Consider the following 121896-nt stretch of genomic DNA (forward strand, 5'->3'; position numbering starts at 1 on the left):
TAGTTCCCTTAAGCAACTTTAGTAATGTGCTTAAAAAAAATATATAATTAATAAATAAATAAAATATAACAAAAAAAAACCTTAAACACTTCTCCATAGGAAGTCTTTTTAAAACAACCCCAGAGAGAAGGATTCCACACTGAAAGCTGTACCACAGTTCCATACATGTTATGTTGATTAATCAAGTGGGAAAGATACTGTTATCAGCTAATCTTTAATAAAACTCTTTGTGTCCCCTGGATCATCTCTGAGTCTTGTAACAGCAGCTTCTTTCAACCTCCGGTCAGTTCATGAGCATCACATTGTGATACTTCAATTGCAATGACACTTTCAATTGACATATCCTTGCCCTTAGACAGGACTAAATTTCTGACTATCATGATGGACTTTGTGCACATTTTCAGCTACAAAGACTTCTTCTGTGCAATTACTAACATTCTATAGCCTCAGGCTTATCATGATGCACTGGATTTTGTATTCTGTTTGCCTCTACTACTTGCTAAATACTTTCTGAATGTACAGCATGTAAAAAAAATTTACTCTTACCACAAATGACTGAATCTGAAAATATAATATGCAAACAACATCTACAAGAGCTAAGAGTTATCATAGCTAGATGGGATATTAAAACACTATTTAAGTAACAGAAGTTGCACAACCAAAACCTAGTGAACATCGTGGACTGACCTCACTTTCTCATTTGAATTCTCTTATACATCTAGTGAAAGAGCTAATCCTTGGCCACCAGTAGGTGTGAACTCAGAATCTGCTGGTACCACTGAAGTAAACAGTCCAAGTTTCCAGCTGAACCAGCCAAAAAATTGTCAGTTACAGTGAGACAACTGCCCTCCATAGACCAGAGGGTTTCATGGTAGTAACACAAACCATTCCAGACCATCCTTCTCTTGAACTAGCATCTAATATTTTAGTGGCAAGGAAAAGCCAACAGAGAAGGAATTTCTTCTGGGAGTCAGTACCAAACCTGCATAGCCTGATTCTGATCTCTCTGTTTTGTATCTTGCAAGTTTGAAAGAAGTGATGAAAGTCTCTTTCACAACATCGTTTCCCTTACCTCATAAGGAGTGGAAGGAATAGGTGTTCTGGGCTACCTTCCAGATCAGAAGTAGCCACGTCTATCCAAATTATTTTTGTTCTCTGACCCAAACACTGCCATAGCTTTCAACAACATGTATCCAGTCTTACAAAATATATTTATGATTTTACTACATTGTACCACCTTACTGAGAAACATTAATTACAGAATAGAGGTTGCTTTCCACCCTGAGGGGGGAGAAAAAAAAAAAATCATAGGACAAACTACTGCTACTGCTTTCATGGAAAAAAAAAAAAGGTTCTCTGCAAAAAGAAAAACAAGTCACAAGAATCTTACATAACTGTTATGTAATATATAAAAGTGATGTCCATCTCTCCTGTAAGTATTAAAAATTTCAAAATAATTCTTTATCCATAGCCATGGAAAAAGTTTGATAAAGCATTTTATTTATTAATCATAAAACTACAGTGAGTGTAAGATTATTACAATAATCTAAGCTCTTTAGGATATAAAAATCTTTAATATAAGAACATATTCTATATAACAGAACACTGAATCCAAATTAAAAAATACATTAACCTTGACTTCAGCATGAGCTGCACAAAGAACAAAACAATGCACACCAGTAGATCAGTTTTAAAAGAGGACAAGGGGCTGTTTATAAACACTGTCATGTTTCCCAACATTGTCTTCTTCAGAAGAAAACTACCATGTAGGGTTCATCACCCTTCATACAGGGAGGGCAGTTTTTGAAAGAATTTACAAATTGAAAGGTGGGTTAGATTCCAGATATGGGTTAGTTTAGACAAAAATATATAGAGATGTATAGATACACAAATCCCTAAAAGGTCGAGAACAAACAAATCAGCAACAAGATACATGGAAGTAAGATGCAAACCATGTGTGCTTTCAAGCAATCAATATCTGTCATTTTCTTATTTTTACTCTGATACACACTAATTTCAATGCTTAAGGAAAAAAGAAGTTAGTTACACAACATTTTACATTAACATATTCATGAGAACATGCCATATACATCATTTGAAATAGTTCATTTCCGATAACAAAGAAGCCTCTGGACAACTGGAAAACAACATATAGAATACAAAACATGCAAGGGTGCACAGAAGGTTTGGTCCCATTTATGGAAAATTCAATAAATATAGTGAACTTACAGCCTATCTCAGCAGGAAATAAGGTGGGAAATGAATATTATCAGATAATGCCGTGCAAATCATGCGTAGCCAAAAATTGGTTGAAGACCTTTCCATTAAAGCCTGCCAATTTTACTGTAAGCCAAGAGTCAAGGAGACAGACTACACCAAGTAGAAAAACAAGCATAGAAGCAAAAGATCTTCTACTGTTACACCTATATGTTTTTTACTATACATTCTAAGTACAAAGTACGCTATTCTGATCAGTTCAGAAAAAAAAAAAAGGCAGACTTATTTTACCATTAACATGCTTTTTACAGTGAACCTGAAAGCGTACCTAATTTTTGCAATTTCACCATTGCCATAGTTAACACAGTAGTCTGAAAGAGCAACACTGCCCTGTGAGAGCTCATTTCCAGGAAGTGCTAATCCAATATCCCTAAAATTGGCTTTAATTAGGCTTACAGACAACAAATAAATCACGGGAGATCCCAAGATCTTTCAGAAACTCTTTGTGACAAGATAGTTGCTTACCTTGAAGTGTAATTGAAACTTTCTTCATTAACTAAACAAAAGCAACTGTACTCACCTAAAAGTAAAAGCTTCAAGACAAGTCACATCTCTAATGTTACAATACAGACCATGAAAGAAAAGTATTTTTTTGTTTTAATTTTTAGAAAGTAAGAAAAAAGATACAAAGAAAGATAGGAGATAGGAGACTGGAAGAGTAAAAGGAATAAGTAAGAAAAATAAGTATTTTGTACATATCAATTACCTAAAAAACAGTACTCCCTCACAGTAAATATGACATCCTGAGTAATTTAAACAGCATACATAACCTCAAACCCAAATTAGAGCTGACTTTGAGTTCCATAGAAGACATAAAAATTATGCTGGACACAGTAAAAGTGCACTGCTAACACAAATTAAGGATACTACTCCGCAAGAGCAATATTTCATTCATTAATGAAGAACTAATGAAGACTTCAGGAGATTTGCAGAATAAGAACAATCTAGCTTTCTTCTCAGATAGCAACATGACAGATTATCGCCTTCGTTGCATTGGACAACCAGGTACGTCTCCATGGCAAACTTGGAATGGTTTACCAGTATTTAGATGTAAACACTTTGAAGCACAGTTAGCGAAGCATACACATTTTAAAGCTAATTGTGTGAAAAGCAGGTCACACATTTTGGGGGCATAAACAAGATAAATATTAATTGTGCTTAAAATTGCAGACAAAGAGCATACAAAATGATATGTGCTCAAGTCTAGCGGAAGAGGCTTGACATTATCACCAGTGAGAGCAGAACCAGACTTAAAAGAAACATATAGCCATATAGACCCCCTGAAGTCCTGGGCAAGCAAATTGGTTCATAAAATGTTTAATGGATACAGAGTAGATTATTCTGCTAAATATCTGACAAAATCAATTAATTTCCATTACAATTGCAGTAGAACTTAAGCAACAGGTAATACAGCCGTGTTTTTATTGGAAGCAGCCTTTGTAATGCAGCACTTGGTTTTAAGCTTATGGTACATATACATTTTTTGGCCTGAAGTATTTTCTTCTGCATTTTTACTAATGAAATAGCCTTTAACAACCTGTTATACCAACCTGCCTGCTTTATGCATTTCTTTCACTTAAACAATTTATTATTCCTTCAGCAGGGAAAATGAGATCCAGCTAGAAGTTTTGAAAAGAATATAAGGATTTTCTTCAGCTGATTACTGTAGTTAAAGGTGTGCAATGTAGCTACAAACCCATTTCACTCCCAGTACTGCTCATTTCTCTGCCCCTCCCAGTAAAAGAAATTACTAGGCTATAACTACTAATAGCAAGCCATAACTTTTGAATAAGAACTTACTACAACAAAGCACGCTTCCCAAGTTCTAGATGTGGTTCCAATTGTCAAACTGTAATTCTGTAACAGACATAAATCATCATAAAAAAAAAATCACACTCACTAATATGAAATCACATAGATACATAAAGAAGAATTTTGTTAACGTTAACACTCCCACGGTTCACTACCCAACTGAACTTATTCTTTCATTGAATGCGTGTTCTGACCCATGTTAGTTAATTCTGTTAGTAAACCAAAAAGTGAAGCAAGACCTTCCTATGTAAACAGAAATGCAGGTGCCATGCATGGAAACAAATCTCTCCCATCAAGTTCTGAAGCCTGAGCATTTCTCACACACCATATTAATAGGATTACTTTACAGGATTAGATCTTTAGGAAAACTAATACAGCATCTCTCCACTAACCCTTTCCTCAGAGTCAACAGAATACACCCCTGTGCAGAAGGCCAGAGTAAATGATTCCTTAAGCCAGGACTTCTAGAGAGCAGCGACTTACCAAGTCTGAGGGGCATCCCCCAAAACAAATTGGTTTGGAAGGGAAGAATAGTCACTGATGCTCTTAACTTTGCAGCTGTCACGTAAAAAAAAAAAAAAAAAACTGCAGAACAGAGTGCAGAATAAAAATAGAGGTAAAACAGAAAACATATAATTCTGCTTTACTAACAGATCTAAAGAAGTATATAAGGAAAGAAAAAATTTAGAGACTGCAGCTGCAATTGCAGCAGACACATAAGTTATAAGCTAAAATTCAACTAGAAATCTCAGAATAAAAAAGAAGAGCTATACATTACTTCTGACAATTAATCAAAAAAGTGATGCCTGTAACATTCTCAATAAAATATACCAACATCACAGCCTGACATATCTTTAAACCACATTCATCTAATGATTATCAGTAGATTATGACTACTGGGGGGGAGAGGGGGAGGAGGAGGGGAACAAAACTAGATGATCTTTAAGGCCCCTTCCAACCTAAACCATTCTATGATTCAAACAGGTATGACAATTCCTAAATTAAATTAAAATCTCCATTCTCAGCCGGCTGCAGTCAATAAACAGGTGTAAGTTCTTCAGTACTTAAAACTGCAGCTATACAGTACTTTTTGTGTATTTTTTTAGCCACATTCCTCCTAGAAAAAAAATATATATATATATTTCTCCATCTTTAAGAACACAAAAAGCTTACAAGGCTTACGAATTCTTACAACCTAATTCTTATTTTTCTCCTTCATTATCAACAACAACAAAAAAACTACTTGAGCCTAAACTCAGAGTTAAAATTTCTAGGCATAAACATCTGTTTTATTCTGGAGAAAAGCCAAGCACCAAGGTATACCTCTCAAGAGGATGACAAAACTCAGTATGAGATTTGACATCCCTCCTTCATACATTCCATCCCTCCTTTTCTCATCAAATGCTGTACAGCTAAAATTAAGGATTTTTGAGCTGAAGGACTCCAAAAGCATCAGATGTTTTCCATACATCAATACAATGATGTGGATAAACACAGATTACTCAAGTTCTCATCATAACCGCTCTCCTACTTGGTAAACTTGATGTGACATTTTTAATATAGTTATTTTCCTGTTCTGTGAGAGGAAAGAAGGGAAGACCTTGTCCTTGCCATTTGTCAGATCAAGACAACAAGGAAAAAAATAAAAAATAAACAAATTCCAAGTTTAAGAGCCACCTTCAGGAAAACATCCTTCCACCAGTTTGAATGAACGTTTAAATTCATAACTGAAGACAGTAGCAAGTTCTGCCACAGGCTTGGGTTGAAGTGTGTCAAACTGTATCAGGAAGAGCAATCAAACCCAATACCAGAAGACAGAGAGGTCTCAGCAGCTATGAAAATAAAAAGGAAGAATGAATCAAACAAAAAATGTAGGACTCAGAGGTTGAAAGTTCAAAGAAAAGCAACTGCAAATGAACCAGCGTACAGCTTACTGAATATAGTACTCTTGTATGAGATACTGCTAACACAATTCTGATGTGGACTTGGAGGCATAACACCACACGTAATATCTTGGAACTATCCAAAATACAAGAGCATTTCCTCCATAGGATTGCAGGAAACTTTTATATCAAAACAAAATCTACAGCATGTTTCTACAAGAATTTTTGTCAGCTCAAAATGGAGTTGTTGTGTGTTTTTTTCTCTTAAAGCAATTCTGAGAAGCTAAGCAAAGCTTCCACTAAATCACAATATGTCTCAAATGTGTCTGTTCAAACCTATAGCTGAGTTACATATCATTGGGCTCTGGGAGTAGCAACATATCTGAAGAGTTTAAACACCTACCTGACAAGTAACATCACCATTATTAGGAAGAAAAAAAAAAAAAAAGAAAAAAAAAAGACTTCTTTCACAAGTGAATACACAACTAGTTAATGAAGCTCCGGCTTACTAAGTGAGCACAGCATAAAGCTATGCTGCCACAAAAGCAGGAGGGAGCTCCTGCTAGTCTTTGTTAGAAAACCGGGATGATCTTTTCTGTGATGATGTTGCAGGCAGTGGTTGCTCTTAAGTTGTCTCTTAAGTTGTTCTGTTTATTGCAGTGACAACAAAGAAATATCATTGCTGTTCCCCTGATGGGCACAGAATATTGCAGTAGCTCTGCACTGCTATGGTTGCCTTTTAAAGGCTTCTGCTGTTACCTAAACTAGCCCCTTTGTGCCTTTTCTCATTTACTGAGATGCATCAGGCATCCACTTCAAGGGGTCTTCCATTCCCGAAGTGGCACAGAAAGCACAGCAAGACACGGCTTTCAGTATCATACACTTGCAAAACATAGTATAGGTCTTATTATTGTAGGATTTTGACAAGAGACAGAGAATTATGCCAGGCTATGCTATTCTTGTTTTGCTATTGGGAGAATTTCCAGGGTATAAACTGTAAATAATTCAAGCGCTCTGTTCTCACCTCCTCCTGACCACGGTTAAGATTTAAAATGGGTGTTTTCAAGCTGCCTGAAGGATGAAATAACAGGTTTCACATTTTCAGCTTTAATTAAAAGAAAATACATTACTCTTAGGTTGTTATTTTATTTTGCCACATATCATGAAAGCATCTTTAAAAGCTTTTTAATCTAAATACAAGAAAGCAGTGACAAGATACTAAGACTGAAAAATCTGCCCTGGCTTTTTTTTTTTTTTTGTACCATTTTTCTTCAGAAATATTATATCCTCTTCCTACTACTTGAGGATAACATTAATTTTACTTCAAGAATTCGTGTTATAAATGCAAATGTGTACAAACAGAGGAAACATTAACCCAAATGAAACACTTCTTTGTAATGCATATGCATAAATTTGGACAAAAGTATCAAAAAGCAATTAAGGTGTCTGGATTATGTACTTCACTAGCAACTGTTTCTATTCACCTATGCTCAACGCTCAGGGCGAAAATTCAAACCAAGTAGCTCAATCAAGCCAGAGCCCAGATTCTGGTAGTCTTATCTCATACATCAGTATGAAACTTTCTCTTGAGATACCGAACTTTCTTGCACTTTTGTTCAAAGATGAAGTCTAAAATGGTATTAATGGGAAAACATTACTCATCCGCCCCTAGTGATTATTTGTCTTGAGAATTTATTCTTTTGAGGAAGTGACCCCTTGCAATCAATAACAAAATTCTTGTTTATGATGTATAAAAGAGGAAGCCCCTGACCAATACAAAATACAGAGAATTCCTGCAATTTTATTTCCGCTTTAGAGGGACAGACATCTCCAGAAATTCATAGAGCTTAATTTCCCAGAAGTGCTGCATTAAAAGATCCATCTGATAGATGACAATGAAAGTCTCCTAACAACGTCGTAACTAGGAGCAATTCCAATCAGAAGACTGAATCTTCCCAGAGCTTTATGGTTTTCAGAAGCAAACTGACATTTACACAGTAAAAACTATTAGGCACACATTTGTAGCCACTCTGGCTGCAAACAAAGTCGGGAGATGAAAACCTGGTTCCGTTGAAGTCAATAGCTCTGCCTTTGGTGGTATCCAAGTTTTGCTCATGAGAACTCGTTACCCTACGTGACCGGGGGAACCATTACAAACATAAGCCATCTCTTTTTAAACAAGTGGTTGTATAAAGAAAACATTTTGTTCATTTGACTAATGTATTTATTTTAGCCATTCTTATCAGTACCTAATAAATGTGTGGTACATATTTACAACAGCAGGGCTTCATCCTGAGACTTCTCCATAGCATTCCAAGTAATTATTTGCTAATGACTAAAGAGATACTCCTTTTATGCACAGACTAAGAAAAAAATGTTCAGACAATATAGCAAGTACATCGCTGACTCCTTTAATCTCAATCAACCACAGTTCAAACCACAACAACCACAAAGAAAAATTTAAACTTAGAATCACAGAATATCCCAAGTTGGAAGGGACCCATAAGGATCATCGAGTCCAACTCCTGGCACCGCACAGGTCTGCCCAAAAGTTTAGACTGTGTGACTAAGTGCACAGTCCAATCTCTTCTTAAATTCAGACAGGCTTGGTGCAGTGACTACGTCCCTGGGGAGCCTGTTCCAGTGTGCGACCACCCTTTCGGTAAAGAACCTCTTCCTGATGTCCAGCCTAAACTTCCCCTGCCTCAGCTTCACACCGTTCCCACGGGTGCTGTCACTGGTGATTAAGGAGAATAGGTCACCTGCCTCTCCACTCCCCCTCGCAAGGAAGTTGTAGACTGAAGTTGTAAAGTTGTAAACTTCTTTCATCATCCCCATAAAATGTGTCCATTTACCAGTTCAGCAAAGGTTATTTATGTACTAGTACCATGACACAAAAAAGGAACAAATTTATGTCACTTAAATACTTATCAGGAAGAATAGGAAAGCCGAGCACCTACACACACAGATGGTTTCTAACTTCTCTTTTGCTGTCCACAGATAGCAAAGTCTACTTTTTGAACCAATTCAGTAAATTTAATCAACAGTTTAGGAAACAAAACCAAAACTCAGTTTTAATACAAAACACCCATAAGTTAAAAAAAATTAGGAGGAAAAGATCTCTGTATTTTTAGTTTAATTCATGTACTTCGTGGATGCAGCCCACTTTCATTATTCTCCCATATGGTCACTTGCCTATCTTTTATCTTGACTCAGAGAAATATTTCAACACACCCTTATCTTTGCACAAGAACTGTTGTACTTTCCTGAATTAGAAGCATCACGCACGTTTTCCACACAGCTATATAAAAGGAAAGCCACCTTTAAAATACACCTGTAATAACATAGCATTAAAATAAAGAAGTCAAAGGCAGATGTAGCTCTTGAGACTGTGCTAAATCTTCGGTCAGAAGTTAATCCGTGTTTATACTGGAATTCTCTCCTTACAATGTATCCGCAGTTCAGGTTCCTGTGATAGATATTCCTCGGGCCTTCATGATGCTAAGCAGCACCATCCATCAAAACACTTTCAGGCACTGAAAGGAAGAGTTCTCTACGCATCAAAACGCAAGCCAGCTAACTCACAGGGATAGCAAGAAACTTGTCTCTCTGTTGGACCAGCTGCTTGCTACGGAGCTTCCTCAACCTCTCTCACATGTCCCATACAGACAACCTCCAGATGCAGAACACCAGACAAGACAGTACACAGACAACTGATTTTATCCACTGATAACCAGTCTAAGGATGGTATAAAATGTTTGTCTAACAATTTAGGAATTAAAACATTGATATCCAAATGTTCACACAATTCCCAAATAAGAAATGGACTAGACGTCCTAGCTAAAACACATTCACTACAGTCTGTCCAGTTCAATTCCAAAACAGAATTTGAGATCGGATTGAGTATCTGTACTGCAGTGCAGTGCCTTAGGGAGGAAGGTACAGACACTGCAATGGCAGCCACGCCATCCCTCACATGAGCTGTTAAGCAGTAGTCTCTTGTGCCAGTCCCCGGTGAATCTTCAGAAGTCGCATACCGACAGTTACAAGGAATAGCTTTCAAGATAAACAAAGGCTAGCCAAAGTGTCTTTCAATGTTTTTTCCTTCTAAAATCATTCCTAATATCCAAGGTTGGTTTTGTGCATTGTTCTCAGTGCACATTGGCAGCTGCATTTGTACATTTGATGACCACAGCTAACAGAATTGAAGGTGTTACATATAATGATTTAAAAAATTCTTTAAAGATAAACAGTGAATGAAAAGCACTGTAGAGGGAAAAAAAAAAAAAAACATTTCTATTCTATTTCACGAAGAGATACACATAGAAACAACTCTTCTTATGTTTCAAGATTATTTTAAAATAATAAGTAATAAGATCTGGTTTGTCCAGCTTCCTTCTTTGTCCTGTAGTTCCATCTTCATTCATGATGGCATTTAAGTATATGATTTTTAATCAGATTTGAAGTAACACTCCTTGTTTAAATGCTTTTATAAAGAGGACTATCTGCAACAGAAGTGACTCTGGAATCACAGAATTTCTGTCCTTCAAACACAACCACATTTGAACCACATTCTTCATTTTAGAGTGAAGAAAAATTCTCTGCCACAAACTCCATTCTTTTATCATCTGAAGTACAAAATCCCAGCACTGAGTTAGCAAAATCTTCTGCACATCAAACCTAAATAACATTTAACTTCATTTAGAAGTACATTTCCAGTGTTGGAAAGTACCCTTCCAATTTTCTCTAACAGTCATAGTCATACTCAGAACAATTAAGTCCATGTACAAGATAATGCAGCACAGAACACACTCACACAAGCAAGAGAACTTATTAAACAAATGAGGGAGGGGGGAGCACAGAAGAACATCAGCATTCTAATTAAAAAAAAAAAAGGAAAGAAAAGAAGAAAAAAAAAAAAGAGAGAGACAATGAGTTCAAAGGACCTGTGGAAAATGTGCTGCGCCCACTGACTGTGCTTCTGATTTCTGACAGACATGTTAGCCTCCACTGTCTTACAGGACAGTGAGAAAGACCATAACCCCGTCAGACTTACTTCAGTGTGTCCTGATGGTGTCACCTACCATAAACATCTTAAAGAAGACCTGTCTCTGATGCAAGGAACTCCACAGCTCCAGGAAAACATATGCACTGGCATCAGGAACATCCTGAGATCTAATAGCTGAATTGCAACATCTCATCACTCCTTGGTATATAATTGCTTCCAAAACTCAGGGCACCTTTAACCAGTGTAAGGGATACTCCTAGGCAGTATTTTGTTGAAATACTGCTACTGTTTCAACCCTATCCTCCACAACACGCCTCCACACAAGGGCCTTTATGTGAATACTGCACCACAAAAGTCACTCCTTGAACGTACACATTATGAAAGGAGCATATGCATTTAGGCAAATACATTTTCTGTTCTCCTGTGGAGCTCTGAATTATTTTCCCTTTGGATAAATTACATATCCTGAAACAAAAGAAAAAAGTAAACAAGTCATTCCCCTGTTAACTATAAACAGTTTGTGTTATTGAACATAAAGAATAAACAAATGAAAAGTTTGTTTTGTACACATCTTTCTCCTTTGTAATATTAAATAACTAACTAAATAAATAAATGAATAAATCCTCTACAGTGAAGTGGCTATCCTCCAGACAAACAGCTAATAAAACCCAAAGCAGGATACTTGCTCCTCTTCACTCCCTTTGCACCTCACTCATGCCTTCAGTGGGAGGTCAGGGAAATGCAAATCCAAGCCTAAAAATGGGTACACGTAATATAAGGCTACCTCCACCTGCCATATTCAGCAAAGTATTGAGGAGACCACTGTCTGTGGAGATGCCTATAATTCAGAGAACTATATAAAACCTCCTGGAGAAGGGCTGAATTCCAGTCTGTCTGGGGTTGTCTTGATCAATATAGGAACTGATACCTCCAGAAACCCAAGGCATTAATAGGTTACGTTCACTTTTCAGCAGCGACATATCAAACCATTCCCAACTGAAACAGACATTCACCCTAGCAGCAAATTTGTAGGAGGAAATGCACGATGTCACATTATTAAAAAAAACAATAATAAGATAAAAGCACCAAGAGAAGAGAAATCATTGGGTGAAACAGGAATGTGTGTAGACAAAGAAAAACACACACACACAAAAGAAAATTAGTGATCAACATGTAGATTGCAAACACAAATGCAGTTTAATAGCTAACTGCAAAGAAAGGCATCTTTTTATTGAAAAAAATTCATTTCTCTTTAAACCTTAAAAAAAAAAAATACACTGTGCTTAAATTCCAGGGCAAACTCTAAAGACAACTACAGTAATTTTGCAACATCAGAAAGAGAACCTGCATTTTCAGAAAGTTTATCCAAAGCTATCAAAAGAAGAAAATTCAGAAAACACTGTCTACATGTAGTGGGCCTACAGATGTCATGATTAAGGTATTCAGAGCACAGAAAGCTTTTTCGCTTGCATAAGGTGTTCTTTGAAAAGTTCTATTTTAACTACCAAAGCATTCATGAATCCATCTGTCCCTAATTACTCTTTCAAAAATAAATAACTCAGTGGAGAAACTGCAGCAATTATCAGGTTACAGTTGATTTCGAGTGCTTTCTATCAATCCAGAAATTTACACATATCTAATAGTTTTACAGAAAACTAATCCAAACTTTCTAAGGATAGAAGGAAGACTACACAGGTTACATCTTAAAGCAACTGACTTTTCCAAGCAACGCTCATAACTCCAACAAAAGAGAAGTAAAAAACTCACTACTTACAAATAACTACACATTAAAGTTTCACTACTTCATGCAAAAAGGTTATTTCTTTTTATTATTATTACTTTATTTCACTACACAAAAAGCCTTCCCTGTGCCTCAGTTTACCCTGTTCAAGGTCATTTTTCCACCAGTACGACATCCTAAAAAAATGTCCAGGATGGTCTAAGGCTGTGTTTGCCAGATCTCTACTAAGCCTGACGCACATTATCAGGAGTGTTGTTTTTACATAATGTGCTGTTGCTGTCAGGTGCTGTGGTTTAACACTCTGTCTGTGCAGAGCAGTATTAGCATGCTTCCCTGCTTCTCTTTCCCTATTAGGCATTCAGATAACAGCACTTCCATGAGCTACGCTTAACATTCAAACCTGCAGTAAGCCTGCCTGTGATGGTACAAGTCTTCCAGAAATGTTCACCAGCAAGAGGACTAACAATAAAACTCAAAAATTGAATGGCCCATTTTCTTTCAAAGAAGTATTTTGTTTTGCCTTTAGGTGTTATACAACACTACAATACAAGTCAAATAATGCTGAGAGGGGAAAAAAAAGTCGACAATTTTCATGCTAGTGTTGCATAACAGCTATATTCCCTGTCTAACCAGACCTTCCAAGAATTCAAAATATTTTAACAGGAAAATTATCTATTATTTCCCAGTTTCTGATTGAAATAAAGCTAAGACCACCAAGATCCAGGATTCATAATGCTGCCAACAGCAGATGAAGTGCTTCGTATACGGTATCTACGTGGTTTGCTTCCCCCTCCTTTTTATGCGTTTTCTTACAAGACACGGATCATGAACATTTTCTAAGTCAGACTGCACTAAATAAAAAGGAAAATGAGCTTAACCACATGGTCTCAGTGACTCTATAACATCCTATCAAACATCTCAGCAATTTTTCCAAAAGCTGTGACAGGGTGTGCATACGGCTCCATGCAAATATGCCCATCTACAAAACTTGCTGGGGCTGTGTGTACAAGCAGCACTTGCGAGATGGCCCAGCAGGTAAATAAAAGCGTCGCTGGAAGACAAATAACCCCGAGAAGCACAAAACGCAGCAGTCCCGACGTATTAATTAAACTCGGGGAAGAAGTGCTCTAGCGCTTGACGTGCTCGGGACTGAAGAAGACAGGCGTACAGAAGGGATGCCCACGCCAGAGAAGGGGTTAGTCCGTGCTCAGCGACGAGGGCGCCCCGCAAGTTAGCGGAAACCTTGCTGCGGAGCGGGCTGCGAGGGGAGAGGCCACTCTTTTTTAATATATAAAATCTCCTTTTACACAAGGAGCGCGACCGCAGCCCTGAAGCCGGGGACTCCCCGCAGCAGGAGCGGCGGATACCTGCGGGGAAGCGGCGGGGGCGCCCTGCCGGCCCCCCACCACCCCCGGGCCGCCCCCGCACCGCGGCACCGCCGCCCCCCGCTCCCAAACCCCGCTAACCCCACCGGGGGGACAGCTCGGAGCCTCCCCCTGCCCGGCAGCATCCCCTCTACCCCCCCCCATCACCCGGGTCCCGGTGCGCCCCCAGGGCAAAGCCCGGGCGTCGCCCCCCGGCCCAGCGCGGAGGAGGGGGATGCAGGCGCGGCGCTTACAGTTCGCAGGAACTGGATCTCGTCCTCGCCCTCGCCCCCCTCGGCCATGGCTCCCCCGCTCTGCCTTTCTGCCGGGCGGCGGCGGTGGCTCCCGGTGAGGAGGAGAAGGAGGAGGCGGCCGAAGGCTGGCCGCCCTACCGGGCTGGGGCAAGTGCGGGGATGGCGGAGGCGGCAGCCCCAGCCCGGCCCTGGCTGCGAGCGGGGTGCGGGTGCCCGCCCGCCTGCAGCAGGTTGGCGCGGCTCGGCACGGCTCGGAGCGGCTCGGCCGCCTCAGTGGCAGTGCCTGGCACAAGGGGAGGGGGATGCGATTAACGGCGGGGGGGGGGGGGGAGGGCGGAGCTCCCGGCCCCCCCGCTGCTGCAGGTGATCCGCAGCCCGCAAACCCGCCGCCCCGCAAACCCGCCGCCCAGCGCCCCTTGCTGGCTGATCCGCGGAGAGGCGGCCCGGGGACGGGCGGATGGATGGATGGACAGACGGACAGCATGCCCATCCATCCTGGAAGCTCACCTCAGGCATCTGCCACCCAACCCAGCAGCCACTGCATGGCACGAAGCAAAGGGAAACAGGGCAGTGGTGGCCATGTGGCACGTGCTTCACACAGCTCCGGGCTTGGCTCTGAGGGCTGGGGCTGGAGCCCCACATGCCTCCAGCACCCACGGAATGGGGGAATGGGGGAACGGGGGAACAGGCAACCTGGGCCTGCCAATGTTGGGCCACAGAAGAGGTGCCCTGAGAGAGGGGGGTGTGAACTGCTCTGTGGGCAGCTTGCACAAGCCAAGGGCATCATCTGGGAGAAGAGACGGGTGGGCTACGTGGCTGCACAACATGGCGTCAGGACCTGTTGGCCTCTGAACATCATGCTAGTGCGCTTAAACCAGGATGAAGGAGCGGCTTTACAACTGACCTTACTCAAAGGATAGCTAGCATGTTTGCCATGGGGTAAAGCAGAGGGTTACCACGGAATAGCTGATCTTTAGTGAGCGTTCCTGCAGGCCATACATTACAAAGGACATTTTATTTCTAGAAGTGAGGAAGCCAGGCCTCCAGCAAAGAAATGTTTGGCAACCTCCAAGAGCTGCAAAACTTCTAACATCAGTAGTGCTCTGGAATAAATATATAGTGGAGAGGCTCTGCTAATGTGATGCAGCGGTCATGAGGCGAGGACAGTAGAGTGTCTTAAGAAATAGTGCAGTGAACATTGACAGTAATACGTGTGAAGGGTGTATATCTGCAGAAGGCTTTTGAAGGACCAAAACAAGTAAACATAACAAAATCTCAGCAATTTTGTTAAACAGAGTATGTGGCTAGCATAACAAGATACGATGATAACTAAGTGATTCTTGAGAAGCCATATCCATAGTCTTTAACTTTACAGTGTTCAAGGGCATTGTGAAAAAGTTTTATTAAAGCTTGTTAAGAGATCTTATCATTACTCCCAGAAGTAGATAAACTGTTCTTCTGACAGACTGGCAACTGCAAGGGCAGCCAAGACCCATAAGGTCTGTAGAACAAGTGACGTATGAGTATTTAATACAGAGGTTCTACAGATGAACTCCAGAGTTAGGGCAGCTTAAGCATTCCCTTAATAATTCACTGTTTTCAGCTATTGATGGCTTCAAGAGATTTTTACCTCTCGAACTTATTTCCAAGTGAAAATATTTTTCTAAATATGATAAAAAGTGAAATAAATGCTTTTCATATTGCTACAGTGTTCATATCTCTTAAGTATCCCTTTCTCCAAATTACTGACTGAAAGATATTTCTTGAAACATACTCCTGCTAGGAGAGGTGCGCTGAATAAATAACCTTTTGATTATGCTTTATCCCACTTACAGAACAAGTCAGTTTAACACAGCAATATTTCTCAAACTTTCAGATTTGATGGTGTCTAATGAGTGAACTGTGTGCTACAGTTTTTCTAGAATAAGATAACTCTGTTAACTTCTTTACCCAAGCATCCCTTTCCATGAAATAGCTAGAAACTAATGCATGTGATACTATTAGCCCTCTGTCACATTTGTTGGACTTTCTTAGTTAGTTAAAAGGTATGCAATAACAGAGAGATACCACACATGGCTGGGTAATTTAATTTGCATAAGAAACAAAGTTAAATGTAGTAAAGATAAAAGATCGTTTTAATAACTTTCTGAACAGTGTAAAAAAGACTGAATGTCATTGAAATGAGAGCTTCTTGTTAGATTATTCATCAAGAACTAATATTCATATGTCCATACACAGACTATTATATGCATACATGTACACAATGAATATTTCATATAGTTACAAAGTATGCATAGAATATAAAATCAGTGCACACACAAATAGGCCAAAACAAAGTAAATTCCTTAGCCATGGAGGTAGGTTTGACTTGTTCTGTGTTACCTCACCCACACTACTCAGCTACAATGTATGTGCCTCTCCTTTTTCTGCTGAAAACGTGAAGCCTTACTCTACCCATGTGGAAAGATCAGAAATGTTTTTACAATAAATTTCTGTACGTGATGTGTGGCCTGCTGTTCCCCATGTAGTGCTCCCTTTATTGCCTTGTTCTCGCTGTGTTTCTCTCACAACCCCATTCAAAGTTTGCCCATCTCAGTGCAGGTTTGTAATTATCACTATGACACATTATTAACTTGGTGCATTTTGCTTTTAGACAAGGGTTTCTTGCCCCTTTCATAACAGGCCCTTACCAGTCTTCACTGAAAACAGGTTTCTTGGGGTGATGCAGAGCCAGTATAGAAGCACCGGTGCAAAAGTGCCTCTGAGATACCCCAGCAGGATTCTCAAAAGAACGTAGACAATATTGTAAGTATTTTAGCACTTTAATTTCACAAATTGTAATCATCTACTATAGGAAACTTAATACTATGTTAGGAGAAAATGCATAGATAGGTTTGTATGCACCTACTCAAATAATAATCTACATAAAACAAACATTGTCTGCTGTCTGAAATAATAGTAAGTACCATGAACATCAAGTATACAGTACCATAAAGAGAACTCCCAAGTGTTTCTTAATTTTCCATCTCTACTAGAATATATCACCATGCTAACATTGTCTTCCTAGAAGCACAGAATAAAGCAATGCCAATGGGAATGAAATGGTACTGTCCTTTCTTCCTCACACTGTTCTTTGTTACAGCATGTCAGACTTTTACGTCATCATCAGCCAGATACCAATCTTGTCTGAACACGTTATTCTAAATTGTGTAAAACTAAAAGGATTGCATCTTCTATCACGTCATAAATGAGCACCACTGTGGTCAATGAAATAGATGCAGTGTAAAATCTGTGCCAGTTTAGGTTCCAACTGTGACAAGGAAAATGAATAAAATGAGTAAACCTGATTCCCCATTGAATTTAAAATGAGATTTCATTGCAGATTAGTAGAGGTTAAGGAAGCATAATTATAACTAAGACCACATAGTTATATGCCTATCATGATTTCCCCAGAGTTCAATAATATATTGCATTTTTCTTCAGTAGTGCTCATCCTAAACACATAAAATATTATATAAATGTTAATCGCACATCTGTCATTAAGTATACATCCCGTACTCTAGATAAATCACTTACAAGCACTTAAATCACAAACAAGCATTCACGTAGGCATACAACGACAGTGAAGCTTTTCCTGTTTTATGAGAACTGCAGTTATAAGAAAATACAAAGGCAAGCCCAAAATTAAGCCATTTCTTAATTACAGGAAAAATCTTCCCAAAAGTTCCATTTTGTATTTGAACACAAATAGTCATTTTCTGAGACCTTTTCTGTTACTTTTCTTTCTGTCATCAGCTGAACCTGGTGAACTCATTACTAAGTGTAGTCTGGAACATGGCAGTGACCAAGCATGAAAATTTATACTTTTCCCCCTAAACCAAAAAATTATCAGTACCTGGAGCATCTTTCTTGGCAAAGCTCAAAGCTTTTAATTTCTCTTTCCATTATTGTGTGCAGGATTATTAACATGAAGGAGGAGCTATAGGTCTTCTTAGATCTTGGGGAATAATAGTTTGCTTGGTTTTTCATGTTCTTGTCTCCTTGGAGTTTTTATTGCTTTTTTAATCTTTTTCTAATGTACTTTACAATAAATTCACTGGAAACTATTGTGAGGCCTAAACTTGGAAAAAGAAATATTTTTAAAGGGGCTTTTTTTCCTTTGGTTTGTCTGCAGGCATTACTATATAACATTTCGAAATATTAACAGTATACATTAAAAGCACACACAAAATACCATCCTCAAAACAGATTTTCCCGGTTGCCTAGGTCTTCTAACAATTATGTCTTTATGTAACTACACATAATTCTCAAAATTGGAATTCCACATTTGTGTAGCCAATGAGGAAGGTAATTTTTTACTAATAATTGATATTAATCATGTGTCAGTCTCTCAAAAATCCATGCAAAGACTTGGAGGTGAGCAGGTTTTTAAGGCGCTTCAACACGTTTTCAAGTAAGCACTTAGATATTCAGCATTTCTGATTTATTCTGAACAAGTTCATATCTGAGTACCTAAATAACCCTCGAACAAAGGTGGGGAAATGCCTTCTTCTCGTTTTTAATATCCAAGAACCTTTATGAATGCAAATAATTAAGAGATTGGTCAATCTCAAAACAGACTTGTTTCAAACGGTAGTTTTTTCACATTTTTGCTTTCAAAAAATAAAGTTTCAGTGATACAGCAAACTCACAGTTTGTTCTGGGGAGATGCAGAATAGTTATTCCATGGCTGCTGAGACAACTATTTGTACACAGGGGGAAGAAGGGCCAAGGGAAACAGCAGGAACACTGGGAACAGCAGGAAACTTCTGCTAAGAGAAAATGAACTCTGCATTATAGATATTAATCAGACACTGGCTACCAAAGGTGGAAGTTGTTGGCAAGTTTTTAGAAATAACCAATAATTCTTGTGTCTTCAGAGAAAATGAAAAGAATATTACTTGCACGGGGAAATATTTATATTACTTAAAATGATTATAAGTTAGTGACAAAAAGGAATTGGTAATCACCACAAAACTCACTTGGATTGACCATTCTCCAATTTAATATCCTTTATGTCAGCAGTTGAAATGTATTTTTCTCAGAGACATTATGTGAGGTGGTGATGTTAGCAGAAGCCTGGAGAAGCTGCTAGAAAAAAGAGGCAAGAAAAAGGAGGAAGAGGAAGAAGGGAAGGAGGAAACTTTAAAGGACTTTCAGTTCTTAATATTAAACCTGTGAGCTACAAAATCATTAGATTAATAGAATTTTTACCTTTCAGCTACCATTTCTAGTACATTTCTTCAAATGTATCATAACAAATTCCAAGACTTGAATATTTACACATTTTAAGACAGACAACACTACCAGAAATTGAAACTTAAAACTTGGATTCATAACTAGGCCTAATGCAAACATCTCATTTGAATTGTGACTATGACAACACAAGTGCAGGATTACAACTGCTACTAGGTGAACTGTTCAGTGTGATCAAATGATTAATTTAGCTTTTCTGAGACAAAAAAAAAATGTGCAAACTGTTTTACTGATATATTTGTTATTCATAATTGTTGGAAAAATTCTGGCCATAATTTTGAGAGATATACACTTGGCTTTTACCTTAGAATACATGTAATGTCTGTGGTGTCACATAAGAGGGGGTATTGTTTTGACTTCCTCTCTGGGTGACAAAGTCAGAAGGGTGAGCATTAAATACGATACGTAAGCACAAGTAACCTTGTTCACATGCCAGTGCAGATAACTGGAGAAAAAAATAGATGTTCCTTACATACTGACAGGAAAAATCTGTCATGAGGATACTTTTTCCCACCGTCATTTTCACTGACCAGCAAAAACACAGGCTCCCAGGTTTCACAGTTAATTATCAATTTCTTAAATATAAGATTATTACATGGGGTAAAAGATTTGCTTTTCTTTGTAATTATGTTGAGTTGATTCCAGAATTCATTGCAGACTTCCTCTAAGTCATTCTAATGTCCCCTGCATGAGCTATTCTGCCTGGAAGGGCATGCATGAGCTATAATTTCCTTTTGACATTAAAAGCCACGAATCTAAACACAATTGCAGTAATGCAGAGGAAAAAATGTTTGGCTCTTAACTCAAGATTAGTCTCTGAAGCCATTAAGAAGTGAAAGCTCCATGGAGGCAACAGAACCCAAACCACTGAGATTACATTCCAGTCACAACAAGTACTTAACTGCTGTAGATACAGTATCTGGACAAGGCTATATAGTAAATAACCAACATGCAATTGTCCATTTCACTAATACAATTTTAAAAAATATATTCATTAACAAAATTGTAAAGGAGAAATAAATAGTTTTATTTATTGACAAACAATAGTTAATATAAATGGGTAGGAGAATTCCTTAATTGGAGACTTGTATCACACATTGAGAATAAAGCAAGATATTAACAGTACTTATAATTTTCTTGTTTGAGTACAAAATTTGTATTTACTATGGTCCAGTTATTTCTATAATTAAAAAGAAAATTGTTTCCTCATCTCTGTGAAGAAACTATATTACTTATTTTGTTTAGACACTTAGTATCTCATCCCTTAGCACTAACAAAACACCTCACCTCTAGAAACTGGAAAGTGCATTTCTAATTGCTTACTGAATAAAATGAGAAAAGCTGGATGCATCTGAAGCAAAAATCTATAGAGCATAATACTCTGTATTCTGAGAGGAAGGAAGTATTTGGGGCTTTCTGATGTTATTTTAAAGATTTGTACAGTTTACCACACTAAACTGGATCTAAAATCCATGAAGACCAGCTTCTGGTCACCTTCCATATCATGAAAAGAACTGTTGGGAACTGACGGGAACCGTCTACTTATCAGAAAGGATGGGAGAACAAGTATTTGATTGTGGTTGACTGTCTGTTTCAAAATGTTTGTTAAGAGGAATACCTATTATTACAGATCACGTACAAAATTCTCTTTTAATCTCATTTAAACTTCAATTATTCAATAATTGTTAAGCTCAAGAACATAGTAGTCATTCATTGTTTCAAAAATATTTTGTACCTCTTAATTGGATTGTTTTGTACCATCACTGAGATCCCAGATGTGTCTACTTAGTACTTTAAGAACGGTTCACAATTTTCAGGAGTAATATTTCCCTCCAGACATTATTCGTCCTGTTCAACCCTCTCTCCCAGTTCATGGGTTCTGCCCTAATTCAAGTCGCTAAGACTGATGCCATAGTCAAAGTTCCTTTATGTTTCCCAGAATATGGGACCTTAAAAACCAATTGTAACATTTTCATCCATTCTTCTCATGTACAGGGGCGTACCAACAAGTGATCAGTGCAGAAAAGAACTGGACTGTTTTCTCCTTGCATCATCCAAGATTCTTAACTAAGGTGCTCCTGCTTCCCAGGTTCATCTGACAACAGAGAATAAATTCATATTCTTTAAAACAGTGAGTGAATATCCACTGATTCCCATCTTGATTTTTGCTTTTTCTTTTCTTTTAATTTGATATTTAAAATCTATGATAATATGGCAGTGTCTTTCCTTTCACTCCTTTTAGTGCACAGCTCTTTTTCCAGTATTTAAATATTGTCCAGCCTGTTAAATGTTTACATGACAATGCACTGTTTGTTTAATAATACAGGAAAAAAGTCACATAAAAGTTATATCATGAAGTAGTTAACTATTGAAAAATGTTGTTAGTAAGTCACTGTGAGCAGAATGGTTTTGCTTCATTAAAACCTAGAGAGCCATTCCTGCTCAAGATCATCTTGTCTTTAAGGTTGCCAAGGCTGTCTCAATAGCTTTGGAGATTTTATTAGCCTATTTCAGTAGAGCTAACCTCCTAATAACCAGAGTGTGAAAAGGCCAACTCAGGGCAGGATGGCCCAGTCTGAGTAGAGATATTGTTCTCAAACCACGGGAAGAGTGGAGCACCATCCAGCTTCAACATTTCTGACAGGCCAGCATACCCCTAAGCAAGGAAGGGAAGCTGCACTGCAGTGTCACCCACTTAGAAATGAGAGGCTTGGAAAATTTCCACATTTCATTTCAAGGCAGGCATGGTTTCAGTTGAAACACTCAGCTTTACTTTAAAGCAGAACCCCCAGGCTTTTCTGCATATTGTAAATGGGGATTTTAATTGTTCAATTAACATTTGCTTTTTTAACAATACATCATGATTTCTGGCATTAACTGCAGCTATGCAGCTCGGCTTTCTTTGACAACTTTGCCTAATCTGCTTATTGAACTTTATTTTAAATGCTTGATTCCATGCTTGCCTCTTAGCGAGTGTAGTCATTGACACCAGCAAAAAGTGGGTGTAAAGCTCTCCCACGACAGAGCGATAACATTTTACACCCACGCTTCCCAGATGTATATCACTACAAAGCAGCAGAGAAAAAGGATTTTATGTTTTGGAACAATATTAGGAGATTTTGAGCTGGCTGCTACAGGAAACTTAAAACAAGCTCATAAACAATTAACAACAGGACATTCAGGTTTGTGCTGATTTAGCAGAAGGCAACAATTCATTTGTTGTTCATCTCTTGTCCTGCTAACAAGAATAGATAATTTGCTAATACATTTTAGTCCCTGCCTAGTGATCCTAAAGCATAACCACAGAATCACAGAATATCCCAAGTTGGAAGGAACCCACAAGAATCATTGAGTCCAACTCCTGGGTCCCCAAAGGACTACCCGAAAAATCAAACCATGTGTCTGAGAACATTGCCCAAAAGCTTCTTGAACTCCGGCAGGCTCAGTGCCATGGCCACTGCCATGGGGAGCCTGTCCCAGTGCCTGAGCACCCTTTTGGTGAAGAACCTGTTCCTGACATCCAGCCTGACCCTCCCCTGACACAGCTTCAAGGCATTTATGCTTGAATAATGCTAACATTCTTCACTGATCTTACAAAACAGAATAGGTATATTGAAACTATATGTATATATGTGTATATGTATATGTATATATATATATATGGAAGGATAGAACTATCAGTGCAACTACAGCAGCACCAAATGCACTCTCCACTGAATTAAACTTTCAGGATGAGAGAACCAATACTGCTTTGCCTCTCTTGCAGAAAAGTGTATCTATTACAAGACATGAAGACAAGCTCCCATTTGGACCACAGAGCAGACCTTTTACTCACAGATAAGTTTCTTTTGAGTTAAAGCCAAGTAAGAGCCTAAAGGAGTGAACCACTTAACAATTCTTGCCCTCATCAGGTAATATTAGCTCTAGAATAGCTATTCTCTGTAGTGGTACTGCTATTGCTCACCTCACCCAACCCCCCCCCCCCTCCCCCCCAGCTGATACGAGCAATGGCTGCTGTGCTTCTCAGCTGTATTTCAATGTCATGTGGCTGCAGGGGAAAGAACTGTGACTTCTCTGTACAGTGGCTCCTCCATTCTGGATCTGCTTTCAGAATTCATAAATATAATCGTTCACAGGCAAGATAAAACATTCAAATGACACATTAATCCTAGCCCAGGAAAAGAAGAACAAAGCAGGACATTCAATGAGTCTTGACATAAAGCTTTGTCATTCAAGTAGCCACATACGAAGTTCTGCACTTCCTCTCCCCTCAAGTGCGATCTCCTGTTGTCCTTTTAATGTTTTTGCAAGATATCTCAGTTCTGCTGCAATTGCAGGTTCCCACAGTCCTTGAAGCTCATTATCTTCACTACTGGTGAAAGAAAGAAACAACACAGGAACTAAATATATACTGAATCTCAAGAAGACAGCTATTTGCAGTGATACTTCTATGCATTTATTTTCCCTTGCAGTGCTTGCATAACCACCCCCTCTGAGCTCTGCCCATTGTGAGTACAAATGCAGCTGAAAAGTACTATCTGGTCCACTTCAAGTGGCACAGAAAGCTAGTTTTATCCACAGAGCAGTGCTTATTTGTTTCATCACATATGGCATGATACACAGCTTTATTTTTTGCCAAATTAAAAGCAGAACCCTGAAATTTATGTAGCATGCTTATGCCCATGCACCAAATGGTGTGGAAAGCAGTCATGCTTTATATCTGCTCCATTTTGAAAACCCGTATTAGAGGAGCTTCCTGCAGATGGCAAACATCTTGGTCTCTGATTAGGGCTGGGAGAAAGTTGTTATAAGCATATTTCACTTCTCCTTTCTAAGATTATTTGCTGATATTCACAGCAACTGTTCTTGCTATTCAGAGATAAAATGTTAACTGCTGCTGTTCACAGTAAGTTTTATGAGGAATTCAGGGTAGGACTCCAGTCAGGCAGATGTCCTCATGGTTGGGACATTCTCCAAAAGGTCAAGAGAACTTGACTCTCTCAAATGACCAGGTAAGGAATTGTATCACTTTGTACAGAAAAAGTGAGTCAAAAGCGTTTATTTGAGCATGGTAATGTAAAGGACTTGTATTGAGAGGTTTAAAATGTGAATTTGGTTTCACAGTGGGAATACCATTAAAATGGTTTGAATCTTTTCTTAAATAAGTAGAAAAAAAGGTAAAGCACATTAAACACATTTTTCATTTTCCATTGATACAGTCTTTAGAGAGAGCTTTCATAACAGAAAGTCCTTCTACTTCGTCTTAAAGAGGGCAGTAAGTGTCCCTTTGGGACAAAATGATAGCTAGTTGAAATCAGTACTAGTCTTTACAGCAAACCAAACAGAGAGAAGGAGAGAAAAGTACAGGAAATATGAAGAAAAAGAGCTGCTATTTTGGTGCATGTTACTTTAAACTCTCACTTGCACCTGGAAAAAGACAGGCCCAGTACATGGTCTTATCAACCACTCCAAAACCTGGCAAACTCCTAGCAGTGTCTGATGATTACAATGCTGCTTTTAGCTGCCCTTTTAGTCATGGGTTCATAGCAGTGAAACAAGACATGCCACAGTCTTAATCAGCTAAGTCACACCTCCTAGGAGAATACAGACACACAGAGGTCAGAAAAGGACCTCTAAGAAGAGCATAGGAAGGAAAATGGACAAGAGATAGGAGGTGATGGTGAAACTCAACTGTTGTACATTATATATATTCCAATTGATGTCATGGATTTAGCTTAACTTAGGGGGATGATAATAACCTTGCTTCTTCCCAGCAGTGCATGGACAAGACATCTGACAGATATCATCTGTCGGATGGTAACAGTCCAGTCTCATGTGTATCTTCCTTTAATTTCAGCATTTGTGGGTCCAAAGAATCAGTGGCAGAGAAAAGACCGTGGCTTTACTCAACACTTATTTTGGAAAGAGAAAACAGTCAGTCATGTTTTGGTTTGCTTTCACACAGTGGAGTATTTTATATATTCTGTTTCTTCATTATTAGAAAGAAAAAAGAGAAAAAAAAAGTTTACAGAAGCCAAAAGCAAGCAGATCACTGGAATTTTACTAGAGGAAAGATTTCAGCACAAGCAGAGATAACTGTGTCTTTTCCCTAAACCTTGCAAAAGTAAGTACCTGCATTTTTCATAGAAGTAGAAAAACACTAGTTTTCTGGTTTTTTTACATTTGCCCAGCAGCATACAAAAGCCAATAGTTAAAAGTCCAATAGGATTTACCTTTGATTCATTCTTGATCCTACTGGATCTTGACATAATGAAATTTAGATCTAGAGATAAAGATTTCACCCTAGTCACCCCAGTATTATTACCAATTGCAGTTTCCATACTGTTTTGTTGAGGTTTATTTGTATCCATCAACTTCAGGATATTACTTCACCACCCAGAAACTAATTGTCTCTTGCAAATTTTTAAAACTAGTTATCAAGCTGAAATGCTTTTGCTTTATTAATTTATTTACTAATTCTTCTTAGTATGAAGATAAATTTTCCTTTTAAGCATGCATTATTCAAGATATTACTACTGAATTTTTGGCAGAATACATATTAGAATTTTGTTATCATACAAAGGGGCCTGCTCCTACTACTATTATTCTCCTTGATGGCTTTGAGATGATAAGGCTACTGAAGGGGAACTTTTGTAGAATGAAAAATGCACCAGAAAATATACATGAGGATCAACTGATGTGCACAGCCCATGCCCCAGCAACTGGATGGCCTCACTGAGCATGTGTCTATTTTCATTTCAGCAGCTATATAAATATATAAGCCCCATCTTTTTGACCGGAGTGTGAATCACAGAAACTACATACTCCTGAAAAAGCCTTCTCTCACTACATTTAATGGAATACATCCAAAGTAGATTTCTCGGTGAGACTACGCTCCCATCTGCAGTGACATTAGCAGTAAAAAATACCTCTTTGTATGCTTGCTGCCCATTTTCTAAAATGAAACAAAACTCAATATGTGACAATGAAAAGAAAAGCAAGACAGAAAAAAAAAGGCAATGCCACAGCTACCTACAGGGATAGAGCAGCAAGTCACATCCATGGGGTGAAGCAAGGTGCTCTGTGAGGAAATGAAACAATCAGGCCTGCACTGAGCTGCTTTGAGAACCATGTTGGACTGCACAACTGTTCATGGAGAAGTACAGAGGGTAAGGAAAGTGACACTGTCCATGGATACCCTGTATGCCAGGGAATTGGTCATGTATGACATCCCAAATATACAGTGCTCGGGCTACAAAACTCCATTACAGCCAATTTAAATATACATTGATTGTAAGTTGGGAGTATATAGATGTACAGGGTAGTGTAACAGAGCCACTGAAGATAGCCAGGGCTGTAAGGGGAAGAGTTAGCACAGGACGCTCCACAAGAACACTGCTACATAAGAACAGTAAAAGATAAACATCCCAATCTCTTTGCCAGCAGTCAGGCCCTGGGGAGGTGAGAGGAGATGGAGATTTGCTTTCTGATCCAAATTCTGTTGGTATTTTTTTCAGTTTGATCCCGAGCAGTCATAGAAAACTTTCTGTTCAAGCATCTGATGTTTCTTGGTATTGCTATGTAAAGCAATACAACCTTGACCAGCTACATATCTCTCATTTATCTGACAACAATGCCTTAGGTGAAGGTCTGCAATTTAAAATACGGAGTGAGTGGGAATTGTTCTCCTGGTTATAGAAAGCCATCAGTGCAATACCCAGGAACATATGTCTGGAAGGATGCACAGCATCCTACGTTTGCACAGCACCACGTCTACTTCCAGTGGGAAGATATAGTGCCATTCCATGGGAGCAAGATCAGTCACATCCATGGGCATAATGCTGGTAGAAAAAACAACTCCTGAGATGTCCCAGTGAGCCATATGCCCCCTGTAGTAACATAGCAACACGTTCCACCATTATTAGTATTATTTTACCAGGAGCAGACTGCTCATCTTGGCCAATGAACTGGCATCTCACCCCCGTTTGCTGTTTATTTTAGCTTTGATTTTCTTTGGAATGCAGAAAGAATATCTAGTTATTCTGGTTTGCATAAGAAAACCACAGAAAGAAGAGGTTTGCTTTACAGTTTGCATTACAAGTTAGGATTTACTGTTTAACTTACAGTTTCTAGAGTATATCCGTGACCTGGGATAGGAACAGTAAATCCCTTTAGTGCCAGCCATCACTTTCACTCATTCCTTGATTTGCCAGAGAGGAAAGATATCTTTTGACAAGAAAGTCTTAAAAAAAACATATATAAGAAACTGTTGTATGAAATCACATTTGTGCCTTGTGCTTATGTTCTTGTGCATCTGGGCCACTTGAAAGCAACGTATCAATAGCCTCGTGTGATAGTATTTAATAGCAGTAAGCACAACAGTAGATACCTTAGCTTTGTGTGTTATTGAATCTAATGCACCAAGGCCTGATCCCAAAAGGGTGTCTCCTGCAACAGTTTATGCAGATATTTGACCACTGCCATGCAAGTTCTGAGCAACCCTTCTGTTTTACATAACATTTCCCCTCAACACTGTAGTATTCAAACATTTCTGAAATGAGCAATAAGCTCTTAACTGGTATCTGTCACACTCAGTTCATTTGAGAGAATTAACGCTCTCTACTGGAAAAATGGAACATGCAATTGTTCAGAATGGGTTTGACATTTTTTAAATGGTATTGAATTAAATAGCATGGAAGAGAGTGAGCGTGCCATGCACTCGGATTGAGAAATCATTACCTTTGTATCAGCTCCTCTCTCCTGGAAAATCCATTTCAGAGGATCAGATGTGAGCACTGAATATCAAAGCTTTAGAAACAGCACTAGTGTCTTAAGGTGATATCCTAGGGAAAAATCACTGCAAAGAACAAAACATTTTTATAAGTTAGGTAAGTGCTTGCTCCATTGGATCAAAGATGAGATTTGAAAAAACAGTTTATATTGGCCATGAAGTTATACAGTGCTTTATAGACAAACCAGGAGGAAGTTCCTTGCCCCCAAAAAAAACTCTCATGCTCTTAGTGTTTGTATCAAAAGAAGTGACACTAGAGTTTGATGCTTAAGTAATCCTTGAAGCAAAGGACATTTAACAACAGGAAGACATGATACTGTGTCATTTGACACACTGGGTCCTACACCACATATCAAAACAGTGAAGAACAGCAGTGCTACAGAGACACCAGAACAGCAGGAGAAAGAAAATTGCCTGGAAAAAGGTTAGACAATATCTGAGGACGAGGACATCTCAGAAACTGAGTTGTGAACACAAATTTTGCTTGCTGAAGGGGTTTCATTGTACAGATGGTTACTACTTTTGTGTCCCAAAGAGTGTATGTGTATACTGTACATGCTAGCTTCTGCTCAATAAAAAGTTTTTTTTTCTTTTCTACCTCCATTAACAGCCCGCTTTTCTGTAAGAAAATCAAATTTTAAGATATTTGAGCTTACACAGCCCAGTCACAGGTGCAAAAACTATGGCCAAAATGTAACTCCCTGCTGTGCTCTTGCCCTCCCCTAGAGCTCTAACTAGGTAAGGAGCTGTAAAATTTCTTTCAGATGACCAGAAAGTTTATGTATTTTGTGTGCTTCCTGGCTGGTACTATTCTCCAGATACTCATACACGTATTTAGGGGTAGTGGTAAACATAAAACTCAGGAGATGAAATCTAAAAGTCTGCTATGCTAACTGATGGAAAGATTCCTTCTTGGTCTGGCTCTGTCGGCTTTTCTTTCCCTTTCTGTGTTACATAAAACAGCCTTATAGGTCTGATTCTGTTTAGTTGTCACTTAGAGTGGATATTTTTAGTCCATAAACTTCAACACTATCTTGAAACAGTGTTAAGCTAAGGACATCCAGTGATATGAGTGAGTGTAACTTGACCCTGTGTTGTGGTTTAACCCGGCTGGCAGCTAAACACCACACAGTATTTGCCTTCTGGCCAGTCCATAATCACCTCCAAGATTCCTGGGCGACTGGGGTTTCCTATTCGAGCCCGCTGAGTAATCAGTGCAACCCACTTGCTCCATGTAGCATCAGTTGCATGATGCGTAGAGGGGACCCTTCCTTTGAACATCCAGCCTAGTACCGGCAGTCGGGGTGCCAGGAGGAGCTGCGCTTCAGTACCGACCACTTCCGAAGCAGATCGAACTCCTTCATATGCTGCCAATATCTCCTTTTCAGTTGGAGTATAGCGGGCTTCAGATCCTCTGTATCCCCGACTCCAAAACCCCAGGGGTCGACCTCGAGTTTCCCCAGGTTCTTTCTGCCAGAGGCTCCAGGTGGGACCATTCTCTCCGGCTGCGGTGTAGAGCACATTCTTTACATCTGGTCCTGTTCGGACTGGCCCGAGGGCTACTGCATGAACTATTTCCTGCTTAATTTGTTCAAAGGCTTGTCGTTGCTCAGGGCCCCATTCAAAAGCATTCTTCTTACGGGTTACTTGGTAGAGCGGGTTTACAATCAGACTGTAATTTGGAATATGCATTCTCCAAAACCCCACGACACCTAGGAAAGTTTGTGTTTCTTTTTTGCTAGTTGGTGGAGACATAGCTGTTATTTTGTTGATCACATCCATTGGGATTTGACGGCGTCCATCTTGCCATTTTATTCCTAAAAACTGGATCTCTCGTGCAGGTCCTTTAACTTTATTCTGTTTTATGGCAAAACCGGCCTTCAGAAGGATTTGGACTATTTTCTTCCCTTTCTCGAAAACTTCTTCTGCAGTGTCACCCCACACAATGATGTCATCGATGTACTGCAGGTGTTCAGGAGCTTCCCCCTGCTCCAGCGCAGACTGGATCAGTCCATGGCAAATGGTAGGGCTGTGTTTCCACCCCTGGGGCAGCCGATTCCAAGTATATTGGACTCCCCTCCAAGTGAAAGCAAACTGTGGCCTGCACTGTGCTGCTAGAGGGATGGAGAAAAATGCATTAGCGATATCAATTGTGGCATACCACTTGGCTGCCTTTGATTCCAGTTCATACTGGAGTTCTAGCATGTCCGGCACTGCAGCACTCAGTGGTGGCGTGACTTCGTTCAGGCCACGATAGTCCACTGTTAGTCTCCACTCACCATTAGACTTTCGCACTGGCCATATGGGACTATTAAAAGGTGAATGAGTCTTGCTGATCACTCCTTGGCTCTCCAGTTGACGAATTAGCTTATGGATGGGACTCAGGGAGTCTCGGTTGGTGCGATATTGCCGCCGGTGCACAGTTGTGGTAGCGATCGGCACTTGCTGTTCTTCAACCCTCAGCAACCCCACAACAGAAGGGTCCTCTGAGAGACCAGGCAAGGTAGACAACTGTTTAATGTCCTCTGTCTCCAAAGCAGCTATGCCAAAAGCCCAGCGGAACCCTTTTGGGTCCTTGAAATATCCTCTTCTAAGATAGTCTATGCCAAGGATGCACGGAGCATCTGGGCCAGTCACAATACGGTGCTTTTGCCACTCATTACCGGTTAGACTCACTTCAGCCTCCAATACAGTTAACTGCTGGGATCCCCCCGTCACACCATAAATACAGATGGGCTCTGGCCCTTTATAGCTTGATGGCATTAGAGTACATTGTGCACCGGTGTCTACCAAAGCCTTATACTTCTGTGCGTCTGACGTGCCAGGCCATCGAATCCACACAGTCCAATAAACTCGATTGTCCCTTTCCTCCCCCTGGCTGGAGGCAGGGCCCCTCTAGTCCTGGTCAGAATCTTCATTTCTGTGTTTAAAGGACTGCCTGCTGGAAGTTGGAGCAGCAAACCTTTCAGAGAACTCCTTTTTCCCAATTGTTTTCCTTTGCAATTCACGTACCCGTGCCTCTAGGGTCGCAGTAGATTTTCCATCCCATTTTCTCATGTCCTCTCCATGGTCACGTAGGTAAAACCACAGGGTGGCGCGGTGTGTGTGCCCACCATATTGTCTTCCTTGCATAGATGAACGTTTACCCCTAATAGCTGAGACACTGGTTTGTACAGGTGGGGAGGAAAATAAACTCTCTTTAAGTTGGTGGATCTCTTCAGAAAGTTTCTCCAAGGTATTCTCTTTTAGCTGGTGAACACTAGTTCGTTCAGGTGAAGGGGAAGATAATCTTTCTTCAAGTTGGTGGATCTTTTCAGAAAGTTTCTCCAAAGCATTCTCTTTTAGCTGGTGGACACTGGTTCGTTCAGGTGAAGGGGAAGATAATCTTTCTTCAAGTTGGTGGATCTTTTCAGAAAGTTTCTCCAAAGCATTCTCTTTTAGCTGGTGGACACTGGTTCGTTCAGGTGAAGGGGAAGATAATCTTTCTTCAAGTTGGTGGATCTTTTCAGAAAGTTTCTCTAAAGCATTCTCTTTTAGCTGGTGGACACTGGTTCGTTCAGGTGGAGGGGAAGATAAATTCTCTTTAAGTTGGTGGACCTCTTCAGAGAGTTTCTCCACAGCTGAGACACAGGCCTTTAGGGAAGAGGAGAGATTTCCTTCGTACTGCCGGAGTATTTTAGTCACTTCATTCACTGTGGGATTCTCCTCCGTTTTCCAGGTTAGTATTGCCAATGAGTTGGCATATGATGATGGGGCACTCCGTACAAACTTCCGCCACATGGGTGGTGTACACTGGACTGCATCTGGATCTGTGGATGTTTGTGCGTCATCTAGGTCCTTATAAATTACTTCCCGTACGGCCAATTCCCTCAGGTACTGAATTCCCTTCTCCATGGTGGTCCATTTGCTTGGTAAACATACAAGTTCTTCCTTGAAGAGATACCTTTCCTTCACAGCTGACAGGAGACGCCTCCAGAGGCTGCGAGATTGTGCTCCATCTCCAATTGCTTTGTCAATGCATGCGTCCCTAGCAAGGGATCCCAGCCGCCTGGCTTCCTTGCCCTCCAATTCCACATAATTGGCTCCCGTGTCCCAGCACCGGAGCAGCCAGGTGACAAGCTGCTCGCCTATACAGCGACCAAAATCTTTTCGCACATCTCGTAGCTCACGCTGGTATAGAGTCCGGGTAATTACTGTTGATTTTTCGACATCCTCATCCTCATCTTCAGTCTTCTGCACCTTTGATGGCCGGTGTAGAGTCCGGGTAGTTACTGTTGATTTTCCGACATCCTCATCCTCATCTTCAGTCTCCTGCACCTTTGATGGCTGGTATGGAGTCCGGGTAGTTACTGTTGATTTTTCGCCATCCTCATCCTCATCTTCAGTCTCCTGCACCTTTGATGGCCCAGCCTCGTCTTCACTTCGCCCAGACTTAGCAGAAGACTGTCTGCGTTTTAAACGACCTGAGCCTCTATACCATTTTTTCACCTTGTCTACAGGGGCAACTTGCACTGCTACAGCTCGTTTCTCTGACCCAGCCACAGGGTCTGCCACAGGGGTTGGAATACCCTCTGCGGGGTCAACTTGCACTGCTACAGCTCGTTTCTCTGACCCATCCACAGGAGTGGGAGCAGCTGCACGAGCTGGGGCAGCTGCAGGAGCTGGGGCAGCTGCAGGGGCTGGAGCGGCTGCAGGGGCTGGAGCTGGAGCGGCTGCAGGAGCCGGAACGGCTGCAGGAGCTGGAGCTGGAGCAGCTGCAGGAGCTGGAGCTGGAGCGGCTGCAGGAGCTGGAGCTGGAGCGGCTGCAGGAGCTGGAGCGGCTGCAGGAGCTGGAGCTGGAGTAGCTGCAGGAGCTGGAGCTGGAGCGGCTGCAGGAGCTGGAGCGGCTGCAGGAGCTGGAGCTGGAGTAGCTGCAGGAGCTGGAGCTGGAGCGGCTGCAGGAGCTGGAGCGGCTGCAGGAGCTGGAACTGGAACGGCTGCAGGAGCTGGAGCTGGAGTAGCTGCAGGAGCTGGAACTGGAGCGGCTGCAGGAGCTGGAGCGGCTGCAGGAGCTGGAGCTGGAGTAGCTGCAGGAGCTGGAACTGGAGCGGCTGCAGGAGCTGGAGCTGGAGCTGGAGCGGCTGCAGGAGCTGGAGCTGGAGTAGCTGCAGGAGCTGGAACTGGAGCGGCTGCAGGAGCTGGAGCGGCTGCAGGAGCTGGAGCTGGAGTAGCTGCAGGAGCTGGAACTGGAGCGGCTGCAGGAGCTGCAGCTGGAGTAGCTGCAGGAGCTGGAACTGGAGCGGCTGCAGGAGCTGCAGCTGGAGTAGCTGCAGGAGCTGGAACTGGAGCGGCTGCAGGAGCTGCAGCTGGAGTAGCTGCAGGAGCTGGAACTGGAGCGGCTGCAGGAGCTGCAGCTGGAGCGGCTGCAGGAGCTGGAGCTAGGTTGCTAATAACATCAATTGCAGCTCGATAGGCACAAGCCAGACCCCAGCACGCTACAGTGATTTGTGTCACTTTGGAACTGCCAGAGTCATGACACCTTTTTTTCAAGCATTCTGCCAGCTTTTTAGGATTTTGCAGTTGTTCAGGGGTGAATGTCCAAAACACTGGAGGTGACCACTGCTCTAGAAACCTGCCCATATCCTCCCACACTCCCTGCCACTCGCAACTATCCCGCCTCAAGACAGATCTCCGGATGAGATTCCTAAGTAGTTGTTTAACCCTCCACAAAATCTGAAGCGCATTCAGGAGACATAACAACAAGAGCAGGCTGGTCTGAGTATCCCAAGGATATTCAACATCTCGGAGAACCACCGTAACTAACTCGGGGGATAAGAGGGTGGTGGTGAAGGAGAAAGGGAGAGTGAACAGGTAGGGAAACATGTCTTCCCCTGTCCCCTTCACAGATTGGCTCCCTAACGAAAACAGGCAATAGGTGTAATTGCTAATAGTTTCCGAGATATGGGTTCCAAAGTATAGAGTCGACGTCAGTGCTGAGTACAAATACCAGGTTAAAGTCGTGACCAGATATTTCATCATTTCATAAGCCATTGTTACACCGCACAGTACCATAACAATCTTAAACCAGGGCCCGGAAAGGATAAACAGTGCAACAGGGAGCACATACAGAAAGTAACGCACCATAAAACTCAATTTGGAATACAGGTACAGCAGACTGGAGATTAAGGCAATCAACATCGTGACTAGCAACTATTAAGCAGGTCCAATACTTATACCAATTTTAGTTTAACACACTCTGGTCAGATTTGTCGATATCTCAACCCTTCGGGCCCCACGTTGGGCGCCAAAATGACTGTTGTGGTTTAACCCGGCTGGCAGCTAAACACCACACAGCCGTTCGCTCACCCTCCCCCCTCCCTCTCTGGGATGGGGGGAGAGAAACGGGAAAGTGAAGCCTGTGAGTTGAGATAAAGACAGTTTATTAAGACAGGAAAATAATAATAACAATAATAATAATAATAGTGATAATGGTAATAGTATTAACAATAATAATGTGTAAGAAAACAAGTGATGCACAATGCAATTGCTCACCACCCGCTGACCGATGCCCAGCCTATTCCCGAGCAGCCGGCCCCCCCACCCCGGCCAGCCACCCCTATATATTGTTTAGCATGACGTCAGATGGTATGGAATACCCCTTTGGCCAGTTTGGGTCAGCTGTCCTGGGTCTGTCCCCTCCCAGCTCCTGCTGCACCCCCAGCCTGCTCGCTGGCAGGACAGAGCAAGAAGCCGAAAAGTCCTTGGCCTGGTGTAAACACTGCTCTGCAACAATTAAAACATCAGCATGTTATCAGCGCTCTTCTCATCCTAATCCAAAACATAGCACCCTACCAGCTACTATGAGCTACTTAACTCTGTCCTAACTGGAACCAGGACACCCTGTTTTTCTAAACAACTTAGATACTGATACTATTAATCTCTCTTTCTATACGTATGTTTTCAAACTGAAATTTTCAAGCAGAAAGTAATTCAGTAACCATTCTCCCTGGGTAATTATCAGAAACCAGAATCCACTGTAGAGAAGGTGCCAGGCTTCTTAGACATTTTGAAGAAATCCAAATTTGGAAACCCTCTGTACTAAATGATGTTCTTGCCCACTAGCAGTTCTGTCTTTGTCTCAGATATAATTCTTTTTTTCTCATGTTAACACACAATTTGTTAATGTTGGTTAAAAGAAATACATCATTTCACATTAACCCTATAACAACAGAAAGATGCATTTAAAAGAATCACAATAAATACCCTAATGCTATTCAGGCATAGGGTGATCTTTATTAAGATGCTAGAACACAGGTGGCTACATCCTGTGTAGCAGTGATGCCTACACGAACGCCTGAATTTGTGATAAACTTGAAGCCATGCAAGAAAGCAAACTTAATTCTACATGGCCCCACTCAGCAGCACCTGTGCCTGCTGCCCCACCAGCACAGGGCTCAGGGGAGCTCTGCAGCCATCCAGAGCAGGCTGCAGGAGATACAAAAATCCCTTCTTTGTAAGGGCTCCCCCAAACCACTCACATGATAACTTCATGGCCTTTTATTCCTAGCCCGACGAAGGATGAATTGACAAAGACAAGAATTTCATCTGTTTTACATGTACTCTTTTTCAACTTAAGGGAAAAATAATCCCATTAGAAGAAACCTTTGGATACAAAATAGCCCTAATTCCTTCAGTAATATTATTTAGTATTTAAATGACCAGTTTATCAAGAACACAAAGGCCTAATTTCAGAACTGGATGGCAGGTGGATATGCAGTTAGCAGCCTACAGGGAACTGAATGCTGAACCTATTTAAATGACTGTTGTGATAAAGAAGTTTGACTGTCCCGTTTCTTTCTTTTTTGGACTTCTTAATACCCTCACAATATCTCATTACTTCTACCTACTTAATAAGATTTCTTGATATCCAATGTCAAAATGTACCTTCTAGGGCTGTCACTCTAAAATTTTCTATACATGAAATTTACATACTTTTAGTATATTATACCAGTTATTGTTTCAGACTGCCCACTTTGTTCTCCCACTCAATATCAGTACTGATTCATTATCCCAGTTTAAATTTTACAAGCAAAGCCTATTAATTTTTAGCTTTTTTCATCTTTAATTTTATTTCTTATGGTCAACCATACACATACATACTGCTGAATGCTGGAAAATCCATTATTGTACTTGGCTTATAGTAAGAATTGTTTTTATTTGGTAATGTATTTCTGGTGACTGGTTTCATGTTTTCAAAGTCATCCTAGGAATCATTTTATTAGGAGTAGTAACTTGTCACAAACTGACTCAGCAACCCTGTTTCTCTAAAATTGAGAAGGTGGTTGGCTATGCATCCAGCTTTGAGATTGCATCCCCTCTAGTTAGCCTTCAGAGGCATTTTCCTAATCTGCTTGAATACCCCAGAAAGTGACACTTGATCAGCATCAAAATTCGAAGAGGGATGCCAAGGTCCCCAGAAATCTCATTGTCTGAATGAAAAAAAAAAAAAAAAAAAAAAAACACTAAAATCAGAAACTTTTTATTTGAATGGAAGGAAGCCTCTAAAATCCAGATTTTCCAAAACAGAAAACCTGTTCTACTATAGATAACAATATAAGTTTAAGATAACAAAGTTAGCCAGAATATTACAATTTTATTCTGTTCTAGTCAAATATGGAAACAAACTCTAGTGATTTTTACAGGATTATTTTTCCCTGATTAACTTGGGCCAAAGTAAGGTCTCAGTGTCTGATATGCTGTTTCCTAGTTTAAATACATAGACATTGGTGTTCAGGCCTGGTTTTAAATATGCTTAGACTTCAATGTTTGCTAAAGACAGCACAATTAAAGAAACACACTCACCAAGACTGAACTCGAGATTTGCTTAGATTTTATACCCTATCTGTACCTTCACAACTTCTGATGAATAATTGCACAGTGGAAAGCCATTGCAAATCTAAATTCTTACAGAAAAAAAAAATGATTACTTTAGTTCTCAAAAGTTAACTTAAGAATGTGAAGTCTTCTCATAGCAGCTTAAAAAAAAAACTTATAATATCTTTATAAATCTTTATAAAATAATTTACAGATTTATAAATACTTCATAAGTATTCGACGGTCTCAGAGTGACCCTAAACAGATTTTGATGACTGAGAAAGCTAGTGAGCAGGCACTAGTGTGATTTGCTGGCCCTGCCTTACTTTCAGAGAAGTTACAAAAAATAAATTGTAGAACTGAACTGCAACATTCAGGCAGGGAAAATGTTTAGCTGGAGTTTTTCAGCTGTGTCTTTGTCTGCAAGCACATAAAATGAATCATATTATGCATAGTTCTCTGCATTTCTGAGACAAAGTCATGCACCAACTAAAGATAGATTTTAATCCTACAGCCTATGTGAGTTTCTAAGGAAGATGATGTAATTCAAGGAGGAGGTAATGGTAATGCAGAATTAACTGGATAAGGTTCAGCAGCCTGTCTGTAGAAGAGATGAGAGTAGACGATTTTAATAGTGTCTTCTGAGCTTAAAAACCATGAAAGCCTTGCTTTGCTTTTTTCCAAAGCTGATCATCAAGACTGCAGTGCTTTTTGACATTTTTGGACAAGTCCAAAACTAATATAGAAAAAAAGAAAGAAAAAAAAAAAAGCTACACTAATTTTCAAAAGAGAAAACTTGCTAAAACTTTTGAAAAAAATAAAATGTCGAAAAGTTGGCCTCACACTAACTTTAGGGAATGTGTATACTGCCAACACTTTTCACACATGCCCGTTTGCCTGTTCTTACTGCACTTGTATTTTCCTAACTGTTATTGTACTCATCATAGTGGCAATGCTCATGTAAACTTGTTTTGCAGCAGCTTAGTCTTTATCTGATCTTTGCAGCTTGAGGGACCGGGAATGCTTCTCTGTTTACTTCTCTGCTGCAGAGCCAGTCTCTTCCAGCACACGGAAACTATTAGAATGATGAATTATCCATTCCTTTTGTTCCCAGATACAACCATCTCGGTTACTTGTATGACTAAATATTTGTTGTCATCTCACATTCGTAAGTATTCTACTGTGGCTGAAAGTGGCAAAACAGCAACACATAAATCACAAGTTTTACTTTTCCATTCCATACACCACAGCCCAATAAAAAATTCATGATAGACTGAAGAAGCTGAACAGGAACACCGACCTCACAGCTCTCTGTTTGAGAGAGCAAATGCAGGTATTTACCAGACCACTTAAATGCTGTGAAGACCTTCTATAACAATTACTTGCTTAGAGCTTTTAGTGTGTCATTTTTACTATGCCAAATGGAAGAGCAGTTGAGCTGCTGCCCTGAATCTCTCTCTGAGGAAGGATTTTTGTCTCTACAGACCGTACAGGGAACCTTGCGCAGCTATGTTCCTAAATTAGGTGCCCAAACTTACACAGCGTGACTACTCTTGTGCGTAGGATAACACGCTTACACCCACAACCAAGACAGCCTTTTTGCCATTTGAAGCAGAGCGCGCTCTCCCAGGCAGGCTTGTTTCACGCACTGGCAGCGTTCTGCATTCAGCTGAAACCCGTGTGAGCGACATGGATCTGTACAGTGCTGTACAAAGTGCTGTACAGTTGTTGCCTTACACGGCAAGCTGGGAGGCCAAAAATTGCACTCTCATGCTGATACACCACCTTCGTGCTACAGTAGGGTCAGAGAGCACCAAAGGAAGGTCCTGCACTCACCCAGTCGCACCAGTGCACACAGGCTTGGAAGAACGGGGCACCTCTGGAGTAACGTTACCACGGTGTCAAACTCCTTCTCCCAGAAGAGCCACCCAAGCTCTCGGCTCTGCTGCCAACACATGACTACAGGCCGGGGTAACTGTAGGCTGTGGGATGAGAGAGCTCAGACCCTACAGTGGTGTGAAGATGAAGTTACAGATGAAGTTACTGTGGGATCCAGGGCCAAGGATGTTTTACAAGGGGCTTAGGGGGCTCCAGGGATCTATTGTACAGGGCCGCAGTACACCTGGGAGCAATTGTACTCCCCAGCTTCCCTCTAGGCCGTGGCTGTATTCCAGCCCCAGGGCCCTCCTTTGGTGAGCTTCCATGGCAAGTCAATGTCTGAAAAGCAGATGCTGCATGCCCCCGCCAGCCCAATGGGGCGAGGAGGAGTGTGGGATGATGGTGTGCATGGCACAGCGAGCAGCCTCAGTACAGCCCTGCTGTCACCTCCCTCTTCCCCAGGCCTGCCTTCAGCCTCACCTCCTTGGTATCCCCTGAGCATCCGTCCGCATGAGGAAGAGGAGAGGAGGAGTCCTTGCACCTCACAGGACCCAGGCAGTAGGGACACAAACCCGCTGAGGCCTGTCCTTGTAGTGCTCGGCAGCAGCAGGAAGGGCGTGAAACAGCAGGGCAAGAAACCCTGGCTCGGGAAAGGAAGGTCCTCGCAGCACCCCCAACTTCTTCCACTCCCCAGATGCAAATTCAAACTAAAGCTCTCCCTCCCCTCCCTTCCTTTTAACCTCTGTCCCCTCCCACTGAGAATTTCCATCTTTCCTACACTGCAGGTAACATTGACGGATGCTCTCTGATACAGTCCATCAGGATCCCAGTAAAGTTGGATTTAGGCATGAACCAATTCAAAAGTCAGTGACCTTGACTTGCATAAAGTTCTATTATTTTTATTTTTATTTTTTTAAATAATTTTAAAATGTCCTCTCCTTTCCCTGCTACTGGGGGAGAGTGGGCGGAAGCTGTGCGAGGTGGCTGGCTCTGTGCTGCGTCCCAAGTGCGCTATTTAGGGCTCGTTCTCATCGTTCTGGCAAGTTATTCTGCAGCTTAAACTTGTGAGATTTGTCTCCATGGTAGGGAGCTTTGGGTTCACTTGTGGAAAGTGAACAGAGACATATTGTGGTGTAGCATTCCTAAATCAGCCTGCCAAAGATAGGTACTATTAGGATAAAATAAGCAAAAAATGGAGCACTTTCTTGCCTAAAATTAGGCAAAGTATTCACAGAGCCATTACAAAGCATGATCCCAGTTCTAAGCTTCAGATTTTGACCATATCGTCTGACTTTAATTTCACTGGGTGATTCTTGCACAGTAGTTGCCAATGAAAAGATTGGTACCTTTTAGTAATTTAGTTGTATGCTAGAAAACTCTTACTATTTTAGCATTTGGTGACTGTAATTACCCTGGCTGTTAAAAAAAAAAAAAAAAGTGAAAAAGAAGTTCCTGTGAAAGTCACTATGCTCGTGAACTCTTCTACATTCAGGCAGGGCTTTGCTATCGATCTCATCAGGAAGTCTTTCTTCCCACTGGAAGGTAGTTTGTAAATTTTTGAGTTTTCTTTTGGCATTTCCTCCTTCAAACAATTCAGCACTACTGAAACCTCTTGTTTTCAGTACTTAGAATAAGCAGAATGTGACAAAGGTCTGAGAACCTGAAATACTCATTTACACACTATTTCTTGCTGTTATACTTCATATTTACCACAGGTATTTTTACTGTGCTTTTTAATTCACTGCAATGCCATAACCAGAAACACAGTCCTTAGATGTCGGTGTTTCAATACTGAATAAACATACTCAAAGGGTAATAATCATGGTATAAATCAATTACCTTTTTAGGCAAATAAAAGTCTACATCTGAACTGTGGACTTTTCAGCTAGATCTCATTACCACACCTTCCAAGCAAACATTTCTAATAGCTTAACACATCACCAACAAGCCGGGAATATGAACATTTGCAGGGTAACTTCAGTGTCCTCTCAGTATCATTATACCTTCAGGGTTAAATAAATTTCAGTGAATAAAAATATTTAAATAAATAATAAAAAAATATTTCAATTAAATATTTCAGCGAAATAAAATTAGTCCTCACCCCTTGGCCACCCTCCTCTCCGCATCTCTCTTGTATATGGTTAACTCACAGTATGCAGCCACAGAGTAGCGCAAGACCAGTTTTTTTTTCGGCTGCTCTGGCTTCCCAGGCAGAGCAGGGAGAGGGTTTGCCCTGCAGCACAGGGGCACCTGCCCTCAGCCACAGGCACCGGTGCCAGCAGGGGTGAGAGCTGAGGCTGCGGACAGAGCCAGCCAACGGCAGCACCAATAGGTCACTGGCAGGCTCCCATTTGCACGACTCACTTGCATTAGCGTAGTCTAAATAAGCATTCGGCAAGCCTCACATCACCTTGTACAAAAGCATCTCCCTCCTCCCTCCTTAACGTCATTAATGCTGTGCTAAATACATCTCATTCCAAGTAGGAACAATCAGGAAGGCAAAATTCTGGAGGGGATGGTGCAGAGGAGCCTCAAGAGCTGTGCCTCCAAAGTTTGGATAGATCTTACCAAAAACATTCCAGTGCTTTCAATAGGATTACCACCTTGCAATGGAAATGAGAAGAACAGCATTATAAGTAGTCAAAAATACAAATCTGTATGTGACCTGAGTCAACTCAGTACCATGTTAGATACTAGGAGTATATCAATTCATCCTCAAGCTCCTATAGTTTGTCTTCATTACCGAACACTAAAACTGCAGGACAATCTCCCACATATTTCCATTGTAAGCTATGGTGTTGCAGTAGACATGTATGTACTTGATTTTAAGTTATAAAATAATGAAAAATGTAGTGAACTCTTATGGTAATAACACACACAGAAATTAAAATATGCAGTTTCAGTACCTGAGCATACCTCAGAACAAGAAAGCTTGGGAACACAGAACTCAAATGGCATTCATCTAAAATAGCTAGAATAATCTAAATGTAAAGCTGAGCAGATAACAATTCAGAGGGTATTTGTGGAAAATGGTAAAATGACTCTACTCACAGTTTCTGTATAGATAAATAAAAACCTTTATTTGTAGTCAGCTAGAAAAGGAATTAAACTGTTTATCTGACTACCCATGCATTTATTACATGCATTTATTAGTCTGTTTACCCTCTGACGCTAAGCAGTTTCTCAAACATGTACCTGACAACGCAGCGTGTCCTATAAATTTGCAGTACTTTTTGCAACATCAAAGATGATGAAGGAAACAAAAAATAGAGTTGCTATCAGTGGAAACCAAATCTTTTTGGTTGATGGATGATAGGAATTCTTCTATAAGGACCTTGATAATTAAAATGTCAACCAAGTTAGATTGTTCTTCCTGTGTGAATGGCATCTCTTGTTAATTACCCATTCTTTATACGGCACTTGTATCCTTCAGACAATCAAAAGGTAGCAAGGCTAAGCTCACACTCCAGTAGAAAAATGAATCATCCTAATTAACGTTTGTTTCAAGAGGCTGGTACTCTCCAGTTCACAAGCAACAGAGAGAACCGCCCCCCCCCCCCACACACACACCCCGTTCCCCCAAAGCACGTGAAAACTTGCAAACTACGCTTAGCTATTCTCTAAGGGCATAAAATATAAAAGCTGTAAACTTTCAAGCTAAACAGAGGATTCTCACTCTTTCTAAAGAATATTCATACTGATCAACACAAGCATTGGTGATTAATTAGGCTGCTCCTCTAGCTCTCTCTCATGGAGCATACAGCTGTGCTTGTAGAAAGGAACACCTCCTAAATACATATGTACAAGTCAAGTCAGGTTGTCCAGATTAAGCAGAGGTATTGTTTAAATCATTTTGACCACACTATAATATTCCTGAACCATAAGGCCACTCCTCCAAAGCTGATAGTCCAAAAGCAACCACTCCTTTTGTGGCCTTGCTCTTTTCACGTTGTGCCTACACAGCACTTACCTCATCTGCTCATATAAATACTGTCCTGTTATCTTTCTGATGGCACGAAAACATTTTATGCTTATACATCATTTTTCCCTCAAGAAGTCACTTAAATTATCACGCCTTTGGAAATACAACACGCTTGGCTATGCTTTATGTCTGGTAATCTAACATCCACTGTTCATGAATTCCAGGATTAAAGAAATATGTAGCAGATTTCAGATGGTGGGACCAGGAGTAATTCCACTGGCAAATAAAATACAACCTGCACTACAGTATATCTGGCTCCTGCAGAGTAACTGGGTACCTGTCTTAAGCAATGTTTCAGTTTACTGCAAAAGGCCAGTGTAGTTACTCTCTACCAACAAAATATATTGTAAAGCCAGGCCAATTGCATTCTGAAATGGATCGGGTTTACATTACAAATTATAGCACAGCCTCTGTTTGAGCTTTGATTAACGGATCAAAAAGATTATTCAGACTACATGAATATTTAATTAATGAGCTGTATTCATTGGCTTAACAGGGCCCTTTTTGGGGCTCAAATTGGAACAGAAATTGGTGCCTGGCAAGACAACTCAAGTGCCTTGTCATAGCATTATCCAGCTGCTGAGTCCCCATTCCTTCCAGCAGTGGCATGCCTCCACACACCACGCTGCCCCAGTTGCTTCTGCATGCAGAACTTGCACAACTGCTGCAGTGCCTCTCTAGCAGCAGCTGGTGAGGAATCCCAAGAATAAAATTCATGCAAGCTGTTAGAAAGAGGCAATCTGCTTCTGTGCTGACAATTCTGGATTCATAGCACATCTGAAGGGAGGTCATATGGGAAAACTGGACTTCACTGATCTCTAGCTGTCAGGCAGGGCAGTGTCTAAACTGTACATCCATGCAAACTTGCCTCTCTTCCCCGTGCTCAGGCATACAGCCATGCCGGGTCTGAACGGACCAGGAACTGTATCCTGCAGTCAACACTGAGCCCATTTCCCCTTGCAGCAGCATCACGTGGCAAACACGCACCGAGCCAGTCACTGAGGGACTCCTGCTACGACAGCCCAAGGCTAAGGGCCACAGTGAAAGAGCTGAGGAGAGCCTGGGCTCCAGCCGGCTCCGCAGCACGGCCACCTGGGCATCGCACCGCACGCTACAGCCAGCAACACGGCCCTTGCTTGGCACGTACCCCAGGCTTTTAGCAGCTTCTGACCTGCACCTAACGCTGCACTATTCAAACAGCCCAGTTCAGCAGCTAGGGTGGGGGTGTGCTTTAAACGTGGGCTCATACTCAGCAGGAGCAGAGCAGGAATACCTTCTCTAACATATACCCATACCAAGATGGCTCTTGAATTTCACGGGTATCACACAGCCGCAGGTGAAAACCGTTACAGTTGATGAAAACATTAGTTGGACTGAAATATCACAGGCTAGTCAGGAAACTACCATTTGAAGTTATAGGCATAGGAAGGGAGTGAGGGAGAAAACGATGAGCAGGCAGAATTCCCTTAACAGCTAAAATTCTAATATTTACATCAAAATATTGAATGTTAATTAATGGCTTTCGCACAACATCCATCAAGCAAGATGCACGCACTACAGCACAGATAAAACCCTCTATCGCAAACATTAAAAAGTTTGTGATGGTTCTGACAGAAATAGACACACAAAGTGCCTCAGTTTCTTCCTCAGAGGAAATAGTCATGATGCCGCACACACCAACCGTCCTATGTACAACTTCTTTCAGGGAGAAAAACAACAACAACAAAAAAATGTTTTGTCTTAAATTAACTGTTTTGGATTGTGCATGGCTTCTCAAACTTATTATGCCAAGGGCTACGTTTCAATTTAATACCAGTCTCATATTTAATTTACTCCAATCCCATAATCATTATTAGCTTTCTAGTAAATAAAGTACTTCTTACATCGGGAAGGGACAGAAAAGCAATCCATGCCTTTCCAGCAATCAGTGAATACAAGCTTTGAATATTAAGACCCCTTTTGGAAAAAGGGCCCGCTGTAACTCAGCTGCATAAACACTTGGATCGTGCCTGTGCTTGGTCTCCTTCGTTTTCCAGCACCTTCAAGTCTCCAGGCAGTGAAGGAGGAGGACACGAGCACTGCGCAAGAGGCCACTTACCCATCGGCTCCAGCAAGAGCTGCCCAGGCTCTGCTGCTTCTCCCTGCAGCCCACTCTGAGGGCTGTGGAGGTGGAACTGTTACGTGCCACGGCTGCCTTACCAGGGCCTGGGCTGGGGGGGTGTTGTTTCTTGTTCGTCAATTCCCCAGTTGAACTGTGAAGCCAGCCAGTAGCCAGGAAGTTGTTTTACCATCCATTACCTTCACACTTCATGAAGAAAAACAGCAGCTAATAAAGGCCAAGAAGCACAGTGGGTGGATGGATCAGAAAGACTCCCACAGACAATACAGCCTGACTGCGAAGCACGGCCTCCTCACAAGTGGTGGCATTTCTAACAGAAAGTAGCAAAGTAAGACCTCTGACTTCCAGACTACTTGGCAAATAAGCATGGGTGGAAAAGAAGGATTGTAACAGTCTGGAAACTAAATAAAAACTCTAGTGGTAACAATGGAAGTAGCAGCAAAAAAATGATGAGCAGACTGCCTAGTTCTAAAGAAATATATAGCCATTAAAAGGACCATGAGAAAATTAAAGAACTACCGCTTATAAGCAAGGCATATTTTACTTACAGATCAAGAGACAACAGCATGAAAGATGTGACAATAATGTGATTTTGCTGATATTCGTAGAATTACTTAACATAAAATATATATTTAGGATGAAATTTAACTAGGAGGAGATCTTTTTTTAAAAAAGGCCAAGTGAAACTATGACAGCATACAGAAAGCATAATGCATCTTTTACATAAGTATCAAAGACAATGAAGCACAAAAATCTCACTAAAACATTATTTGTTTTAAAATCACAAGAGGCTTGGAATTATTAAAATGTTTTTGTAGCACAATGTTAACCGCTGGCACTTGCCTATCCTTTTCTGCTGAACCAGGCACCTTTACACGCTCAATCATTCAGACTGCAATACAAAATCAATACCCAGGCTGCTGGTTTTGTTCAGCTATGTCCCTCAAATGTCCCTGAGATGGATGCTTAAAATTGATCATACTGGACCCATGACTGAAAACCTCATCTCGCCTTGGCTTGATAGGGTACCATTTTCTGTCAGCCAAGTGTTTCAGAATGAAAGTAAAAATTACTTTCATAGTCCCAGCCATCTATCTCAACGAAGCTGAGCTACTGAAGGAGGTTTAAAAGCACATCCTGTTAATCCTCAAGTGTTTTTGACATGACTTGAACACTGAATTTTCCTTCCAGATTATTGCATTAGGGCTGATCAAAGTTGTGTTTGAGCTAAGCAGCATTTTTTCCATGGACTTTAGTAGCAGCTGGATCAGACACTAGAACTGCTTCTAAGAGGCACTCACTTCAACTCCCAGGCAGTGATTATGACAGCAGACATATGCTAATCAAGAACTGAGAATAAAACAGTACCATAAAAACTCCTTTCACCCTACTCCCTCCTCCAACTTACTTGGAGCTGTAAGAAAACGCAGGCTAATTGAATCAGTTCACTGAGTGGTAAAAAATGCATCAGTAACTGGAGACTTTCTGAGGAAGAACAAGTATTTTAAAGCTCAAGAAATTGTGATGTTTATCTCCAGTGTGGTGCTTTAAATATTTTGGAAAAATAATCCTGGAAGTGCACATAAGATCTTCAGCGAAATCTATGTCAAACTCTTCTTGTAGAATAACCAGTGATATGGATGCAGCAGCTAGATTCTCTTGTGGGAGACACCATCAAAAGACAAAGCAAAGCATGAAGTAATGCCTAAAATGAAATGCTGCTGATCCAACATCTGAAAGTCTAATATCTTATAGCCTTAGCTGACTGCTGCCTCCAGTTTTACAGCTTATTCACCTATGGTTTATCTGAAGAACAAGATAGCATTCAGTAAATACACAGTACAGTCTTACATGATATTAAGTTCCCAGTGTCTTGCTTCAGTGCTTCTCAAGTTATGTGTATAGACAATATTGTAACAATTAAATTAAAGCTTTTATTCCTGTAGCTACCCTGAGATTTGAGGAACAACATACAGAAGAAAGTTAAAATAAATTAAACACTTACACGTGTCTCCTAAATGAAATATGTAAAGACGATCACAGTTTTCTAAGCAGCAAACTTCTTGACTAATCAAGTTGTTCTGCAAACCCTTGACCATGAGTAAAATTGTCAGATCAGGTGTTGATAATCAACTCTCATCTTGCAAGCCTTAGAGAATGCATTTGCTATACAACAGTATTCTGAAGAAAGCCATCTCTTCAGTTACAGAAAAGTTTATGAAAGCTAAAAATACAGTAGCAAATAGTTACTGCAAAGCCTGATTAAATGGAGAACCTTGTATCTAGCAAAGTGTGAGGACTCCTAAGTAATGGTTTCTTGAAATAAAAACAGCTGAACACAGACAAGATTAAGACAACAGTTGAAAACACATCCTGATCAATGACAATAGCCACAGTACACATTTTAGCGATGTATCTCTAAAGAACAATTTACTAAATAAGTCTTGGCCATACAGTGCAGCTTTTTTTCCTCTTACCACCTGTACCACTACTGCCCTAATACAGGGAAAGATATATATGTGTTTGTTCTCACAAGGTCGTAACAGAAACAAGAGTGCAGAAGGAGTCCACCAACCACAGAGAACTGACACCTTTTTATGCCTCCTACTTGTACTCCACTTGTGAAGTTCAACCTAGATTCCCCCAGCTGATGGACAGATTGAAAGGAATGAAGTTTTCCACTTCCCGGGAAGAAAAAGTTTGGCAAGAACCTTGATGAAATTCAGCAAGAAGAAAAAGTAATATGCATTTTGTTCAAAAAAAAAAAAAGAAAGAAAGAAAGAAAGAAACACACATAGACAAGATATGGTGCTCACAGGTCATTAGAGAGCTGAGTTACATCTTCACACCTGTATTGTGAGGTAGGAGAAGAGAGAAAGAGTACAGACTAAGTACAGTAAAATAATCAAGTAAGAACAAAACATCCCACGAAGCTGCGCTCCCACAAAGGAAAAAGAAAAAATGATCTGTAAACACCCTGAGTAAAGAAAACAGCAGAAAATCCAAGATATATGCACACCCAGATCAGATCAACATTGCACTAACGTCTACATGCGGATACAGAGCTGATGCAGAGTTTTAACATCTTTGAAATTCCTGGAAAAAGAAGGATGCTTTATTTTCTGTGTGTCACAACATTCTGCCTGTCAGTGAACACCAGCATCAATTGAAAACTGTCAAAAACTTTCATCTAAGTAAGGATTCCAGCAACTCCCAAGAGGTGGTTTTGTTGGTAGTGGCATGCTTGTTTTTTAATCTTGTTTCAACAGCTTGCATCTTACTCCTAGCAGTAAGCTGACTATGAGCTAAGTATTGTTTCCTCCTTTTTCTATCACACAAAAATGTATCTTATTAATCCTAAGCATGCATTAATGAAAACTCATTAAGACTTGTTCTCAAATTGCATTTCTAATATTCCGATAGTAGATATAAGGTATGGGCTATAGCTTTTATTTTCATTTACAGTAAAATAAATACTGAGAATACCTGTATTTTTAAGAGACATGTTTGCCGTAACTCTTGCTCAATCTTCTAGTCCCTATCTAGAGGAGTGCCTGTTCTTTTGAAATTAAATTACGCTCTGTGAATACTACCCCGCTAGCTTCTTTTGTTGCATGTATCCTATCTGCATAGAAATTTTTTGAAGTAGTGCAGCAAACTTTCCAGTCTCCTGACTAAATAACTTTGTCACCTATTTCTAGATACGAATGGCAAAACCTTTTAAGACCAACAATGGTGTTTTGCAACCTGAGTTAGTATTCAGATAAATTTTTCCATCATAAAATATTGTCAGTTACCTACTTTTTTTTAAAAAAAGCATTTGTTTATAACATCAACAGATAGATAAATAATTTACTTTACCTGAAGAGTTCTCACCATTAAAATACTTTAAATGGCACTGGCTTTATTACTGTTGTGGATTAAAAAAAAAAAAAAAAAAAAGGTACTGGCAAAGAATGCAGTTAATATATTTTGGTTTTGCTACCTAGATGAAAGCAACCATGTAAACGAAGATGCAGTTAATATGTTGGAAATCGCATAACATCTTGTGGCCTTGTCCTTAGCGATTATAAATGGCTAACATACATAATACAAGGCCCCTGTAGGCACAGCTACTAGCCCCAATTATTATTTATATCCAAAGCTTGCCAGTCAGAAATTTCTCTTCCTGGGACAGATAACTGGTTCAGACTTTAAAAGAGACTTATTTAAAACCTTTTTACAATTCCATTTTGATGGAGCCTACAGAGGACCCTGACTGAGAAAATACTGACATCCAGAGTAAGGGGGATTGCTGGAGGGAAAAGCAGGAAAAGGATACTAATTTGACAAGGAAGTAGAAAAGAACCAAGATGAGATAAGCCTGAACTTCCACACTGCCTCCACTTACTTCATGCTCTTTCTGTAGGAAGGAATGGCAGAGACCACCCTGGTGTGAGAACACGCCCTGGTAGCCTGATCAGGAGCATTAGGCAGAGCCGTACTGGTGCTATGGCAGTCAGGCAGAAATTCCTGAAAATAGGACCTTTAATTTCCCAGCTTCCAAGGTAGCTTCAGGTCAGCAAAGATAATTACTAGCTTGCTTTTAAACATCCCAGTTCAAGCTGGATCAAAAATCCAAAATGCCAAGTTTGGTAATCTCAGCTGAGTTCTACTTGCACAGCTATTTTTATCAGGCATGTGGCATGGGCAAAAACCTCAGGATATTCAGCCATGCTGGTATTATTAGAACAAAAGAACATGGAGGCTTACTGCATTGGGTTTTCGGTTCTGTGTTTAGCTGGATGGTATACAAATTATGTGTGAAAGCAGGATAAACATGTTTTTATTCCATTCACAGTATATTTCCATTTGAAAACTGGCACCTACACAGGCCTGACAATCAAATGAAATGACATTGCAGGGGGACTGAACAGACTATGCCATGCCAAGGATATGATAATTGAGAGCATAGGAAAAATTTCTCTAGTGACTGAGAACACGTGCTGCGGCCTCTGTATGGAAAAACTCTCCTGAACTAATTAATGAAGCTATTTCTTTTCTTGCTCTTCAAATGCTTCTACAACTCTACATCCATTTTTCATGACATGTTCAAGCAAATCAGCCAATGTTTCAAACAGTATTTCATAAAAACCCAGTTACAGGTATTAGTAAACTAGCCCCTTTCTGAAAAGCAAAACTTGTAAAAGTTAATATTCTGCCCTCAAAAGACTCATTATTACTCTCAGATTCTGGATACCACTTGTGTTTTAAGGACTTCAGAGAAGAAATTAACTGAATAGGTGAACCAAGGTTCACATTGTTTAACAAGGAAGCAGAACACTCTCGAATTTCAACAGAAAGCAGTGGAAAATTCGCAAATACACAAAGTACCCTCACACCCCTCCAAGTAAACTAAACTACAGAAACTGAAATCCAGTCTTCCCAGGAGTAACAGCAGCACTGAAATAGGTATCCATAATGAACGTACAGGTTTAGGGATAGTATTCCCTCTTGACACTCATAAATAAAGATTATCTGCCTCAAAACCTACTCGCCAGACTCCTGGCCTCGCTACAAAATGAGCATCTGAAATAAATCAACAAGAATTAAAACAATTGTTTAAAAAACATTCTTAAGTTTCCATCATCTCTTATATCTTGTACCTTTGTTAGTACTTAGAAAAGCACTGCAAAAAAAAACGTTTTAAGCTTTCTAAGATTGTCAGTCTTTCCCAGTCCATATCAGCTCCATTTCATTATTTCAAAGAGGTATAATCTTACCATAGCTTTTCAATATGATTTGATGTATGTGAACATCTTAACTGGTAGAACTATGAAACCTTTTCCTTTGTAATTTACCTTTGGTCTTCAGCAAAGAAGGAAGATATGTCTTACTCAAAATGTCAAGTAACAATTTAAAGTAAAAAATTTTTAAAGAAACTGTCCCAGTTAAACACATTTGCACAACAACAAAGAATAATCATTCCAAACATGTTCTTACAATGACACATTTTGCAGGCAAAGATAAAGATTTTTCTCAGTGTATGACGCCATGTGTGAAGGGACAAACTAACTGCATGCCATTTGAAACCCACTGCTTGTATGCAAGGTAACACACCACTGGGTTATAAAGCAGTGCACCTATTTGCTCTGTCAGTTTGACTCCACTAAAGCTGTACTCACTCAGCTATGTGCAATTGATTTCAGGAAAACAAACAAACAAACTCAAGCTGCACAAGTCAAACTCTGACCTCATTCACACATTCAGTGTGAATTTCAGACTAATAAGGCACTCTTCTTCTAACTATAAAGATATGGAATGCTAGAGAGAAGATATTCCAAATATAAAATTAATCAGTCATAAATGAACCAAAGGTGTTAAGTATGAAAAAGAAAGCAAAGAGTATTTCAATTTTTATAGGCTACATACTTCAAGACCAAATTTTCCTTTGTAGTCCTCTTTTTTTTTTTTTTTTTTTTCTCTCCAGTATTTTGGCAGTCTGAAAGAGCATTCCACTGAGGAACCATTCCAGCAACAAGAATCAGCTGACAAACAGGACATATCTTAAACCCCTTAATATGTAATGAGATTATTTTTCTTTTCTAAGTCATTAAAGGGTAAGACATTCTAAAGCATCTAAGAACACACTCAACTACTTTAAGATCCCTATAACAGCCTTTATACTTTTAGATTCTTAGTAAAATATGCATATTAATTTTGACTTTTTTTTTTCAGATTACAGCCCATTCTATTGCCATTCAAAGAATTCTTAAAGGATAACACCATTGACAGCTTAACCTTTATTAAACTGTTGATACAAGATAATTCTTTTAGCATAAAGTCAGATAAAGACATTACAAAAATTATGTATCTGTTAATGGATTACAGATAGAATATTGGTCTTTTCTTTACAATTAGAGACCAGAAAAACTGGATTTTCCTGACATAATATTTTATGAAATTTGCATTTAAATAATACCTGAGGCACTTTCAGGGGATTATGAACAGCTATGAACAATTCGCTCACTTAAATTTGAAAAATAAACCTACAGTATTAACTGTTATTGATGGTAGTGTTGCTTAGTGTAGGTATTTGCTTTTAAAATCCAGGTACACAGAAGCTTGAAGTTTGTACACTGGTCAGCTCCAAGCTTTCTGTCTCTCTGTTAATAGTAACAGTTGTGCTTCTGTCATACTTTTCACATATAAAAGTTTAAATATGAATTAATCCTCACAACAAAACAGTGAGGAAGGAAGGTATCATTACATTTTACACAGAGTAGAAATGGACTGTAGCCAGATGAAAGTAAGCATGAGTTTTCTAGGGGGACACATCTCATTTATGTTTTATCATAATACAGCATCTCTGATATTGTTCCACCACATTATATCTTTTGATAGTTTTAACTACAGTCATCATCACATAGTAAATTAAAGACCTGAGTTATTATTTAGACAGAAAAACATTATGTACAAGCCCTAAATATGGAGCAGACGGTGCGTTTTTTTAAAAAAAAGATCCGTTTGTACAATGGTTGTTCTTGGTCACTCAGTTTAAAATTTTTGCTGACTTCACAGAATAAAATTGCATTGTATTTTTGTATGACCTTGACTTGCTAAACACATTCAAATAACAGAAGACAAACTCTGTTCAACATGTTCACAGCCAATGGGACAAATACTAGGCCCTGATTTCAAAGCCTTCCTAAGGACAGGAGGGGTGTGCAACTTTCACATCTCACTCTACAACTAGTTGCTCAGCTAGAGTATTTGTGCAAAAAATACAAATAAAAGCATATTGCTATGATTAAGAGACCTGCAATGCATTCGTGGTCCCAAGTACATGGCACATCTGAAACATATGTTCTTTGATCAAAAATTAGAAACAATCAGATGAAATACCTGATGGCAGAAAACCTCTCGGAAGGATTTTCTTGTTGGATTTTAATTCATTTGGTTTGTTGGTTTGAGATTTTTTTCTTTCCCTTTTTTTTTTTTTTTTGATCAGACCAGTGACAAAAACAAACCATTTCCAACGAATACTAAAGGCAGCGATGAAAGATAATAGATGCCACTTCATTCTTCCTTCTGGCAAATGGACCATTAAAAGAAAATGCTTGCCCACGTCTCCCACAGTTATTCAGTATCATATCCCAAAATGGGTCCCAGCCATTTCTCCACCTCTGCCACGGACAATTTTTTTCTCAGTGCATAATCTTCAACCTGCAAAGAGACATAATGAAAATTCATAAACTCCAGCTTTTACTGTTGACATAAAAAATTTGGATCATCTGGTCACAAGTTGCTTTTGAATGCTATAACACTAGCACAATGGACAGTGCAAGTTACCTGATCTTTACATATCTTGCCAACAGCAAAATATTTGGATTTGGGATTGGAAAAGTAGAGGCCAGAAACTGCAGAAGCAGGTGTCATTGCTAGTGATTCAGTTAAACCAATTCCTGGAAAAGAGAAAGAAAAGATGAAAGCATTCTTGTTCTCTGAACTGATAAGCTTAAATTCAAAGTCTTTTTTTTGTTGGGCAACTTCAAGCAAAATCAAAAAAAAAAACCAAGAAGCTTTCAGATGAACTAAAAACATAAAACTATTTTTCATTTGTTACCTATTCCAAAGAAAATACATACAGCTTCAAATAAATTGCATACTTTCATTACAGCCTTACTGTAGAACAACGGTATAGTTTGTTTTCAAAAAAAAATCCTGGACATTTTGGAAAATGGTTAACTAGAGCTTTTGAAACACAGGAGGGTATTTTCAAATTGTGGAGCTAGAAGTGGAATGTCCAACACACAAAATATCAGAGAAAGACTTTTTTTTTTTTTTTTTTTTTAAGTCACTATCTCAAGGTTTCTGTGGTCCAGGAAACACATCGCTGAATTGGCTTTTATTTTATTTATATCTGGAACGTCTTCTTGCAGCCATAAGGATGGTAGAGTTTTTCTCTCAGTGTAGCAAAACTCTGTTTGCACGCAATCTGCTAATTAGGATTTTGCTAATTCCTTCAGCAAAAGCACTGGCAGTATTTTGCAATTTTTTCCTTGAATGAGGAAAAATAAAAACAACAATGAAAAGGCAAAGGCAGCAGTTCCCAGAACTACTTCAGTTCAATTTTTTATGCAGCTCTGCATACCCCAATTCATTGTTTTGTTGGCATTATGATCATTCATTCACACAAATGCTGTCTAAGAATCTTAGTAAGGCTGATCGAGTTACCTGTTGTTTCCTCGATGTTTGCAAGTTTCCACATGGTCAGTTTTTCTGTATGGTCGGGCTGGCTTGGATATCCAGGAGCAGGGCGAATTCCCTCATATTTAATTCTGCGTAGGTCACAGAGATCTAGCTGCTCGGCACTACAGTAAGCCCAGAATTCCTTTCGAACCCTTTCATGGAGCTCCTCAGCAAATGCCTTGGAATATAGTGCAATTTTTATTATTTTTTAAGGGTCATCTTACCACAGGTAAGAAATTTAATTGCATTAAAATTCACATACAGTACTTATTTTTGTAATTCAGATGTTTTATTCTCATATTGGTAGATGGCAGGGGTTTTTGATGATCCTGCTTTAAAATCCTATGTAAACAAACAGGTAAGCTAGAGCGGTAACTAGAGAAGGTAAAGTTCATTTGGTTGTGGTAGCGATACATCATTAGAGCACCAAAGACAATAGTCTTGATTATTTTTGATATCTGCTCCAAGTCTAGCCATGGAAGGCCACATCCTTCTGGCATCCATGCTATTATCAGATGCAAATAAAGGCTACTGCTCTTTTTCAGCAGAGGATCTTTCCTCCAACTAAAAGTAGGTGATGGTTTCTTTTTGTTGTTTTGTTGTTGCTGTTGTCGTTGTTGGTTTTTTTTGTTTTTTTTTTTTATAAACCTACTCTTACAACTAACACTACTTTGTCAGCAACAGTTGCCTTCAGGAGACATTTCCACTTCAGTAAATATATTTGGATGGCATCAAATAATAATTTCCACAACTCTCATGGCTTAAAATATACAACTAGAGCTAATCACATTTGCCCTACACTAAAGTTCCTGTAAATTTTACAGTGATTACTTAGGTGTGAACATGGGGGCAAGCAGACAGACGTAGGGTAGGACAAGGGACAGGACTTTCTAAACCACTTCAGTTAGGGCTTTAAGAGCATGTCTGCCTAAGCCTACGGTACACTAAGTCAACAAACTTGTACACTGCACCCACATGCATGTTTACCATTAAAGCAGAAGGCCTGTCAATGCTATGTCAAGCAATTCAAGAATGTAATTGGTTGGTCTTATCTGGGTCCAAACTTACATTCTCATGTAGATAAAGCAAGGTTTAAAAACAGTTTTAATAGTGTTGTTTTAAAATGTACTAAATTGTATTAAATCAAAACTCTCAAGAGCTCAGAGCTGCTTTCGCACTTGGAACATATGGACTGCAGACTCCCCACTGTCTCCAAAGAGGACTCACCTCTCAAAAGAGGTTCTGTAGAACCAGTCCACTTCCAGATTTAATGCAGAGCATACATTAAAGGCAACAGTCTAAGTTTATGCTAAAACTTGAAACATCAAGTTGTCAAACAAACTTAGTACACAGAAAATTTGCAAGGAAACAAGACAAAACCTCATACCTCTGCCAACCGATCTCCAAGCGCCTTTACCATTATGATGTTGTACTCATCGTCCTGTTTCCTGTATTCATTGCACAACTCATCTACACCAAAGCAGGCCACAGCAAACAGGCCTAAGTAATCACAAACGTCAGAATCCAGCGGTGCTATGAAGTCAGAAAGACAGTAATATGGATCTATGCAGGCAGAGTCTTTTTCAGCCTAAAATAAAAAGAGAAAATAATGCAATAAATCAGAACATTAAAAAAAAAAAAGAGTGCACTCTTGATCTAAACAAGTATTTTTGATCTTTTTTCTTGATCTAAACCAAGACTAGAGGGCTTGAGACGTTTCTGACAAACACCTATCTAGTCTGAGTCATGACAGCTTTCCTGTCCTTAAATTAGACAGAAAAAACATCTCTGTTCCTCTGAGGGTGTTTGGATCACTAAAAAAAAAACAAATGTCAAAGGAGAGAGATGCTGTGTTGAGCAGATACAGAGAGATGTTCTGGTTCTATTTACAGCTAGTGAGATTTAACAGCTTATTCTGCAAAGTATTACAAAATAGGGAACGGTCTTGTGCCAGCCACTGGGGAAGAAGACAAATTTTCCATCTCTTACAGTCAGATTCTACATTTGTTAACAAAACTGCTGGTTGATAGTTTGCATCCCAATTATGCAAACTGCAGAATTCTTCAGCAACTCCCACTATGGAATGCCCATGAGAGTTTATAAACACTCACAGTTTCTTATCCTACAAACCATGTGCTCAGCAGTCCAGAAAAAAACAGCACCCGTGTCTAGGTTCACACTATCCACATACTAATTGAAACAAAATTCATCCATCATTACCAGTAAACTGAATCCCAAACAAGGTTCAAAGGGGTTTATAGGAAGTAACATAGGGAGTACGAAATATCCCACTTGACAAAGAAAGCTATCTCATGGCTATCACTTGGCTGAAAAATCCTCTCCTTGTTTTCTTATTCTGTGACACTATTTCAGTGTTTAACAATGCTTTAAACCTATTTCTAACTGCAGTTTCATAAAATATTTTTTTAAAAAAATCAAACGTATAATTCCTGAAAAACAAAGATCTATGTTCAATAGTTTCTATAGATTACTAGATTACAGAAAGTACCATAAAACTGCAGAAATATTTTTTTGCCTACATACGTGACCTCTGTATTAACGTTAAGGCTCTTTTGTAATGATCATAGCTAAAGAAAACCCTAAACGCATCTACAACTTTTAGATTTTCATCACACGCTTAATGGTGCCAACATCATGGAGAGAACTCTGTGTACTGAAAGGAAGGTTTTTTATACGAAGCAGAAGACAATTATTCTCTTCTATTTTCCTCTGGTGAAGATTTGCTGAATTACTATGTATGCTAGACTGAAAGACATGCAGCTAAAATAGAGTCCAAAAGAATGGTACCCACAATAATACTCTTAATCTTTGAGAAAAGCCTGAATAAATTGGGAACATATGAGGAAAAAAAGAATGAGAAAAATAACAGCGTTCCAATATGTAAAAAACATTAAGAGAAAAAAAAAAGAACATCAAATAAGATAGTCTTCTTGGGAAAGCACTGGGAAAAGGCCAGGAAAAGAAACTATAGTAAACTTGATTTACATGGGATATCAAAATGTTTAACTAGGTAGTAAGGCCCTGGAACAGCCCTCCTTGAACATTTGTGAATACAGTTTATATAAATATCTGCCATGGACTGTCTGCTAGATCCACCTCCTCGCAATAGATTATCTATTCCAGAAAGCTGGAATAAATTTGAAGCCATGTATCTCTTAGTACAATTTTGCAATACTGGCACAAGACTGTCCTCATAGAAGACTGTACTCCAGAAATTTAGGTATTTGTTAGATTTGTTTCTCCCACGTTTGATGACTGCGTACGTGAACTATGAAGAAACCAAATTGGAATGTTGGGAAGAAGCAGTAGAATATGTTGAAAACGTTCAATCTATCAAAATAAATGCAAGCATATGTATGATTAAAGCATAAATACTTAAAATAGTTATTCTTACAATCAGAATTAGCAGCAAACTAATTCTAAACTGCCTCTTCATCGAGAGGAAATTTACATAAAAGTTACCAGAAACATTTATCTTCACTGAGCATTATTTTGCAGGTATTACAATGAAAGGTATTTTTAACCTTTAACACATCCAAGCAGAATGCCTCATTTAAGGCAGAATCCAGGGATATTATTAAAGAACTAAGGTTCATTAGATTCTAACTTGGCACACAGAATTTGTGATGAAAACATACAGCACAGTGCTTTCAGATGGCTTAAGTATTAAAATGAGGCCAGAAAACACGTCATTGTCTAAAGCTGTCAAATATATACAGCATTCTGTACAACTATTGCAATACAAAATACTACAAACACTACAAGAACCTAGGTCATCACTAATAAAATATTGTTACTAGTAAAAGAAACGGCAGGATGACTGCACAGATTACAACAACTATTTTCTGCACAGATTTTATTAGGACACTGGTGCTCTATTCTTACAATTCAAAAAAAAAAAAAATCACTTTATTTAACAAATGTTCTGTCATTCTACCTGTTGCCTCAGGCCATGAAATTTTGCTATCGGTTCCGAAGATCCCACTGCCTCTTCTACAGCATACAAATAGATATCATCTTGAACACTTCGAGCTGGCCAGAACCCAACCACACCCCTGGCTTGTAATTTCTTTTGATTGATCAACATTTTCAGCAGATTTTGAGCATCGTTATAAACTCTCTTTGCTTCTTCACCTATCAAAAAAAAAGAGAACCCTTTAGAAAAGACTTGATTTCACAACAAGTTTAAACAGGTTTAAGAATTTCTGAAGATTGGTTCATTTCCCAGGTAATTTTTTGATGACTGCAACAATGTGTCAGCTACAGCATATGCAATAGCAATATAATTATGTGTATACAGCTGTAACAATATACATCTTGAAACAAACGTTAGAGCCAGCACCATTCTAGTAGAGGCAGAAGATGGAGAATGAAGTGAGCAACAGGGAAAATGTGTGTGCAACTACATCACCACAGTGCAGCCGACGCAGAACATTTATTTCAGTGTCACACTTGCAGTTTCATCACATATACCAAGGCCTACTAAAGTTCAAAAAAAGACAGAGCCCTCTTGATATCTTCACCCTTAACAGGGACATGTGTTAATTGCTCTGTCACCATTTTCTGTCATTAAAATACCACCCCATATTTTGTAGGTGAATTCTAAATATGATTAAGCACTCCTCCTGCCTCATGTGCCAACGTGCCAGTAAGTGTTATTTTACACAAATTATTTCAGTGACATTTAAGTTTACATGTATTTTTACCACTCCTATGTATATCAAACCATTCAGAATCTTAATGCAGCATGACAGGTCCGTTAAGATTATCTGTATAAAGTAAATGCAATTTCAATACTTACCTACAGTTTTATCGTTAAAGACTTTAGGGAAACCCCGGTTGGGATACTTTCCCCTAAGTTGCCAGACATCAAAGAAAGGCTTCCAGTCAATATATTCTACTAGCCTCTTCAGGTCATAATCTTCAAAGACTTTTGTACCAATGAATTTTGGTTTAACTGTAGGAATCAAAAGTACAATCTGTCACTAAGGAATTACTTAATATTGCTCTTATATGTGTAGTGTAATTGATGTTCACTAGCTTCCATCACTACAACCGACCTCTTCCCAAGTAATTCTTAGAATTCTTACTGCCATATCCTTCCGAAGTCATACCATGCTCTACAGTTATTACATGGATTTTTAAGAAAGTATAAAAAGTCAAAACAGAAAATGCAAGGCCTTCTGTTCTTTCCTATAAATTAATCCTTACTCACAGATTCACAGATTTCTCTAGGTTGGAAGAGACCTCAAGATCATCGAGTCCAACCTCCGACCTAACACTAAGTACTCCACTAAACCATATCCCTAAGCTCTACATCTAAACGTCTTTTAAAGACCTCCAGGGATGGTGACTCCACCACCTCCCTGGGCAGCCCGTTCCAATACTTAATAACCCTTTCGGTAAAGAAGTACTTCCTAACATCCAACCTAAAACTCCCCTGTCGCAACTTTAGCCCATTCCCCCTCGTCCTGTCACTAGGCACGTGGAAGAATAGACCAACCCCCACCTCTCTACAGCCTCCTTTCAGGTAACTGTAGAGAGCGATGAGGTCGCCCCTGAGCCTCCTCTTCTCCAGGCTGAACAAGCCCAGCTCCCTCAGCCGCTCCTCATAAGACTTGTTCTCCAGACCCCTCACCAGCTTCGTTGCCCTTCTCTGGACTCGCTCGAGCACGTCCATGTGCTATCGAGGGGCCCAAAACTGAACACAGTACTCAAGGTGCGGCCTCACCAGAGCCGAGTACAGGGGCACAATCACTTCCCTCGACCTGCTGGCCACACTGCTTCTTATGCAGGCCAGGATGCCGTTGGCCTTCTTGGCCACCTGAGCACACTGCTGGCTCATATTCAGCCGACTATCCACCAATACTCCCAGGTCCTTCTCGGCCAGGCAGCTTTCCAGCCACTCATCTCTCAGCCTGTAGCTCTGCTTGGGGTTGTTGCAGCCCAGGTGCAGGACCCGGCACTTGGCCTTGTTGAACTTCATGCAGTTGACCTCAGCCCATCGCTCCAGCCTATCCAGATCCTCCTGCAGAGCCTTCCTGCCCTCGAGCAGATCGACACACGCACCTAACTTGGTGTCATCTGCAAACTTACTGAGGGTGCACTGGACGCCCTCATCCAGATCATGGATAAAGATATTAAAGAGGACCGGCCCCAGTACCAAGCCCTGGGGGACTCCACTAGTGACCGGCCTCCAACCAGATTTGACTCCATTCACCACAACTCTCTGGGCCCGGCCATCCAGCCAGTTTCTAACCCAGCGAAGCGTACGCCAGTCCAAGCCCCGAGCAGCCAGTTTCTTGAGGAGAATGTTGTGGGGAACGGTGTCAAAAGCCTTACTGAGGTCAAGGTAGACCACGTCCACAGCCTTTCCCTCATCCACCAAGCGCGTCACTTGGTCATAGAAGGAGATCAGGTTCGTCAAGCAGGACCTGCCTTTCATAAACCCATGCTGACTGGGCCTGATCGCCTGCTTGCCCTGCAAGTGCCGCGTGATGACCCTCAAGATAATCTGCTCCATGAGCTTTCCCGGCACTGAGGTCAAACTGACAGGCCTATAGTTCCCCGGGTCTGCCCTCCGGCCCTTCTTATAGATGGGCGTCACATTGGCTAGCCGCCAGTCAACCGGGACCTCCCCTGATAGCCAGGACTGCCGATAAATGATGGAAAGCGGCTCGGCCAGCTCCTCCGCCAGTTCTCTCAGTACCCTTGGGTGGATCCCATCCGGCCCCATCGACTTGCGCACATCCAAGCTCCGTAGCAGGTCGCCAACCATTTCCTCATGGATAGCGAAGGCCACGTCCTGCTCCCCATCCCCTTCCACCAGCTCAGGGCACTGGGTGTCCGGAGAACAACCGGTATTGCCGCTAAAGACTGAGGCAAAGGCGGCATTAAGCACCTCAGCCTTTTCCTCATCCTTAGTAACTAGGTTTCCCCTCGCATCCAGTAAAGGATGGAGATTCTCCCTAGTCCTCCGTTTCGCGTTGATGTATTTGTAAAAGGATTTTTTGTTGTCTTTAACGGCAGTAGCCAGATTGAGCTCCAGATGAGCTTTGGCCTTTCTAATTTTCTCCCTGCACAGCCTCGCTACATCCTTGTAGTCCTCCTCAGTGGCCCGCCCTTTTTTCCAAAGATTATAAACCCTCTTTTTTCTGCTAAGCTCCAGCCGCAACTCTCTGTTGAGCCAGGCCGGTCTTCTTCCACGCCGGCTCATCTTTGGGCACGTGGGGACGGACCGCTCCTGTGCCATCACGATTTCCTTCTTGAGGAGCGCCCAGCCTTCCTGGACTCCTCTGCCCTTCAGAACCGCCTCCCAAGGGACTCGGCCAACCAGCGTCCTGAGCAGCTCAAAGTCAGCCCTCCGGAAGTCCAAGACAGCAGTTTTACTGGTCCCCTTCCTGGCCTCGCCAAGAATAGAGAACTCTACCATTTCGTGGTCACTCTGCCCCAGACAGCTTCCGACCACCACATCTCCCACCAGTCCTTCTCTGTTTGTGAAGAGAAGGTCTAGCGGGGCACCACCCCTGGTAGGTTCACTGACCAGCTGCGTCAGGAAGCTATCTCCCACGCTCTCCAGAAACCTCCTAGACTGCTTTCTCTGTGCCGTGTTGTGTTTCCAGGATATGTCCGGGAAGTTGAAGTCCCCCACGAGGACAAGCGCCGACGATTTTGCAACTTCTGTCAGTTGCCTATAAAACTCCTCATCCGTCTCCTCATCCTGGTTCGGCGGTCTATAGCAGACCCCCACCAGGATGCTAGCCTTGCCGGCCTTCCCGCGGATCCTAACCCACAGGGATTCAACCTTATCATTCCCAGCCTGGAGTTCCACAACATCAAAAGATTCTCTAATGTAGAGAGCCACGCCACCACCCCTTCTGTGCTGCCTGTCCCTCCTGAAGAGCCGATAGCCAGGCATTGCAGCACTCCAGTCGTGGGAGCGGTCCCACCACGTCTCCGTGATGGCAACCAAGTCGTAGCCTGCCTGCTGCACAATGGCTTCCAGCTCCTCCTGTTTGTTACCCATGCTGCGTGCATTAGTGTAGATGCACTTCAGCTGGGCCATCGCCTTCTTCCCCGGCCTAGCCATTGTTTCCCCCGGCACAGCTCCGACAAGCCTTGTTTGAGCCCCGTCCCCCTTCTTACCTAGTTTAAAGCTCTCTCTATGAGCCCCGCCAGCTCCTGGCCTAGGATCCGTTTTCCCCTTGGAGATAGAGACCCATCTGGGGCCATCAGGCCGGGTGCCGAGTAAAGCTCCCCATGGTGAAAAAACCCAAAATTTCTATGCTGGCACCAGCCTCTGAGCCACCTATTAACCACATGAGCTTTCCGTGTCCTCTCCGTGCCTCTCCCTTCCCCCGTAGGGATAGACGAAAACACCACCTGCACTCCCGCTCCCTCCACCAATCGTCCCAGTCCCCTATAGTCCTGTTTGATGGCCCTGAGGCTTCTCTTTTCAACATCGTCACTGCCAGCCTGGACTATCAAAAGCGGGTAATAGTCAGAGGGGCGAACCAGGTTTGGAAGCTTCCTGGTAACGTCTCTGACCCTGGCCCCAGGGAGGCAGCAGACTTCCCTACGTGTGGGGTCAGGCCGACAAATAGGGCCCTCCGTTCCCCTGAGGAGGGAGCCGCCCACAACAATCACCCTTCTTTCTTTCTTGGTGGAGGCAGTCCTGAGGCGTGGAGTCAACTTCCTCACCTCAGGCATCCTCCCAGGTAGGCTTCCTACCTCATCCTCACCCACGGGTCTCTCGAGCCCCAGGGCCTCAAACCTATTGTTCAAGGGCACCTGGGAAGGCGGCACCGGAAGGGGAGGGCATCTCCTGCGAGGTTGAGCAGGGACCTGTCTCCATTCCTCCTCAACTCGCAGGTCCCCTCCCTCTGCCCGATGGCAACAGGGCAGGGGGTCCACCCCCCTTTGGGGCGTCTCACCCTGGTCCCTCTCCCTCCGGTCCTGCAGGGAGTTGCTCCACCAGTCTATCTCCCGCTCGCACTCCCTGATATCCCTCAACCTCTGCACCTCCTCCTTGAGCTCCGCCACCATGCGGACCAGGTCGTCCACCTGCTCGCACCTCACGCAAGCAGTCTCCCTGCCTCCCGCCGATGGCAGCAAGAGGCTCATACACTCCCCGCATCCGGAGACCTGAACTGCCGCATGTTTGGACGGGCAGTCAGTCTGGGTGTGTACTGACTTCCTAGAGAAGGCACCGTGCCTGGTGGAGACCATTGCAGCCCAGCTGACAGGAGAGTGCCGTTAGAGGAATTGTCCCTATGGGCGGGTGTGAGCGCTCCGCCCTGCCTGCCCGCCCTGCCTGCGCCAACTGCCTCGCTAACTGCCGCGTCACTCCCACCGCGTCGCTCCCTGTTTGCCGGCCCTGTTGGCCGCGCTCCTGGTCGCTCGCGCTCCCTAAGGACTGCCTTTGAACGGCCGGGGGGAGGAGCTGTCGCTGACGCTGCTGGCCCCGCCTACGCCTCGTCAGCCTCCCTCACGAGGGCTGCCGGTGCCTGGCGGCTCCCTCACGTAGGCTCGACGCCCGAAAAATAGCCCTGCCTGTCCCGATCCCGCGCTCCGCTGCAGCACGCGTCTGCCCCGGAGCCGGTCGCCTCGCCTTACTCACTGCTGGACTTCTCAGGATATTTCATCAGTCAAAATATTCAGTCTAAGACCAAAAGCAGCCTATCCTTACCCACCAGATTTTAGGGGCATATGCCATTCATAATTATAAATCCCACTTTTTATACACAGACATATTATGTACTATGCTGTTGTAAATAGCTCTATCTATTATTATGCAATTTGTAAGAGCTTTTGCAACCACCACACGCTTGTTCAGATGCATAGACAGAAGTGAAAGAGAGAGATGGATCTTTTATGATGCATCCACAAGCTTTGTACTTGTCTATGCTGTTCACTACTTCATAACGTGGCCTTTATCAAAACGAGCTACTGAAAATTAGCATCTTCTTGAGTCTTAGTACTGGTTTTCACTGGGATAGAGCTGATTTTCCTTGTAATGGCCAATATGGTGCTATATTCTAGGTTTGTGACCAAAACAGTGTTGGCAACACACCCATGTTTTAGCTACTGCTGTACAGCACTTACAGAGCACCAAGGCCTTTCCTGTTTCTCATGCTATCCTGCCAGAAAGTTGGCTGGGGTGCCCAAGAAGTTGGGAGGGGACACAGCCACGACAGCTGACCCCATCTGACCAAAGGGGTTTTCCACATCAAGCTCAGTAATAAAACTCGGGGTAAGGAGGAAGGGGAGACATCCTGAATAATGGTGTTTGTTGTTGCAAGTAACCATTGTATGTGATAAAGCCCTGCTTTCATGGAAGTGGTTGAATATCTGCCTGATGATGGGAAGTAGCAAACGAATTCTTTGTTTTGCTTTGCTTGCACGCCATTCTTGCTTTACCTGTTAAATTGCCTTCATCTCAACCCACAAGTTTTCTCACTTTTACCCTTCAGATTCTCTTCCCCATCCCACTTGGTACAAGCGAGTGAGCAGCTGACTAGGTCTTAGCTGCCTACCAAGGGGTTAACACACAATAGTCTTGTAAATGAAGTGACAGAAAGCAGTGAAGTGTTAATGCCACTGCAGGATGCAATTTCTTGTGGAATGCCATTTATAAGTGTTTAGTATTAAAAATAAAACTGGTAGAGAAACTGGAGAAACTGGTAGTGGGATGGGCAGAAAAAGACTTCTACCTCTTTTTCCTTTTAATTGTAAGGAGGAATTGAATACAAATGCTGTCTCACAACTTACATTGCCTGAATGTAGTACATAATGTTTGCAATATGAGCCAGTCCAACATTATTTTGGAAAGGGTGCATTAGACTCATCTTTCATTGTATGGTACTACGGACAAGTCTGTTTTAGATTTTTTTTCCAATTTGTTATTAAATATTTTCGTTGCTTTTTTTAAATACTATGAAAAATATAAAGTTGAGACAGGACAGCAAGACTGAACAAAAAAAGTCTGCTCAAACAGACACAAGTTTATTCAAATTGTTACACTATTTTTAACACAATGCTACTGAAGTCTGAAGTTTAATGAAGCTTAATCAAATTTGTGTGTTATTCAATGTATATATAAAATAAATAAAAATTAAAGACAGCAAAATCAACAACTAAACTGACCTGGTTTATGTCCTGATAACCAGTCATTATGGAAACCTTTTCTCCTAGCTTGCTCTAGAGACAGATATCTTCTTTCCTGTATGGACATAAAGGTTACTTTTATAAAACCACTTATCTTTCAGACAAACTGTAACCATTGCAGTGATTATACAGTTTTAATCAAAGCTATCTTCAGGTCAATTCTGACAAAAAATATATTTTAAGTTCCACCAACTCCCAGCTGAATTCACTGCAAACCTCTCTGATCTCATCTTGGTTTACTGGTTCCCTATGCAAAGATGGTCTTAAACTTGTACGGACCAAGCGCTTCTGTTTCTTTACAATGACAACCTCAGAAGAATCAGACATTATTAGCTTACTACTGTTAATTTGCGCCATCAATTTCCGCATTTCATTCCTTCCTTCTCTTCACTCTCCTAAAATTGCAGCCCCAGCTCTCTACTTTGACATTGCTCAGATCCCTAACCAGAACAACACAAACACAACAGGAAAATGTGGTAGTGAGAAATACTCAGAGTACAGCATGGCATCACCAAAAGCAACCAGTGCCCCTTCAGTTACCTTAGTGTATTTTCCTGTTTTAAGCAACTGCCCTAGGAGTGCACCAGTCTCCTTTTAGGCTGATTAAACTGATGTGACTGCCAGCCCCAAAGAGATGTCCTAGATACCACTGATGATTGTCCACTGAGGACAATCCAGAATTTGCCAACTATATGTTAGAGTCATGAAAAATTTTCCCTTACAGGCCAGAAAATTTGATTTCATAATCAACACAAGCATACCTCAAGGTCTTCATAAAGAGTTGAAACTCAGAGTTAGTAATAATACAAGTACCAACCACTCCAAACAAGATAAATTAATTATATTTGTACCTTGAGAGACTCATAGTGTTCTTGTCTAATTTCTTCATATTCCTCTAATACTTCTTCAAAGAAATCATCCTTTACACTTTCATCTAAGAGCTGAGAGCACTGAAAAAAAAGAAAAGAGAATGCACTAAGTACATATTGTAAGATATTATAGTAATGACACGGTGAGAATTTCAGACTAAGCTGTCTGTCTTTAATAATCTAGTTTCCATTAACCTTACACAATTACACTTGACAATACTAAATTGTCTTGCCACTGAACTGCAAACTAGATTCAAAATATATTTAAGAGTATGATCATTAGCAAGAATAATGCCCTCCTACGCAGTTAGCATTAGCAGAGCCCAGCATGGTTCTGTAAAGACCTGAGAAGAGGATACTCCAAGACTCTAGAGGCTGAACAGTCAGAGAAATAACACACAGCTCGCCCTACTTCTTTCCAGCATGTATTTTCCCACTAAGACTACTCATTTGTCTAACAGAGAGCATCTATTCCAAAAAACACCAGTCAGCCATTTCATAGTACTGTTTTCCTGTTACCATATCACTAACTGCAGCAATATACCCAAAACAGAGAGAACAGCAGATCACATCTAACTACATCCCTCCTCATTTTAAAACATCTCAGAACTACAGTCAAGGACTCAGAGCAAATCATTCCACCATCACTAGAGAAACTGGCATGTAAATAAAGGTATCCAATGACAATAAGTGAAGTAAGTTTGATGAGATAACCAGGCAGCAGCAAAAAAAAATTGCTGAAGTGACAGTAGTTTAGAAATCGGTCTCTGCAGTGCCTCTCCAGTTTCCTGCCATAATTTCGGATGATAGAGGAAAGGATGAGAGGTGCAATAGAAAAATAGGAAATTAGAACTTACAACCACAACACTCTTGGATGCATCCAGGACATGAATTACAGGTGCACTATATCGGGGGGCAATTTTAACAGCTGTGTGTGTTCTTAAATGAAAAAGAAAGATCGAGCATTTCACAACTGAATCAAAAACAAACAAAAAATACAAAATGCACAGTGAAAAAAATCCTGACTTAATGCATAATCCAGATCTTCAAAACAAGAAAGCATCCATCTGCTATGCAGGGATGATTAAGCACAGATTTTTAATAATAGGTACACAAACTCTTTACTTCAAAGAGTATCGGAATGCTTCATAAGTAATGTGCCAACTTACACCGTCTTACCAGCTGACAAAGTCATTAACTCGTTAGTCTGAATATCAAAAATTCCAATGAGCACATTCCAAACTAAGCCTAACAAAAACTGTAATTAAATAAAAATTTATAAATGTATATATATATTTATTTTTTTTTTTTTTGCTCACCTTACATTTTTCCCCTCCCACACACTACCTTCAGGATCTGTGAATTAACATTAATGTATTCCAGTGATGATTACTTCAATTTCTGTGATGCTGTACTTCAGAACCAGAGGCTCTGTCTACCCACCTGAAGAAGGAATTCTGCCAGGTGTCAATAAATAGAACAAACTTGCACCTTCTAGGTCAGCCAATTCATTTGCATAAAAAACTCCCAATTAATTTAACATGTACTCATATTCCAGTCCTACTCATTGTAATACTCAGAATCACTTATGTATAATAGTACTTCGCTGTTCAAATTAAAGTTAGCAGTCCTGAACTGAGGCCTAAGTGCCTTTTTTTCCTTCAGGTAGTGTCAGATGTTTAAAACACTTGCACATCAAAGTTACTGATGACTAAGCAACAGCTATGTAAACCAATTGTCCTGGATCACCTTAATTTGTTGGTGCATTTCTGATCTTTATTAAAAAAAAAGATACTGTATCTTCAACTTTGATAGGAACAGACAAAAGAAACAGGGCCTACACTGGAACTGTATCCTTTTTTTTTATTACCATAATAAAACCATTACCATTATTTGTCAGCATCTGAATTGAACAGTATAGTAATAACACAAACATCATTATTGTACCTTAAGAAGAAACTCCACTGTGTAGACTCTGTATTCAGAATCCAGCCTCTCTTTCAAACTCATCTAATTTTCCACCTTTTCAAGTATGGATGGTCTACTCATTACAAATGTCTACCCATTTCAGAGAATAAACGCAGATAGTTCTTCATTACCAAGCTCTAACATATACGATCTTTCAGAATACACACAAAGCTAAACTTAAAACTGTGCGAGTAAAATGAAATATATATTACCAATCCTATCTTCCACAAAGAATCCTTTTACTTGACGTATTTTGTAGAAGTTGGGCGCATCTGGGCATATGCACAAGTATATATTTATGCAGAGTTCAAATGAATAAAATTATTTCTGAATACAAGGTATGTGTATATGTTTAATAAAATTATTCCTATATTCAAAACAAAATTCCTGCTACCAGCTACATTTCTCTCTACAAATAAATTTCACAAAATTGTTCAATAATGTTAATCTGACAATAATTCTTAATCTGCAATGCTTTACAGACACTAAAAAGATATGAAGAAAAGGCTCCCCTACGCCCTTCACTTAGAATAAAGCCCCACACATTTTTGTTTAAGAAAAAACTCTATGTCTCAATACCGAACTCACAGGAAAAGAGACTCGCATGAAAAAGAAGTGAAGGGATACAGTGAACCTTGCATTATTACCACAGGACCAATAAAGCTGGGTAGTGGTCCTACCATTCACTATCTGTAAAGTTATGGGACTATTTGTTAAGGCCAAGAACACAGAATACGTGGAGCTAATGGTTCTGATAGACTAAGTGCTGCTCTGGTAAAGAAAGCAACACTGCTAACAGCTTTTAGTTATACAAGAAATGACCTCTGCAGCCTTCTGAGCTGTCACCTACTCAAGCATTTTGTACAGAAACCAGTTAGCGAAGTGTGACCCAAGGCCATTACACATGCCCAAAACACATCTGTGGGAATGCTAATACTAGATGTCAGCAAGCTGTCAACAACTGTTCTTCAGGACATCAGAGCAGCTGCATTACTTCATCTGAATGGATCAGAGAGAACAAGATATCAACCAAAAAATCTCAGTCTATCAAATGCAAAATGGTAACTACTTAAGGCAAGCTGCTAGAATCTCTCCTGTCAGCCTGATTGAACAGGATGTCTATACAACCACTGCTAGTCTTGAAATCATACATACTCAGAATGCTCTGGTGAATCAAAACAGACCATTCTACCCTTCAGAGTAATTGAATTATATTCATATTCATGTGCACATAAACTTTTAGAAGTTAATAATAGTATTTCCACATGTAATATATACTTGCAAAATATATAACATGCAAAAGTGAAAAGTTCAAGGTGTCCATTATTTGCTATGTACCAATTACATTGTGACACTACATTCCAGCACTTCTGATACAAGAAATAACATTCACTTTCAAGTAAACACATACCTGTATGCATGTTGAGGGAAAAAGAGGGAAAAGAAAGGAAGAAATGGTCATAGGTTTTTCTCCCTGGTTAGCACTATTTTCATACACATTCCCCATCTTCCCAATTGCTATATCTTACTTAGAAGTAGTTGCTCCTCCAATCAGCAAAGGAATCTTTATTGCCAATCTCTCCATTTCCTTGGCGACAAAAATCATTTCATCCAAAGAAGGGGTGATGAGACCAGACAGGCCAATTATATCTATTGCAAATTTACAAACATATACACAAAAGGTTTAGCAAATCCATTCCAGCATTACTTATAAATTATTACAGGAAGCATTTAATTTCTATCTTCACGCATCAGATAAAAAAATAGTGAAATAGAAAGCATGGTAATTTCTAGTCTAGAAGCCAGGTTTCACTTAATTAGAAAGTAAAAGCTTTCCAAGAATGAAAGTGATTCTGAATCCCCAGTTTAAGACATTTGTCAAACAGTCTTCACAGCTGCTGAACACCTACTGCTCTAGTTTCACAATAAATATACAATGCTTCTGATTAGCAAACTTCAAACCTCAGAAGATAGGCACAGAAATTATAACATCTGCCCTTTGAAACAGCAAATGCTTTCAAACTTCACCACCTCTGATCTATACAAATCTTTTCCAAGATGCAATAGACTGTTTCACAGAAACTATAGCTTGGTTCAGAAAGAAAGTTCATTTTTTATTAGAACAATTCATTTTGTTTTTCACACTCCTTGCTTTAGCAGGCTGAATGCCAAGTTCTACTTATTTAAGATCCAACACAAAGTTAGTTAACCTTTCCAATTTTCCATTTATCCATCTGTAAAACAAATACTAAAACATCTCTCCTGGAGTTGTCCTTTTAATGCAGGTTTTCAGTTCCTTGGGCTAAGTTTCACATAAGTGCTAAATACTAAATACTTGCTACTATTAACACAAAAGTTTTGATTTACTTGAAGGTAGTCTGACCAAACCATAGACAGCATAGAAATGCAATGAGTAGCCAAAAAAAAAAAAAGCAAGTGGGGTTTAAAATTAAATAAGCCAGGAGTACTAATGAAATCTCTCTATACCTGCTTTGTTCTCAACAGCAGCTCTCAATATCTTATCACATGGAGTCATGACTCCTAAATCAATAACTCTGTGAAAAGAAGTGAGATGACACAAGATTCTTTAAAAAAGTAGTCAAATAGTTCTGTTTAAGGGCAAACATATTGCTCTTACAATAAATGGCTAACCTAATATTGAAGTTAGGACTGAGATTGTGTTTCTCTCAAGACCTCAGTTGGGAATTGCAATATAAGAAACACCTGTGGGTCTGGAAAAATTTTCAATACAGAGTTCCAGATGACACAGTTGATAAGAAAATTCAAGTGCAAGAGGGTGGTTTTGTTTTCGAGTAATTTTTTTCATTTGAAGTCATTCAGGCAATACTAAAAGATTTTGTGTATCTTATGTCAGGAACATAAACTGATTCACATCAAGTTTCTTTTGTCTTACTAAAGCCTATATTTCATGAAATGAGACGCTGCACTTCCCTTGCTAGCATTCTATTCCTATTAGCCCTAGCCACTGTCAAGGTTGGTTGTGTTTTGTTTTTTTTTTCCAAGTGAGCCATGCCAGCCTGCTGGCTTCATTCAGTCTCACTCACGTCCATGGCGACAGAAAGCACCGTGGCTTCAGTTCACTACATTTAAAAAAAATAAAAGCTCAAGAAAGCAGCTGAATATACTGCATATACACAACACTGGTACTTGCTTCAGCCCTTTGTGTTTTAAAACAAGAGACAATTTGGCTCTTTTTTAAAGAACAAGTTACAGACGAGTCAAAAACAAAACAAAACGAATGAGTGGTAAGACAGTTCCAAAGCATTCAGTTCTGCACAACATTTGACAGACACTTGATAAAGGACTCATGGAAACGACCATTCATTCCAACACTGCTGTCAACCCTGTATTACGCACACAGGACTTGAAAGCACTGACTTCTCTTGAAGTCCCAACTTTTGAAACACAGAATTAGGATCAGAATCTCATCTCTTATTTCAGAAAACATACCACAGTGAGTTTAAAACCTTGTAGTTAATGAACAGCTTGAAAAACATACTAAGAGGTTCATTAGAATGTTACAAGACTTGCTTTTTCCTAACACACCACAAAGCACACAGGCAGTCTTGCCTAATACAGTTATCCTGTGTTTTTTTTCAGTTTTTTTTTTCCAGGTATTATGCTTCTATGTTTAAGACATTAAACTTATATTTAACTAATATTACGTGCAAAAACTGATGCTCTGACCTATATTTCAGTCCAACTTTTTTCATCTCAGATGCCAGTTTATTAGGGTATTACAGAAAGATGTTACATTCCCTCTTGCCTCCACATTAGTAATAGCTGTTATGATCCGTGTTCCCTACTACAGCTAGGGTAACAGGCCAGTTCCCAGTAAATGCCCACCTCTAACTATTATCACCACAGCTGCAGCTAGCCTAATATATGAGTTAGCTAGTCTTATACGGTTACGTTCCCAGCTACCTAGTTTTAGTCTCTTTACCTGAAGTTGTTGCAGCCCAGAACAACTCCCACAATGTTCTTGCCGATATCATGTACATCGCCTTTCACAGTTGCTAGTACTATTGTACCATTGTAAGGATCCTGAAAGTTGAGCAAATAACACACAGGTTAAATTACTCAGAAGCCTTAGCATTCCCTCAGTATCAGCAAAGGTAATATATCCAATATTAAAAGCTATTTTAAAAGATACAGGTAATAAAAATTCACACAAGAAATACTCATGCAAATCCAGCACGTTATTCATTTATATACATTTAAAAAAACAACAAAATCATGAAAAAAACACATCTGAATAGCACTCTGTGTAGTGAAATAACTGAACTCCTCTGTTCCTCACCAATAAACAGTTTAAGTATTAGAACAATAGGGTAATGAAGGTTCACGATCACATGCCTGGTCATGCATCAAATGTAATCTTCCAATGCAACACTGAGAGGAATGACAGGAATTAAGAAAAGCAAAAGAGATTAATTTTTTATGCAACAAAAATAGCAAGGAACACATTTCAATGTGCTCATTAGGCTACTTCAGACTGCCCAAGCTGAACAAACAAGCTGGAAAAACGATCTTGAAGAAGGGAAGGTGTACCACCACAGACTGATCCTAGGTCAGACGGCATTCAGCCCTGACAGAGAGGCCCTGTCAGCAGCGCAAAGGCCGAACTTCTCTGCAGCAATTCTCCAGCAGGACATGGCCATTTGTGATACGTTTTTAGTGGTGTCATTGGTGTTGCCATTTGGAGCAGCTGCCACGTTTGAGATGGTGCAGGATGAGACACAAGTAACAGACCACCTGAATTGCACAGAATCTAAATCAAGTGGAAACCTGAGCACATTCTGTTTTCAAACTACCACTTTTCCAGTCAGTATCTCATCTCCTTGGCAGATGGCAGAACTGGGGGAGAAGACCCTTCTACAAATCATGTTATATTCCTTGACACTATCAGGTAGCTCTCTACTTCATGTATCTACATTGCCTTCTGTAATCGCAATTTTCTGGGGGAAAAGAAATCTTTACATATTACCAAGAGCGATACCAGCATTTCCCATGGTCCTAACACATTTGTTAGGACCCTGGGAATTCTCACCAATGCTGCTGTTTCCTAAACATTTTTTACTATCATCTCCCCAGTGTTCCTGTTTTATAAAAGATCAGGAAACCGAGAAAGCAAAAAGGAGGCAAGTCAGCCATCCCTGTGCAATCAAAAATGTTGCATCTGAAAATAAATTTCTAGAACATAAGAGAAAACGAGAGACATTAATCAGCGGCTGGGAGATGAAAAAAGTTGTCCCCATTAACAACTGATAATTTAACTAGCAACTGATACAACAAGTTAAAAAAAAAAAAAAAGGATTTATACATGAGAGGGAAAACGTGTGCTGAGCAGCAAACAATGTGGGCCAGAGCACACAGTATTTTAAATAAACCCTATTTAGGGCACACTGTGATTTCAATTGTCTCAAGCAAGGAGGTCCTCAAGTTCTGGGCACACATCCAAAGGGCTTCTTTTTTTAATCTTGATAGAGATCCACAGCCACAGCTATTTATCCTCAAATGTAACTATCAACACTTTGCATTTCCTGGCAGTCTTGGACTAAAACGGTCCTGGAGGTTACAGTAGCCTGGGTAACATCAGACAGATCAGCTACCAGAGCCTGCAAATCATTTTCCTCCGAGTCCACATCTAAATCTGGGGATAAATGCATCTGATTCTTCTCTCTCTCCAATTTTCTCTGCAGTGACAAAAATATTCAGAGAGGAAGACCAAACCCTTGCCCATCAGAAGGTGGAGAAAGCAGGAGGTCAGAGGCCCTACTTTTTCCCTCCTGCCCTCTTCAGTCACACACAATACCTCACAATCTCTTGCTATATTTTTGAGGACCTCCCAGATTCCGCTTCCCATTTTTTAGCCAGAGAACTAAGTGCCACATTAGGCCCTAATTCCCTGCCCGTGGAGGCAATAAGGTAATGATTTTCACTGACTTCAAATATCCCCAGAACAAGCCAGAAGGTGCCAAGTACCAGCATTGTCATCTGCATTAAAATAAAGAACAGCACGAGCAGGAGAGAGATGACGCATAGAAAAGTGACTCATGACAGCAAGAGAACAGATCTGCTTGATGTATTAGAGAGAAGACACCATCTTTACATCCAGAAAAGAGACTAGGCATTCTCCTTCCATTGAAAATATGCAGGATTGATTATCAGGTCATTTTTCTTTCTAAAATGTTAGTTGTATTCGTTACATTTATGTTTGACAAGCACTCAATAGATCCACAACAAATGGAAAGATATAGTGTAAGATGATTTCAATGGAGGTATTAGGAACCATTCAAAAAACCACAGAAAGAAAGCCAAAGAAAACACATAAATATCCTCTATTCTCGAGACTCTGCCATTCTTTGTCTTTTTTGTGCTAAATACCAGATTATGATAAAAGGTATTGCCTCTGAGAACTCATGAAGACAATGTAATGTTCCACAGGACTAGAGACGAGTTACTGCACATTAAACATAAATTTCGTAGTCTGACAAAGTCAAGAGTGGAAGAAAAATGTTTAACAACCAAAACTGCACCTATCACATAAATACAGTAAAGCAGAGATTCGTATTTGAAGAACGGATTTTGTCCATTTCTTCTGAACTCTTTTCTACTGCATATGATCTTGTTAGTACTGAAAAACAAGGGAGGTCCTGTATCTTTGTGTTCCAGTGCTCCTACCACATACTCCATTAATCAAATTTGGAAGAAATTACTTCGAGTATATGTACAGGTAGTTGACAAAACTTTTCTCACAGAGGAATCACCACCTGTCAGCTGTCGAAAAGGAAATGCTATGAAGGAAATGCCCACAAGAATCTGAAATTCATTTGGTATTTTCAACAGCAACCTAAAATTATCTACAATGCATAAGGATGATATTAAGGGAAGGGAGAGAGTATGTGGAAGAATAGGAGTAGGATTCAAGATCAACTTGACAAATTGAATAAGCAATCTAAAAGCAGTAAAATAGTATTCAGTAATAGGACTGCCAAGCACAGCATATAGCAAAGAAAAAAAAGAAAGAAAACCTCAAATGGGGAACAGTTTATAAAACAATGTAAATGCAAGACTTATTAGAGGGCAAAAGTGATCTTCCAAGTCAATACAGAAACCGAAAGGCCCGCTGCTGCAGAATGCCAGATATTTGGGCACTGGCAAGGCCTCAGCTAGACACAGGGCTGGCTGGATGCCCTCCTGAAGCTTCTCCACATAGTAAGTCACTGAAAAAAAACTCTTAACTTTCACAGGCAATATACTGTTATGCTTCAATACCATTACATTTTCTTCCCACCACAGTCTAACTTAAGTATCTTTTCACTGAAATTTAAGCCCCATTTACTCTTGATAGGATGCAGAAAAACTTTACTCCTTTATTTTCTGCAGGTATGTCTAGAATATGAAAACTAAATGGTACATGAAGTCTGAAGGCAAACAAATACAACCGAACTCCCACACTTTCATTGCAGATTACATTGTCTACACTTCTGATCATTCTTAATGCTCTTTTCTGAGACCCTTTCATTAGTTCATGTTATTTTCCTTGAGTACAACTTTCAAAATGGGATACTGCTGACCCTGGTCCTATCAATGGGCTGAGTGCTGGATGGAGCAGAGAAATCACTGTGTATTACACACATTTTTAAGTTCTAGGTTGTTATTTTGTGGGCTTTTTTTTGTTTTGTTTCCCAGTCATAAGACACTGAAGATCTATATGTTATTCATAACAACCACAACCCTCTCTGGGAAGCTACTACCTACTCAGTTATGACCAGTCTTTTATTTGTGTCATTTGTATATTTCTGTTTCTATGCTATTACTCTACATATCTCCCATACTGTAGTACAAGCAGTATTCAGAAAGGGGAAAAAATCATGTATGAAAAGAAGACTATATTCAGATCCTGTTTTTCATAAAACATTTGTCGCCCACAACTTGGCCACAGCTACACATATAACGAGCATACTATTCTATCATAACAAAAGGTGTTACAACGTATCTATTAAAAAAAGAATTTGGTTTGTTTAGGTGGGAGAATGGTGGGGGGAAGAGCTGAAAAAAGAGAAACACACTAAAAGGCTTTGAACATTCAAAAGCAAGTTCTAGAGTTTACCAAGGGCAGAAGTAGTTGCATCAATTGGCATAATTTGCTACAATCCCTGTTAAAAATGCTATAAATAAATAATACTACTACTAAATGTCTACAAAAGTACAAAAAGTAAGTAACACCAGAAACAAAGGTCTACAAAAGCTTTTAGCATCATGAAACTTCTGACAACAGGTTAGGCACACACCAAGCAAAGTTTCACAAAGTCTGCACTTTATACATTTCAGACAAACCACAAAATTAAGCCCAAATTGTCAGTTTCCATATGACTGGATCAACTCTTCAGCATAAATGCTGAATAAATGTCATTAGCAAAAAATAATTTCCTTTTTTTTGTCATGGCATGCTACAAGAGTTACTGCATAAAGAACTGTCTTGCCTCTTCTTCCGTGCTGCCCTGTTCGGCTCTCCTTTCCTCTCTTTCTTTTTCCATATAGGGAATAAGGTGGCCAACTGCTTTCTTCATAACTCGAGCAGATTTTATCACCTGCACAGATAAATGGAGGAGGAAAAAAACAATAAAGATCAGATACAGGAATAATCTAAAGTTTCTCATAGCTTTCTTTTAAACCCATTCAAACAATCAACAAAACTTCATTTGCAAACCCACGTTCTGGCTTTACAGGGCATTCTTTAGCAACAGGCTGCTGGCCCTATTGGGCTAATGGCCTACATATGACACTTGCTTTCACAATGCAATCCTTTGGATCACTCACAACTGAATGAAAATCTACTAACAGGCCCAGACTTAGAAGGTACTAACCAGAGCAGCCTGATTGTAATCAAGTGATATTTGATTTTTTTTCTTCTTTTGCTTCTTTTCATGCGTCCAGATTTAAAACTACACTTCAAATAAAGCAAAAACACACAGAAAGAAAGGAAAGAAATATATAAAACTATATAAAGAAATTCAAGTTCCAAAGTACAGAAGAAATAAGGCCACTTCCTAGCACTGTCAGAATTTTCACAATTCGAGAGCTGTATCTGAAAATGGCAGACAGCATAGAATGCTTTTTAACATTTTACAATGTTAGGTTTTGCCGAATCAGGAAGTACATGACATCATGTTCTCTTTACCTGAGGCAGAAACATCTTCCCAGCACCAAAAAGATCACCAACAATTTTCATGCCATTCATCAAAGGTCCTTCAATTATGTTTAGAGGCCTAGGATATTTTTCCTGATTTAATCTCGCTTCTTCTGTATCTGCAGTGACATACTTCTCAATGCCCTGGGGGGGGGGGGGGGGGGGGGGGGGGGGGGGGCGGGGAGGAGTAAAAGCTTTTATCTTTCTAAAAATACAACTTATATTTAGTTGTCTTCATGCCAAAAAAAATCACAATCAATGTACACACAGATAACTTTAGATATTACTACTCTAAGAATACCTCAAATGTGTATTTAAAATAGCTTTTCTTGAGAAACGAAAAACCATAGCTTTGAGGAACAAAGTTATTCAAATCAATAGTCCCCAGTATTAGTGGGTCTGTTTGTTTTTCAACTATGTCATAACAGAATCACGCATTTACACAAGGACAGCTCCCTCAGCACTAATGTTACCCAGTGCAATACCGTTAAAGAACAAAATACAACAACAACAACAACCACCACACAATACACTGGAAAGTAAAAACAACATGTTCCACCCACACTACAAGAAAAAAACATAAGGGTCAAAGACTTCATTCAGCTTGTGAAGCTTAAAGAAAAATCACCACAATTCTCTGTTACTATATTTAATTAATGTATTTAATTAGTAACGTATTCATTATTAATATATTTTTTTAAGAATAGCAGCAGAGGAAGTTTTAAGCCAAGGGTGGCTATTATAGTTTAAGAGCTGGAATTATACATCTGTTTGGGCAGGACAATTTTCTGCACAGATTCACCTTTATGAGAGCATATTCCAGCCTTTCCTCCACGGAGCTTTTCCGCCATTCATCAGTATGTACCACTTTCCTTCCTCCTTGGGCATGATTCTGAAAAGAAAAAGATAACCATATGAGCTTGCCAGCACAAGAATTACAACTATGGACTTTACTTTTAGAAAAATGAAGAGAATTAAGTACTGATCCACAAAATTTTAGATTATTCTAAAGGTTTTTGAGGTGTATTTTTTATATATATACATGCAAATCACATTGCAAACACGTGATGTACTGTAGACACTTTGTAGGTCTGTATCACAGAGAGTATTTATTTCAGTGAAGACATAAACAAGAAAAAAAAGAGGGAGCAGTTCTAATAATTTTCACACTCTTAAAAAAATGATGAAATGACTAATCCTCAGGGTTTTACTTCTGGGAACATAATTTAAATTGCTTTCTGGCCCACACACTACACTCCATTTTAAAATTCTAATTAATTTGGCACTAATTCAGTTACTGCTGGAGTAGGTTATATTATTCCTTATCACAGATGTTTTCAATCAGAAGGCCTATGGAACTACTGTTTGCCTTGCACATAGACAGGCTCAAACCCTCTCACATACTCTCTTTGCCTGATACTCCCCATCTCCCTTCTCCTTTGCTACGAATGCAAAGGCCAAAAGGCCTTCACTATGCAAGAAAGCTCACAAGCATCCAACCTAGGAAGGCTCACGGAAAAATACACTATCGATTACTTCAACCACCACGCTTCAGGCAAGTCATTTCTTTTTGTCCCTCAGTTACGCCACATAATCTGATGCCTTTCAGTCCCAATGAACCTCCTATACTTATGAGTACTCACCTGTACTTTTTAAAGATAAAGCCATGAGAAAAAAAGTCATGGAAACTAGATCTCACTCAGTAGAACAGAAATCTGAACAAGTCTTCAATTATACGAATGTTAGCTAACTTCACAGCTTCTCATTACCAAACCTAATTCCACTCATAGGTCCAGTTTGTAAAAAGACAATAAAAGGAAGAATGTGTTGACCACAGAGATGCTAGAGTCTATATCCTTAGGTGCATTAAAAAGCCAACTGAACACATCCGTGAGCAACCTACTCTTTCTGACTCTGCGCTAAGCAGGGGCATTGAACTAAAAGGTCTCCAGAGGCCCCTTCTCACTTCAGCCCTTCTGTGATTCTGTGAAAAGGTATGAAGTGCTCCTGAACCTCTGGCCACAGTCTTCAGGAAGGGAACCATTCCAAACTGAAAAGAACCCGTGGAACTGTAAGGTGGGCAATGCAGAGACCAGACCACAGTGGCAAACACTATATGCAGACCATTACAAACGGGATGATGATATCGCATGCCAAGGATGAGAAAAAAAAAAAAAGTCTTTAGAAGTACAACTACCACTGCCATAAATGGGACGATGTTTGCAGATATACACTTCATGGAAAATGTCTTTTAATCTCGAACTTCAGACAAAAATTCATCTCCTAAATTCATAAGGATTAAGTTCTTCACTCTCCCAAAATACCTAGCATTCAAGCAACTGGCAAGGTATGTTACTATCGCCTGAAGGAACAAGGAGGGCACTCTAATAGAGGTGCAATACTTGAAATGGGACTGCACATTGTATGTTCTTTGTGCAGAATAAAATAAAAACAACATATGAACTTACTGACTGATCAGTCCACTTTTGTACTAAAAGAAAGCCTTTAGACAGAAGAACTTAGAGCCATTCAGTTTCACTAAATCAGAGGAAATTCTGAATAAATATTTTGAAATATGCCTCCTTATGGAATAATACGCCTCATTAGCTATAAGTGACCACCTATTTGGCCACTCACATTTCTCCAGAGCTGAGATGAAACCCAGTCAGGATGCTTACCTCCAGTAAAACCCCGAAAGTTGCAGGTTTTGCTAGGATTTTAACTTTTAATAGAGGTTTTAAAAGTGTTCTGAATCAAGAGAGTCTCTTTTGGAAAGATTCCAATATTTGGAATATTAACAATGGCTTCCCAAACTTCTAGACCTAGGAGTTGATTCACATCTCTAATTTCATGCTCCATTTAGATTCATATTCTGCTTTCTGTGGAAACACTGCTTAAGCATTCCCTTTCTTCTAATTCCCTTTCTCTCGTAGTTCCTCTCCACGTAACCCTGACTACCCTAAAACTCTTACACAGACAAGATCTCTCACAGGTGAATTATGAGCACCACACAAAATAGCCTAAGCACAAGGGATAGGGACAATCTTCTTGCACTGGTTTTCAACATGCTGCCATTGTTCCTAAATCTCAGGCACCACCATAGTACAAATTACAAACCAGAAATATAGAAATAACACTACCACGAAATACAAAAGAAGTGGACACTTACACACTTAAACCTAAGAATCCATCTCTCACTCAGAGATTTTTGCTGCAGGTTCAATTCAGAACAGGATTTTGCCAGTCATCTTATGTCTGATAATCTGGAAACCTTCAGGTGTGTAACCTGTGTCTTTTACCACCACCACAACAGGATTTCAAAAACATTTGACAGCAGATCCCCACTCTGACATGAATTATGTAAACTGGAAGCCAGGAACTTCACCTTTTACATATACTCCAAGCAAGCCATCACCACTAGAGAGAGGGGTTTCCTCTTTGCCTCCCACAGCACACTTGCCTATTATGCTTCATCTCCAGGATTTGATTTGGTTGTTTGGTTGGCCTATTCCCGTTTTGTTTCTTTGTTTTTACTTCTGTTAAGAGAACCCCTATGCAACTTTTTCTCCTGAATCATCAGAAGAACTCTGTTCCAAGATCTTTTGGGGCAGCTGCAAAATTGGACGGGCTCAGTCCACTAGAGATCACATTTTATTCTGTATTAATAACTAACCACTTGTAGTATCATTAGCAACTGCCAACACCCACCTTTAGATTGACACACATGCATTTTATAGGCTGTTCCTCCATATCATCAACACGGTGGTGTTAAAGCCCAGGTGCTAAGCTAACAACTCTCCAAGGCTTAAAATTTGAAGTTACCTGAGCATAATGTAAAAGTTTCTCTGTCGCATCAGGATCTTTGTTCCAGATTAGATTCTCACATAGCTGTAGCAACTCCTTGTGGATATCATCATATACTGGCAGATTCCCAGCATTCACAATTCCCATGTCCATGCCATACTGGAAAAAACAAAACACAAAAACAACCACTATACAGAATCCCCTAACCAGGACTGTCAGATACAGCACTCCATCGGCCAAGCACAAACGTACAGAGGCCAAATGTGTCATACCTTAATTGCATGGTAAAGGAACACTCCATGCATTGCTTCCCGAATGGCATCCATTCCTCGAAAGGAGAAAGACAGATTGGAAAGACCTCCGCTTATCTTAGCTCCTGGCAGTGTTTCCTGTGAGAATTGTACAGAAATTTTAGAAAAGGGCTTTCCAAAAAGAGAACTTAAGCAAAGCATTCAGTCCATAAAGCAGCTGGCCCTGAGCAGCGATGAACTGGCTATGCACCCCTTCTCCCCTCCTTGTTCCACATCCTTCTAATTATTCAAATTCATGAAAAACAATCCAAAATTCTGTAGAAAAAGCTACAAATACAAGGAACAATGCATCCTAGCTGTATGTAAACAACTACTATGGTTCCCATGGTCATTGGCGCTGTTCTAAATGCGTAGGTCCCCCCCTAGCAGGATTCCAGATGTTCCCCCTGCAGATTCATTGTGGGCCTTCCATCCCCCAAACATGCTTCTCCTCTGGATACAGGAGCAACCTACCCGCCTGCTCCCATGACTCAGGAGCAGGCAGTAGCTAGGCTGCTAACCTCAAGGGTGCATATTCCCATCCTAAAGTCCTGTGGTGACAAGATATCCTGTGCAGATGTTCAAGCCCCAGATTGCTACTGACGGAGCATCTCCAGATCAATTAAGTTGCCTTGTGAAATGCAACAGTACAGCTTACTTCGCTGTATTCAGGTGATGCCCTTCATTGCTGTTCCTCCTTACAAGTACTTTAGCTAAATAAAAGGTCAGGTTATAGCACAAACCCATCCACAGTAACGGAAATTATGTTAATTTAAAAGGACAGCTTTCACAAGCCTTCAAAGAGGTCCTTTTGGCCATAACACTGAATGTGACTGTTACCTCATTTAATTAATATAGTATATTTACATTAGAGTTAGCAGGTTGAAAAATATTTATAGAACTACTCAAAGTTCTACTGGAAACACAGCAATACTGGGAAATGTCTGCACTTCAGAGGAAAAGTCCCCTTGATAATTTAAAACGCCTATTATTTTACTGCAGTGCTTTGTTGGTGGTGGTAGTCTTTGTTTACTTTCCTTTTAAATAATCCCAATAAAATACTTGGAGTTAAAGTAAACTTACAACTCACTTTTATGACTTTAGTAGCATTGATAAAATTCATAGCATACAGGTTATGTTCTTCCATTCCAGTCCCTATGGTCAAAATATTAGGGTCGAATATTATATCATTTGGATTGAAGCACACTTTTTCCACAAGTAGGTGGTAAGCTCTGGAACATATTGCAATCTTGGTTTCTGTTTCTGTTGCCTGGTGAAGAAAAAGAATTCTGACATGAAAGTTACACAAAAAATAAAGCCCCCAGAAATTATTTACAATTCCACCAAATCGAGACTGAGGAATCCCAGTCTGAACGTCATGAATGATGAAAAAGATCATACGCAATAATTTTGTATTAAAAACACCACTTCCACCACACATGTATTTGGAGTTTCGATTCAACTCTAAAAATAATTTTGTTCCTCAACAATCCACCATCCTATGCAAAGTTTTAATATGCATTTTTTGAAAGAACTAAATGAATTCACAGAGGTTCCACTTGCACGCAAAACTCAGTTTCTGGACTAAAAATATTTTTTATCAAGGAGGAAATAGTTCAACATGTCTGAATAGCAAGAGGGATACTCCTGTGCTAGCAGAGCTATACTCGGAGCAGAACTCGAATTCCTCAAACATGAGAGCAGCGTAAGAAATGCTTACATATCAGGGTCAAAACTATTGCTAAGACTATATATAGACCTCTTTAAATCACCTGTGCCAATGAAACAAAGCATTATACTCTAGAAGAAAATGACCTCCTTTAACAAACACTCACCTGACCCACTTCATCAAAAGCCATGACAACCACAGCTGCTCCATACAACTTAATTTTCCTTGCTTTCTCCAGAAAGTCTTCTTCACCTTCCTTCAGACTGATGCTGTTTACAATGCATTTTCCTTGGCAACACTTCAAACCTGCTTCAATCACTGAAAAATTTGAGGAATCAATGCATAACGGCACCTGTAAGGAACAGAGAAGTGAGCAAAGGGATACATACAAGTTATGAGTTAAGCATTCCACATGTTGCTTGCCCATTTGGACATAAAAATGCAAACAACATTTAGCATTATTTATGAATAAAAAGCTTTCAGATGTTTTTCTGTAGATTCACTTTGCTTTAAACTCAAAACCCAGAGCAAATTTAACTCAAAAGCTCGTATGGCAATTCCATTACATATAATAGAGACCTCTGTTTCTCCCCGTACTATCTTGGATTTCTGGATAAGATGTTCACTTTCAGAGAACACACTCTGCAGAACCATCTTTTAAAACCAGCCTATATCAATAGCAATTCTAAGTTTTGTGGAAAGCAATACGGTTATACACTGCCAATATATAGATATGGCTCATAACTGCTGCAAAAGGAACCTATACTCAGTTTTTCTAACCAATGAAAAAGAATAACAAATTTAGCTGAAATCAGGTACAAACTGTTAAAATCTCTGTTCCCTCCAGCGGCCTTCTCTACTACAATACGTTTTCCCCATTAGGTAACATCTACATCTGCTTGTTAAGCATCTGAACTGGTTACTAAATAAATCAATATCAAAATTTCTGAAAGGCAGTTTCCAACTCAATAAAGTGTTCCTTTTTGTGCTTTGGAAGGACTCAGTTACAACCTTTGCAATATCAGGTTCTGAAGAGATCAAGTTACAAAATCTGGTCATTGCAGCAGGACCATCCAGCATCCCATCATCCATATTGATGTCAAGAATCTGGGCCCCCATCTCAACTTGCATTTTGGCTACACTCAGGGCTTCCTAAAGAACAGATTCAAAACCAAAAAAAAAAAAAAAAAAAATCAGTCAGCAGAAAACAGCCTAGTCATTCTCACATAACATTTCACCTCTCCAAAATAACTCTGTTACCCTACAAACCAACAAAATAAACATTTGAAAGTTCAAAGGACAGTCCTTAAAAGAATAAAGAAATGGTTCATGATGTATGGCGATGTACAAAAGTTATTAATACAGCACAAATGATAATTATTTTATTCACAAAAATATGACTCCATAGACCAAGAATGACACTGATTTTAGACAGCTGGTCATACACATAAAAAAAAGAGCTAAGATTTGCACAGTAACAAGGACTTGTGATTGCCTTCATTACAGGAAAACAGTCTCTGTGATGGTATGAAATAAGGGTCTGGCGTCACAAGCTATGTGCTTTTATAACACAGAGTACTTTATTTTTGGAAGTTGTTTGGCATTTTTTCCAGCTGCAGAATAATCACCAAGTACTAAGAAACTAAAGCTTTCCCTCCAGACCAAGTAATTATTTAACACCCATATCTGCTCCCTTTCTCTTTTTTGTCACTCTGTTGACTGGCAAGACAAAAAAAAAAAAAGGTTTTAGTTGCTCATGGTTGCAAACAACCTGCCTGGCCTTTAAAGCTTTCTTTATTTAATAAGTCTATATAGGTCTTGCCTCGTGACCTGCAAGTGCTTAAGAGTCAGACTTCCTACCAAACAAAGGCTTTAATTTTGACTGCATCAACAGCAGAGCATGCTTTAGGACAGAATCTCAGGTAACTGAGAATCTCCTAGATACAGCACAGATTAGGACAATTTCTAAACCACTATCCATTGTGTAACTTAATTTAAAATAAAAAGTCCTATTTCCTGTGACACCTATCAAAAAAGCCCTTGTGAAGCTATTATTGCACATTTATTAGGAGCTGTGAGAAAATAAGTTCTCCTTTTCTTACTCTTGTAGAATAGTGCTTTTTGCTAGCAAAACAAACTACTAATAACACAATGAAACGGAGCAATGAAAAAATAGCATTATCTGTTAAGGTTACTGTTAAAAGGCATACTTCGTAGTTGCCTGCCATGATGAGTTTAGCAAACTTCCGTGATCCTGCAACATTACAGCGTTCACCAATATTAACGAAGTTGGTATATGGCCCAATCCTGAATGGCTCCAGACCTTAAAAAGATTTTTTTGAACATTTTTGTAAAAACCAAAAACAGAATAAAGCACTTTTAAAGTTGTGAAATAGAAGTCTCTATTACTTTATTACTCTACTTTAAGAATAGTGATTCTTCAGCACACCAGGTCACTTGAGTAAGTAGCAATGAGATGCAATGAAACAACTTCCAACACATGCCAAATGTTTTTATGCTTCCTCAGTAAGGGTCAATAATTTACCCAACTGGCAAAACATAACAACTAAATTTGTCCAATTAAAATGACACGAAGCTACAGTTCTCTACACATCTATGTGCAAGCGCAGACATACCTTCTTCTCAATTTCCAACTATGTTATCTCATGACTACCACCACCAGAGAAAGAGCCCACTGACCTGACTGACGAACAAAGCATACCTAAGTTCTGAGAGACCAGCCAAGCAGGACCCTCAGGCAGCAGGCACCTCAGAGGCAAATGAACCTTATAGCGGAACAGAGTGGGCTACGGCAAGAAATTATGAGTCAACCATGATTTAAACAGTTTATGCTAAACTGACTTGAGATACGAAATACCAGCCCAAAAAGAAGGCGCTGTTTTACTTGTAGACTTAAAGGAAAGCCTGACTTAGTAACATACAGATCCAGACTTAGCTAAAACAAAAGATGGTCTAGATCTAGATGTGTTGCTGGAACACTATCCCAGTACAACTGTATCCACATCTGAGGTAACACAGGGCAGCTGTCTCACAGCAGGTGAACAAAGATCTCTTCCCAGCTCTGCCATCAACTGCAGTGAAATCACCTGATCCCTGTGCTTAACTCTCCCTCACTGCAAAGTAAAGATACTCAACCACTACAAAGTATTTAAGATCTGTTGAGTAAAATATGCCAGTTCAGTTATATTACACAAGATGTAATAAAGTGTTCCACTAATCCTTCAGCCAAATAAGATTTTGATAAACTTACACATTAATAAGCTTGCTGGATTCAGGTAGAACCAGGAAGTCATAACACCATTCTGATCAGCAGAAAACATTAAATAAGTTTATAGAAGAAGGCTGCATGAGGTATAAAGCTCAACCTGTTACACTCTGTTTTACCTGACAGCAGCATATATCCTTGAGAGAGAGAAGGTGGAACACGAGGCTTACATGATCTCACAGCTTCAGCAATCTTCCTGTTACAGAAAGAACAAAGTGAAGAGGAAAGTTTTTGATCAAAATTAAATTACTCCAAACAAGATTCAAACATAATATACTAGACATATACCTACATAACCAATTTAGCCCCAGAGCAGACAAGACTAGTTAGTACTTTGTGTGGCCAAAACCAAAAACATATTCCTAGAAGATTGTAGCCATTCGCAGGGAACATATACAAATGAAGATTTATCAAATAGAGAATGCAAGATACTATGTCAATGGGATACTTGATGGATATGAGTACCAGTCCTCAACCACACTGACTTACCATATTCCTAATTACCAAGCTGTGCAATTGCTGTTTGCTGCAAAAGAAAAAAACAAAGAGCAAGCATTGCTCTTTGCTGAGATGCTCTTCTCAGATGCTGGAATGATTCATGATGTTTGTGAGCTATTATCTTTCCCTTTGTTCCACTCTTCCACTCAGGAGTGACACATACTGTCCTCTCCACATACTCACATACCACCTCTCCCCAGTTTGTATCACAATGAAAATAAACCATAAGGGCCCCTTCTCTTTTAAGCCTAGGTAAAAAAAGGAAAGTTTTTCCACTGACCTACTTCTACTGAGAAAGTTGCAAAACACTCCTTCAGGCCAGGACTAACAACAGCTGTATAGTGCTCCCAGATCTCTTGCTTAGACATTCCCCGAATGCACCTCCATACTTCTCTTTCTTCTACCATCAAAGGAAACTTTAAGTTTTACCTTGTTGCTAAGATTGCCAGAAAGGGGAAAAATGCACAGAGTAAGGAAGCAGAGATGGCAAGTCTACTCTATCCAATGGTAAATAGGGAGGAATAATTCTGAAACAATTTTGACATTAAAGCAGCATAGGTATAATCCTCGTTTGAACCATGCCTCTACTTCAAGATACAAACAACCGTGAAAGACAGGTTATTTCTACTCCATATACTGCTGCTATTTTTGTTCAAGTGATCCATCTTTTCAGAAAACTTTAAGATAAGCCATGGAATATTGCTCCACAGAAGCAGCATGTCAATTACTTTCCAGTGCACCCTAAGTTGTAGCTCATTAGGTACCTGATATGTGCTGGTGTAGTACCACAACAACCTCCAACTATGTTGACCAAACCATCCAATGCAAAACTCTGTAAAAGGGGAGGAAATAAAATATTTCATTTTTTTTTAATAAAGCCATCTGATATATATATTCTCTGTATGCTTAGCAATTCAGGGCATCACAAGAAAAATAGTTTAAGAAGCAAGTACTATTTCTTCTCTTTTATTTCTTTTTCTTTGTTTTGAGATGTGGATACCTACCTAAGGCTGATCAGCGATTCCAACACCTTATTTCAGGAAACTACATTTGAAACTGGCCTATTTTATACTGAAGCCCTAAATGAAAACCTGGATGAGTATCAAAGACCAGTCGTACTGTAGTATAAAAGCGAATTAACATCCAGCAGACACTGTGTTCTTGCTGATACACCAGCCACAGTTTTGTCTTGCACAGATCAAGTAGCACTTGGAAGAACACCTTGCACTGGAACACCACCAGCTTCAGCCATTCTACACAAACAACTCTAAAATTCCAAGTTCATAAAAACTGCTCAGTTGTTTTATTTTTTTTTTGAACTATTTCCAAATGGGAAAGTAACGATGTAGGAGTGCAAATGAGTAATATCCACAGATCAAGCATAGGAAAGCTACCTAAGTGTAGGACACCAAAGTTATTAAGGTTTTCAGAGTTTCTTAAGTAGTTTTTCCTAACCTGGTATCTCAAAAGCACTATCATTCAGCAAAATATCTAAAAACAATCCAAATGACATATAGAGCCATCTCAAAAAAAGAAACAGTACTGTAACAAATACAAGCAAAGAGTTCCTGTCTACAAGTATGTCATGTAACACATTCACAAGAAATATTTCATACCTTTATATGCTTGGCAGTCACTTCTGGAGTTTCATCATAACCACCAAAAGTATTGGGAAGACCTTGAAAAATAATTTTCCTTGTATTATGATTTGTTAAAGCCCACAGGAAGAGTTAAATTACACGAAAGTCACATTTAAAGTAGCTACATTTGGATGAGGACTACAATGCCTCATCACCTTTGCAATCATTACTCAATACATTATTAATTATGCAAGAGAGCATTCTAGGTTCACTGGCACAGAACAACAGTCACTTTCAGCAGTTTATAAAACTCTTAATCTCATGTTCATGGTAGCAATAACCACCTTTTCAAGGTGGTTCAGCTCTTATTTCTGATGAGATGGAATGGTTAGTATATTTCTTCTGCCCACAAGCACAGGAATACGCACACACAACACACCTGCATTAGGGTAACAGATGACGTAGGCTTCTGTACATTTTCCAATTGTTTCAATGAATGGTCGCATTTCAACTGCTCCTAAAGCACAATTTAAGCCGATACTGTAAAGTAATTTTTTTAAGTTATTTTCAGATTAAAAACATCAAACAAAATGACACAAAAAACCAGAAGAATCTTAGTGGTAGATCAATTAACTCCCACAGTTATCTGTAACACAACCAGCCTGATCTCCCTTTTCTTTAATCACCATCAACTGAGCAAACCTGTGCAAAAGGATAACCCTCAGGCAGAAAAGTGCAAGGGGGACTGGACTGAATTGAACTGGGAGCAGAAAATCAAAATTTTGGTTCAAAATCCATAAGAAAATTCTGAAAAGCATTCTGAAAGCAACTGCAGCAACAACATAACTATTTTCTACGTGCAAAAGAGAACACATGCAATGAGAATGACAGACTAAAAAGGAGCCTTGTTCCACAGGCAGAAGAAAAATGTTAGAAGAGCAAGGATTGCTTCAAGCCACTAACTCACAATTTTCATTAAAAATTATACATGTCAACCTTGGAAGACATGGAATGCATTTCTCAAGACACCAAAAAGCATCACTAAGTTTGGGCAACTGATTTTGCTCAACATATCATCTCACATAGTTCTTTTTGGTGGTGCCCAGCGGGAGGATGAGAAACAAGGGGCACAAACAGAAGCATAGGAAGTTCCATCTGAATATGAGAGGGCACTTCTTTGCTGTGAGGGTGACAGAGCACTGGCAAAGGTTGCCCAGAGAGGTTGTGAAGTCTCCTCCTTTGGAAATATTCAAAACCCGCCTGGATGCCATCCTGTGCAACGTGCACTGCTTGACCCTGCTTGGCAGGGGGCGTTGGACTAGATGATCTTCAGAGGTCCCTTCCAACCTTGGTCATTCTGTGATTAGTGACCTAGACAGTACTACAACAGAAGTCTTTCTGCATGAATAAACCTCTTACAATTTTACCACTATACAAATTACAATCATGATTTCTTTCATTCAGCCACAGATAAAAAAATGTAACTTCTACTTGAAATGTCTACATTGATATTAAAAATGAAAATTTCTCTTCCAGAAAGCATGTAGGAGATCTTTCACATGTGCCTCCTGATATCTCTGCACCATTCTAAAAAACATCTTATGAGCACTGCAAAACTGAAAAGGTGTTCACAGTGCTGCTGGAAGATGTTTAAAAAAAAAAAAAAAAGATACCCCAGAAAGAGGAATAGACATATTTCCTAACTAAGTGAGCCAAAGGCTGCCTCAGTGGTAGCTCAGGTAATGAAGTGTACACATGCCCACTCAGTTTTCCAGAGGTCAAAGCAATAAAGCCCTGCACAGGACTGGGAACACAAAATCATTTTGACTTTTTCTGCCTCCAAGGAGCAGGCGGGGCTTGATAACTTCACCGGTAATAGCAGTAAATATTTGCAGCCTGATTATCAGAGAATCATAGAATATCCCAAGTTGGAAGGGACCTATAACGATCATCGAGTCCAACTCCTGGCACCGCACAGGTCTGCCCAAAAGTTTAGACTGTGTGACTAAGTGCACAGTCCAATCTCTTCTTAAATTCAGACAGGCTTGGTGCAGTGACTACTTCACTGGGGAGCCTGTTCCAGTGTGCAACCACCCTCTCGGTGAAGAACCTCTTCCTGATGTCCAGCCTAAACTTCCCCTGCCTCAGCTTCACACCGTTCCCACGGGTCCTATCACTGGTGATAACGGAGAATAGGTCACCTGCCTCTCCACTCCCCCTCGCGAGGAAGCTGTAGACTGCGATGAGGTCTCCCCTAAGCCTCCTCTTCTCCAGGCTGAACAGGCCCAGTGACCTCAGCCGCTCCTCATATGTCTTCCCTTCTGGGCCCTTCACCATCTTCGTCGCCCTCCTCTGGACACTCTCCAACAGCTTAATGTCCTTTTTGTACTGTGGAGCCCAGAACTGCACACAGTACTCGAGGTGAGGCCGCACCAGTGCACAGTAGAGCGGGACAATCACTTCCCTCGACCGACTAGCAACGCCCTGCTTGATGCACCCCAGGGTACGGTTGGCCCTCCTGGCTGCCAGGGCACACTGCTGGCTCATATGCAACTTGCTGTCAACTACAACCAGGCTGCTCTCCAGCGTCTTGTCGCCCAGTCTGTACGTATAGCCAGGGTTGCCCCGTCCCAGGTGCAGGACCTGGCACTTGCTTTTGTTAAACTTCATGTGGTAGGTGATCGCCCAGCTCTCCAATCTGTCCAGATCTCTCTGCAAGGCCTTTCCACCCTCATCCGAGTCCACAACTCCTCCAAGTTTGGTGTCGTCGGCAAATTTGCTCAAAACACCTTTTAGGCCTACATCCAAATCATGTATAAAAGCATTGAAGAGGACTGGCCCTAAAATGGAGCCTTGAGGGACCCCACTAGTGACCATCCGCCAGCCAGATGTGGCCCCATTTACCACAACCCTTTGAGCCCTGCCCGTCAGCCAATTGCTCACCCATCGTATGATGTTTTTGTTAAGTTCTATGCTGGACATTTTGTCCAGTAGGATCCTATGGGAAACCGTGTCAAAAGCTTTGCTGAAGTCCAAAAAGATCACATCAGCTGGTTTCCCTTGATCGACTAGATGGGTGATCTTATCAAAAAAGGAAATTAAATTTGTTAAGCAGGACCTACCCCTCATGAACCCACATTGGCTGGGACCAATGACTGCATTGTCCCCCAGGTGCACTTCAATAACCTCAAGGATCATCCTCTCCATAATTTTACCAGGCACTGACATGAGACTGACAGGCCTGTAATCGTTAGGGTCATTCATTAGGTGATTCATTTGTGGGACAGAATGGCAAATCTTTGAAATCTGAAGGGCTCACAGCATGATCCAAGACCAGGGCCTTGAGTATCATACAGTCACATTTCTGCAACAAACAATACAGAAATCCCTTCTTCCAACAGCATAGGTTTCTTTGTTGGGTTGTGGCCCTGAACTAGCCTGCCTGTGTGCTGTGACTAATGCCCTAACGTAATAACCAGCATAACCTCATCATGAGCACTGCCTCCCTCCCTTGCTCATTTCTTCACATAAGTCATGCATCTGATCCTGTGAAAGCTGAGACTGCAGAGTGCTCTGGGGACCTGAACAAACACAACATCAGCGACCTGAACTCAAAATATGCCTTCTTAACTCTACCACAGTAGAAATAATCACAGATCTGAAATAACACAAAGGAAACCCATCCCATATCTGAACATCCTTTGCAGAAAGCTGACGCGCACACATCCTGCAGCATTTACTAGGAACAGTTGACACGTTTCTCAGCTACTACAATCAACTGGACGCAGAGTGCAGATGTTTTAGGTGGGCCCAAAACCAAACTGATTTAAGGACAACACACCACCCTAAACAGCAAATACAAAACCCTAATGGAAACCAGGGAACAAGTGTAACATGATCCCTAGGATACTACTACTGATCAGCTTTTTCCTCAACCCTGAAGTCACTCTATACCAATCTGGCAACAGGAGCAATTAAATGCAATCTGCTCCCGCAACTAAGAGCCTTCTGCCACAGTGCTGTGCCACAGTGCCTTCACGTACATGAGAAACAGGCCCTAAGCATTCAGACACATAAGATAGCTTTTATGAAATATGGTTTAATAAATTCTTAATTTCTGCTCCAGTGCCCTTCTCTCCACTTCAGAGAGAAGAGAGTTACGAGCAAGCTTATCTGAGACAGACTCATGCCAAATACAGATCACTAGGCTGTGATGCTGAGTGAAGGAGTCAACTACCACCCTGTTCCAAAAGGCTCCATATGTTACTTCTGGAGCACCGTCTGGTCTGGGAAAGTGGAGCCTCAAGGGCAGTCAGAAAAGCTGTGAATGCAGTCTTCTGCTTTTGTATTACTGAGATGACAGATTGCGCATTTTCACTAGAATTTTGTTGTAAAAACAAACAATGGCTCATCACAATGTGCATGTTAGTATGCACGGCTAACAGCAAATGAAATATTTTAAGTTAAAATGTTTTAGGAAAAAGACATCTATTTCCAGTGTAAATTTGTGTGCAAAGAAACAACCTGTAAGAAGTGATAAAGAGGGGAAAAGGAAGCAAGGAGGAAGTAGAAAAGGACATAGAGACATAGAACAATAGAGAGATAGGGAATGGCATTCAAATTAACAGGCAAGACCTTGCATAATGACCAAAATCTGCTATAGTATGCATTTTCACATATCTTTTTTTTTTTCCTCCCTACTCTACAGAAAAGAACACAAGTAAATGGAGGCATCATGATCTCTCAAATTAACAATACACATCTCTGAGAAAAACACTCAGGAAATATATGCGATTTTGTAACAGTTCGGTAAAAAGAACACTGGGATGAAATCTTATTATTTGCTCTTTCGATTCACCCTGAAACATCTTAAGCTGACGTTGCTTCCCTCTAAGAGAGAGATGTAAGCCCTGCCCACACCAGGAATTAGCTCCTTGCAGAAGCTGAGATAGTAAAACTATATGTTAATATGTTAATATATGTTAATGATACGTTAAACTACAGTTTCCGATTTTTTAAAAAATGCTTTGTGATTTCAGGGCTATAGCAAACAAAACCCCAGAACTATTTTTACTGCAATGCTTTGAAACAGTTCAGTTCTTTGGAAACATAATTTCTGCTAGGAGAACTATAGGAGAATACATTAGGAATACATGTGACTAAACATGATCACAGTGTAACTTCCATTTTGCCATGAACAAGGAGTTAAAATAAAACAGAATCGCATTCTACAAATTACTTACTAGAGAAAGATACATTTCCTTACCAAAGTGGCTTACTGTGGGAAATACTAATGACAAATGCCTCTCCTGTCTGGCCTGAGAGGGTGCGCCCACTCTTATCTACAATGGTTCCAGAAACCTAAATATTAAATGAACGTGGAGAAGGGAACAGAATTAAATTAACAGTAAAAGCAAGAATTTACAGGCTGAACTACTAAAAATCAAAACAAATGGACCTGTGGTACACTCAAAGCAATGAGACAGAACTCAAGCAGAGTTAGGCTTTAGTTTCAGTAAACTGAACACAGCTAAGGCTGATTTCATAAAGCTCTACACATAAGCGTTTCTCTATTCAAAACTGAAAAAAGTACTTTTCAAAGACATTGATTTTTTTCATTTCAAACTGAATTTCAAAAGGGCTTACTAAACTACCATCTCCATCGGGTTCACAAATCTAGCTTAAGTACATGTAAAATATTAAATAATATATACTTACAAATATGGGTCGGGGAGCGTATTCTTCCTCAAACAACTTGTGGAGTGCAAAAAGAGCTGCCTAAAGAAGAATAAGTTGGAAAAAAAAACAGCAGTTTTGGGGGGTTCTTTTTTTTTTCTCTGGGTTTATTTTTATTTATTTTTTACTTATTTTTTACGGACGTTTATGCAGCTTGCTACCTCAAATTGCCTCGCTACACTACTAGACCTCACTACAGTCAGGGGGTTTTCCTCTTACCTCTAATAGCTTCTAGATTTTCAAACACATTTTGGTAACAAATAGAAAAGAAGTACCACAGGGTAACCAAATAACACTTTTCTGAACTCCAAATCACATCAGCATGTACTTCTCCCTCCTGTCTGCCCCACAACCCCCATCCCAAACATGGTTATGTGTACTATACACATTCACTGCTCCTGAATCCGTCTAAACATGCAGTTTGCAAAGAATTTCAACCACCGCAAATTTTAACAGTAAGGACTGTAATCAGGACCCTTGAAGGTCCTGAAAAATTCCTGCCTCCTTTGGGTAAGAATGTTGCATGTGAATATGAACTTTCCTCAGCACAATGTTAAGCCTATAGGATCCTAGACAAAACTCCATGATGACTGATTAAAGCTGCAAAGGATGAGTCATGCCACCGCATGTGTTAATCTGCCTGTGGCAAATGCTTGAAGAAATGCTACATGCAAATCCAGCCTGACTTTTCCACATAAAATTGCAAGACAGTTTTAAGTCCCCTAACAACTCCATCACTGCACTAAGCAATTCTGAGAAAAATAAGAATGTTATCACAATCAGGTAAACTTTGGCATATTTCAATATTTTATGCCTATTTTATCCTTCTAACCCTCTACTCCCAATTTTTATTTTCTAAAGTTGATGACAGAGTGTTACAGATCTCTCAAAAAAAACACATTTTAACAGGACTGTCTCACAAGCCTTCCTACTCCTGCAATCAGATACACTGGACACTCCCTCTCTGGTGTGCACCACAAGCATCCTTTGGACAGACATGCTTACACTGAAAATTAAAAACATCAGATGCATTTGGAGATGTTCTGCAATACAGCACTACTTCTGGGAATAAGAGGACAGCTGGCACAGACAGCCAGAAAGATATTAACAGTAAACACTAAAAGGCAAAAAGAAAACTCTGGAAAGGCTGTTTGATAATTAAAACCGTTTCCTTACTTTCTATGTGTTAGCTGTTGACTAGTCTTTTCACGTATTTAATAAGCAGCAGCTAATACCTCTTTCAAATACAATGTTTAACTTGTTTAGGGTGGTATGCCAAATACTTACATAACTGATTTTTTTTTCCCTGGAGTCTCACCTTGGCATTGGCTGTATCAAATATGGTTTCTACTAACATGATATCGACTCCTCCATCCAACAGTCCTTTGGCTTGTTCCGTATAGGCTTCAACCAGTTCATCAAAAGCTGTAAAACAGGAATGATGTTAACTTCATGTGGAGCTCTCTCTTTCAATCTATCACCTAAGTTAAAGAACTTAATGGTTATCAATACTTACTTATGTTCCTGTAATCTGGTCTCTCCACAGAGGGTGACACAGAAAGTGTCCTGTTTGTTGGCCCCATGGCTCCAGCAACATATCTCCTAATTCCTGTACCAACATATGAGGTTAGAAAAAAAAATACACCTTACTTCCAAGTTTTACAATGACAGCCATTTCAATGTAAAAAAAAGAAAAAAAAAGAAGAAAAAAAACCTCCAATGGCACCAAGACATGCATATCATTCAGGGATTAAGAGCTATCAAACTGTTCTCAAATCGGGAGTTGATTTCCACCTAAGATTACCCAGCACAGCTGACTTTTTTGTTTTAATTCTGTCCAACAAGATGTCTGAGGCATACTTATGAGAGAGACAAACATCTATGAAAAAGGCAATTGCAAGCTGTTAACTCAATTTTTGAAACTAACACTTGCCTCTAACATCAGAAGCTTCACTCAATTACTTTAAATGCACAGCATGGAACTATCTTGGCACTTTTCACTAGATAAAATTAATATTTCAAACCTTACATTTTTACTGCATATGATGAATCACAACAGTAAGGTTTTCATCTGGACAGAAGTACTGCTAGCTCAAAATACAGTTTCATATATTTGGTAATAATATACAGAGGATATTCCTTGTCTTGTAAAGACAGCAGTAGAAATGAGCTATAATCCTTTCACATGAAGCCCTGAAGGTAGAAGACCAAACATTTAGAGGTGATGGTCAGACACTAAGCATTTTCCAGTAGTTCTTAGACAAAGCTGAACCAGTTACACTAGGAGTAATTGGTAATCCACATTCACATACAATCAACTGTCCTAATTCTGTAGTACAAAGAGTTGAACCTTACAAACCTAAGTAACTTGTAACCTGCTGCATTTGTCTTCTCTAAAACATATCTGGAAGATGTCTACCACTTGCAGTCAAAAACACCCAGGCACAGGACAGCCATCCTGCAGAATGTGCTAAGGACCAGATCCTCCAAACATGCTGAAATTACTGTGATATGAATAGTGATACAAAATTGTTACTATGCCTAAAATGAAGAGTTTCCGTATCTGCAAGCTATGTCCCTGCCTCTGGTTAGCAACATTCCAAAGACTGTAGCAAGACCACAACTGAACAAGAAATCAAAATAAAGATTGCTTACCTGTCTGAGCAGTTACATCATCTGCTGCTTTTCTGGCCACCTGTGCAGAGACTCTGTTTAATCGATATGCCTAGAACAATACCAGAAAGTTACCAAACCCAGAGTTCAATACAGTGTAACACATCCTAAAAGAAACACAACACCTCCATTCAGAAGCCTACAGTTACCTCTGAAGGCTCCTAAGATGCACAAACACACACAAGTACAATTATAAAGCCTCAAAAGGAACAGCTTTATACATCTCGGCAAAAGCATTACACGGCTGGTCTCATCCCACATATGCCTCAGCCTAAAGCTGCTAATCAGAACATTTAATTCTGTAAGGTACTAATTAAATCCGACTGAGTCAACAGAAGCTGAAGAACAGGACTTTGAGGATAAAATTAACCTACTTTTAAACTCACTTTTTATTCAAGTAGCTTATTTCCAAGTATTTTCTTTCACAAACCCATCAAATTTTCAGAACACTACACACCACAGAATAGGTATGATAAATGCAAACTTGAAAGCAATTCTACATAACACCAGCACAATCCTACCCTGCTTGTGACAGACCTCCAGGCCAGAAAGCCAACTACATAGACAGCATCAAGGACAAAAAAAAAAAAAAAAAAAAAGCATTTCCTTTGTGGCTCTTGGTACACTGGAAGCACTGAAGCACAGCGGAACTGAGAACTTCTGTGAGTGCTCAGGCAAAATCTAGGACAGACAATTATTGCCTGTGCTTCCATCAACAAGAGGTACAACTGTCACACACAGCAAGCATAATTGTCTTCCTTCTATTGTCTGCTGCAGCAGAAATGAGCTATGACCCTATCACCTGGCTCGAGAGACAGCATGCAGTAAATAAACAGTCTCAAAAGACCCTGTGACTAACTTAATCTTGTCTGCTAAGACAAAAATCTTTAATAACTTTTTAATGTGTAAATAGTTTAGAATTCTTACCAAATGCTCGAGGCCATAGTCAGCTTGTGCAACTCGGGTGCTGCTGAAAGTGTTCGTTTCAATGATGTCAGCACCTGACAGCAAGTATTCCTGCAAGACATAAAGGAGAAAAAAAGATCTCCATGACCTCCAGAAATGAGATTTGGAGTGAAGACAAAGGCAACCCAATTATTTTGTCTCACTCAGTTGAAAAAAATGTCACAAATCATCTCCTAATTCAAAGCACATCAAGTTCTGAAGTCCTTACTCAAAGTTTAAGGCACAGGATCAAAGCAACAGAAGTGTTCCATACAACCACCTTCTGGAGTTTTAGTGTCAGCCACACTTTCTATTAACAGGTGACGTTTATTGAGTTACTTCTGTCACTGACTTCAGCACCTGAAGCACATTCCAGATTTTGACACCAGGACATGGTGGGGAGTTGTCCAATTGGATCAGCAAGCAAGGGCCGCTGTGGACAGACTCAGAATAAGGCAGGAGTTAAACAACAACAGAGAATTACAAAGTGTATATATTATAAAGGGAGTTGTATAGCACAAGAGCACACTGGGACAGAACACAAGCTTAGAAGAATTGTGTTTTGCACGGATCACATTTAAACTTTAACTAATGGCCCAGATTCACAAAATAATTAAGCATTCTGCTCCGGTTTGGCTGTCTGATTTCCCACTGAAGTAAAGTGAAATTGATGCAAACTGAAATACTTTTGCATATTCTAGCCTGCATTTTATAACCTCTCTTAAGTGACATAAATATTATCCTTCCACACATTTGTTAAACACTTACACACTTGAGGTATTACAGAAGGTACATAAAAGTGGTTAATGCCATTTTGAGTATTTGGCAGCCTTTATTTCAAAGCACATACAACTGGCCATCGCTGGACAGATGATAGCAGGTTACTGTTAGTTTGACTTAATGTACTAGATCTCGAGTCACCTAACTATCAGTCCAATAAACCTGTGAAATTCAGCTGTTAAACCAGTTTATCAGATTAATAGTTCAAGCCCAGCAGCCTACACAAATTCCAAAGTTCACAATCACTGCAGCTCAGTGGACAGTCTAGGGATTGCATTCCATCTACAAATATCTCTTCCTAAAATTTTTTTAGGGGGAAGATGCTGATTCATTTCAACTCTTGTCTTTTTTAAAATCTAGAGACTGACAGTTAGAATGTAAATATAAAAATACAGAGTATATACTAGGTTTTACAAAAGTAAGCCAATTATTACTCTAAACAATGAAATACAAATATTTAAATAAATGACTGGAAAAAAAAAAACATATGTAAGGCTTCAACTGAATATCAACATGTAGCAGTCTATTCAAACGTTCCCATTATTACAGTTAAAACCTAGAAATACCTGAAGCTCAAGAACTAAAAGATTTAAGTTCCTTTTTGCAAGATTTCGTTTATTTTTACATCTAATTGAAGATATGAAAATAATAAAATCTGTTTGCGAATTCCTCATGATCAGCCCTAAACTATTTTATTCTCTGGGCCACACATCAATGGTCTAGGGAATAAAACACAGAAGCATATATTCTCATTAGGAAACCCACGTACTCATTCCCTAAGGGGAGGCAGGCTTCAGGCTGCCACACTTAACAGCTCTTTAATACACAATTACAGAAATATGCACCTAGAAGTCAGATTTGTTCTACTTAGATGCATTGTAACTATTGGCTAAAGAGGACAAAAAAGAATAAGGAATTAAGTCAGAATCTACAATTAATAGAAATGCATTGGGACATACATCAAAAAGGAAATTAAAAGAACACTGCCTGGATGACGTAAGAAACAAAGACATGAATGCTGTGCTCACAGAACCAGAAGAGTCAAGTCTGTTCGTTCTTTTTCACATGGTTACCTAGCATTTGCTTCCCTATCCCCAAAAGAGTCAGGAGAGCCAGCAGCCCATGGAATAGGAGAGGGGAGTGCAGAGACCAAATTCTGATTCCTTTTGTCAAGGGACAGACAGAACCACCTACCTTGTGTATGTCACAGATTATGTCAGGCCGAGTTATGCTGAGAAGGTCATTATTGCCTTTCAAAGGCTTGGAATGGTCTTTAAATTCATGCCCTCGGAAATCTTCTTCTGACAGGGCATGTTGCTGGATCATGGTACCCATGCCTCCATCCAAAATCATTATCCGCTCCTGCAGAACTGATTCAATTTCATCTTCCATGCTTTTCTGGGTATCTGCCATAAGAAAATAAACCCAATATTTAAGCAGCTTTGAAATTCTCTGTCTATATACCTGAGCAAGCTGAGATCCTCCTATTTAAGAAACAGAATAAAGTAACTAATCCTCTACTGAAATCAAACAGGAATTGGTTTACTTCACCTAGAGCTCCAGCCACGTAGTGTCAGGTAACAGCTGCACCTATCTAAATAGAACTAGACACAATTGGTCCTTTACCTAAGTACAGTCACCTGCAGAAACAAGAATACCATGACATACACAAAGCTCTTTATATGAACTACTTTCCAGCACTGACAAGTGTGATAATTTCCGCTAGAATGACATGCAAACAATGATGCAGTACCACCTCTTGGTACCAGACACTGTACTGCAAGCGGTACACAAGTGCTGACCAGAAACTGGGGAACTCCATTTGGAAAAACCCTACTTTAATTGCCTACACAACAATGATACGTAAAGAAATAAACTGAGCAAGCAAACTCTATTCTTCAGCTGAGTCTCAAGTTCACTAAACAGCTATAGGACCTCTTCCTAGCTTTAGGATAGTAAATAATGATTTTGCACTTCTATTAGTGACCAAATGCCAAGATACACTGCCAGGTAAGAGCCAGGCACTACTCCCTTTTGCACAAACACAGCAAGATCTCCTGCTCTGCAGCAACACCAGAATAAAACTTATCTGGAAAATCACGCGCTGATTATAAGATACCGGACAGGACATGTCTAACAAAGACTGAAGTAGAAAACAATAGAAATTCCAGAGGTATTTTTAGTAATGAAGATGCAGTATTCTAGTGCCTTAAGATCTAAATGAAAGCCCAACCGAACAAAAATCCAAAACCATAATCCGAGCTATAAAATGAAAAGGCTAATATATCTCCCTCTTGAAAAAGCAAGAGTACGTAATCCTACTTTTCCTCTTTAGACTGCATATAGAATCAGCTCTGACACATTTATATGAATAGAGCAAAATAATTTATTAGCTCCTCTTTATCAAAACACCTGTCTACAAGACTGGACCTCCAGTAATCTTTCTACAAGCATGTAGATGAGTGAGGTGGTATTCTTCATTTACCTTCACTCAGCTTGTGCTTACTCACTGAGTAAATGCCTGTTTTGCATTTTGGTTATGCGCTACTATTGTAAAAAAAAATTTAAAAATGAAGCACAAAAATGTCCTCATATATCATTACAATTTACAGACAGAAGTACTTAATAATCATTGGGAACTTCTTAACTGATTTGACTTTTTGTTTCTGCATTCTTGCCATGCCATGCAATTTGATTTGACTTCATTATTATTAAATAAATAATAATAATAATAATAATGCTGGAGAAAAGATGAGGCCTAAGGTAAGGTATTACAAAGTTACATTTATATCAACACTCTGGAAGAACAGCTCTCAATCAGATTTAGTCTCCCAAACAAAAGAAACCAAATAAAATTTCTAAATAAAATTTGCTCTATGACAAGTATGAAGCATTTGAAGGGAGATTAAAATAAAAATGAACAAAGTCACCCTCATTTCAAGTTGAGGGCTTTAGCATCAACAGGCAGGCTCAGCGGGTTCTTATACAAGAGCTTAAACCTCCTCGTATTAAACCAAATTATTCATGAAAATAAAATCAATCCTTGAGCTAAAGCTTTTCAAAAGACCCAAATGCATGCCTTAAAGACCCTTAAAGCATGCCTGCTCTGCAGACTCACATGAAGCGGTAACTCACAGGCATTGAGCGCACACATAGGCAAGAGCTGGCTCTAGCTCTAAGGCAGCCCCGAGGTCACCACGTGGCACGGAGACCACCACAGCCAAGCCATCGGAGTCCTCCTGCTACCACTCCTGCTTCCCACAGGCTCTTGCCCCTTCTACTTACTCACTTCCCTCCCACACTCACATCCACACCGGGAAGCGAACAGGCACCTACAGCCATCTGTTTGGTGTTAAACCCTGCACCTCGGGCAGCCTGCCTCGCTTTCTCTCCAGCTCACCTACTGGACGAGTGTCACTTCCGGGCCCCATTCCATCCACAGCAACACAGCAGGTTTCTGCCTAACCTCTTCTCCTGACAATGGGGAGAGCCGTATCCTGAAGCAGCTTTCAGAATCTGTACTTCTTCAGCAGCGGCTTGGAGAGGCCGCAGGAAATGGGGTGGGAATCATGAAAGTGGCTGCCAGTGGCAGAAGCATACTGCTTTATAAATGGACGGTGCATCTCCATGTCCATCAAAATCCATTTTCCCCATCCTTGCTAAGGGTAGCACGTGACTCTTCTTCCATTAGGAAGCCTACACCACTTGAAGGCATGCCGTGCCACACTGACAAAGCCATTTTCAAGTTGGAAATGCAGACAAATCCAGAGAGCTCAGAAATCAGGCAGGCACAATTCATAAGGCCATGCTAGAAGGCACTGAACTCCGTCCCTGGGAGAAATGCAAGGCTAGGGGCTGGGAGTCAGCGCTGCTAAACCAAGTACTGCCCTTCTCAGTCCGCACTCGACTCCCCTAACTCCCCTCTCCAGAAGAGGCAAGATGCAAGAGTTTGCTACATAATACATGAAAAAAAATATTTGAAGAAATCCCTCAGCAGAGGAAATCAGGCCAGCCTCTTTTGGTTTTTGTTTTTGTTTTTTATTTTCTTTTATTTACAAGCCCTGCTCCTACCTCAACTTGCTTAGACAGAAGTTGATAAAAAATTAATTCATAAAGATCACCGGTGAGCCTTGGGAAACTGGGTCCCTCCTCCATTCAGATGCGTCCAGGAGAAAAATCATCTCCATAGCTCTAACAGAAATAGCAGTGGTAACAGGGCCCAGGACAAATTAATCTGATTTTACACTCTACTGAAACTAAATATAAAAGATATTACCATAGAGCGCTCTTGGGCTGGGACTAGTTTAGCAGATCACACCAAGACAGAACAAAAGTGAACCCTTTTTGAAATGGAACACAGAATAAAAAAAATCCTAATATCCTCCTTCACTTCCCCAAAGTAAATGCTCTGGAATTACTAGTTGAGAAATGGTATCAGCTAAAACAACTTTTAACGCTTCTAGATGTTACAAGTAACTTGGCCCAGCACTCAACATGCTCCTCTGGTACAGCTGTCCACCCTTACAGCCATTCTACAACCACAAACTCTGCCCAGTTCCAGCCTACCATTTTCACAATGCAGCAGCTCAACAGCTCAGAGAAAAAAAAAAAAAGTATATCCATCTCCTTCTCCCAAGCCAACCCACGTACAACCATTAATGCATATATCAAGGGATAAATATATGATCTCCTTCCCATAAGAAACAGGACTTCAAAGCTTGAAATTAAAAAAATGTTTTCTGATGCTTGCCAGCATTCTCAAAAGGTGTTTTTGTTTGTTTGTTTGTTTTTGTTTATTATTTATTGATTAGGGAAGCTGAGGCGATTCCAGATAAGAAAGGGTTAAGAATGTAACTATTAAAGGAGAACAGAACATTAGGTGTAGGGCAGGAAACAGATGTACGGACAATGTATCTCAAAATAGGACATATACAGGCAATATATCTCGAACAAGACATTGGAATCCAAGATAAGAAAATAATGAGCAGAAGATTCGAAGAAAAAACAGTCCTTGCGGTTAGGAAGAAAGCTAATTCAGCAGAATCCTGACCAAGGGTGAAAAGTACACTGTGAGGAAGACTTATGGCCTTCCTCTCTGAGACCACCGACCACAGCTCGACGACCCCTGCCCAAGACCACTGAGAGGATCTGCGCAGGCGCAGGACACAAAAAACTGATTAGCATGAGAAGCGAGAGTAGGCGGGGTTAGATAATGAATATGTATAGGCGTTAATAAAATATTAATCACTGTGATGTATAAATTTGGGACGGCTTTTCACTTCGGGATGCACGATAGGCGGAAAGATCCCCCGTGCATCCGGCGCCGTCAATAAAGAATAAATCACTTAAAGAAATTGGATTTATGATCTTTGAATCAATCTGGCACCCCAGATGGGACTTCTTCTCTGTCGGACCGCAGGACCCGCTGGGAACAGGACTCCCTAGGGTACCCCCGGGATTTCCCGGAGGGACTCCTCGACTCAACGGATCACTGCGGAGGCAGACACGGACCCCATCACTGTAAGTGATTATATTCTTTATTTTGGTTTATTTGGTTGACCGGTCAATTGGGGTCGTCTGTAAGTCAGAAAGTAAAAGTTTTCTGCAGGACGGCATTTGGTTTTTTGGAAAGCACTCAGTTGCTGTTGGGAAACAAGTAACCTTTGCATGCGAGGTTGGTATTACGTTGTGTTTAAATGTGGAACTTGACCTTGGCTATTGTCTTTGGGATTTTGATTGTACTCTTTATAACGTTACTAGGATCTTGGTGTTATTGTGGAAAGCTGCCGGCTTGTATTGTGTAACAAGAAACATTCTGAACTGTAACATGGGGGGGCAGCAGAGTAGTGGGATTCCAAAGAAAAGCCCGTTGGGATGTATCTTGAGTCATTGGAAAGATATAGGGGGATCCCCCGGTGGAACTGAAAATAAGAAAACGTTGATAAAATATTGTAATCAATGGTGGCCACTTTATAAGTTGGATTGTGAGGAAAAATGGCCACTGAATGGAACCTTAAATTATAATACTTTACTACAGTTAATGTTGTTTCTAAGGAGAGAAGGAAAGTGGGATGAGGTGTCATACGCAGATATGTTTTTCACTTTGAGAAACCACCCGGAATGGCAGAAGGAGTGTGGAATTAACTTAGCCCCACAGGATCCTTTGATCCTGGCAATAGAAAAGGATATGAAGAAGGAAGGGGCAGGAAAAAATGAAAAGATGTTGTTCGGCATGCAGTATCGGGCAGAGATGTTTGAAATTGAATGAGTCAGAGGAGAGAATGGAGGATTATGTCCTCCCGCCCCAGATAACAGAACGAGGCGTGGGGGCGAGCCCAGGAAACGGCAGAATAGATAAGAAAAATGAGAGTTGGGGGAATGGAGACTTTACCCCGATCACGGCTCGAACCCGAAGTAAGGTCGGGCCGTTATTCAAGCCCCGTTACGACAGGCTATGGGGGCTAACGGACCAGCTCGGATAAAAGTACCTTTCACAACTGCTGAGTTAGATTCATGGAAGGAAGCTGTGAAAGGATACCGGGATGATCCAGAATCAGTGGCCCGGAGGTTTGAGCTGATTGTAAAGAATTTAGATCCCGATTGGAAAGATATAGAGATAATGCTGGCAGCATTATCGGAAACTGGAAAAGCAACTGGTAATTAAGAATGCACAAACTCAAGTACAGACCCAGGTAACGTCAGTTTTACCTGGAACTGTGGAGGTATATGTGCCCAGAGTGGACCCAAACTGGGACTATAATGATGAGGGTGATTATAGGTTATTAAAAAGATATCAGGAATGGATTAGGATCGCCTTGGAAAGTGCGATACCAAAGTCTGTAAACTGGTCTAGGTTATATACCATAAAACAGGGGCAAACTGAGACCCCGTCAGAATTTCTCGATCGACTAAGGACAGCAATGCAAAAATTTACAACGATAGACCCCTCTTCTGAGGAAGGTAAAGTCCAGCTAGTATCATTGTTCTTGGGTCAGTCTGCGGACGATATAAGGCGGAAGCTTCAGAAAATGAAAGAGCCGGATGTGAGAGATTTAGAAAGGCTGGTGGAAGAGGCATGGAGGGTATTTAGGAATCGAGAAGGGAATGAGAAACAAAGGCTGGGTAGGGCTATTGCTGCGGCAACTGTTGCAGCCTTACAGAGGCAAGAAGAACCTTTTCGGGGAAAAGGAAGAGGGAATGGGATAAGGGGAAGGTCAGTAAAGCCTCCCCTGAGACCGAATCAGTGTGCATATTGTAGGGAAGTGGGTCATTGGAGAAGGGAATGTCCGAAACAACGGGAGAAGAACAGGTTGATGGTAGCTAGTGTATCTCCCGACCAATGAAGTGGACCGGGGGATTCTACCCTAGCAGATCCGCTGGTTAAAATTAAGCTAGGGAAATCAGGACAGGAAGTGGAGTTTTTAATTGACACAGGAGCGACTTATTCTGTGTTAAACCAGAAATTGATACCAGAGGATGAGGATTTTGTGACGGTGATAGGAGCTACAGGCCAGCACGAGAAAGCCTTTTTCCTAAGGCCTTTAAAATATAAGTTAGGGAAACAGATGGGAATACATAGGTTTTTATATTTACCAGGATCCCCGAAGTCTTTGCTGGGGCGAGATTTACTAGAACAATTAGAAGCGGAAATTGTCTTTGAAAAAGGGAAGGTGGGGTTAAAGGTGAGAGAAGAAAAGCTGATAACTGCGCTAAGCTTAACGCTGATACAAGCAGACCCCATCGGTAAAGTACCTTCGGAGATTTTAGACCAAGTTTACCCAGGAGTCTGGGCTACTGACATCCCTGGGCGAGCCAAAAATGCAGCCCCGATAGTGGTGAGATTAAAGCCAGGGGAAAGGCCAGTTAAGATTAAGCAATATCCCCTAAGATTAGAAGACAGGAAGGAATTAAGGGGATAGTGGATAAGTTTTTAAAACATGGACTGCTGGTTGAGTGTGAATCTGAATATAATACTCCTATACTACCAATTAAGAAGCCAGATGGGAAGAACTATAGATTAGTGCAGGATTTAAGAGCTATAAATAAGATCACTGAAGATATACACCCTGTGGTAGCCAACCCGTACACATTACTGACTAAATTAAAAGATAATTTAGTTTGGTTTACCGTACTGGATTTAAAAGATGCCTTCTTCTGCCTGACTTTAGCCCCAGAAAGTCAGAAGCTTTTTGCTTTTGAATGGGAAAATCCAGACTCAGGACGAAAGGCTCAATTGACCTGGACCGTATTGCCGCAGGGATTCAAAAACAGCCCCACGATTTTTGGGAATCAACTAGCAAAAGAGCTTGAGGTTTGGGAGGCCCCAAACACCGAAGGAGTTCTGCTGCAATACGTTGATGACCTTTTGATAGCCACTGAGAATAGGAGCAGCTGCATGCAATGGACGATAAGTCTCCTTAATTTTCTGGGTTTGAATGGGTATCGAGTCTCTCAACAGAAGGCTCAGCTGATTCAGTCACGTGTAACTTACTTGGGGTTTGAGATTTCAGGGGGACAAAGGGAGTTAGGAACAGAACGGAAAGAAACTATCTGCCGTACCCCAGAACCACAGACCATTAAGGAATTACGAACTTTTCTAGGGATGACAGGTTGGTGCCGTCTATGGATTAATAATTATGGACTAATTGTAAAACCCCTATATGACCTCATCAAGAATAACCAATCAAGATTGGTCTGGACGGGGGAAGCACGGGCTGCCTTTAAGAAGCTTAAATTGGAGTTAATGCGAGCACCAGCTTTGGGTCTACCGGACTTGTCTAAACCCTTTTGGTTGTACTCCTATGAGAGACAAGGGATGGCTCTGGGGGTGCTGGCACAGAAGCTGGGCCCCTACAGGAGAGCTGTGGCCTACTTCTCTAAACAACTGGATGAAGTAAGTAAAGGTTGGCCGGGTTGCCTTCGAGCGGTGGCCGCTGTCATCATGAATATACAGGAGGCTCGGAAGTTCACTATGGGACAGAAGATAACCGTGCTGGTATCACACACTGTCTCGGCAGTCTTGGAGCAGAAAGGGGCACACTGGTTATCCCCTCAAAGATTTTTAAAATACCAAGCAATACTGGTGGAGCAAGATGACGTAGAAATTGTGGTTACTAACATTGTGAACCCAGCTTCTTTCCTTAGTAACGCTCCTGACGAGCCAGTGGTCCACGATTGTATCGAAACTATGGAAACTGTGTATTCTAGCCGACCAGATCTCAAGGAGGAGCCCTTGGAAGACGCGGACGAATCATGGTATACTGATGGAAGCAGCTTTGTGAAACAAGGACAACGCAAAGCAGGGTATGCGGTGACGACCACTCAACAGGTAATTGAGTCGAAACCATTACCCCCTGGGACGTCTGCTCAGAAAGCAGAAATAATTGCCCTTACGCGGGCATTGGAACTAGCAGCAGGAAAGAAAGTAAATATCTGGACAGACTCTAAGTATGCATTTGGTGTGGTGCATGCACATGGGGCTATCTGGAAGGAACGAGGATTATTAACGGCCCAAGGAAAACAAATAAAATATGCTGAGGAGATTTTGAAGTTGTTGGAAGCGGTAAAGCACCCAGAGAAGGTGGCTGTTATACATTGCCGGGGACACCAAAAAGGAACCGCTGACTTCGAGGTAGGGAACCGATTGGCTGACCAAGAAGCAAAAAGGGTGGCCGGATTGGCTGAGGCAGAAGCGCTCACTTTAATACCAGACGGTAAAATACAAACTTTAGGTGAAGGACAGGAACCTAGGTACACACAGGAAGATCAAAAGTTAATTGGGGACCTGGGAGGAAAAGCAAGGAGTGATGGATGGGTATACCTGAAAGATAATAGGGTTGTACTACCCTCTAATTTAATATGGCCTATGGTCATGGCAGAACATAATAAGACTCATTGGGGAGCAGACACCTTATATAAAAATCTGAGTCGAGTCTTGGTGGGAAGAAATCTGTATACTACGGTAAAACAAGTAACCCAGCAATGCAGTATTTGTTTGCATCATAACCCTAATACAGAAAATAGGGTAAAGTTCGGAATAATCAGTAAAGGAAACTATCCAGGACAACAATGGCAGATAGATTTTTCAGAACTGCCAAGAAAAGGGGGGTATCGATACTTGTTGGTTTTGACAGATACTTTTTCCGGGTGGCCGGAGGCTTTTCCCTGTCGAACCAACAAGGCAAGAGAAGTGGTTAAGGTTTTACTGAATGAGATAATACCGCGTTTCGGAATTCCGGCAGCAATGTCCTCGGATAGAGGCTCTCATTTTTGTGCGCAAATAGTTCAAGAAGTAAGTAAGGTCTTAGGGGTAGACTGGCAACTCCATACCCCTTACAGACCACAGGCAAGCGGACAAGTGGAAAAGATGAATCATCTAATCAAACAACAAATAGCCAAAATAGGACAAGAGACTAATTTATCATGGCCTCAGTCTCTCCCTTTGGCTTTACTTAGAATTAGAGTAAAACCACGGACAAAGGAAAATCTAAGCCCTTTTGAAATATTATACGGAAGACCCTATCAGTTTTTGTTCAGCGGGGAGGACCTGACGCAACTGGGGTCGGGATACTTGTGTAATTATTTAATAGGACTCCAAAAACAGTTGGATCAAATATCTAAAGTTGTCTCAGGAACCAGGGCTAGAGGGCTGGACCAACCAATCCACCCCTTTAAACCTGGGGATTATGTGTATGTAAAAGCATTTGCAGGTCGCCCTTTGGAAGAAAAGTGGACGGGACCATACCAGGTGCTGCTGACAACACATACCGCCATCAAGATTAAGGAGCAAACGGCCTGGATCCATTATTCGAGAGTGAAGAAAGCTCCAAAAGCCCCCTGGAAAGTAACGCTGGGTGACGGTGAACTGAAACTAAAGTTCAGTCAAGCAAAATGAAGACACTATGGTCAGGAGTATTTAGTAATGTAGCTAGCAGAAATTTAGTTAACAGAATTGTTTTATTTCTGTGGCTTATAGTTGCAATTGTGATTCAAGAACTGGAAGGTGCTTCTATGATGATAGAGAATGGTGGGTGGCCTTGGTCTGAAGCCGTAACCACAGAGGATAAGAGCATTAATGGAAAGTTAGCTGTTGTGGTTATTTGGCGAACAAATGGTGATCATTTCTCAAGCGTGTTGAATTGCTAATACAAATTAACATCTCAGCAGTTCAACCAGCCTGTTCTCCTTTCCTCCCATATGTAGTAAGGAACACAGGCCAACAACAATCTGGAACACAAAACTAAAACAGCCCCTGCAATCATCCTTACTGGCATTGGGAACTAGCCAATGGCAAGTTTCAAAGGTGTTACCAATATGGGAAAAGGCTGAAGACCAGGACCACAGACTAATAATAGATGCACTTAGTATGGCCCAAGATAATGTATCCTTAGCTCTTAGTTGTATACAGGTACAGTTATGGATGCAGGCAACGGCTGCCTTGATCATTAGGGAAGGAAGTGAAGGCATTTTTCCGGCTGAAGTCCGAAAGATTGTTTGGGACAATGCCAATGATTTTGAAAAGAAGTTCCAATCTTGGTGGACTCTGGTAAATTTTACCTATGATCCCATTATTAACATGGCTACTGCCTTTGTGCTTACTATACGTAATGCTACAGTTTATGTTATCCACCCCATTGTTGCACTAGGGTTAAATCATGAGGAAACAGTGCTCTATCCTTCGGAGCATAGAACTTGGGCCCGGATGAAGAACGGGAAATGGCAGTCTGTGAATCTAGAATCATGTGTTACCCGGGAACAACAAGGATTTATTTGTGAGAGCAACACAATTGATGCTCAGGATGTCTGTCTTGACACTGAGCAAGGTGTTTGCCACTTTGAAATTCATCCAAATACTAGTCAAAAGACGGTGCTTGTATATATTGGTCAAGGCTGTGTGTGTTTAAGAACTGCTTGTGCTTTTGTAGAAGTAGATAAGGAAAACATAACTCTACCTAGCAAAAATCACTCTAACTTTTGTATTTGTAACTTTGTTAGAATCATCGGGTGTGATTTTTTATATTCAGCACCAGTGGTATCCCACCAGTTGATCAAGTCCAACAACACAATGTATCACAAGTTATTACCCACACCTATTGGGATGAACCTCACGCTAGTGAAGCAATTACTTAAACACCAAGACCTGATCAAAATTTTAAAAGGCATTCAGGAAGATGGAGAGAAGACTTTAATCACTGTCCACCATGATACAAAAGAAATAAACAGAGTTTTGCAAAGAGTAAAACAAGACACAGATCATAGCTGGTGGGACAAACTCTTTGGATGGTCGCCAACTGCAACTGGGATTTTGAACACATTGTGTCACCCAATTATTGTTCTATTGATGTTAGTTGGTATAAGTTTAATATTGTCTTTTGTAATACTTGTTTGGAATTGGAAATTGTTACAACGAATGGCAATATTAGCTTCCCTGACGAAAGTACATGGCAAGGTATTGAGAGATACATATCGTAGAGGCTGGGAAGAAGAATTTTTGTATTCGGAAAGGTCTCTACCGACATAGAGGAAATATAGAAACAAACAAAGGTTCTGTATAAGATTAGTAAGGATAACATTTCATGGGGCTTTGAGGAAATATGGAATAAGTTAACCTCATGGTTACCCAACTTTCAATAGTTAGAACAAGTTTTTACTGATCTGGTTATGTTATTGGTAGTAGGAATATTTGTATGTATGTTACTGCGATACTGCTAATGATAAGGGCATGCAATGCAAAAGAATTTGCATGGGGAAAAGAAAAGGGGGGATTGATTAGGGAAGCTGAGGCGATTCCAGATAAGAAAGGGTTAAGAATGTAACTATTAAAGGAGAACAGAACATTAGGTGTAGGGCAGGAAACAGATGTACGGACAATGTATCTCAAAATAGGACATATACAGGCAATATATCTCGAACAAGACATTGGAATCCAAGATAAGAAAATAATGAGCAGAAGATTCGAAGAAAAAACAGTCCTTGCGGTTAGGAAGAAAGCTAATTCAGCAGAATCCTGACCAAGGGTGAAAAGTACACTGTGAGGAAGACTTATGGCCTTCCTCTCTGAGACCACCGACCACAGCTCGACGACCCCTGCCCAAGACCACTGAGAGGATCTGCGCAGGCGCAGGACACAAAAAACTGATTAGCATGAGAAGCGAGAGTAGGCGGGGTTAGATAATGAATATGTATAGGCGTTAATAAAATATTAATCACTGTGATGTATAAATTTGGGACGGCTTTTCACTTCGGGATGCACGATAGGCGGAAAGATCCCCCGTGCATCCGGCGCCGTCAATAAAGAATAAATCACTTAAAGAAATTGGATTTATGATCTTTGAATCATTATGCCCTTCTATTCAAAGTTTATTAGTATAAAATCATCTGGTCATACAAGACCCTGGAAAGGAATAAAGGATTACAAACTGCTTCCAAAGCCTTTAACAAAGGATCAACCAAGCTGCAATGGTATTACAGCACTTTCACCACATTCTTGTGAAAGAACACAAAATGAAGTACAACAAAGAGCTACAGGCACTTACAATAACCCATTTTCTCCACTTTTCTCCACTTCCTCCATCATTCAGAAAAAAATAGTGGGCAGTATAAAATCAAGCAGGAGTAACAGCAGCTACAAAGGATGCTCCTGCTATCAACCTGTCAAAGACAGCTGACGATAACCATATCAGTTCTTGCTGTTTAATTAAATCTTGTTCGGCTGGATGCTCTCTGGCAGCATTAAAAGTTTCACGAATCACAGCAACAGGCGGCAGGCAGGCCCTCAGCAGCATCCTCGCCAAGCTGCGTTACCCTGCCCGTCCAAACAGGTCAGTATTAGATCTTTGGGACCTCGCTGCCCCCTACCAATATTTTCTTTGGTGTCACTTCTCTTGAAGACCACCCAGACCTCCCGCAGCAACCAGATGAACGCTTTTATAACCGATAACGCGGCCGCGGAAACACAGCCCGGCCCCGGGAGCAGCGTGCTCGGGCTCTGCGTCACGCCCTGCCGCTGAGCGGGGCCGGGGGAGGCCCTCACCCACCCCGCCACCGCTCCCCTCCTTCCCTCCTTCCTCCTCCTCCCCCGCCCCACCGCTCGCTGCCGTTACCCGTCGCCTCCGCGCCCGCCTGCCTGGGGGGCGCCATCTTGCCTCGGGGGCGGCCCCGCCGCCGCCCGGCGTCACCCCCCTGCCGCGCCAACCCCGCCCCGAGCGCCGGCGGGAAGCGCGCGGCGCCGACATCATGGCCGTTGTGTTCCCTGACCTCCCCCACGCCGATCCGTCGCGCGCGACTCACGTTCCAAAAGAATCACAGAGTCATGAAGGTTGGGAACGACCTCCAAGATCATCTGGTCCAACCATCGCACTTCCACCAATGTCACCCACCTAAACCATGTCCCTAAGCACCACGTCCAACCTTTCCTTGAACACCCCCAGGGACGGTGACTCCACCACCTCCCTGGGCAGCCCGTCCCAATGCCTGACTGCTCTTTCTGAGAAGAAATGTCTCCTCATGGCCAACCTGAACCTCCCCTGGAGCAACTTGAGGCCATTCCCTCTAGTCATATCACTAGTTACCTGTGAGAAGAGGCTGACCCCCAGCTCCCCACACCTTCCTTTCAGGTAGCTGTAGAGAGCAATAAGGGCTCCCCTGAGCTTCCTCTTCTCCAGACTAAACACCCCCAGTTCCCTCAGCCGCTCCTCACAGGACTTCAGATACTATGTGAAGATGCAGAGGGCACTTAATTCTGTGTTACTGGAAAGAACCGAATTTGCTTCCCTCCTTCAGGCATCTGAGCCTTAGTTACATGCAATAATTTTGAAGCCTTTTATCAGCTGAGAGTATGTTGCGAAGTGTGCCATACTTACAACGGACCCTGTATTTTCACTGGAAATTTTAAGGGAACTCAAAATTAATTCAGAGCCATTACTGTAGATGAATCCTCTAGGCTAAATGTTTACTCTTGAATTGTTTTCAGATAGAAAAACAGTTGGTTACAAACCCTTTGAGTCCAATGTGATCTAGAAACCTATAATCAACTTTCACTTCAGTTGACACTGATGCAAGTATATATAAAAATGTAGTTTTGTGATTAAACAATATGTTTAATTCAGCTTCAGAAGAAATGCAGCCAGCCTACAAATCAACCAGAATAGTCCATTTTCTGTTGCAGAGGCCATGCTCTGGTTTTGAATGCAAGGAGATGTCAGTGGAGAGCGGAGCTGGCCGCTTGGCACACTGTTCCAGTGGTCAGCCCAAGCTCTTGTTGCAAAAACATTTCCCAAAATTCCAGTGAATGTTGCTAATGATCTGGAAACTCATACACTTTGAAAGCCTAACATCAAAGGTAGAATACACTAAACATATGCAAAAGTCAGTTACTCCTAGAGACTGGCTAATTTTATCACTTTTACACAGAATTTGCATGTATTTTAGAGATGGGCAACATTTTAAGAACCATTCATTAAGGGATTTCAGCATTGTGCATTTCCTTGTTCGACTTTCTACAACTTCCAGCCTTTTTATCATGCCGTACAATGCTATGAAATTTTTCTTTGGCAGCATTTCAGGTTAAAAAGCTCACTGTCTCCACAGTTGCTTTGTGGCGACAGATCTTTGCACCACAGATCAGCACGTCCTTGCATGTGCTGATGCAGTTGTTTGTGTAACTGCGCTGCAAAGTAGGTCAGTGGAAAAAAAGAAGCTGAAGGTTTGAAGGTGCTTTTGAAAAGGATCATTTCACATTATCCCGTTTACTCTGCAGATTCACAACCAGTTGGAGCCAGTTGGACAGTGCACTGCTGTGAAGAGGCGGTCCCAAATTCCACCCTGCTCCATCCTCGTATTTCCATCCCTGTCCCTGTGCAGGCTCCAGCCCTCACCCAGAATTCTTCCTTAAAGGTCATTTTTCAGTGAAAACAGTTCTCTGGTCCAATTTGTCTGCAGCTGTACGGCCTCCAGAGCTGATGTAAGGTCAGTAGTAGGAAGAGAGGGCAGCAGCACCACAGCCTCAGATTGCGTTTAATTTGCTTTCAAAGCCTGAGCAGCACAGACAACTGAGCTAACACAACTAAGGCAAGATATTCTCCAAAGGCTCAAGGGAAGAGCAGTGAGTGGTCAAGGGCAGTGATTACTGAGCCAGATTGTCCAACAAAGGAGCAGTAACAAGGAACTTTAGCCATAATATGATTTGCAGCATTTGTTAGGAGATTTTGTGTCCCTTTTCTTGGCTTCATTTCAATGATTACTGTACCTATCAGTGTGGAGTCCCTGTATGTGTCTGTATCCCTAGGCACCTGCACACCTGCAGTTACAAAGATTTTTCTCAGCTATTTCTCTGAGAAGTTCTAATACGCAGTGTGTTTGCAGGAAACCTTCAAGAACTTGCAGTACGAATGCCCTTAAGCTTTAAGAGTGCTTTTCCTTTGTCTTACGGAGTGTTCTTATTTTGTTGAATTAGGCTGTCAAAATCCTATTCCCTTTCTTACATTGAGAGTAACACCAAAAGCAATTTAGTCACTGGAATGATGGCATAAAGGGAAGGAGAACATAAAGGTGCCATCATTCCCATGTCTGAGAAACCCCGCATCCTATTCCAGTACACCCTTTTTGGGAGGTGGCCAGGAGCTCTGTGGGTGGTCAAATGAAACCTAAATTCTGTGTCTTCCTCTGAATTTACTGAGAGTTGTAGTATTTGGTGGTAATCTATACACTGGTTTAGGAAGCTGCTTGTTCACCAGATGTGATCTAAGGAGTGCAGGGGCAACCATAATCCTAGCCATTATGTATTGCAAGTGTCATTTTGCAAATTTAAGGATAGCAAAAACTAAATGTAACATTAAATGTTTGGTTTATAAAGGTGCTTAAGTTCTCAAATATTTTATCTGAAGTCAGTTCTGCACCAAAGCCCTAGTTTGCCTGATTTATTGGGATGAACTTTCAGCGTATAAATAAAAAAGACAGTGTATGTCCTCCAAAAATAGCGTGCTACTGTAAAGTAAGCAACTCCTATGGATAGTCCGTAGAATAATTTTTTTCAGATGGAGAAAACATTTTCACATGCATAGTGGTCACAAAGAAGATCCAGGTAATGAATAAGACTCAAATGCAGCAGCATAATACAAAAAATACATAATAGTTCAAAGGGTTTGAGAGGTTGATGTATTTTGACAATGAGTAAGATTCGTAAATCATCAGAGAAAAAATTTTGAAGCCATAGATCAGGGTCCTAGAGCAAGTAGTAACATCATATAATCATGGCCTTTGTAGTGTCTTCTGAGAGCATGCTGATACCTGAAACATCACTTTTTCCAGTCTGACAAGTACATTCAAAATCTCCTTCATGTTACCAGCATTAAAAAGACAAAATACTCTCCTAGCCATCCCAGCACCTATCTGCATGAAAGGAAATATATTCATACATATCAATGATTAACTAAATGAAAAAGACTTGTTATGATTACAAAGTTATGATTACAAAGTTATGACTTGTTATGATTACAAAGTTATGATTACAAAGCTGTATTGCTTTATGGTTTTTCACAAAAATTGCTTCCTATGCCATCTTGACACCAACAGTAGATAAAAAGGTAATGCTGTTGGGAGTTAGCCCTATTTAAGCATCTGTTGCACACACAATATTATGCACACGCAATATCATGCATGCAAGCATCTGTCAGCGTGCTGAGCATCCTGGTTTCTTAGAGTGGTTAGAAGTAGTACTTCAGTGAAGGTAACATCTTCCTGATTGCAACAGGATTGAACTCAAAATCCAATATCCCTACCAAAAATCCTTTATATTCTTAGCAATATATATATATATGTATATATATATATATATCCTTAGTAAAAATAAAATCTTTAGGTCAGATCAAGTTTTGGTATTTCCAGTATACTTGGAGGTACTTTCAAATTACCATTTTCCCAACCTCCCCCTGCACACAGCTAAACTCTTACTGATCTTTTAGAAACAAGTAGTGTTTGAAACAAAGCTGTCTTTTTTTTTTCCTCCAGTGCCAAGGATCTGATTCACCAGTTTGTTATTCTACTTACGCACAGGTTTTCAAATTGTATACTTATCTCATGTGTTGGTAAGATCAAACATTGATTCTCAGCATGCTCTTTTAGCATTTGAGCGTGTATTTTATATACCTCTATAATATTCATTACAAAAATATGCCTTTCATTCCTACATTATCTGCCTTTATTCCTATGATCTATAGCTCCAATGAGCTATTCACATAATTAATCCTCATTTTAAAAAGTGGGATTATTCATGTTAATAAAGAACAGTCATGCTTCACGGGATTATATCCAAGTGAGGCATTCAAACCAACATGCAGAATTCAGAAAGCAAAAACATGTTAATCTGATTTCAGAGCACAGTTCTTGGCACTCTGTTCTGTAAGGTTACTTAAGACTTGTGCTATTTTGCTGCAGCTGGATTCGTGCCCTATTTTGGATGACTAAGTTACACTAGGGTTGTTTTTTATTTTCAGAAATTCCTCTGTGCTCAAGAATTACAATTTCAATTTAATAATTAATTTCCTAGCCCCCACAACTTAGAGAGTGATTTTAGAGGCCCCAAAAGAAATGATTTGTTGCATTTAGGTCAAGTTCTGATGTTAACATTCCTACTGCAGGATCAAAATTTTACCAGAAACCAAAAGAAAGCTGATTGTTTCAAGACCAATTCTGTGCACACTCCAAACGCTTATTAAATTTATACAGTTTAGAGGAATATCAACAAATTTTTTTCTGCTTACCATAGGACAGATTTTGGACTTCACTACTTTAAGAAAAGCACAAAGTCTCCATTGCTCTGAAGACACTAACATTCTGAATTGAATTGAATATAATCTTTTACATCTCTTTACAGAATCTGAGTTGATCAGAAAGTGTATAAATGCCTAAAAGGGCTGAAATGGAGGCATGAAGAGGACTGGGAATTTAATAGGGGGTTTAGCCTTACAGCTTTTCCATACTGCTGCGCAAGGCTGTGTTGACTGCTTTCGACTTGGTACAGGTTTCAAATGATTATGAAATTTTGCAGCAATCTTAAAAGGTTCAGTATGCGCCTTTCAGGCGTCCACATCAGGTCAACAGAAGACAGAGACAGAACCACTCTAGGCTTGCCAACTGCCCCTTGCCAGCATGAAGGATGGGGGGAAAGGGCCAGCATGTACTTCGGGTCCCATGCAGCTAGATGTGTCACCTGCTGATCATTGAGCTCGGAGAGTTAGAAAGCATTTTGCTGTGGATGTGTGTGAGATTCTCAGCTTCTTTTCCCCCATTATCATGGCCTGGTGAAGTCAGAACTGCACTGCCCCTGCCCAGTGCAGGATGAGACCTGCCCTGGATCGTTCTGGGATGCTTATGGAAATGGGTTTCTGAAGGTAACTGCAGTTCCCTTACTTCCTAGCAGAGCTTCCTCCCGACATTGCCAGACACCCTCAAGCTATGTGACTAGCACAAGCCATTTATGAAGCCTTCCACTGAGCAGATAGAGAGTGTCTCAGGAGCCAGTCCGGGCTGCAGGACTCACCCTGTGAAGGGGAACTTGAAGGTCTTGGCGCCAGGGTAGGTTCAGCTGTAGACAGAAGCTGCAGTCACAGTTGCAGGTGGCAGCCAGCAGAGGTTAACTAAAGCCCTGGGTGCTCCACTGTCCAGTTAGCATCATGTCCGAGGGAGCAGGCACTCGCTGTGCTGCTTCCCTGTGCTGCACTGAAGTGGTCACGGAAAATGGAGAAGGTTACAAGGGTTAATTGCTGAGCAGATGCAGGCTGTCAGGTAGCTCTGTGACAAGGTGCACGAGTAGAAAGCAAGTGGGTGTCAGGAACAGCCAAGCAGGCTGCTCTGTCAGGGGAGGCAAGCCAGGAGCTGAGGGTGAGGGCAAGGCAAGCAGGAGCTGTAACCTCACAGGCAAGGACAAGGTCCTGCAGTACCCAAACAAAAAAGAAGCAGGTCCAGTGACCCTAGCAGGTTCAGCCAACAGTCCAGTGTGCACGAGAATGCCAGTCTGTAGTCATGAGACAGGGCTGAGGTCAAGCCAGGAAGTCTCAAAGACAAGCAAGGCATAGCACATACACAACATGGCTTAAGCAAGGAGCAAGGATGAGGACCTGAGCTTAAATACATGCCCAGGGCCAGCAGGCAGGAGGTAGAAGCTTTAGGTGTGGCTGTTCAGGGCAGCTAGAGCCTGCTGGTGTATTTTGGGCCAAACAGACTAGCTTGGACATAAAGGCCCAAGCACTGGAGGGGGGCTAAGCACAAGCCCTAGGTGTACTCTGCTGCCTGTGCACCATAGATGGCATCACACTCAACCTGGCAAGCGCAGTAGTTTGTATTCAACAGCTTGAGATCATTGAAAATGCTTCTATAAGGAGGACTGTGGGAAGGTTTGGCCACATAGGAAGGGCAACATGGGAAATACAATAATAGCCAAGTAACGCAGCCATGTGCATTCTGCACTGGTAGAGCAGAAAAAGCACAGTGGGGCAGAAAGAAGGGACATCTGCATGCCATGAAAGATGTGAGTGGCATTAGAGAGCTTCAGGAATTACTCCCAGCTCTCAGGCATGACTCCATTCGAGTGAGGGCACAGCATCTGTTAATATAGTTTTCTTCCATTGAACATCAAACTTTTAAATATTTTCTGCAAGGGAATCCTGTGTAAAATACTTTGAAAGACCAATGCCCTACTTGGCTTCCTCTGACTTAAGCAGGCAAACAACGGCATGGTATCAACTGTTAGAAAAGCGTGTTTATAGTCAATTCTCTTTCCCTTAAAGGACTTTGAAACTCCACAGTTTATTCAATTGTTTTAAAGTCTAACTTGTTAGGTTTCAACATTTTATCCCTTTGTGAAAACTGCTTATGATCACGGACATAACAGTGGCATTTGCTTTACCCTTTCTACAGGGATCAGGATATCCTCTTACATCAAAGTGGTTTGAGGCAATGCTATCCCCGCTCATCCCAAGTGTTCAATTAATTCTAGGTAGGAGAGCAGAAACAGAGAGGAGAGCTGGAAGCTCATGAGGTCAGGAGCAAGAAGATGAGTGACAAGGATTTCAGTCCCAGACATGAGCTAGAAAACAAGAAAGTTTAAGGAACCAGTTCCAGAAATATGAACCATTCTAAAGAACTGCTTTTGCTGGAAATACTAACAATGAATAAATATATTTTTTAAAAATCAAAATCATAAATGAAAGAAATGAAGAAATACTCACAGGTAACATTTGTTCTAAATTGAATCCTGGCTTCAAAAATTAAATTGTGAGAAACAAGAAGCCTCTTGCATCTGCAAGCAGTAACCACAGCATGAACAAGTGACACTGACAGGGAACACTGCTCTAGGGCAAGACCTTCTTTTGTTATTTGATTGGTGATATGAATTTACATTAAAACAGGTGTGAGGGAGCAGCCAAGCAAGTACACTTGTCACCCCAAAGGCCTAGTATTTACACCCTGTGGTTACGAACACCAGTCAGGTCTTGTTCTCCGTCTAGTTTTCCATGTGGCTGTAAAAAATTTTTTCTGTGGCTTGTGGTCTACAATAATTGCCTTTGATTATTTTTTCTTGACATCTCTTTTTGTCCTGTAAAACTAGAAGATTTACTTATGCATTTTAACACTTGAAAAACCTTCAATGTATTAAGCAGCCTAAGATCTCCTGACAAGTCCTCATGAGTCTCTGTTAGCATTATGACATCCCATCTAGCATTTCATCTGTACATTTCCCGACTGTTCTTTAGATTAGGAGCAGTCTTTATACACTGTACAGCACTTCATGTAATAGAGTCGTTGTTGATGACTTGAGCTCCTAAGTACCATCAGAGGACTACAAGAGAAAGTAGATCTGAGACTGCCCACAGTCTCACTGGGTTTTCTAGCACATGAAAATATTTTGTATTTCCCTCCCCTTCTCCCTTCTATATGCGCTTCTACGTGCCTGCAGGCAAGTATATTGGAAGCATGTAGAGCCATCCGAGAGGTATAAGGAGGGTACAAACTGGCAGGTGGTGTGAATCGGGCTTGATTCTCCCCTCCCCTCTTTGCTGTGGAGAACTAAACTACCTGCAGGCATCTGGATTTTGGTGCCAGAAAGTGCTGGTGGAATAGTTTCTGGCTTATACCTTCATTTTCCACACGGTGCACTAATGTCTTTCCATCTATAGCTGGTGGCTGGAGAGGCATACTGACATTCCTGGCCATTGACTGTGTAATTTAGAAAGTACAACAGTAGCAGATAAACCTAAGGATACTTTATAAAACCAAAGGGAATATTACTTCATTTATTGCCTTAGAACAAAACAAGAATGGCTGTGTTCTGATCAAGTAGAAATAAAGTGCCTCCCTTCAAAATCAGATTCAAGGAAACCATGAGATCATTAAACTAGATTTAAGTTAACGTCTCCAGTCAGGAACATTTAAGCTCTAAAGGACAGCTGTTAAAAGCAGGGAAAGGGTGTTCACAAAAAGTCTGGTGGCTGGGTTAGAAAGGAAAGCTCTGCAAATAGGCAGTAAAAGCTTGCAGGAAGAAAGATGCCTCTTCAGAAAAGGCAAACAACTGGCCTCTGCTAAGGAAAATCCTGTCCGTAGAGTAACGCGTCGGTTAAATGCCACCATATAGAAAGCAGAAATTACTCTGAGTTAGGTGTTGACATGAGGAGCTATTCAAAAGGATGCTGGCAGAATATTTATTCGTCTATAGCTATCCCAGTCAATTGTCCTTTGCAAATAAAGACACTGGGCCGTCCATGTTCTTGGTCTGGCTTGGAGAAGCAATGTTTCTTATGAAATATCTGCCTAAGCTCCCAAAGAGGAAGAGCCAAAGGGCAGTCAGCTCGGCTCAGTCATAAAGGAATGTTTTTAGTTGTTCTTTCTGAAATAAAATGAAAAAGCAAGTTTC

At 40.6% G+C, this 121896-nt stretch overlaps 2 protein-coding genes and 1 long non-coding RNA gene across 12 annotated transcripts in view; 1 reads left to right on the plus strand and 2 right to left on the minus strand.

Annotated features, from left to right (window-relative positions):
- Positions 1–14627, minus strand: part of RYR2 (ryanodine receptor 2) — a 423080-nt gene extending 408453 nt beyond the window's left edge. For 3 of the 4 annotated variants that reach the window (XM_080588286.1, XM_080588285.1, XM_080588284.1), the window contains exons 1-2: positions 14340–14627; positions 4078–4134 (exon numbers count right to left, since the gene is read on the minus strand). In XM_080588286.1, coding sequence (XP_080444412.1) covers positions 4078–4134; positions 14340–14387 — 105 coding nt within the window. In that variant the 5' untranslated portion in view covers positions 14388–14627. The remainder of the gene's footprint in view (positions 1–4077; positions 4135–14339) is intronic. The other variant, XM_080588287.1, reaches the window with a different exon arrangement.
- Positions 14628–52024: 37397 nt separating this feature from the next.
- MTR (5-methyltetrahydrofolate-homocysteine methyltransferase) lies at positions 52025–118807 on the minus strand. Of its 7 annotated transcripts, XM_080588291.1 has the most exons (34): positions 113093–113184; positions 112526–112794; positions 100185–100396; positions 98193–98282; positions 97248–97317; positions 96109–96201; positions 95911–96017; positions 94575–94634; positions 94123–94217; positions 89296–89396; positions 88893–88954; positions 88041–88108; positions 86898–86974; positions 85703–85815; positions 84504–84644; positions 83659–83844; positions 82914–83093; positions 81806–81922; positions 81552–81692; positions 78532–78621; positions 77721–77873; positions 77023–77130; positions 72477–72577; positions 71000–71067; positions 70042–70162; positions 67402–67483; positions 66527–66625; positions 65655–65730; positions 59311–59466; positions 58447–58643; positions 55876–56076; positions 54474–54666; positions 53589–53701; positions 52025–53462 (listed from the first exon to the last, which is right to left on the minus strand). In XM_080588291.1, exons 2-34 carry the CDS (start codon positions 112533–112535, stop codon positions 53376–53378), a joined length of 3768 nt encoding a protein of 1255 aa, XP_080444417.1. In that variant the 5' UTR covers positions 112536–112794; positions 113093–113184; the 3' UTR covers positions 52025–53375. The 7 variants fall into 7 exon arrangements, 6 of the variants coding, with proteins under 6 accessions (XP_080444417.1, XP_080444418.1, XP_080444415.1 ...); XM_080588292.1 differs by lacking the exons at positions 112526–112794; positions 113093–113184 and adding an exon at positions 118528–118807; XM_080588289.1 differs by lacking the exons at positions 112526–112794; positions 113093–113184 and adding an exon at positions 113280–113444.
- Positions 113536–118821, plus strand: LOC308193510. The gene is made up of 2 exons (XR_013949698.1): positions 113536–116435; positions 116489–118821. It is a non-coding gene; the product is annotated as an uncharacterized lncRNA (long non-coding RNA).
- The last annotated feature ends 3075 nt before the right edge of the window (positions 118822–121896 follow it).

The sequence above is a fragment of the Anser brachyrhynchus genome (genome assembly GCF_964034855.1).
Source record: "Anser brachyrhynchus genome assembly, chromosome: 3".
NCBI lineage: Eukaryota > Metazoa > Chordata > Aves > Anseriformes > Anatidae > Anser > Anser brachyrhynchus.

What these genes read in the sequence shown, in the direction of transcription:
- MTR (XM_080588289.1), bottom strand. Translation starts at nt 113,331, where the DNA reads ATGATCTTGGAGGTCGTTCCCAACCTTCATGACTCTGTGATTCTTTTG. An exon ending in TGATGTAACTGCTCAGACAG is followed by an intron (nt 96,202 to 97,247) that starts GTAAGCAATCTT and finishes ATGTTGGTACAG; the next exon opens with GAATTAGGAGATATGTTGCT. An exon ending in GGAAGATGTTTCTGCCTCAG is followed by an intron (nt 77,131 to 77,720) that starts GTAAAGAGAACA and finishes TTATCTGTGCAG; the next exon opens with GTGATAAAATCTGCTCGAGT.